At 55.3% G+C, this 135,349-nt stretch overlaps 4 protein-coding genes across 7 annotated transcripts in view; 1 reads left to right on the top strand and 3 right to left on the bottom strand.

Moving 5' to 3' along the window:
* Positions 1 to 5,223: 5,223 nt before the first annotated feature.
* Positions 5,224 to 12,547, bottom strand: CD40 (CD40 molecule). The gene is given in 11 exon segments (XM_081946566.1): positions 5,224 to 6,378; positions 6,546 to 6,571; positions 7,033 to 7,155; positions 7,355 to 7,413; positions 7,942 to 8,035; positions 8,346 to 8,492; positions 8,808 to 8,933; positions 9,249 to 9,336; positions 11,124 to 11,217; positions 11,219 to 11,368; positions 11,370 to 12,547. Coding segments are annotated over 11 exon segments (1,215 nt in total). The 5' UTR covers positions 11,555 to 12,547; the 3' UTR covers positions 5,224 to 6,255.
* A 2,755-nt stretch (positions 12,548 to 15,302) lies between these two features.
* NCOA5 (nuclear receptor coactivator 5) lies at positions 15,303 to 24,806 on the top strand. Of its 2 annotated transcripts, none has more exons than XM_081948412.1 (8): positions 15,303 to 15,397; positions 18,790 to 18,856; positions 20,459 to 20,704; positions 20,783 to 20,898; positions 20,981 to 21,107; positions 21,232 to 21,431; positions 23,253 to 23,576; positions 23,701 to 24,806. In XM_081948412.1, exons 2-8 carry the CDS (start codon positions 18,819 to 18,821, stop codon positions 24,318 to 24,320), a joined length of 1,671 nt encoding a protein of 556 aa, XP_081804538.1. In that variant the 5' UTR covers positions 15,303 to 15,397; positions 18,790 to 18,818; the 3' UTR covers positions 24,321 to 24,806. The 2 variants fall into 2 exon arrangements, with proteins under 2 accessions (XP_081804538.1, XP_081804539.1); XM_081948413.1 differs by having other exon boundaries at positions 15,304 to 15,397; positions 20,483 to 20,704.
* A 5,035-nt stretch (positions 24,807 to 29,841) lies between these two features.
* On the bottom strand, positions 29,842 to 96,095 carry SLC12A5 (solute carrier family 12 member 5). 3 transcript variants are annotated; one of them, XM_081946725.1, is made up of 27 exons: positions 75,529 to 75,823; positions 69,099 to 69,325; positions 49,664 to 49,758; positions 49,285 to 49,416; positions 48,768 to 48,914; positions 47,969 to 48,023; positions 47,166 to 47,296; positions 44,728 to 44,969; positions 42,319 to 42,530; positions 41,840 to 42,007; positions 41,275 to 41,373; positions 40,792 to 40,849; positions 40,383 to 40,557; positions 37,275 to 37,393; positions 37,046 to 37,144; positions 36,828 to 36,947; positions 36,525 to 36,629; positions 35,961 to 36,129; positions 35,599 to 35,794; positions 35,186 to 35,355; positions 34,870 to 35,001; positions 34,433 to 34,540; positions 33,954 to 34,076; positions 33,279 to 33,475; positions 33,128 to 33,142; positions 32,879 to 33,012; positions 29,842 to 32,436 (listed from the first exon to the last, which is right to left on the bottom strand). In XM_081946725.1, the coding sequence occupies exons 3-27, from the start codon at positions 49,676 to 49,678 to the stop codon at positions 32,345 to 32,347; spliced, it is 3,213 nt and encodes a 1,070-aa protein (XP_081802851.1). In that variant the 5' UTR covers positions 49,679 to 49,758; positions 69,099 to 69,325; positions 75,529 to 75,823; the 3' UTR covers positions 29,842 to 32,344. The 3 variants fall into 3 exon arrangements, with proteins under 3 accessions (XP_081802851.1, XP_081802849.1, XP_081802850.1); XM_081946723.1 differs by lacking the exons at positions 69,099 to 69,325; positions 75,529 to 75,823 and adding an exon at positions 95,866 to 96,095; XM_081946724.1 differs by lacking the exon at positions 69,099 to 69,325.
* A 32,890-nt stretch (positions 96,096 to 128,985) lies between these two features.
* Positions 128,986 to 135,349, bottom strand: part of MMP9 (matrix metallopeptidase 9) — a 6,675-nt gene continuing 311 nt past the window's right edge. Inside the window, exons 1-13 of the mRNA XM_081949448.1 lie at positions 135,274 to 135,349; positions 134,574 to 134,803; positions 134,173 to 134,321; positions 133,927 to 134,058; positions 133,667 to 133,840; positions 132,774 to 132,947; positions 132,370 to 132,543; positions 131,694 to 131,849; positions 131,106 to 131,292; positions 130,855 to 130,994; positions 130,543 to 130,693; positions 130,150 to 130,253; positions 128,986 to 129,752 (exon numbers count right to left, since the gene is read on the bottom strand). The exon at positions 135,274 to 135,349 is cut by the window's right edge and continues 311 nt beyond it. Coding sequence (XP_081805574.1) covers positions 129,643 to 129,752; positions 130,150 to 130,253; positions 130,543 to 130,693; positions 130,855 to 130,994; positions 131,106 to 131,292; positions 131,694 to 131,849; positions 132,370 to 132,543; positions 132,774 to 132,947; positions 133,667 to 133,840; positions 133,927 to 134,058; positions 134,173 to 134,321; positions 134,574 to 134,803; positions 135,274 to 135,349 — 1,957 coding nt within the window. The 3' untranslated portion in view covers positions 128,986 to 129,642. The remainder of the gene's footprint in view (positions 129,753 to 130,149; positions 130,254 to 130,542; positions 130,694 to 130,854; positions 130,995 to 131,105; positions 131,293 to 131,693; positions 131,850 to 132,369; positions 132,544 to 132,773; positions 132,948 to 133,666; positions 133,841 to 133,926; positions 134,059 to 134,172; positions 134,322 to 134,573; positions 134,804 to 135,273) is intronic.

The following is a 135,349-nucleotide window of genomic DNA, read 5'->3' as shown; positions in this document are numbered from 1 at the left end:
CTGCTTTGCAACGAGGAGAGGAGGAGCCGTTATTTACAACCGACCATTTAATAAGATGACACTGGAGAGGTCAGCTGAGGCCACTCGGTGCCCCAGGGGAGACTCCCCCAGGAGCTGCAGGTCGCACCTCATCTGCTCCAAGGCTGTCGGTTGCTTCAGCCTCTCCCCTCGGAAGCCCCCGGGTGGCCACGGAGAAACGCTCCGGGCAGGCGGCTGCACCACCCCTTCCGTGCCCAGGGAGGGAGGGGGAGACAGAGATGAATGACCCCAGGTTCACACCGGGGGTTGGCAGGAGAAAAGGCCTGATGAGGAAAGGCTGCGTCCTTCGTCCTTCGCTGAATCCTTGAGAAGCTGCGCTGGAAAATGCCAGTACCAGAGCACCCAAGTGCCCAGGAAGGGCCGCTCTCTTTCCCCTCTTCTCTCCTGCATGAACTCTTCCTTCTGCTGGTTGCAGATCACGACAAGGCTGACTCTGGGTGGATGATCATCAGGCTTGGCTACTGGTAAACCAACATGGCTAAAGGGCCAGGAAGAGGCAGGGTCTTCCAAGAAGCCCCCATCCAAGTCCCCACTCGGGGGGGGGGGAGGAGGAACCAGGTTTGAGTTTCTTTTCAGTAAAAACGCTTTTGGCCACAGAGCATGCTGGGAACCCCCCCCCCACCTCCCAACGGTGGTCCCTTTTGTGGCTCCGAGGTGCCCCCAAGGCTTCCTCCGGGAGGGGCGGCCCCACTTCTTCTAGCCAGACCCTTGGGAGGCGTTGTTGGATGGGGGGGGGGCATCTGCGTGGGCCTTCCATTTTCTCCTCGGGGGTGGGGAGGTCCCTGGGGTGGGGGTGCAAAGCTTGAGGAATAGCTTGAGCCTACCGCCATTGTGTAAGACGCCTCGCCCCTGGGGAGAGTGCCAGAGCTTCCCTCCCTGGAAGCAGCAGCCATCTCCCAGCTTCCCTCCACCTGCTGGGGCACACCTGAGACCCCGGTTGGAGGGGCAGGCGGTGCAGGGACCCTGGCCACAGCCAGGCCTGAAACTCCTCCCCCTTCGCTCCCCTGGGGAGGGAAGGGCCGCAGGGCCAGGTGATCCCAGCCAAGATGGAAGTAATTTCTCACGTTTGGCTAATAAGAGCCAGACAGAAGTAAGTGACTGCACAGTTCATTCACGGCAGAAAGATTTATCCAATCACTTTATCCCATAATTGGTATTCCGGGGAGCTCTGGAGCCGCTGCGCTGCCTTCCCCTCTATTTGTTTTCTCTCTGCCTTCCTCCTCCTCGAACGAGCAATTCTGTCCCTCAACATCCCGTTTAGAGGGAGCATTTGCCGGCTGAATAATTAGCCACATTCAGTCAGCCCCCCCACCCCAAAAAAACCCCGCAGCGGCTGACAGCCTAACAAGGGAGCTGTGGGAGGGGGCTCTGGCTGTGGGGGGCACCTCAGGTCTGGCAGTCGCACCCTCTCTGGCCTGCACTGGGGGGGGGATTCACAAAGGAGGACCCCACGAGTTGCCCTCCTGCCACCTGGTCCCTGGATGCAAAGGCAGCCCCTCCTCCCAGGAAGGCAGCAGCCAGGCCAAGGATGAGGTCCAATCCCCGGCCTGCCACCTGCAGCCAGCCCAGGCAATGGACCAAGGCTGCTGCCCTCCACTTCCCCTCCTCCTCCTCCTCCTCCAGACATTCAGCTGGGGAGGCTCTCCTTTAACCCAGGTCTCTGGAGGGGGAGGGCACCTCTGTCGAATTCCCTTCAGCATAAACCTGCACAGGGCTGCAGCCGGTGGGTTTCTCAAGGGGCAGAAAGAGCCTAGAGCGGGCCCTTTCCTTCACCCAGAGCTTTCTGGGCTAAGAGTTCAGGCCAGGTGCCCTTGGTTGGGGGAAGGAAGCGGAAAAAGGCTGCTCTTTCTGTTGGATGGCTGCCTTTCCTTCTTTTGGCGGTAGTGGACACCCATCCTTCCTTAGAAAGCAGCAGCAGGAGGTTATGGTAAAGGTTCTTCTCCCACGTGTGCGCTAGTTATTCCCAAAGGACTCATCTCCGTTTCAAAGCCGAGGAGCCAGCAAAGCTGTCAGAAAACATCTCCGTGGTCATGTGGCCAGCATGGCTGAACGCCAAAGGCAAATGGAACGCAGTTCCCTTCCCACCAAAGGTGGTTCCTATTTTTCTACTTGCATTTTTACAGTGCTTTCGAACTGCTAGGTTGGCAGAAGCTGGGACAAGGAACGGGAGCTCCCTCCGTTACGTGGCGCTAGGGAACCTCTGGAGCAAGGACCAAAAAGCCATTGGCTCTTTTTGCATTCCTGGGCTTCTTCTGGGGGCCCAAAGGACAGCATTCTGTCTTTTGGCATTTTGGGAAGGAAGGAAGGAAGGAAGAGTGATGGAGGAAGGGAGAGGTTACCTTGTCTTTCATACTGCCTGCAAACCAGCAACCTGCATCCTTCAGTTTGCCTATATACAGACACCTATTAACCTAGCCTTTATTTAACCAAGCCTAGAATTGTGTGCATAGATCTGCATGCAAGAATGCCAAATACAAGATTTGTTAGGTAGGCAGGCAGGCCGTTAGGAGGGCAAGCAGCCTTTGGATTAAACAAGGCAGTTATCAGTCCCAGAATTCACAGCCCCCAAAAGCTTCACTCTGGTAGAAGAAAAAGAACCCAGCACGCATTTCTGCAAAGGGGGGGGGGAATGGGGGCTCCAGCAGCCCTTCTGACGCCCTGCCTTTTGGGCATTGTTGAACATCTCCCCCCCCCCCCGCTCTGTCTGTCTGTTCTTGGCTTACAAGCTTTTCTTGCAGCTCCTGATTCGTCGCCCCCCCCCCCGCTTATCAAAGCCCCTTTCCAGTGACTGGATTTACATCAAACATGATGTTATTCACCAGCTCCTTCGCGTCATAAGCTACAGTTTGCTGAATAAGCTACATTTGCAGGGCTGCAATTTCAAATTCTTTGGCAAACTTAAGACGGCACATTACACAGCGGAGCCATCACCTTGCACACAAAAGTTCCCTCTAGTCATAGCTCTTGTTTCCCCAGGAGTCACGTGTGGCTGTGGAGTGTTGGGCCACAAGGAAGGCTGAGCACCAAGAACACATGCTGGAGAAATTGCCCCGGTGCCCTTTGGAAGGCTCAAATGCTCTGGCCATCCAATGGAAAGAGAGGACTCCTCCGAGAAGACCCCGATGCTGCTGCTGGGGAAGACGGAAGGCAGAAGGGGGTGGGGGAGGGCAGAGAAGGAGGAGATGGTTAGATAGGGAAATTGGGAGAAGGGGGGGGGCTGGTATGCTGTGGTCCATGAAATTGCAAAAAGTCGGGTGTGACTTAGCAACTGAATGACAACAAATTCCAAAATTGTTCCTAAACAGCCTGATTTGACCCAGGATTCAGCTGACTCGGAGGCAGGGACCCTCTAGAGCAGTGTTTCCCAACCTCGGCAAACTTGAAGAGGTCCGGACTTCAACTCCCAGAATTCCCCAGCCAGCAAATGCTGACTGGGGAATTCTGGGAGTTAAAGTCCGAACATCTTTAAAAGGCCAAGGTTGGGAGACACTGCTCTAGAGAACAGCCAGTCTGCCCAACTTGGTTGCTGTTACCCAGCTCCACCACCTGGCAGAATTTGGCCACTTACAGCTGGGCCATTCACCCCTAGAGAGGCAGGGAGGGGGGCGGAGGGGGAGAGCCAAGAGGGGCCACCCTACCTGGATTAAGCAGCCCTTCTGCAAGATGGGACCAGGGGAGCACGAATCCCAGGCAGCTGCAAGTACCCGAGAGAGGGGATGGTGCCCGATGCCCACTTGTAGGGCTCCGAGCCCTGGTCTGCAGAAGGAGGCCACTCAGACCTGGGCAGAACCTCCACCTCAAAGGTCTCCCGGAATCCCCCGCTGTGCCCGCTCCCTGGGCTGGCACCCTGCCCACCGGCCTTTCGCAGCAGAAGAGGAGGCTGGCACGTGGGCGGGGGAGCCCCTCAGAGACAGGGCTGCCGTGGCCCAAGAGGGATGCACGGAGGCCAGAGCAGGCGCAGGATGCACCCAGAGGGCGGCTCACAATTCAGCACCGAAGGCCACCAGCAACCGGGCCAGCGAGGAGGCAAGGCCATAAACGGGGGACAGCCATGAAGCCCCCACAGCCTGCACCCCCTCAACCAGGAGGGCGAAGCGGGTGGCGGCACCCTCAGCGGGCAGGGATGGGCAGGGTTAGGCAAGCCCCCTCCCCCCCGTAAGGCAGGATGCCCACACGAACCGAACCAGTGCCCGACGTCCCCGCCGTCCCTCCCGCTGGAGCCCGGCGAGGAGCAGGCGCACTCTTCGGCCGCTCGGGCCGTCTTGCGCGCGTTGCGGGCGCCCCCCGGTGGCCACAGAGAATCCACGACCCGAAGAAGACCGGCGCCCAACGACGGCGGGACCCCCACTTGCCCGGGATCCCCAGACAAGGCCACCTTGCAGGTTGGCCGCTGTCCTCGCGTAACCCGCCCCGACGGGCAGGAGGCGGCTCGCAACAGGCTACGCCGGGGGCGCGGGGGGCGGGAAGGGTTTGCGGGCTAGGCGGGCGTTCAATTGAAACCAGCTCCGCCAATGTGGCCTTTGGAGATATTAGCCGGCGGGGTGGGGGGGGGCTTAGTCCGCCATTGGCTGGCATAAGAAACGCCCCCAAACAGCAGGGCGGGTGGACACACACACACACACACACACACACACACACACAGACGTGTGTTCCATTTCCTCAAAATGAGCCTCTTGGCCGCTCCGTTTCTTGTAAATCAGGCTGGACTTTTTCTAGAGAAAGGCAGGGCCGAATCCTTAGGACTCCAAGGAAAGCCCCTTCTGGTGACTCAGTTGCCCCTCCTTCCCTCCCTGGGGCTGCCCTCCTGCCCAGATCCTGCCCGGTGGGTCAAGAAACCGAAGGAAAAAGACAAAACAACACATACAGAATTGTGTTTTTTTTTTCTTCCCCCCCCCTCCTTGCTCTTGTTCTGTATGTGTTGTTTTGTCTTTTTCAAAGAAAAAATAAAATAAAATTTATATATATATATATAAAAAAAAGAAACGGAAGGAAAGAGTGTGGTCTGGAAGCCCCCTCCCCGTAGTTGTGGGGCCTGTTGGTTGACACCCAGAGGGCTGCCCTGGACTCTGGCCGCTCGAGAGACAATGCCCATTGCCGGCTTCCTAGTCTCGGAGGCTGAGAAGCCACCCAGGGGCAAAGCACATTTGGGGGTTGCACGTCTCCCCCCCTCGTTACTCTGAATCACCCCAAGAACAGAACTGCTTTTCCAAAGGTCAGATTTATAGAAGTCCAACACGGAGCTGCTGTCCGAGAAACACACAGGTAAGCGTGCCCCGTCCCGGAAGCCTCCCAAAGGCTGCAACCTCAAACCCCAACCATGTCGGGAGGGCAGGTTTGGACAGGAGAGCTGCCTGCCACCAATGACCCCGCCCAGCAGGACCAGCCGCTGCTCCAGAGACCACAGAGGGCAACTCCCCTCCCCCCCCAACTGGGACTTGCCTTCCCGAGAACTCATCTGCTCCCTTGTCCCCCTTTTGCTTCCTGTTTCAGTGGAAGCCCTGCAGAGGCAACCCATCTGCAGATCTGGGCGAGGGAGGAGGGGGCTGGGGGCTTCCCTCCCCTGGCTGAGACCCACACTTGCCAGGTTTTTAGAAAAAGTGGAGGCGCCTGCTGGGATTGTTCTTCCCCTGAAGGGCAGAGAGGAGCCACCAGGAGGGGAAGCCAGCCTGGCAGAGCCCAGGCCTTGTCCAACAGCAGAGGCCTCCTCCCCAGCCCCTTCCCCTGAGCCCAGGTCAGCTGCCCCCCAACCCGGATCGCTTTGTGGGGCTGGGAAAGAGGAGAAAGCCACCCTGCAGCTCCCCATGAGGTAGCAGACCTTGGTGGAGTAGAGGAGGGGGTCTGTGGGGCCGCCCCACAGCCTTTCCCTACATCTGGGAGGCCACAGCATACCAGTCTTTTGGGACAGCTGCAATCCCGGGTCGGCTGGGGTGCCTGCTAGTCTCTGCGGGTGGCAGTCATTCTGATGGGGAGAAAGACCTCTGGGCTCCCAGGAGGGGCAGCCCGGCCCCCTGGCTGCACTGCTTCCACCCGGGGCCTCTGCAGGAAGAGAGCTTGGCACAACTGGCGGCAGGATCCAGGTGCCCTTGGAGGAAAGCTTTTGCCCTGCCAGCCTTCCCTTCGGGGAGTCTGTCAAGGCTGCTGGGCATGGGGTGCAGAGAGGCAGGTGGGCACATGGCTCGGCTGTGCAGCTGGCCTGGCATCCCCATGGCTTCCTGGTCAGACCTGCTCCTGCTGGGCGAGATGGCAGTCCTTCTCTTGCATGCCCGCCTGCTCCCCCAGCAGGGTCTCTTGGGTGGGGAAGGCAGGGCAGTCCTCTTCGTTCTCGGTGGGCTCCAGGGGCTGCAAGAGAACCGGGGCATTGGAGGCTCTGCTGGCATCCTGCACCCCCCTCCCATCATCCACAGCAGAGCCGTACTCGGAACTGCAGCCCCAGGTGCTGTTCTTGGCCCCGGGGTCTGGCCCCGGTCCCCCCTCCACCCAGGAGGGCCACAAAAAGGAGCACCTACCAGATCCTGGTGCCGCTTCCGAGGACCTAGGCAGGAGGAAAGAACACATCAACTGCGGGACTATGCAGAGGCGGCCTGCTCCACCCATTGGGCCACTGGGCCCATCAGGGAAAGGAGCTGGAGGGCTGCGACCCGTTCCCCTAGACCCAGCACTGGAGCTCTGCTCTCGAGCAACGTTGGAAGAGGCCACTGCATGTGGCGGAGTCTTTCCCCCAACCTCCCCAGCACGGACAGAGTTGGGGTTCAGGCTGAGAAGCCAAGGGCATCGGAATCTGAAGAAGCCTCCCCCCACCCTCCTGCTCCCCCCCCCGGGGACCCCCGTCTTCCTGCTCCCCCCCCCATGAGAGGCCTGGGGGGGGGGTCTGAGCACAGGACAGGTACTCCAAGGAATACCGACTGAGGCAGGTTAGAACCGCCCCCTCCCCAGGAAAGACTGCGAATGGAGAACCCCGAGGGCTCTCCCAGAGGCAAGCCCCCCCCCACTCACAGTTGCCATATCGATGCCACAAGAAAAGGAGCGCCCCCAGCAGGAAGGCAGCAATGGGGAGCAGCAGCAGCAGCAGCAACAGGTGGCTTTTCCTGGCCTCAAGGGGCTTCAAGGGGGAGGCCTCTGCGGGAAGAAGAAGCAGAAGGAGGAGAGGAAGAAGGGCCGCCTGCTGCAGCCCCCAATATGGGTTTCCCTGCTCGGCCTCTGGGCCAAGCCCCCACCCCCCCACGAACAGCAGGGCACTTAGGGGGCAGGTTGACAGCTGGGCTTCTATGCACACACGCACCCTTCCTTCCCCATTGCTTGAGAGGCCTCTGCTTACCACAAATGACGTCCGTGGCCTTAGTGCCCTTGGCCTTCTGGACCTGCCCCTCCTGGCACCTGCGAAGGCAGAGCGGCCTGAGGTGCAAATACTCCCCCACCCCCACGGGCCCCATCGCAGAGCGTCCGCTGCTGGGGAGCAGAGCCAGGCCTCCCCCAGGGGTTCCCGCTGAGGCGGAAGAGCAGCGGAGCACAACCGCACACTCTGCCAGGTCAGAGGGCGGGAGTGGGTGCGTAGGTGGCCGGTCACCCAGGCAGGCTCCCCGGGAGCCGACCCAGCAGAGCATCCTGCAATGGGCTCTGACCAGGTGGCAGAGGGCAAACGGGACCCTGGGCCTCCTGCAGCCCCTGCGTGTGGGGGAGGGCGCAAGGCCCCTGGGATGGGACTGTGGCTCCCTCAGGCACAGGAGGGGCGTGGCTTTGCCTCGGAAGGATGGCGCCGGGCACCATTTTATCGCCTGCCAGAGTGACAATCCTGGGCTCTTGGCCCGCAGGGAGGAATGCTGTGGCCTTCTGCCCTGCCTGCGCTTCCCTTGGGCCATTCAAGGGGCCGGGGGCCATCCTGCGACGCTCCCCCGCCTGGCATACCTGCTCCAGGGCTGGCACCGAGCTGTGGAGGACGAGACATTGGAGAAATGGCCCAAAGAGCAGGGGGCACACAGAGTGTCATTTACGTGGTTGCCTGGAAATACGCAAGACAGAGTCGCCATCAAGCTGGCAGCATGCGCCACCCTGCTTCCGATCCTGCACCAGCCCCATCCACCACCACCCCTTACCCGGGTGCATGCCAGGCTTCCTAAGAACAGGAGGATCTCCCGCCTGGAGGAAAGCTTCCAGGCCCTCTCCCCACCCACCCCCGCAGCAGAAGAGAGGGTGGAGGTGGGGCCTCCCCCAGCCCTATCCTGGGGTATCTTTTAGGGAGAGGCCAGAATCTCCTTGGGCAGCCAGATGGGGCAGCCCTCCACCGGAGGCCCTGGGGCTGCTGCCCTCACCTTCCCGTTGGACCCCTTCCCTTGCGCCACAGGAGGTGTGGGGCTGGCAGGTCTCGCACTCATGGCTGGAGCAGTGGGTACCCTCCCGGCAACGGCAGAGGGCGTCTTGCTCTTTGCTCCCGTTCCGATGGACAACCAGGCCAGCTTCTGAAAGGGGAGAGGGTCCCAACAGGTTTCTGTAGCTGAGGGTTGACACGAGGGGTCCTTGGCACTTTCTGGGCTTGGCTGTTATCATCTCGCAGATGTTTCGTGACCCAACTAGGGAAGATCATCAGTGAGGTTGCTTTCACTGAGGATGTTACCTAGTTGGGCCATGAGACATCTGCATGAAAACAGCCAAGCTCAGAGGCCGCAAGGACCCCATAAAGGGAGAGGGGTACGTGGAGGGAGGGAGGGAGGGAGGGGGGCTTTGCTGGGCAAGGTGGCTCCAGTGGAGCAAAGGGGGCCCCCAGCTGCACTCACTCAGGCGGCAGAGGCGGTGCGGGGTGCAGTGAGGCTCCCTGGTCCAGCTGGCCTGGAAGTGACCCTCCTCACACGGGCTGCAGGTGGTATCGGACCCCCCCGAACAGGCAACTGCCACCTTGTGGCCTGCAAGACGGGGAGGAAACAGGCCGAGGCTGGAATGGGGGAGCACTGGGGGGGGGGTGCTCTGAAGGAAGCTCTCTGTGGGGAAGGGGAGCCCTCAGACAGGCAGCGCTGGAGACCTCCAAGGGGCCCGTCTCCACACCAGCAGCGGAGGGGCAGAGAAGCACCGGGGGACCAAGGTGCTGCTGGGAAGAGGGCTTCTGCCCCCTCCCCCCCCCACCAAGGAAGAGCAGAAGGGGGCTGAGGAACCGCCTGAAGGAGGGTGAGGGGCAGGGCGAATAAAATGCTTGGGGAAGAGAGTGCTGCCCCACACCCTACCTGGTCGGCATCGGCTGCAGCACCTGCTGTTCGACAGGTACTGAGTGCTGTTGCAGCTGGGCTCCTGCGCGAAGACCAGGCCCTGCAACTGGAAACACCGCAGGCGATTAGGGGCCACACAGGCATCTCCCCTCCTCCCCCCCACTTCCTTCTCTCAGACTGCGAGGACTGAGAAGGCAGGTTCCCTGGCGAGCAGCCTGGGCAGGATATGTGCTGATCGGGTCTCCCCACTTGGCAGAGAAACCAAGATGCCCAGCCCCACCACCCACATCTGGCAGGCTCAGCTTTCAGGGCCCAGTTCGCTCCTCCCAAAGCCACCGGCAAGGGCCGGGCAGGAACAGCTTTAGCAACAGCTGGGCTGCCAATGGAAGAGCGCCTCCCACAGCCACCTCCCGGGAAAGTCCTGCTTCTTTCTTCCCTTGGCCTCACTGGACAGAACTGGGCCCCCTTGCCCAGGCCCAGAAGCCAGCCTAGGCAGAGGGGATTTCTTTCTGTTTAAGTTCTTTCATTTTTATTTTCATATAAGTAACCACAAGTATACCATTGCATATTAACAGAGACTGTTTTGTATTATCCAATATTATATCAATTCCTCTTACATCAACCCACAAGTATTATCATTGGCTCTTCCGCTTTCCATACACCGTATTTTGCTCTCCCCCCCCTCTTCTCCTCCCCCCTCCTCTTTTCTTCCCCCAGAGGGGGATTCTGGGTGCCAAGCAGCCAACTTCAAACATGGGGAACTGTTTGTGGCATCAAGGCTGTACCCCCAAGGGAGGCAGGGGGGGGGGCAACACCTTTGTCTTAACTTCATGTCAGGCCCCCAAATCAGGAAAGGCAGGTGGAGTCTGTTCTAAGCAGTTTCCTTTATGCTTCCTTACCCACAGACATCATCTTGACAAACTAAAGCCAACTATTTGCACATTATATAGAGAATAGGCTGAGAATCTCTAGGGAGGAGCCAACTTCAATGCCTCTTTGCCCTCTGGAATGCAGCGCCCCCCCCTTGGGAATCCAGACTACATTCCACACCACCTTTTTCTGCCCTGGCACAATGCTAATGAACTGTTATGGAACCAACTGGTGACATGTGTCCCAAATTGAAACATGAAGGAAACTGAATGTAGCCACCAGGTGCTTCACAGACCCATTAAGAGCAACCAGGGAGTGCAGAGAAGAGGGTGGAATAAGGGGGAGGATGTGACCCTCCCCCCCCTCACTGATTTTTTTGTGCAGAAGGGCTTGGCCCTAAGGTTGGGCAGCGCGCGCGCGCACACACACACACACACACACACACACAGAGGAAGGACACAATTCCGCCAGCCCAAAAGACGGCGGAGGAGACTTTCCGCCCGCCCTTTGCCCTCCCCCAGGGGACTCCCCCTCCCCCCGTGCCCGCCAGTCCGAGAGGGCTACTGGCACTCAGAAGATCGGCCAGACCGCCAGGAGCCGCTCTGCTCTAGCTCTGCCCCAAGGACGAAAACGGCTGGGGGACTTTGGGCCGGTAACGCTCTCAGCCCAGCCCACCTGGCAGGGTCCTGGGGGGGAGGGCGAAGGAGCGTTGGTGAAGTTTCCTCGCCGAGACTTCTTGAGAGAAAGGAAGAAAGGCGGGATCTCAAGGTATAGTAAAAGGAAGACTATAAAAGAGGCTGCCGGAGAGATCTGGACTCCGGGGGGGGGGGGGGGAGCCAGGCAGATCGGGCTCGGCTGGGCTCCAGCTCCCGCGGAGAAGCCGGGGGCCCAAAGGGGAACTCGGGAGGAGAGGCGGCTAGGTGTCGCCCCAGAGTGCGCTGGCATTTCTGGGCGGCGCCCAGCCGGAGCTCGCGGGGGTTCCCGGGGCCGGTGGCCGTCCGGCCGGGCGAAAACGAAGCTCACCGTAAGCAGAACCGCCGCGCTCAGCCCCGCCGACCACCTTCGCCCCTCCATCGCCGCCGCCGCCTCGGCCCACCGCCTCCACCCCACCTCTTTATAGGCGGCGGGGCTCTCGCCGGCCCATCGGGCGGAGCGCCCAACTTCCAGGGGTGGCGCCGCAGTCTGCCCGACCCCCGGACCCGCCCGCCCGCCTGCCGGGAATCCCCCGCAGAGGGAAGTCCCGTGCTCGGTCAGGGGCGACAAGTAACACCACCCCCACTTCGTCTGTCCTTTTCCGCTGAGATTGTCCTAACTCGTGGGGTTGTTGTGGGGGAGGGGACGCCCAATAAGAGGGGGAGCTCCCGCGGCCATAGCAGCAATAGCGTCTGGGGGTCGCTCGCCTTCCCGCCCCCGACTGGAGGTCGCCGTGCGAAAGGGCAGCGCTCCGAGGGCATCAAGCAGAAGGGCCAGGGGCCGGAGGGGCGACGGCCCCGCCAAGAGCCGCTGCTGCTGGTTTCCGGAGCGAGCGAGGGGCGGATTGGACCTCAGCCGGCCTGGACCTCATCGAGAGTCCTCCAGACCTTCCGAGCGGAGAGATTCGTGGCGACGGCTTGTCGGGCCGACCGGAGAGCTGAAAAGAACAGGGAAGACCCCCCCCCTGCAGCAGAGCCTAAACATCCGGGGAGGGGGGCTTGGATGGAGGTGTCCGTTTTGGGGCTCTCCTTGGCCACCCCAGCCTGCCACCTGCTGCAGTCGAGGGGATGCCCCTGCCCTGGGAGAATGCCTGGAGCATCCTGGGGACCCCCGTGCTGCCTCAGCTGCTTTCAGAGGTTCCCCCCAATGGGATGGGGGTGGCAGCTTGCCCATCGGGCTTTCTCCCGGATTTGGGGCCCTTTGGAGTGAAGAAACATCAAAAGCAGCAGCTCAGAGCCCAAGGAAAGTCCTGCCGAGGCCAGTTGGTCAGCTGAAGGGGCCACAGTCGTAATTGAGGATTGGAGGGAGCCCCGTGACTTCATTTTATGGGGAGGGTCTCCACCCCCTCTTGTCATGGTTCAGCCACAACCCATCTGTGAAAGGGACAGTGAAATTCAGCACCCCAAATTTTATTCCTGCTTCTGAGGATGAAATCCAGCACCCAAGAGGTGAAGTGAAGGAAGCAGAGGAAAAGGCGCCCCCCCCCCCAGGCCTGGGGTTTTCCATCTGGCAAGATAGAGAGGAATGTCCCCCCAACCCAGTGCTTCTCAAATAGTGGGGCGGGCCCCCAGGGGGGGCGCAAGGCTCCGTAAAGGGGGGCTCAGCTCAAATTATTTTATATATTTTTGTTTTGCAGGTTAAAGTTTTTTTTTAATATTGTGTTCCTTTAAATCCTGTGCTCCTTTAAATCTTTTCTGCTACAGTTAATAAAGCTATTCTTTGTTGTAAATTGATCCACATTTCTTTCTTTTTTTATTCTCTTATACGTTAATAAGGATACAGTGTTATGCAGAGATGTACTTATAACAATTTTATAGACAAATGATACTATTTACAGTTGCGCGGGGGGCGTGAAATGTTTTCTTCTTCCTGACAGAAAATAATTGAGAAGCACTGCCCCAACCCCAACTCAAAACCCCACTCGGGGTCACTTCCCCATTCCGTGTTATGCTTGGCTGGAGGCCTGCTGGGAAAAGGCGTGTTGGGGCGTGGGTGGCCCAATGGCCTGGGAAAGCCCCTCCCCATCCCCCAACTTTTCAGTAGAAAAAGCCCCTACAACTGCTCCTCAGTTCAGTTTGCTGACACATGGGGGGGGCTCTTCAGCCCACTTGTGAAAGCTCTATTTAAAAGGATAAGAAGCTACTGCTGTGTCGTAGTCCCCTTTAATAAGCCCCGGAAGCAGGTTGACAATGCTGAGCTCCCGCACCGTCAGATGCCCTTCTGCTGCTGCTGAGAGGCTTATGAAGGACGTTGGTTTGCTGCCCATCTTGCCATGAGGCAAAGTTCTCCCTGGAAGCCTAGATGACTCAGTCTCAACTCAATCATATATTCAACTGATAAGGAGGAGAGCCCTGTGGCTTAGTGGCTAAGACTCCTGCCTAAGATATAATACAGCCCAGGTTCAAATCCCAGTAAGGGTATGGCTAGCTGATGAGAGCTAATTAGCTCGAAATAGATCTATACTAGTCTCCCTTTATTTATTTATCAGTACAAATACAAAACAAACACACACACACATATATATATAATTTCTTTTTTAAACATAGAAGACAACATAAAAAAATTCTCATCCATTACATACAGCATGTCGTTTGGTTACAAGCTTTTGTGCGTCCATATTTTCAGTTACATATACAGTCACAAATTTTCCATCTAATACGACTAGGTACCTCACTTTCATTTTACATCATATATTCAATTACAATTAATATTTCTTTCCTTTCAGCAAACCTAATTCCCTTGCATTCTTAATTATCTATTTAATAACAATATACCTTTATGTAATCACTTATCTAATTCTGATTATTTTTACAACATAAAATAATTTTCCAACTATTTATGTTTATACATCACTACTTTCAATTATGCATAGTCCCATTAATCATCCATTAAGTATGTTTATGTTCATTGTTGTCCTTGTACATCATACATTCTAACAAAAAATATTGTTCCTTCATTTTTAAACAACGTATTCTAAATGCTCACTTCATAAATATACCAATCTTTCATTACTTCCTTATTAAACTATCAACAACAAAATATCTTTATAATATACATCACTACCTACAGTTAAGCATAATAGCTGATTTAATTCTTGTGGGTAACTAGACAGAGGACTAGTTGCTTGTGGCAAAAACTTCCCAGTAAATAAGGCTGTATCTAGTAAAAGCCGAGAGTTTTATTTTTATTCACTTAATTTTCCAAAGCTCCTGCCGGTAGGACAAAGAGCAACGGGTTGAAACCGGTAGGGAGAGATCCAACCTGAAAATAAAGAGGCATTTCCTGACAATCCCTGGAAGGGCTTCCCTCCAGCCCCACCAACAGGGGCACCTGGGAGAAGGAGGGTCCTGGGGAGCAGGAGGAGAAAGCAGCCCAACCTACATCCAGCACATCACAACCAGACTTCGTGTTATTGCCCAAAGCAACCTGGTCAGGGGAAAATGGAAGGCCGAAGGGGGAGGGGAGGGAGGGATCCTAAATGTTTCATTCGTAGTGGATGCTCAGAAAACAAATCTCCATGGTGGCGCGTCTCTTCCCCCCCCCCACCGCCAATGGAAATAAAATCAGACTTTATGGCAAAAATAGAACTTGAAAGAACACCCTTTTTTCTCAGATTCCAGAACCTACCAGAAACAGAAAATGAAGATCTTAAGGATATTATGACTACAATTTTAGCAGAATATATTAAGAGAAACAAAAAACAGTTGTGGTGGGATATGGATCTGGTTTACAGGATTAATTCAGCATATGCTACAACACACAATGTTCCAAGGGAGGTACATGTCAAGTTTCTTAGGAGGACCACGAGGGGTGAGGTGCTAGGGGCCCAAAGGGAGGGACCATTAAAATATAAAGATAATTACCATTATACCAAATATAAAGATAATTACCAAAAGAATTACCATTCTTAAGCACATTCCGAAAAAAATAAGGGAAAAAAGGAGGAAGCATTCCTCCTCATCAAATAAATTATACAATAAAGGAGTTTGGTTTAGAATGGTTATTGCCAGAGGGAATGTTGATTTTTTGGGAGGGAAACAGAATTAGAATTAATACAGTGGGGGAGGCAGAAGCCTTCATCAAAAAACACAGTTCCCTCCTAGAGGATGAAAATAGGGGAAGTGGTGAAAAAGGTAATAATGTGCAAGATATGAAGGAGGTGGGGGGGGGCTGTGGCTCCGTCTGGGGAGCAATATCGAAAAGGCTCAGGTCACAAAAATAAATGTATTTGAAATACTATGGTAATTGTCGATATACGGGTCAGAGGGGGCCCAACGGGGGGGGGGGCAGGAAGGGGGGCACCAACGACCCCGAAAGCAAAAGAGCTCGACTCCGCCCCTCCCGTCCGGAGAGTCTGAGCTTCTGGTCTCTCCTCCGGCCAGCCGCCCGGAGGATTGTGGGAATTGAAGTCCGAGGCGCCGCGAAGGCGGCCAGACGAAAGCACAGGGGCGGATTGGCCAGCGGCAGAGAAAGGGGCGGGGTCGGTCGCGACGGAAGACCCGGAAGCGGAAAAGCCGCCCACACCCTCTGGTGGGCGTGGCGTCGCGAGAAGGCCGTTGCCGCGTCGTGAGGCGAGAGGAGAGCGGCCGGGCCCGTCTGTCCCGGTGAGTGAGCGAGCGCGCGCGGCGGCGGCGGCGGCGGCGGCGGCGTCGATGGCGGGCGGGGCGGGGTTCGCGCGGGCGCTCCTCCCCCTCCGGGAGGCCGGCAATAAACGCTCCTTTCCCGCTGTGGCTGTTGTGTTCTTTGGCGCTCGTGCCCGCCTCCTCCGCGCGCGCCCCCGACGCCGCAGGTGGGGGCGCTCCCAGGAGGGTCCCACGCGGAGACCCGGAATGTCCCCCCGGCAGCCGGCCGGGCATGCTGGGCCCTGGAGTCTCCTCGGTCTCGGAGCCCTTTGGCGACCCCGCTGGGCGAGGCGGGCGCAGGGGTGGGGGAAGCGGCGTCGGCAGGGGCCCCCTCCAGGCCTCCGTCCGCGGCAGCGCCCGCAGCTGGGAAGGGCCGGGCCGGCGGGGAGGCTGAGGCGCCGCTGGGCGGGAGGGCGGTCGCTCCTCCCTGGGGGGCATTTCGGTCTTCCGGCGCCTGAGCCGCTGCGGCTGCGTCCCCGGGCCCGTCTCGCTCGGAGGGGAGGAAGGGAGGGGGGGGAGGTTCTTAGAAGGCGGCTTCCTCCCTGGCGGCCAGTCGGAGGCTCCTCTGGGGCTCTTTAGCGGCAGGTTCTCCCGGACTGGCCTGGGAGCCGCTTCCCATTCGGTCCCCGAGGAGGCTGCCAGGCTCCCTGCGAGGGGGTGGGGGGCGGGAGGCACGTGGCCGCCGGGCCCTCCGGAGAATTTGAGAGGCGAAGCAGAGCTGGGCGGGGGTGAGGGAGGGGAACGGGCGGGCGCTCCAGCCATGCCGGAATCCAGCCCGAAGAAGAACCGGAGCTTTTGGGCCTTTCTGTGGAATCGGGCGAAGCGCCTTGTCAGTAGATCTGCAGCCAAGGAGCCGACCCGGAAGACGGAACGAAGGAGATGCTGACAAGATAGGCCTCTGCCGCGCTCCAGGCTGCCCGTCTTGGGGTCAGTTGGGGACTCTGGGTCACCAAGCTAGGATTATTCTGAAGCCTCGGAAGGAAGGAAAGAAGGAGAGAAAGGAAGGAAGGAAGGAAAGAAGGAGAGAAAGGAAGGAAGGAAGGAAAGAAGGAGAGAAAGGAAGGAAAGAAGGAGAGGAAGGAAGGAAGGAAAGAAGGCAGGCAGGACTCCCCCCCCCTGAGGAGAACGGGGTCTTCCAAAGCCCCCCCCCCCATGGCAGAGGAAATGTCAATCATCCGCTCTGCTCTTCCTTGCTGGCCGGCCCAGGGCAGGTTGCTAGAGAGCCTTGGAGACCAGAGCTCTGCTCTGCCTCTTCAGCACTGGCTCCCTTCATTGGGATGCCTTTTCCCTCCCTCCCTCCCTCCCTCCCTCGAATAGGCTTCTGCTTGGAGGAAGGAGGTCAGGGGGCATATTTCCTTTCTTTTCCCCCCCCCCCCCCGGCACCCTTCCCCGTGCCCACACGCCTCTCCCGCCCTTTCTCCCTGCCCAGCCACAGGGAGGGTCTGAGGCAGGGATTCCGGAGAAGCTGGCGGCAGCTTCCTATCGCCCAGGTCAGTGCAGCCACATGGGCACCCGGAGGAGCTCTGCCACTAGAAACCCCTTTTCCCCTCTTCAGGCCGTCCTCGGGTTATGACCTGGGTGGAGACCGGGATTGCCACTGCGGATCCATGCAGTCCTAAAGGAGGTGCCCTATGACCACACCGACTTAATTGCAATGCAGTCCCAGCATTCCCAACTGTGGCCGTTAACTGAGATTCACAGGTCATTAAGTGAGCACCTACCCCAATCCCCAATTCTGGGCTTGGCCCCCTCAAAGCCCCCAGCCTCATTAGGGTTATAACTGCCCGCAGCGCCCCACGTCTGCCTATCTCCCCTGACCATTTCTGCCTTGCCCTTCAGCAAGCAGCCCCAGAACCATCCCGGCCTGCTTGCAGGGCTCAGGAAAGCTGTAGCCCCCTCAACCAGTCCCAGCCGCCCTGGAGCCCTTGCGCTCCGAGACCCCTGCCGCCCTCTGCCCCACCGCCCTGGCTGTTTTCTCGCCCCCCACTGGTGAGGAGGTATGCCCAGCTGTTCCCTGACCTGTGCCGGCTACTTCTTGAGGTTCACCAGAGTCCCCTGCCTGGCCCACCTTCGAACGGTTGTCCCTGGTTGGGTCTAGCAGGGCCGGAATAGAGCCAGGAGGAAGGCGGCGGTGAGAGTGGAGGCCCCGGAGGGAAAGTGGCCGTTGCTAGGGAATAAGCTGTAATTCCAGGGGACGCTGGGGGTGGGGCATGGGCAGCTTCCACTGACCCTTGCTGGGCTTACTCTTGGACAGCAGGTAGATGGGGTGATCCCCAAGATCGCTCTCAATGCTCAATCAATCTAGGGTTGGGAGGGACATTGGGGGGGAGGGGGGTCTTCTAGCCCAATCCCCTGCTCAAGACCCCATACCATTTCAGACAAATAGCTGTTCATCAGGCAGCCCTTTCCTCAGCCTTCATCCGTCCAAGGTTGGAAAAAGGAGGACCCAGATTGTTGGGTGGGGGGGAAGATGCTAAAGTGGACTTTTATTTAGCCAGGGAAATGACTTAACAGCCCTGCATCCTGCCTGGCAGCGTGTGCCGCCAATGTCCGAGCAGAGTTGTGATTGGGCCCAAGGCTGGGGAGAAGCGGGGGCCCCTTTGGAGGCAGCGGGGCAGCCCTGCGAAAGCCTTGCCAATCCAGGGGGCAGAAGAAGGAGCCTCGGCAGAGTCTTGTGGGACATTCCTGGCGCTTCCCTCACCTCTCGTGGCTTAGGACGAAGTTGTGGGTGCCTGCGTGGCTTCTGCGTGTGTCTGTCCCCTTCTGCCTCCTCTCCTCTGAAAACAACGGGGAGTCATTTTGGAGAAGCCTCTGCTCCAATTTCTGTATGACAAACTGGCAGGCCTTCCGCCCGGGAACGGCTCTGGGGCCAGGAGGGGGCCAGCGGTCACGCCCGTTTAGGAGAACCTGCCTCTCCAAGCGTGGCTGACCCAGGCTCAGCAGGAGGGAATCCAGTCTACCCTTTCACTGGGGTGGGGTGGGCCTTAAATATTTCCAGAGGCCGGTGGGATATTCAGATTTGTATAAGTAATTGAGGCCGGCTGATGGCCGGGTCCCACCAGGGAAGGGGTCCCTTCCCAGCCCATTTTGCCCATTTGCGGGGGCCGCGTTGAGTTCATCGTGGGCCTTCGTGTGCTGAAGCCGCTCGCGTCGCCCTGGCAGGTGTTAGCTGTGTTGGGGGCTGCCTCAGAACGGAGGCCTCCCCCGTCCACCTCCGCCTGCCGAATCCTGGATGCAAATAAAGGTTTTTTGACGCTCGTTGGTCCCTTGCGTGGATTTCCTGGCTTCACGTTTGTTGCTTTCTTTTCGATATTTACTGATGATCTTTTCTTTGTTTCATAGCATTGAACAGATGGGTTGATTATTCTTTTCAGATATTAATAAAGCGGCGGAAAGAAGAGAAATGAATAAGCCTCCCTCAAGGTCCAGCCCATCGCGAAGGTAAAGTACTCTGAAGCAACCAGTTGCCTGGCTCAGCGGCGCTGCCTCCCAGGCCCCAGTGGAGCCTCTCTGAGGGGAATCTGGCGGGATTCCCAGCCCCGGCCAACCTCCCGGGCGCCTCAGGTGAGGGAGGAGAACCTGCCTCTCTCTTCGACTCGAGGGCGTCCCTGGTGAGCGCCTTGGGCGGCCCCACCATGGGCCGCCATGGGGGTTGCGTTGAGGGCAGAGACCTCAGGGGAGCAGCTCCCCTTACGGAGGCAGCCCTGCTTGGCCACCACGTTGCCCCGAAGATGGACGCGAGATCTCCTTTGGCAGAGGATTCTTCGGTCCTCCCTTGGCACTCCACCTGCGTTGTGCCCACCACACGTGGGCGGTTCTGTTGGCATCAGCACAGAGCTGTGCGCAGCCTCTGACCTGAAGACCCTTCCCACCAGGGCAGGAGCTGGGATGTACCGGGGGACCCTGGGTCAAAGCGCACGCATAGACCCAAGCATTGCTCTTGATGCTGATGGGCGGCGCGCATGCAGGTGCCTGAGCCTGGCTTTGTCCGGGCGCTGTAGGCAAGACGCACGCGGATGCCTGGGCATTGCCTTGACCCCGGTGCCATTGGGAAGAAAGCGGCAGTGTTGGGGGGGGGCATCTGGTTGGAGTCCTTCTGGAGCTCCTGTCTCCTGCCTACATCTGCCACGCGCAGCGGAGGGCATCGCCCCAACTTCTCTTCACGGTTCTACCTGCTGCTGTCCTGCCCCAAATTTGCCTGGCTCTTCTTTAAGCAGACTTTGGGCATCCTTTCCGATTCTCTGGCCCTTCTTGTATCCCCATGGATGAGACGGTTCATGTGGACTTTGCAAAAACAGACTTATGTGAAGTCAAAGAATCCTTAAATACATTGTCCTAATCGGCACGAAGCTTTTGGTGAGGGATGCCACGTGTTAAAGCACAGTCATTCCACGTCTCCTGAATTCTCCGCGGGTCGCTGCGCAGCAGGGTAGGGGTCTCTTGCAGTTGTTCCAGCAGCCCTGATGCTCTGGTGGGGAGGGGAGGGCTTCCTTGGCCGTTTTGGCCCTTCTGGGAGATTGGCTCTCCCTGCCTATCTCTCAGGAGTTTGGCCCCCTCCTGTCCTAAGTAGGGTTGTGTCATGGCTCCCGGGAAGTGCCACCATGGCCGTTTCCAAGTGGGGAGTTGCTCCAGGCTGGTGTGTGTGGGGGTGTCTCCCCCTTCCCCCCAGGACAGTCAGCTTCCACCAGCCACCAGCTTCGGTGGCCCCATAAACTTCCTTCGGGGCCAAAGTGGGTCTTGCTGACCTCCAGCAGCGGGTCCCGAGACCGAGCCAGCCTCCTTTTGGAGCCAGGCGCTGTTAATGCTTGGGGTCTAGTCGGGGGGCCCTTGCCAGGGAAGGGAGGGCCGTGTAGGGCTGAAGATGCCTCCCAGATTTCTTTCCTGCCTTGGGAATCTTCCATCGTTTGCCTTGCACTGCTTGCTTGCTGTGGAGATGAGCGCTAGGCTACGCCCCAGAGGGAGGCCAAGATTGCGCGGCTGCCTTTCTAGACTCTGACGTGGACAATGGTCTGGTTCCCTCCCCTGACCCCCTTCCCTCTTAAGGGCTTTTCCCGCTCCTTCTGGCAGGGAGCCCATCCCTTTCGGCGAGAGAGACGTGAGGAGGGATCGCTCTCCCAATCGGGGCAGCCCGCGCAGAGATGGCAGGAATGGTCGAGAGTCCCGGGACGGACGGGACCTTCGGGCGCGAGAGTTGCGGGGAGGCAGAGATCATCGAGACCCCCGGGATGTGCGAGATTCTCGAGAGCCTCTCTACGACCGCTTCAGGGAGGCCAGAGAGCCACAGTACAGGTAGGCGCAGGGGAGGTGGGCTGCTGGGGAGGGGTCGGGCCCCACCCGGCTGACAGGCTGCTGTTGGCCTCTCTGCAGGCGAGAGGAAGGCTATGACCGCTACACCCGTCTCGACGACTATGGCCGCAGGCGGGAGGAGCCCTCTTACGACCGCTACGGGGACCCCATGGACAGGCCCACCCTGAGCACCGAAGGTCAGGCACTGCCCAGATGCACATGGGGGGTGGGGGGGGTGGAGGCGAGGGCCCACCCTCACGCCGGCAATCTTCCCTGCAGAGCGCATGAAGAGGGAGGAGAGGCGCCGGGAAGAGCTCTACCGGCAGTTCTTTGAGGACATCAAGAAGTGCATTGATGCCGAGCGGCCAGTGGATTGCTCCGTCATCGTGGTCAACAAGCAGACCAAGTAGGTGGCTGAGGGGGGCATCAGCTGGGCAGGGCCAGCCTGGGGCTCCTTTGTCAAGGCCCTGCTGGTTCCCTTTGGCAGATGCCCCAGGCAGACTCTGTTCTCTGGGCTTCACCCAACGCAGGGATTACGCCGAGTCGGTGGGGCGCAAGGTGCGCGACCTGGGCATGATGGTGGACCTGATCTTTCTCAACTCGGAGATGTCCTTGCAGCAAGCCCTGGACGACGTGAGCCAGGGGGGCTCTGCCTTCGCCATCGTCATCACCCCCCAACACCAGGTCCACCACTCCTGCACCGTCAACATCATGTTTGGCACCCCCCAAGGTAGACGCTCCTCTGCTGGCCCCGCTGGGCGCATCCAGGGAGTGCCGGGCATCCCCCCCTGCCCCCCCCGATCCCCCCCCCCCCGGGGTCGCTTGGCTTGAGGCTTAGTGAGGGCCAGCCAGGATGACCGGCTCCGTGGTTTGATTAAGCAGGGCATAATTGGTGTCATGCAAGTTGCCCGGGGTGTGTGTGGTCAGATTGTACTTGCGGTTCCAGCTTCAATTAGGCCTCATAACAACCCCCCCCCCCCAAGCTGCCTCGGGACGCTGCGTGAGTTATGCCGTCTTCCGTGCTCTTTGCCTTTGGATCCCGAACGTATCCCGCCCTTCCTATTCCTCAAAATTCAGCTGCTTCATTTGGAATTTAATTGCATTGAAAAATTTGAGGAGGGAGATTGACTTGGGGATCTCAGAAGAACCTTGGCAAAGTTTGGTCAGGCATTCAGAGAGGTTAAAACGCACAAAAGCCCCCAGCATGAGGAGCGGGGGCTGCAGGAAGCCCCCTCGAATCCCATCCAGCGGCCTGCGGAGCTGGCAGCAGATTCTGACAGTGAGGAGGCTGGGGAGGAACCTGGGCCAGTCCTGGAGTCTGGGGAAGGCTCGGACGAGGGCTCTGGTCGTTATGGGCTGCCTCCGGAGTCTTACATCAGCGAGGCAGAAGAACGACGAGAGCCTGTTCCCAGTATGCACATGCGCAGAGCTGCCAGAAGGCCAGAACAGTTAAGAAAACAGGGAGTAAGGCTTGGGAGTAAGGCTTGGAGATGCTTGGCCCCTCCCATAAGACATAAAAGAGGAGCGAACGGGAGGTGAGCCTTTGCAGGAAGCAGTTAGTTCATCCGGTCGGTTCAAGCTTTGAAAAGTTCTGTTTGACTTGGTGCTAAGTTTGGCCTTGCTCTGCATTTGGCAATTGGGCCTCTGGCAGCGTTTCAAGGGAGATAAAGGGGGGTGTGGATCAACATTTCCCTGAAAGACTCTGGCAACTCGAGCAGACGCCTGTCGCAACCTTCACACGCAGGGTGTGAAGCCTTGGGGACTGTTAATGACCCTCGTTCCCAGCCATATCAATAAAAGAAGGTTTTGGGGGCTAACATCCTGATTTTTTTAAATTTAATAAATCCTGTCTTTTTTTAAATTTTAAATTTTTATTGTATATTGGGTTTTTATTAAACAGGGTATGTTAATGGTTTTAATTGTCTAAATGTTGTAATCTATTACCTCCTCCGTGCATGTATGTCTTTGTATATATGTATGTTTATATATGTCCTAGTGTACGCCGCCCCGAGTCCTGTCTGGAAAGGGAGCGGCTAATAAATTCAAATTTATTATTTATTATTTATTTACGCTTTCTCTGGAAGCCTCAGTCAGAACACCAGTTTGTGAGAGAGGCAGTCCTGGCATTAACTGGGCACTGCGGGGAGTGAGGCTCTTTGTGCCCTAGTCGCACTTGGAGCCCTCCCTGTAAGTATTATGGGCTGTGGAAGCCTCTTTAGGAGGCCGCCAGGTGGACTTAGCCCCCCCCCCCTCCCCCGGCTTTGTCCTTTGTGATGCACAGCAGGTGGTTGCCTCCCCCCTGCCTCACTCCCCCACTCTGGGGCTCTCACAAAGCCATGAAAACTTGGTAGGGGTCCGTCCATCTGTCCGTCCGTCCCAGGGTCTGCCCGGGTTTCTCCTGCTGGATCCAGGTGGGTTTTCTTTTCGGGAGGGGCTAGATCCATGGTATTCTAGTTTTCTTTCAATTGTAAGCTGTCCAGAGCAGCGAATTGGACGTAGGGCTGACTCATGGCCCCCGGCAGCTTCTCCTCCTCCTCCTCTTCCCACTCAGAGCACCGGAACATGCCGCAGGCAGATGCCATGGTGCTGGTGGCCAAGAACTACGAGCGCTACAAGTCCGAGGTCCGTGAGAAGGAGCGGGAGGAGATCGCCAGGCGGGCAGCCAAGATGGCCGACGAAACCATTCTGCAGGAGCGGGAGCGCCCCCTGCCAGCCGAGGAGGGTCTCCGTGGGGCCCACCCCCCAGCCATGCAGGCCCTCCTGAACCTGCTGGCAGACAACCGATACCTGACCGGGGAGGAGACGGACAAGATCATCAACTACCTGCGGGAACGCAAGGAACGGCAGCTACGCGCCACCGCCGAGCCCCTTTCCGGTAAGCCCTGGCTGAGGGGGCGGCCCGGTCCTCTTTGGCCCCCACAGAGTGCTGGGTGGGGGGAGGGCAGTCAAGGTATAGAAGGCTGTGGGGCAGGGCTCACCTTGCCGGCTTACCTCCTCAGCTTCGCTTCCCAGGCAGACGATGGGAGCCGCGTCGGGATCCTTGGTGTCCGCTTCCCAGGGACACCAGAGCAGCCAGCCGCTGCCAGCCTCCGCCACAGCCGCCGGGCCCTCCAACCCTCAGCAGGAGCTGCAGGCCAAGATCCTCAGCCTCTTCAACAGTGGGGCAGCCACCGCCTCGGTGAACGTGGCAACCGGGGGCGGCTCGGGGGTGGGGGGCTCTCCCAATCCAGGCTTTGCTTCCGGGCCCAGCACCTCTGGCCGTGCCCCCCAGATGGGCGTGGCCGGCGTCCCCCAGTCTCAGCAGCGAGCTCCGTCCCAGGCCGCCCAGTTCCCCAACCACCCGGGCTCCTCCAGGGTGTCCGGTCCCCGGCCTTCGGCCCCCCCGCAGTCATCCCAGCCCCTTTACCAGAGCCGGCCCCCTGCACCCAATAACGCGGCCCCCTCGCGGCCGGCCCCCTCCCTGGGGATCAACTTCGACAACCCCAGCGTGCAGAAGGCCTTGGACACCCTGATCCAGAGCGGCCCCGCACTCTCCCACCTGGTCAACCAGACGGTGGGCCAGGCCCGTGCCGTGGCCCCTGCCCAGCAGGCTGTGGGCTCCTACCAGCGGCATTACTGATGCCCGCTGGGCTTTTGGCTGCCCGCTGCAGGGATATTCTGGATGGTGCATGTCTCTCCCCCTCTCCACCCACCAGGCAGACTAGGGCTGGAGAAGGCAGCGACCCCCCCCCCCCTCTGCCTCTGGGACACCCCCCCCCCCCACATGCCCTGCTCCTTCCTTTCCCATTGGGGAAAGAAGGGGCGCAATTCTCCTGAGCAACAAGGAGCAGGCCAGGGCTGGCCAAGGGGGTGTGGGTGTGGGGGAGTGGGCTTAAGGGCCGATCTGTGACTGCTCTTGTAACACCCCTCCCCCCCCTTTGGTTTAATGTTGTAAAATTTGAAAGTTAAGTTTTGGGGGACCTGAGATGCCCCTTTCTTTTACAAGTGGCTCTTGGCAGAGATCGGTTCCTGCTCTTTGATGGTTTGGTTATGCAGAGGCCTCCTCTGTCCTGTTGGCAGGAGGACACACATTTTTAATAAAATTTACATAATGTATATATTGAAACTGGCGTCCATTTCTGTGATTTCAGACTGGCTGAGGGAGGGGATGAGCTGCCCCAGCGCCCGCGTTCCCCCTTGGCCTACCAGGGATGGTCGGATGCCCCTTGGCGGTTTCCCCCGCAGCTTCTGCCTTCCCCTCCGAAGGTCCCCCTTTCAAAAGGCAACTGGAGCCCTTCGGTTTTCCTGGAAGCGGCTTCAGTTCTTGGGGTGAGAAGCCAAACGCTTGGAAGGAAGAAAAGCCTTTTGAAAAGCGCCTTCGGAACAGCCAGTATCTTCGCCTCTCATGACCCCCGTGGGGGTGGGGGGGCCTTCTGTTGAGGATGAGCTCTTGCCCGACCTGAAGATGCCGGCCTGGGGGGGGGGGGCAACGGGGGCTCCTTCCCTTGCACCCTCTTTCCTTCGGAGCCGGACTGTTGTGCTTCTCCAGCCCTTGGCTGGGCCTTCATTTTATGCTTCCTTGATTTTTTTAAAAACTTCGCAGTCTGTTAATATTGTCCTTCTAGTTCAAACTCAGGGCCCACAGGCTGGATGTGGCGTGTGGGGCCACCCTGGAAACAGGCAAGGGCCACGGTGCCTCTGCCAGCAAAAACGGAGCTCGCAAGGGCTGTGCACTGTCCTCCCGAGCCCCGTTTTCCCCGGCAGAGGGTTTCAGGAGGCCGTTGCAGCTGAACATGGAGCTCAGGAGCCCCCTTTTCACTGGCAGCGCTTGGGCCGCCACCACAGGCGCCCCTGACACAAGTGAGGTCGAGCTGTCCACCCCTGGAGCTCAAACACAACCCTGAAGCGGCCCTCAATGAAATGAAGTTTGACACCCTTGCTGGAGTCTCTCCTTTGGAATTATTTTCTGCCTGGAGGGCTGGTTCTCCTGCGGGGAAGGTGGGGTGTCAATCTGCCCTGCAAGCATCCCAGGAGGGAGGCTGTGATAAGGATGGACGAAGGTACAGCCTCGTCTTCCCCCTGGCTTGGAAAGAAAACACCCTGGAAGGAAGCGAGAATGGAAGTCTCTTCTGACCACCCTCTGATATTCCACACATTTACACCAGGTTCAAGCCATGGACATCACGAGAGTAATTTGACCTGGAAAAGCCCAAACAAACGTTTCTCCCCATGGGTCGTCACAGCTTCTCTTTTAAACAACCATTTCAGAATATTCGGAAGTTTTCCTTCGTTTACAAATAGCTTTTGTTTTTCTGTTTCCAAGGTTTTTTTTATTTTTTACTAGCTGACAAGCTGGTGTTGCCCGGGTATTTATTTATAGGGGGGAAATGCCCCGACCAAATGTAATTTCTAATGTTGGATTTTCCCCCTTACCAGAGGGAGCCCCCTCCCTGGTGAAGTAATGGGAAGCCATTAACAAGGCAACTCCATCAATGCATTGTACAGTAGAATCCATTTTAAGGCACAACAGGCTGTATCTTAACACACCCCGAGGGGCGTTAGGGGTGTCTTACCCCCACAGTGTTTGTTTCCAGAGAGTAAGTCATCTGTGTACCAAGTTTGGTTGAAATTGCTCTAGGCGTCCAGAGTTATGCTGGGACACACACACACAGCCATTTTTATATGATTTTTTCAAACATCAATGTGTGAACAGTATGGCACCCAAGTGTCTTCCATTATAGTACAAATAAAATAATATATTTGCTACACTTGACAAGCCTACATAGTTCTCGTAATATTACACGTATTTTTGTTGAGTTATAATCTTTCACCATTTACTTATTCAATATTTCAATATGTTATGCCAATCACCATATTCTGAGTGTCATTCCTTTTACTACAAATACAATATTATTAATCATATTTGTTACATTTGGCAGGCTTATATGGTTAGAATAATAACGCACAAATTTATGTTAAGTTATAAACTTCCATTATTTAAATATTCACTATTTCCATATGTTATTTTTATGCCAGTCACCAAATTCAAACATGCTTAATACCATCGTTAAAGTTCTGATTTCCCCTCTTATTATTTCACATTATATAATATGTATTCCATTAATCCCTCCCTTTCTAGTTTCCCTATTCTAACTTAATTATGCCACTATTACATTTAAAAATATTCCCTTTCTATCCATTGTATCTTGGCGGCTTTAAAGCTTTAATTGGTCATTTCTTAGCCTGCGTCCCCTATTCCTCTCTCAGATCTTTATCTGCTTCCACATCTTGACCAATCATGTTAAACATTTCTCCCTTCTCTGCCCTATTCCGTTGTCTAATTTTCAAAATATCTACTCATGCCCCTATTTCTCTTCTAAAAAAGTCTTCCTACGTCTCCCGTTCCTTTTTAAATTCCCTTCAAATACTCTTCCCTTGGCTTCTATTTATTCTTACTGTTTGGCTTGTCTTTATTATTCTTATTATCTCGTTTTATTTGTTGGTTTATCTGTTCTGTTTTTTCATCTACCCTTTCAATTGGCTCCTCCTCTTCCTGGGCGTCCTTGTGCTTTGTATCATGTTTCAAAAGCTCTTCATCTATGCGCGGCATTTTATTCATCATCTTATGGCTTCTTGTCAAAGTATCCTTAATACTCTGAGTTATCGACAATGTTTCTTCCCAAATTCCACTCATTTCTTGCTGGTGGAGCATCTCATTTAGTTTTATTTTGTTCCTCTTTTGTCCAATAATCCAAAAACAGTACTAAAGTCACTTCTCAAAAAGTTCAATGTTCCTGGATCTTTATATCCCAAAGCTAATGGACCTGTTCCTCTGGATAGTCCCAAAGGTTTCCACAACCTTCATAAAACCCTCTGTAAGTTCAGTCTTCAGGGGACACTTTAATAAGCGTCGCCTTCTTCCAAAAGGCCATCCAAAGTGCCTCTTTAGGCACAGAATAACTACAAACCACCTGGCAGGTGTAATGTCGAAACGGGGGGGGGGGGACGGCCAGGAAGAATGAAAAGGGGGGTGCCAGCTACTCCCCGGCTCAAAAGAAACCTTTGGCCTGCTGCGGCCTCAGCCGGTCCTTCATGGCAGGAGGAGCGCCCATGGGCGAGGGGCACAGGAGCCTCTGCCACGCACAGGCTGGCCCCTGGCTCACAACCAGACTGGGTTTAGCCTCCTAGTCCTCATTGAGACTCACGTTCCCCATGTGCACGGATGCGCCCCAGAGTTCCCACCGCTCTCTGCTTCCCCGTCCAGGGCAGCGTTCCCATCATCTGAAATTGTGGGGCCAGCAGGGGAGAGGGAGCCCAGGAGACCGCCAGGGGGGAGGGCAGAGCAGTCCTGCGGGGCTTCCTCTCCACCAGTCATCCACCAGAGACCGCAAGTATCCGGCCATCGGCGTGGCCTTCCGGGAGCCCTGCTTTCCGGGGAGGCCCTGGAAGTCGTGGCGCCCAGGAGGGTCCCTGCCCACAGCGGCTGAAGCACGGCGGAGGCGAAGGGAAGGGGAAAGAGGAGCAGCTGCCCATTGGTGTCCTCAGCTCTCCTTGGGAGGTTGGGAGCTGTGGAAGAGCGGACCAGCAGCGCCATCTGGTGGAGGCTGCCTGGAAGAGGAGAGCTCCAGGCCCCCAACTCCCTTGAGCTGCCCAGGGGCGACTTAGCCCAAGCAAGGGGATGAAGAGAGAATGCAGGAGAGGAGAGCTGGAAGGGACCTTGGGGGTCTTCAACCGCCTGCTCGAGCAGGAGACCCTTCCGGAATCATGGAAGGGACGTCCCTTGGAGGCCTTCTAGTCCAACTGGCTGCTTCTGCCATCCTGATCAAAGGGCTGTCTAAGCTCTTCTAGAGAAGCTCCCGCGATGGAGGCCCCCACAACGTCTGGAGGGAAGCTGTTCCACGGGCTAATTGCTCTCCATTATCAGAGAAGTTCTCCCCAGTTCTAGGTTGCTTCTCTCCTTGACGAGTTTCCACCCGTCGCTTCTGCTTCTTCTCCTGCCTTCAGGGGCTTTGGGGAATGGGCAGAGCCCCCCTTCTTTGGGGCAGCCCCTCAGATGTGGGAAGACTGGAACATTGTGGAAGGAATTTGGAAAAGGTCCTGAAAACAGGGATCTCCTCCTGGTTAGCGAATGTTCCCTGCTCTCCGTGCCTGAGCAGAAGACGGGAGGCCTTTGGGAGGCTCTGCCTGGGTGGGGGCTCCCCGAGCCTGGAGGCAACCACTCTCTGAACCCAATAAAGTAGAAGGCTTGTATATGGATCTATCCAGGCCCCTCCGAAGCCATTGGGGAGCGACCATCCCTCAGCCTTGTCACAAGGAATTCCGCCCCCAGTTGAGGATGTCGGGGGGGGGGGAGCCCACCCACCTGCCCTGCTTCTGCAGGAACGTATGTCCCCGACTCCCATTCCAGCTGCCAGTCGCCTCTTTTCCAAGGCCAGTTGTTCTCGCCCGGCCCCTTCGGGGGACATAATGCTGGCATATTCAGGCCACCCCCTTTTTGGCACAGAATCCGCCTTTGCCCTGCTGCGCCCACAGCCGGTCCAACGCCCCACCTCCTCATTGAGTTCCCCATTGCTTGTTTTTTCCACACTTGGGCTGGTCCCTTCCCAGCTGCTCTGCAAATGGGCCCCCCTGCCCACTTCCCCCAGGAGGGGAAGACAGACCTTTCGGGGGACTGGACCCCGCCCCTGTCGCAAGGCAGCTCCAGACCCCAACCTTTAGCAGACGGACCCCCTTTGCACTCCATAGGACTTCCCGGGCTGCCCCAGGCATGACGGTCCAATGCTGCACGAGAGGCCGGCTCCTCACTGGCCCTGCAGGATTTGCACCCCACACCCCATCCCGTTCCCCTTGCACATCGCAGAGGGTGGTCCCCTGAGCAGCAGCCCCTTAGGAGCCTCTTCCAGAGGGTCTCGGCCCCGATCCCAGCTCTGCAAGGGAGATGTTGCTTCTGAACACATGACCCCTGTGGGCAGCCAGGGAGGCCCAGGGACACAGAGGACCCGCAAGATCCTACGGGACAACCGGGCACAGCCCATTCTGTCAGGGCAAAGCATCTTTTCGTAGGTGCCAGTCTGGTTCTGGGGCCCTGAGAAGAGACGTGACGGGAGGGGCCAGAGAGGTGACTGGGGTGGGGGTGGGCGACAGTGGCCATGACCAGCAAGTGAAGGGTGTAATAAAATCCTTTTATTGCATTTTGTGCAGACAGAAGTCTAGAAAACAAAATATACGTTATAAGCCTCAACACAAGCGAAGAGGGGCCGTGGCCCCCTGGATACCTAAAGCACCGGCCACACAAACACTCGCGGAAAGGAAACGCAAGCCCAATTCGCCTTCCTTGGGGAGGACAACCGAGGTTATGTACAAAGAGCAGAGGGGGCCGGGGGCATTGCGCTGCACAAGTATTCCCTAGAACACAAGGCCTATGAAGAAGCTCACAACAGCTACTGCAAGAACATCGCACTGGAATCAAAGTCACTCGGATGGACAGAAAACAGAGGAGCTACAGTGACCGATTATAAAGGTACTTCATGAGCCAACTGGTGTCACATTCATAACGAAGATATTGCACGTGAGCACGGAAAGAAGAGTTGTCACCGACCCAGCCGTGGGCCCGCCTTGCTCGGCCCTCGCCTTGTGACCCCGCCAGCCCTCTGGAGACGGCCTCCGCGCAGCGAGGGAGGGAGGCAGCTCAGAAGCCCAGCGGTGCAGCAACAGTACAGTGGGCTGCGGTCTGGATCCGTCCGGGGGAGGAAGCGTCCGAGGCCGAGAGGCTGCCCCTCCTTGCTTTCCCAAAGCACCGAGGCGGCTGCGGCATCTTCTGTGCAGCTCTGCCCTCCCTCCTCCGGCTTTGGTCAGGGGGCTCTGGATGCCCACGCGCCAGAGGACAGCAGGACGCGGCACCAAACATGCAGGGTCGGGAGTGGGGGGAGTGTAAACTGGCATGCAACGCTCCTTCTAGCCGGCTGTGGGCCCCTCTGGAATGGGAGGACGCTTGGGGGGACGGAGGGGCAGCAACAGCCAGGAGACAGGCCTGGGCCCTTCCACGGCCCTGGGACTGCTAGAGGTAGGCTGGGCATCTGCCAGCAAGCAAGAGAGAAGCCTGCTTGCCTTCCGGCGGCGGGGGGGGGGGACAGGGGACAGGGGTGCGTCCCTTGGAAAGTGCTGGGGTGTGAATTGGAGGACCCTGCTCTTGGAGGGGGGGGGGAGTGCCTGTGTGTGTGTGTCAGTGTCTGAGAAAGAGCATCTCTCCTTACAGGAAGCCCTCTCCAATCTCCCCCCATTCACCCTCAGCTGTGAGGTGGCCAGTCACTGGGGAGGAGGGAAGGCCCAGCTGCTTAGAGGGCGGCCAGAGGAGGCCTGAAGCCAGCAGGCTGGACCGGGGTGGAAGGTCAGCTCTGCAAGAGGGGGAGGGGGGCCCTTTTGCCCTGAGAAGAAGCCTTGTGTTGCACTACTCGGAGGACGGCTGTGGAGCCCCCCACGCCCCCCATGGCGGAGCAGGGGCTTTGCTCTGGGCCTGGACCCACCCAGGGGGAAGTTCCGTCCAGCCCATGCGGATGCCAGAGACTCCTCCCCCCACAGCTTCCTCTCCTTCTTCTCCCCTAAATAGGACAACTTTAAAAATACAGGTCCTGTGTTATGTACAGAATGTATATATATCTATATATTTACAGCCTCCCCATGGGTGGGGTGGGGCAGCGTTCTGCTCTTGGAGAACTATTCACATTGGTTAAAAGCTCCACAGTTTTCCTCTTCTGGGGGAGGGGGCTGCCCCCAGGGCTCCAATGCACGTGTTTTGGTATAAGGTGAGGCACCAGAAATGGGGGGGGGGGAAGCAGAGCACACCCCTTCTTTCCTACGGGGAGGGGGGAGAACTCCGCAACCTAGGGGGCAGCCATGCTCCCTTTTGTTATCTTGGGGGGGGGGTTTCCTGGGGTTGTGCAAGGCTTTGTGGGGGTCTCTCCAAACGGCCCTGCAGCTGCCCAGGGTTCACTTTGAGCCTGGCTTGAGGGGGCCCCTGGTTGGAAGACCCTAAAGTGCAACGGGGTTGAGGAGCGGCAGAGGTCCCCTTGCACACACACCTTCGCACGTGTGTGTGTGTGTGAGCTGGGAGCCTTGGCCGAAAGACAAACCGCTGCGTGGAGCCCTTTTTCTCTCCCCAGCCTCTGGGGGAGGGTCTGGTGGAGTTGGGGGTCAGGCTGGGAGAGGGGCTGGCCAGCTAAGCAATGGGTCAGCTGGCCCAGTGGGTGCCAAAACACCCACGATTGCATGGGGGGGGAGTGAATCTCAGCTCCTCCCCCAGGATACCCTTCTCCCAAAGAGCCCCCACCCCCCACAGGGAGTCCAAAGAGCGGGGGAGGGCCCTGAGTGAGGCCTGGCACAGAAGGAGGGGTGGGGGGTGGGGGGGCCAGCGCTGGCAAGGGAAGCATGCTGGTGGCCTTGGCTGGCACCCTCTCCCCACCTGGGAGCCGAGCAGAGGCTGGTGGGCATCAACCTCCACCCACCCACCCACCCACGGCCCCTCCCCACGCAGACCTGGGGCTCCATCCTCCTTCCCCGAGGCACAGGCCGGGTCGGGCTGGCTGCAACTGGGGGCGAGGGGCGCAAAGTGGGGCTGAGGCTCTCGGGGCAGAAGCCTTCGGGCAAGGAAGGCCCTGGCCCAGGTGCTCAGGAATAGATGGTGATCACCTCCCGGCCCCCCCCACGCACCAGCAGCACCCTGTCCAGGTGCTCCGTCAGCACCTCCAGGAACTCCATATCTGGTGGGGGGAGGTCAAGGCTTGTCTCTGCAGGAGCTGCCGTGCATAAAACCCCTTCAGCCAACTCCCCTCCCAGGGCTCCCCCGCAGGAGGGGACCCTCCGAAGGGCCAAAGGATGCCCAGCCCCCCAGGAGAGAGGTCTGGGACCCCGGGAGGGTCAGGGAGGGGCTGCAGAAGAGCCCGAGGCAGACGGCAGGCCTGCAGGAAAGCCAGCAGAACAGGCTGCCACATGAAGTGCAGCTCTCCTGCCTTCCAATCCCTCTGGGGGCTCCTTCCCTGAGCAGAGGGGAGGGGTGGGCTAGATGACCGCTTAGGTGGCTTGCAGCTCTGCTGTTCTGATTTTCAAAGGGGCTGCCCCGCAGCCCTCATGGCCCCCTCCTCCAGGGCAGGCAGCCCGCCGGCCCCCCCAGCCCCCCCCACCGGGCCAGCCCTGCAAGGATACAGTTCTCGTCCCCCTTGCGGTTCCGGGGGGGGCCCGGCATGTTGAGCAGCACCAGCTTCGCCTCCTGCGACTTCCGCACGATGGCTTCGTTCAGCCGGACCGCCGTGTGCATCCGCCGGACGTTGGACTGGTTCCTGGGGGAGAAGACGGGCCGGTGGGGGGCTGGCCAGGCGGCCAGGAGGGGCCGGCAGCAGGAGGGAGACCCCCTCCCCCTCCCGAGCATTGCAGAGCGGCCAAAGGGGCACTTACAGGTTTTCCCACTCCCTGGCGGCGAGCACGGCGGGCAGGAGCGGCGGCGTCGGAGGCCGAGAAAGGAAGGGAGGGAGGGAGGGAGAGCGGGTCATTGCCTGCGGGGTCCAGCTGACCCCCCCCCGCCCCCCCCGAGCCTCTCCCCGCTCACGGCTTCATGTTGAAGAAGTCCTTGATGCTCTCGGAGCTGACGGGGCTCTTGGCTTTGCTCTTCCCGGCCTCCTTCTCCTTCGTCCAGGTGAGGTGCACCTTCTCGGGGGCGGCCTCGGCCTCCGCCTCCGCCTCCTCCCCCGGGGACTGCGACTCAGCCGACAAGCTGGTGGCGTTCTTGTCGTGGATCAGCTGCACCTGGTGGGCGGCCCAGCGCAGCCTCAGCCCTCCCGCCTGCGCCTCCTCTGCAGGGCCGGCCGCCCCCAGGCGGGAGCCCTTCTGGGCAAGGAGGGAGCCGGGCGGCCCCGGGCAGGAAAAGCGCGGAAGGCGGAGCAACTGGGGCGCGGCTGCTGTGGGGAGGCGGCTCTTCTGCCCAGCCCAGAAGGTGGCATCCGGGCCCCGTTGGAGGAAGGGCAGGGAGATCCCGGAGCCCCTCCCTAGGGGTGCTGGGAGGGAAACGTCTGAGCTGCTTTGGGGGCCTTTCAGGTGGCGAAGAAGCCTCTGAAGGGCTGCCCCACGGAAGAGGCTTTGGGGTCCCTCTGCAGACAGGACAACTAGCAAGGGGTCCCTTCACAAGAGAAGAAGACGCCGCTGGCAGCCGTCCATTCCCCCCACTCCTGGGGTGATGCTGCCCCTGGCCCTGCCAGCCCCCCCGCCCCGTGCCTGTCCGCCTTACCTCTTCTTCAGGCTTCTCCTCGCTGTCGCCCACCTGCTCGTCTGGGACACTGAGGCGCAGGTGGGTGTTGGGGGGGTTTTTGCGCCGGATGGAGCCCCGGGATTCATCCGTGATGCTCTGGATCTGGGGCAGAAGGCAAGGGGGCTTTGGACTCTCTCCCCAGACTCCAGGCTCAAGCAGAGTGGCTGAAATGCTGGGCACCACATCACACGCAGTTCCTTTTCAACACACAAGTCATTTGTGTCTCCCCACACCCCACCCCACCCGGTAAAAATACACGACCTAGAATGTGTTTCTCCTCCCTTTGGGGGAGTTTTGGCCCCATCACACCGAGATGCATCCGGAGATGGGCACCAGAGGACCTGGCAGCAGCTGTGCTCTTCCCAGCCAGGAAAAGCCAGGATTCCCCAGCTGGCATCCTGTGCCAGGCGACCCCCTTTCTTGGCATGCCAGGGTAGGAGGGCCGGGGGCCAGGCTACCTCCCGCTCACGCTCCGTCTTGGTCAGGTGCATCTGCTTCAGGATAAGGGACCGCTGCTCCATCACCAGGGTCTTCTCGTAGGTGTAGGCCGAGATGTCGCTCTCGTGCTGTGGAACAAGAGGGAGCAGCGTCCGCCTTCAGTGGGGCCACATTCGGTGGGTCCCGGCCGGAGGTCCCCCTGGGCAGAGGACCCACCAGGAGCCCCGAGGTGGGAAAGCCGGAACGTGACCGGAAGAGCGAACGGCCTGGCCAAGAGACGACAGGGGTCTCCCCCATGGGCTGAGAGGGGGAAACTGGGGGGGGGGCAGCTCTGGGCTGCCTTCAGCTGCCCACCCAGAGACAGAGGTGTGTCGTGGGGGGGATAGTGTGGTGGTGGGGGGGGGGGCAGAGCAGGGGCGGGACAAGAGGAGCCCAAAGAGCAGGGCTCCCCCCTCACCATCTCCACCACCTCCACCTCGGCCGTGATCCGCAGGTGGTAGAGGAAGGTGGTCAGGTCCTTCTTCATCTGGATGCTGTTGTCATCCATCTGGGCCACCGTGAAGATGCGCATCCTGCACTTGCGCCATACCTGCACGGAGAGACGCCCCCCTGGGGGGGCTCAGTCACCTGGAACCCCCTCCCCCAATCGCCCCAACCCCCCTCTGCGACAGCTCCCTCTCCCTGCTTGGGCTTCTGGGGCTCTGGAGGGCAGTGGTGCCAGGGGAAGGGAGGTGCTGTGCCCACTATGCCAGGCCCGAACCCTCCGGGGGCACCTTGTGCTGGCGCAGGAGGAAGGGCAGCAGCATCAGCATCCCCCCGTCATGCACGATCCACCAGACGTCGATGTAGCCCTCCGGGAAACGCTCCGTGTTGGCCGGGAACATGGCCACGTTCTTGGCCACCAGCAGGGCCATGTGGCCAGCCGTGGTCTCTCGCACCAACTCTGGGGGAAAGAGGCACAGGAGAAGAGGTGCCAAGATGCCCAGGAAGAGAGGAAATCCTCCCCCCTCCCCCCCAGAACAGCAGAGCTCCCACAGGGAGAACTGAGGTAGAGGGGCAGAGGGCTGCTTCCCCAAAGGCCCGAGTGGCAGGGCGAAGGTGGCAGCCCAGCAGGACGCCTCTCCTTTGGCCGGGCAAGGCCAGCTGAGGTACCTCCCCTCGCCCACGGGGCCCCCTCCTCTCTCACCAATGAAGTTCCTCCAGGTCTGGTGGTGGTCCTTGCTGCGCCAGCTGCGGGGCCAGCCGACCAGCACCGTGTTGTGCTGCAGCCCTCCGAGGCCGCTGGACTGGATGAGGTGCGACATGCCATCCCGGACGTTGCAAGAGGTCACCACCTGGCAGAAGCCCTTGACCTTCTCGGCCTCCATCAGGCGCTGGATGGACTGGGCGGGGGGAGCAGAGAGTGGGAAGTTGCACCCGGCACACACACATCCCCCCCACTCGCACTGGGGGCGGCCCTTCTCCCCAGGGGCCCAGGGCGCTTCTGCCCCGAGGGGTCAAGGCTGGGCAGAGGGGAAGGTCCCCCAGGGGCGGCTCTGCTGGGCTCACCTCCTCGGCCCGCTGGACCTGCAGGTGGTTGTCCAGGAAGGTGCCGTCCAGCACAGAGCCCACGATGGTCAGTCCCTTGCCAGCCTTCAGCTGGTTGGTGAGGGAGAGCAGCTGTGGGTGAGCTACGTTCTGCTCCTGGTCCACCCGGACGAGCACCAGCAGCTGCGGCCTGGGAAGAGGGAAGGCGAGGCCTTTAGCCGGGTCAGGTGGGCCCCTCCACCCAGGGCCCTCTATCCTGTGCCAGTTGGTAGGATGCCCCCCCCCATCCCCTCCACCTCTTCCGCTCTTTCCCTCTGCAAGGAGTCCAGGGAGGATCCAGCTCTTCTCTGCCCAGATCCCGGCAGGCCCTTCTGTGCCACGATGCCAGTCGCACAGGAAGCTCACCTGCAGCCAGGTGGCCACTCAGAGCGACAACTGCACTTTCCACCTTCCTGGGCTCTAGGGGCCACCCTGGGAAAGGGGGCGCCTGCCGCTGAGATGCCAAGGCTGGCCCAGCAGGACAAGAGAGGCTGCCCACCCCTTGGGCCCCCCGTCCAGGCCCACCCCACCCCACGGCTGACTCACCTCCAGTTCTTGGTGTGGGGCGGCCCCTCCTCCAGCCGCAGCAGGGCATATCGGGCTGCGCTGAGCGAGAGGCCCCGGATGCCATCGCCCCACTCCTTCTCTGCCCTGGAAGAACGAGGGTGGGGTTGAGTTTTGAGAGCCCCCCCCCATACACCCTCCAGGATCCCTCAGGAGGGGGAGAGAAGCCCTGGCCGAGGCCCAGCCGGCCACAGCACAACCCTCAGGGCCCCAAAGGAGAAGCCTTCTGCCCGCCTGGGAAGGGAGCCCATGGGGCCTGGGTGGGGGCAGCGGTGGGGCACTTACCCTCGGTACTCGATGTACTTGTAGATGAGCCCCGCGATCAGCATGGCCACCAGGGCATAGTACCAGGAGCAGATGAACATCAGTGCCAGGCAGAGGCTCATGCCCAGGAAGGAGAGGGTCCTGCAAGACCCCGGAGGCCCCGCTTAAGTCAAGAGTCCCCCCCCCCTGGAACTCCCAGGACCCGAACTCCCTCCCCCCAGGAGAACGAGGGCACCCACCAGTGGTAGTAGCGAAAGCGGGGGCGCCAGTTGGGGGTCCTCAGGAGGGTCTGCACTGCACAGGCCAGGTTGACAAACATGTAGCACATCAGGAAGAACCTGGGGGGGGAGGGGGCTCAGTGCTGGGAGGACAGAGAAGCTCCAGCCCAGCTTGCAAGGGGGGGCAGCCAGGCCTCCTCCAGTTTCCCTGCCAGCCTTCTAGGCCCTGAAAGGGGGGGGGGCTGCGTACATGGAGAGGATGGGGGCCACCTCGTCCAGGGAGGCGATCAGGATGCCAATCTCGCAGATGCAGGCCGTGAGCAGGAGGGCCCAGGTGGGCTCCCCGTTCGCCTTGCCGTGGCCAAAGACCTGCAGAGAAAGTGCAAGAGAGGGGCTGGCTGGCAGGGGCACCTGGGGGGGGTCTGGCCCTGCATTGGGACCCTCTAGGGTGGGCCAGCCACTGCCCGTCCTCTCCTGCCCCAAGAGAGGGGGGCTGATCAGACTGAATTCCTCCTTGCAGCTCACAACATTTCCAAGTCTTTGGTGGTGGTGGGGGAGTACCTGCTGCATCCCCCCCTCCCGGACTCTGTCTGCCCCTTGCAAGACCTGGGCCCCTTTGCTGGGGGCTGCAGTCGCTTGCGGAGATGGCCTGCAGTAGTCAGTCTGCTGCCCACGGAGGGCATGAGGTGGTGCAAGGAGGAACGGGGAAGATGGGGTGGGCGCAGAGCCTGAGAGTGGGTTATGGGGGGGGGAGGCAGGGGGAGAAGACCAGGTGGGGCAGGAGAGAGTTGCCATTCCAGCAGTTCCAAGGAGGGGCCACACCCATTTGCACCCTGATTCAGGCGACTCCGAGGGCCCAGATAAGCCTCCCAAGTGGCCTCCGTGATTCTCAGAGAGAGCGCTAAGGACCAGATGACCGCAAGGAATATAAATCCTTCCGTCCTCCACCCTTCAGTCAGAACTGAAGAAGCTTCTTGGATGAGGAGCAAAACGCCCTCAAGGGAAAACCCAAGAAAGTCCAGTTGCCTTTTGAAAAAGCACCTCTGGGACAACCGGGCCCTGGAGGACAGAGAAGCTCCACGGGGCCCTGGGGGAGGGAGGCGAATGCAGGGGGCAAGGCCAGGCGCTCGGCTAAGGAAGCAAATGGTTGGCTGGGAATATGGAATGGATCACACGGAGGGTCAGAAAATTAATGTATCAAAATAGAAGTTGCTGTATTTGACCAGGAAAATCAAATGAAAGATGAAAAGGTACATCTGGGAGAGGAATTTACATATCTCGGGGGAATATTTACTAAAGAGGGAGAAATTTTAAGACGGACAAGTATTGATAAAAAGATGTGGTTTGTTATGCGGAGCCAATGTTTCTGCAGCCCTTGGGGCTCTCTGAGTTTGGTGCCAAGAGGTCACACCATCGGGGGCTGGGGGCTGGGGGGGCTGGGCCCTGTGTAATATTTGCAGCAGTTTGCCTGCCAGTGGTGTTGGTATTGTTTTAAGCTTGTTTGTCTGGTGTTCATCCTTGCTTATCTGGATGTCTACAGCAAGGAAATAGACTATCTACACACCTTCCCCCACCCCCAAAAAAGATACCCGTGCAACTGTATCAAAAAGTGCCAGAGAGTAAAAAATAAACCGGTAGTGAATGAGTGGACAATGAGTGTCAGGGTTTTAAAAACCTGCCCAGATGGCCAGCAAGAGGGGTGGACGGAGGGCCGAAGAGCAAAGCTACTTAGTGACGGAGAGGAAGCGGGAGGTCCAAGAGCAAAGAAGATGCGGCTGAATGCACTTACTAATCACGTCCTTTAAAAGAGGAGGGGGACAGGAAGTGATGGGTGCCCAGAGACAGTCCAAGCGCCAGAGGGAGGGGGCAGGGAGATTTCATTCCTTCTCCCCCTAGACGCGGCAGGGAAAGGCTGGGAGGGGCTGGGCTCTGGCATTTCAAAAGGGCAACTCAATGCTCCCTCATTTTTCTGTTCAGGTAACTAAGAACTGGGGCAGCCCCTCCCGTTCCCTTGAGGGGAGGGGGCTGCTACGGAAGAGAAAGGCTGAACTCCTTGGACTGCAGCAGGGGCCTCAAACTCCGTTTCCCTGAGGGCCCCGTCAGGGTTGCCTTTGACCTGGGAGGGCCAGGGTGGGCAGGGCCAGCTCTACCTCACTCGTGTTGGGGGGGGGCGCCTGGACTGGCTTGAGGGCCAGTAGAAAAGCTCCGTTTTCACCCATGACGGCCTTCTGCAACCCTCGGCCAGCAGAAAAGGCTCTTGGGGGTGGGGCTGCCCTGGCCAGCTCCGTTTCCACTGGCAAAGTCACCGCCGGCCGGCCCTACCCCTGGACTAGATGATCTCGGAGGTCCCTTCCAATTCTAGGACTCAGAAACTGGGTGGCTGATGGTCAGGAAGACCGCTGTAGCAGATTCCTCTCCTACCAAGGGCTGGACTAGATACCTCTAAGGGACCCCGAGGCCTGGGGAGGGGGCGGGTCCCAGACGAGCAGCCAGGGTGCTTTGAGGGATGCATCCTTTGTAAAATGCTCCTTGGCAGGAAAAGCGATTCAAGGCAGCCACTCACTGGCTGAGTGTGGTGTGTGTGTGTGTGTGTCCCCTTGCCAGAGTGTGTGCCTGTTTCTGTGTGAAGGGCGAGAGGACGGACGTCTCCTTACATCAACCAACGGCTTCTCTCTCTGCAGAAGGATGTGGCAGGCTAGGCGCACTCCGGGCGATGGGAGGGGGGGCAGTTGTCGCTCTGGCTTTGCAGAGGGCAGCTTCCCTGGACAGGCGGCAGCAGCTCCTCCGTGCCCAGCTCGGATCTTGCCAATTCACAACAGGAGCTTAGCCCACTGGAATTGGTGGCCCTGGTGCCCACAATGAGAAGGCACGTGCCAGGGCTGCCAACCTGCTTTGCCCCATCGCTGCTTTGCTGCTGCCTGACTGCCATGAGCCCTGGGGGGGGGGGGGGTGCGTGTAGAAGGGAGCCAACAGGGTGTGTGTGGAGACCAGAAACCGAAACCAAGCGCCTGCCAAAGGTAGCGGCGCTGACCCCAAGGCCACAGGCACGGAGCGTGGACCATCACCCAGCCCGGCAAGCACCAGAACCATTAACACCAAAGCAATCTCTTTGAATCCAATTGGATGCGGGGGGGGGGAGGGGGGAGAGGACCCAGGAAAGGGGAGGACATCAGAAAGACCCCACATCTGCCTCCTTCCCTGCTTGTGTAACCGCTGGGCTTTAGTGAAACGAGGCCTTTCCTTGCAGCCAGAGGCCTTCTTCCAAAATGACCGTCCAAGCCCAACCTGCATCCAGGCCTGGCCCCCAGGAAGCCTGCCTTGCCCTCCTGGCCCGCCTGTGCCCGCTCCCCCCACCTACCCGGAGGAAAGGCACGATGCCGTCCCGCGAGATGGCCTGCAGCAAGCGAGGGGCACCTGTGAGGCTCTGCAGTCCAGCCCCGCAGGTGGAGAAGAAGGAGCCGAAGACAATCACCCAGGGGGACGGCCAGGCCAGCGTGCCCACCACCAGGTTCCCACTGACGGCCTCGCCGAACCTGGAAGGGCAAAAGGGCGATGAAGGTGGGGGCCCCCTCAGGCTGAAGCCCCCTTTCTTCGGCCTCCCAGGGACCAGAGAGCCGGTCCTCGCCTCGGCCTGAGAAGGCTTCCCCTGAGCAGCTGCAGAGTGCCTTTTCCAGGGGGGGCTCGAAGCAGAGCGGACTTCCCTCTGAGAGGCAGTGGGGGGCGTGCGGGTGGGAGGGGGGCTGTCTCGGGGGCTCCCAGGCACTCACTTGTCCCGGAGTACTACGCCCTCAATGCAGGCGCCAAACAGCACCACGGAGCTGATGTCTGCGGGGGCATCAAGGAAGCCAGGCGGGCAGGAAAGTAGGCAGGGTGGGGTTGGGGGGGTGGAAACCCTCATTGGGGAGCCAGGACACCCCTCCCACACCCAGTCGGTAGGACCCACAGGGCCATTTTCCTTCCTGACATCCCTCCGCCTCCTCCCTCTCCCCACGGGGGCTGAGCTTCTCTAAGAGAGAAGCCTGCAGGAGAATCTGCGGCCTGACCACCCCGCCTCGCCCCCCAAGACAGGCTCTGCCTGCAGTGCCAGTATGTGGTCTAGAGCCTTCCGCACACCCCACAGAGCCTTTGGGGGAGGGGCCGTGGGGGAGCCCCACACAAAGGAAGGGCACTCGAGGCCAGCTGGAAAGAGGCAGCTCCCTTCGCCCGGCAGCTGCCCCGTGCCAGTCTCTGCCCATGCCAGCCAAGGATACAGACGGCTGAGGTGGTGGCGATGGCGAGGATGGTGCCCGTGGGGATCGACTTCTGAGCATCCCGGAGATCCCCAGAGCGGTTGGAGCCAGCCATGATCCCTGCGGAAAGGAGTCAGAGGGTCAGGCCTGCCTTCCCCTGTGGCTGGCTCTCCAGTTGGGGGTGGGGCTGCGTCAGAAACCCTTCCCCAATCTAGGCAGGGGGAGGGGGCAGAAGAACCAGAGGGAAAGGCGCTGGCCGTGTGTGTGTGTGTGTGTGTGTGTGTGTGTGTCTGGATGCTGCCGGACTCCCAGTCAGAGTCCGGGCAGGTAGAGGAAGGGAAGATTTGTGTCGAGGCTTCCTGTCTGGACTACCTGGAAAGACCGATGCCAATCTTGCAAGTCTGAAAGTTCCTCTCCCAGGTATTGTGGGGAGCAGGGAGGCCTCCGGCCAGCCACCTTCCCAGGAACCCCCTCCCCCTAGGCTGACCAGGTGGGAGAGCCCCTCCCCCGTGAGTTGGGGGCCAGGCGTGGGGTCTCCACTACAGAGAGGGGTGTCCCAGCCGGCCCCTCCCAGGGAGCCTCTCACCGGTGACGGAAGGGAAGTAGATGCCGACCAGCAGGGTGAAGTAGGAGGTCATGTCGCTGAAGACGTAGGGCTGGTCCCTGTCCGGCACCCCCTCGGCGTAGGGCACGGAGGTCATCCCTGCCCGCTCAATAAACACCCCCTTTTGCAAGTAGGAGCTCCAGAGGTTTTCTGTGAAGGGAGGAGGCAGCAGCTCCAGGACCCATCCTCCCCTGCTGCGGTCCTCCTCACTGCACCTTCCCCTCCACCCCCAACCCCAGAATAGGATTTCTCACCTGCAAAGACCCTCCGGCCGGTGGTGGCCTTGTGGATCGTCCTGTCCCAAAAATCTAGGCAGCCCTGTGGGCGGTGGCTCTCCCCCCACTCCCACCGCCCTCAAGGGGAGGGCCCAGCTGGCATTCCCCTCACCCCACAAATCAGGAGACCCCACCCAATGAGGTCATCCCCCCATCCCCTCCACCACGGCAAGGGGCTCCTCGTACCTTGGATGAGACCGGAAGCCGCTCCAGGGATGCCCTGAATCTCCGTGACATTGTTCTGGCTGAAATACTCGTCACAGGTGGCATTCAGGAACCGTGAAGAGCAGAAGAGTGCCCACAGCTCGGAGCCCATCGTCTCGTTGCCCACCTGGACCACCTTGGTACACACGTCAAAGCCATGGCGGGAAAGAGTCCGGTTGCCTAAGAGGCAAATCCTGCCCAAAACACATGAAGGGAAACTGAGGGCTGTTTGTCAGCTCCTCCCATTGGCCACGCAAGCCCCCCTCCCCCGGTTTCCCTCTGACCCCCCTGGGCCAAAATTGCTTCTTGACGGCCAGATCCTCCTCAGCCACTCAGTGCCCTCCCTTCAGCCCCGCTCAGTCTGGGCCTGGTGCCTTTTGTGCCCCTTGACAGCCCCTTCACTCTGCCTCCCTGTGGGCAGGGAGGGTCTTTCCTACGAAGTCCCCTTCCCCATCACAGAAAACAAACGACTTCTGATCCTGTACAGACCTTCCTCCGGAAGAGCCACATTTCTTTATTCCCCCAAAGTTTCCCCCATTGCCGCCTAAGTTACAACTGTTGGCTCCTACTTCCCCATCAGGCACGCCGGCCTCCCTCTCCATATCCCCATCAGCTCAGAGTCCTGGTCCTCAGTGCAACGCAGAGTTTGTGGCAAATCCTTTGAGCTCTTCACCGGCATCTCTGCTGGCATCCCTGATCAAGGGAGGCCTTTGACGTCACGGGCGTCTCATAAGAAATTAAACTGGGGCGTCGCACACCCTTGTTGAGATCTCACCGGGTGCTGAAGCTTCAGCTAAGCTAACCCTAACCCTAACCCTAACCCCGCCTTCTCTCTCCATTTTCCTTCCCTCCTGCTGGCTGCACTCAGCGATCAGCCGTGACCTGTTCATGCTTCACACTCTCTGAGTCCCTTGACTCCAGCCGCCACCTTTCTTCTAAAACGGATGAGCAGGCAGGGACGCCCCCTCCCACGCAGCTGCATTTCCTCCTGAGGGGCCGGAGAGCAAAAGCCTCCTCTGCACCCCCCCTTCTCATTCTGGCCTTTTGAACCCGCTCAGGGTGAACTCTGGGGGGGGCCTTCGCAGAACACCCCCCCCCCGGGACCCAGGGGTTGCCCTGCCGATCCCTTCAACCCCCTTTCCCTTTGGGCAGGGCAGCCATAAGGCCTCCTGCCAATCCAGGCTCCCCAACTACGCCAAGCGCATCCATGATTTAGCATTTTCCCAGTTCCACCCCCCTTGTCTTACATTTTTTAGCATTCTGGCACCACGTTTGACTTCCTCCATTTGTTTCCTTAGGCACAAAGATTTGGAAGAGTCACTGTGGTTCCCGCCTGCGCTCTCGCTGTCATTCTCACCCCCCAAATCCCCTACGAACGCTTCCCTCGCTTCCGTCTCTCCCCCCTCGCTTTTATTTTTAATTCCGTGCTCTTCACCGGAGGCGCCTTGTGCTCCAATTTCCTGCCACCTTTTATTCCCATCAAGGCCGGTCCGCTATGCACTTCCCTCTGGTCTCGGCCGGTCCTCCCTCTCTCTTGGACGCTCTTCTCGGGAGCCCCTTTGGCTCTGCGCAGGGCCTTCCGCTCGTCCTCGCTTTGGGGCCGTTTTGCTCCCTTTACCTGCTCTGCTCCCCCCTCCCGGCCTTCTGGACGCACCAACACTTCACCCAGGGCCTCCCTCCATGTCTGGGCCCACCACAACAAGACAGGACGCGTTCCCTGTGACTTTCCTGCTGTTCTCACCTAGCGTGGAAAGGACTCGAGGGACGGCCCTGCACACCGTTCCTGGCCCCCCTTTCCAGGTGTCCACGGGGGGGGGGGGGGAGAGCCTTGCATTGCAGCAGGCCAAGGCACTGCCTGGTGACGATCATGAGCTTCCGTGTGTGTGTGTGTGTGTAGCCCTTCCTCCTGTTTGCTGACCGGTTGGGACCTTCAGTTTGAGCAAATTAGAGCCAAAGGTGCCCAGAGTCCAACTCTCATCTAAGGGGCCAAGTCCAAGGAGACCCTTGGGGGCAATGCCGGAGCTCCTTTCCCCACGGCTGCTCCTCAGAGCACCTCTGGGCACAGCTGCCGTATTCTGCACTACCTTGTGAAGGTAAGGGGAAGGAATCCTGCAGGAAGCAGCGGGAGGAGTTTTCCTTGATGGTGCCAGCCAAGAGTACCAGTTGCTGGGCTCAGGACTTCAGTTGGCGAGCCAGTGCTCGGACGTGGAGCTCCGGCCTCCCCTTGGGCACCGCACGGGTCACAGGGAAGCCGGGCGGTGGGCAAGGCTGAGGGAGGCAGGGAAGGAGCCCAGAGACCCCTGGTCAAAGCGTCCCACCTTCTTCTCAGGGGCCTGCAAACGTCGCAAGGAGCCCAGAGAACCCCCGACCCCCGACCAGCCAGGCACTTACGGGAAGGAGGGGGGGTCGAAGGCGGACTTGATGACCCCCGCGTAGATGGCCAGGATGGAGAGGATGACGCAGCCCAGGAAGATGAGGGCAAACTTGTTCACGTACTTCACGCCCACAAAGACGATGGTGGCCATGAAGGAAAGGACGCACGTCCCGTACACCCTCATGTTGTTCAGCAGAGCGGCCGCTTCCCCGCTGGAGTCCTCGGCCTTGAAGATGGCCATGGGGGGGAAAATGTAGGCCTGGCAGGAGACAGGGAGCGGCTCTCAGGGCACCTCCTTCCACAATGGGGAAGGGGCCTGGGGGTCTCCAGCCTTCCCTTTGGGGTCCCCACAAGACTTTCCAGGTCATTTGCAAGGCAGCACAGAGGCCGCCTGGCCGCTCCTGATGCCACCGACCTTCCTCTGCTGCCCCCCCCCCCCCGACTCCCCTGGGGAAGGCTGGGACTGTCTGCAGAAGTGATGAAAAGGGAGAGAGCGAACTCTTCCTCCCCCGCCCTTTCGGCATTGGCCTTAGTTAAGGAGTAGGTGAGGATTGGGCCGCCCTCCCTCCCTCCCTCCCTCCCTCCCTCCCTCCCTCCGTCCCCAGGCAGATCATTCCGGGGCCTCCCTGCCCTCCCTGGATGGGGTGGGTGGGTTGTGGGTCTGCCTGCCCATCACTTGCATGAGCTGCCCTACCACCTCCTCAGCCCCTCTGGCCCTATCGGGAGCAGCTTTGCCCCACAGCGGCCCCTTGGGAAGGGACGGCTGGCTTAGAATCCTAGACTCAAAGGGCTGGGAGGGACCTCAGAGGTCATCTAGTCCAACCTCCTGCTCCAGGCAGGAGTCCTCGTCCTGTCTCCATCAAGTGTTGTCCAGGGAGAAACTTTGGCTAATGGGGGTCCCTCCTGGCCCCTGAAGACCTCCCTGGGGGTCTTCCTGAAGAGGGAGGAGCTGTGGGGGGGGGGGCTTGGATGTCAAACTATGGTTCTATGGCTTTGCTACTTCACACAGGCCTGATGGGAAAGGTGGCAGGAAGGTCGGGGGGGGCAGTTCCAGTAGGAGGGGTTTGCCTCATTTAAAGCCTCAACAGGACACTGGAGGACAAAGAAAGCTCATCATCCTTCAAAGCCTGCAGGATCTCTCCCCCCTTGGGAGGGGCGGCTGGGCCTGGGGCCCTTCCTCCAGCAAGGGGCTCCATCTGAAGGGCCCCTGAGATCTCTCAGAGGAGGGGAGGTTACATCACACGCTTTCCCCCTCCCACCTCATGAGGCTTTGCACGGCTGGTGGCCACCATGTGCCAAAAGGGGCCAGCAAAGGAATGCCAGGCCCAATCCTGGGGAGCGGCAGTGGGGCTTGGCAGAAGCTCCCCCATCCTAGAAGCAGCCAAGCCCCCCCCCCATGAGTGGCAGCTGGGCCCCCAAAAACATGAAGCTTCCTGTTTCCTGGACTTTCACAAGGGAGGGAGGGAGGGAGATGGGCGGTTCAACGATGTGAAAAATGGAATTGAAGTCAGATATTTGGCTCCCTGTTCATTTATGTATCCCTGATTTTGCTCCTCTCTTGTGTCCTCTTATTGTTTCGGATGAGATGGCTACTCCCGTCCTGGCAGCCTGTAGAGATTAGAGATTGTACCACCTTGCTGTAGAGATGGGGGAGGGGAGGCTGAGACGCCCACTGGCTGTGCCCATGCTGAAGCCCTCGGCTCAAGGGCCTCCTCGCCAGCTCAGCCTGCGCTCTGCCAGTTTGCGTGGCCGTAGTTCAGAGACTGTGCCAGCCTGACACAAAGCGTCAGGTATCTGATACTTGTTATACTAATTATCTCGCATCGTACTGGGACAAATCCCCCAGCGCCTTCCTCCCGTCCCCAGGGTGCTTCTCTGCAGAGCCCGGGTTTGAGGCTGGGGCTTGAACCAAACCCGGAAGGAGGGAACGTGCGTAGCATCCACGTGGACTGAGGTCCCCCCATTCCTGATTTGGGAGCCTCACACGGAGAAGAAGCGATGCCCCAGGAGACGGTTCGGAGGGTACTCTGGCTCCCCACAACAGCTCCAGGGTTGTCGTGAGTTGCCACCCGCTAAGGCATTTCGCTGGCCTCAACCGCTCAAGCAGAAGAGCTCCAGGTGGGCTCTGGGTCTCACCAGGCGCTGACCTTTCCCCTGACTGAATGCACCCAGCGAGCCCAGCTCTGGGTTACTTGAGGCGGCCTGAGAACTGCCTGCTGGAGGATGGCGTCAGCTGTGCTGCGTGAACAGCTGCAGTCTCCGGGATGGGGGCAACCTTGGCTCCCCATTTCGTTGGCACCCATGGGTGCAAATGTTTGCATGCCAGTTTCCTGCCCCGCTTCTCTTTTGGCAGCTGCAGGGCCCCCTAGCCCCCCTCCCCTTCTTGTCTCAAGGAGCCAGTGCCTTCCCTGGCAGCATCTCCGCCTGCCCTGCCCACCCCAATGCCCGCACTCACCAGCAGAATCTCTATGGTGCCCAGGATATACATGGCACCTGCAAAGGTGGTGCCCAGGTAAAAGCACAGTCCCACGGCCCCTCCAAACTCCGGGCCCAGCGAACGCGAGATCATGTAGTAGGACCCGCCGGCTGGAGGGAGGAAGGGAAGGAGGGGAGGAGGGGAGGAAAGATCAGCCGGAGTGACCCCCACACGGCCCAGAGAGGAGGGCAGGGGCCGCCCTGGCCCCTCAAGGCACCCATCACTCTTCTTCTGGGGAGGGGCACCGAAGGCTCTTGTGGGGTGCTGTGGGGACAAACGGGGGGCTCCCCCTTTCTTTTTGTCCAGCTAGCCCCCTGGGGAAGAGGACTTTTGCCAGATGCCAGAAATGCCCTGGGGTGGGAGGTGACCCACCCCTCTTACAACCTCTCCACCTGGGAGGCCTCGGAAGCAGCCTGACCCCCCCCCTCCCCTCAGGGCCACTGGCACACCCTGCCTGGCTGCCCCACCAGCCGCAGGTGGTAAGGAAGCCCCAGGAGGGGGAGGGAGGCCAGGACGCCCCGGAGACGGAAGCCGCTCCCTCCCCCCGCGGCCCTCCTCTCCATCAGGAGCCCGGGTGGGGCCCTCAGGCACCCCACAGGGGCCCTGATTTTGTGCATCCCGTTAATGCTGCCAAAGAGGGAGGGGACCCCATGCACAGGGAGCAAGGATGACCTCCACCCAAGAGGACGGGGTGTTTCTGTGCCGCCCCCAATCCTTGCTTGCGCCTGGCTCCTGGCAGCCCCCCCAAGTCCCTCCCTCCTCCGCCCCTCCTTGCTACCCACCTGGCACCACTCCATTGGTGGCGATGGCGCTCATGGAGATGGCCGTCAGCATGGTCTGTGGGGAGAGAGGGCAGCCGTGGGGAGTGGGCCCCACAGGGAGCGGGAGGCTGATTCCGAGCAGCCCCTGGGACTCTTGTGTGTGCGTGTGTGTGTATTTTTGAGCTAATTCTCCAGCCAAAGGAGCGGGGGGAGGGGCTTGCAACCGCAGAGCTCCTGGTGGGGTTTCATGCTGGGGGCCCAGGAGCCCCAGGACAGCCATTGGCAGGAGCCCAAGGCCCCTGGAAGCCCCTTTGCAGGCCGGGATCCCTACAGCCAGCTTGCCCCAAGGTAGTGCCCACCGCCAGGGCCCCCTAATCGGTTGGCAATCCATCCAAGGCTTCACCCCATGAGCAGAGGGCAGGCGGAGGGCTGCAGGGTGTGTGTGTGAGGCACACGGATGCCACTGGGATTTGCACTTTGGGCCCTGGATCGGGCAGCAGAGCCTGGCTGGCTGCTTCTGGCTGCCCCAGAGGGAGGGAGCTCTCTCAGGAGGGTGGGGGGCTGCCACAGGACAGAGGGGATGGGGTGGAAGCCTGGGTAAATTGGCCATCGGTTTCCTTGCGCCTTCGTCCACCCAGGCAGGTGCCCCCAAGCTGGCTGCCCGTCCGGGTTTAACTCGGGTGCCCCCATCCCGCCCCCAAGGCTGAGATCCCTATGGGCCAGTGGAGGCGGGGGAGCCTACGGAAGGCTTGTTCCGTGGCTGCGTCCTGAGGAGCCTCCCCTGCCTGGCCAGGCCACCCGCGGCCGGAGGGGCACTCACGCAGGAGCAGCAGAGGATGACCATGCAGAAGGACTCCATGATGCCCGAGATGCCCACCACCCAGGTGAGACGGAGGAAGAGGATGACGCCAAAGATGTTCTGCAGGCAGGGCAGGTAGACGCCCATGAAGGTGCCCATCCGGGTGGCCTGCCAGAAGAGCCGGGGGTGTTAGACTGCGCCCAGACGGGGTGGGTGGGCTGGGCTCCCTCCCTTCCCTCAGCAGATGCCTTCCTGGCTCAGCCCTGCGGCTTTTACCCACAAGCTGTGCCTCCTCTTACCGGCTGAGAAAGAATCGGGGGGGGGGGGGGGGCTGCAAAACCCCACACTGCCACCAGAGGGCGGTATGGAGAACAGGAGGGAAGGCTGCACTAAGCTGCCCTCTGCTGGTTATCTGGGCCCTGAAGGAAGGAGAGGGCGAGTGGGCAGCTTGGGCTCTTCTGCTCCTAACTAGCTACACTATGGGGCCCACTGTGGGTGAGCATTTGGGGGCACAAACCCTCACAACCCCCCACCGCACCTTGACAGGCTTCTTCTTGGCCCCCTCGTTGTTTTCCGCCTCTTCGTGCTCCCGGCTGCCCTGGGGCAGGTTTGTGTAGTTGGCCAGGCCGCTGAGCAGGGAGGAGACCATGGGGCTGGTGTCCATCTCCTCCTGTTAGGGAAGCAGAGGGAGGGGAGGGCTGGTGGCGCTCTTTGGGGGGGGTCATTGCCCCTTGCGCCCTGCCAGCCTCATCCTTTGAGTTCCTGGGGCCAAAGCTTCCCCTGCCCAGCCTGGCGCCCCTCGTGGAGCCCGGGCTGGGCTGCTCTGGTACCCCAGGGGCCTTTGTGGGTGAGAGGATGAGATTTCTGCAGGCCAGGCCCCTTCGACCGCCCCCCCACCCCCTGCAGCCCCCACTGACCTCAAAGAGCGCCATGTTCTTCCCATCATATTCCTTCCCCTTCTCCAGGTCGGTGCTGTTGATGAACGGGCTGCTTTCCTTGGGGTTCCCATCACCTGAAAGGAGAGAGAGAGAGAGAAGGCCTGAGACTGCCAGGATGACCGCCGACTGCGCTGCCCCTGTTTTCTATTTTTTTCTTTTCCTTTCTTTCTTTTTAAACATAGAAGACAACATAAAAAATTCTCCTCCATTACATACAGCATGTCGTTTGGTTACAAGCGTTTGTGCATCCATATTTTCAATTACGTATACAATCACAAAATTTCCGTCTAATCTAACTAAGTACCTCACTTTCATTGTACATCATATATTCAATTGCGGTTAATATTTCTTTCTTTTGAGCGAACCTAATTCCCTTGCATCCTTAATTGTCTATTTAATAACAATATAACTTTATGTAATCATTTATCTCATTCTGATTATTTTTACCCTGTAAAAGAATATACCAATATACATCACTACTTTTGATTATGCATAATCCCGCCAATCACCCATCAAGTATGCTTATGTTCATTGTTGTCCATGTACATCATACATTCAAGCACAAATGTTATTCCTTCATTTTTAAACAGAGTATTCTAAATACTCACTTCATACATATACCAATACTTCCTTATTAAACTATTTATCAACAACAAGATATCTTTATAATATACATCACTACTTAAAGTTATGCATAATATCACCAATCATCTATCAAATGTACATAGATTCATTATTATCCTTATCCATTTTAAAACAAAATATTCTAAATTATTCAATTCATATGTATGTCAGTCTTTCATTGTATCATTATTAATCTATTTAACAACATGATTGTATTATCACTTATCTCCTTCAATTAAAACATAAATAAAACATTTTTCATTTCCAGGTTTTTTTGTCCAGTCACTGATAAAACAAATCCCATATCTTATAAAATTGCTCATCTTCCTGTTCTCTAATTTCAAATGTCAATTTACTCATTTCAGTGCTCTCCATTATCTTTCGAATAACTTCCTGCCCCTGTTTCCTTTCGGCAGCCAGCAGCCCTGCAAGGCCCTTCTCTGGAAGTCCCCCGGAGAGTCCGGCCCGAGGGGCAGATGGGCCTCTTTGCCTGGACACACCTGTGCCAGGACACCTCACCTGTCCCGATCTTGACCCAGAAGGCTTTGAGCAAGGAGACGACCCGAGAAGCAGAGCACCTCTCAGAGAAGGCGCCCAGAAAGTAGAGCTCCCACAGTTGGGCATTTGGGATGGCACCCATCCTAACACATGCCAGGCCAGCTTGACTGCCCCCCCACCCCGGCCCATCTACCCTTGTGCCCAGGATCAGCTGCTCTTCTTTGCCTGCTAAGGAAGGTTTCTGAGGGACCTGGATACGGGCTCTCCACCCGAGAAAGCCCTGGACTACTTCAACACAACCTACCCCACAGGAGCCAGCCCCCCAGATGTGTGGCTCACATCTGGACTAGCTCTAAGAGTTCGTTCATGCCTCCTAGTCCCCCAAGTTCCGGAGCCACGGAGCCCCTCTGATGAGCAGGAGGAGGCTTTCTGCAAAGGAGGGCCTGCCGTGTGGGGAGAAGATGCCTCACCAGGGGTGTCCAACCTTGCTGTGGTTGGCTGGGGAATTCTGGAGTTGAAGTACACAAGTCTTAAAGTTGCCAAGGTTGGACATGCTACACTACACAATCCTCAGAGGAGGCAGAGAAGCCAAACTCCCCCCTCCCCCAATCAAGAAGGCTTCCCACAACACCTGAATATCTAAACCTGGGTGAGCCCCACGGACTCACAAATGGCCTCCTCTTACCCCTCATTCCTTCCCCGCCTGAGGGGGTGGGTGGCTTGAATGGGGAGAGGCTGGTCAGAGGATGAGTGCCTGTCTCTTACCCAAGGGAGGAACGCTGAAATGCTCCCCCCCCTCAAGAAGACAGGCTGAGATCTTTAGTGGTGCTCAGAGGTCTGTTACTCCCACCTTCATCAATAATACAATTTACAGAATAAATACCAGACTAGGAGTTATTATCTAGCCTTTAGGTAAGAATGTTTAGACCGATAGATGATCTGAGTAAATAGTATATGGGATGTTTGGAATTGTTAGAGTGGTATACAGCGGAAGTCAGGGGGGTGGGTTTGTGTGGGAGGTGGGGGAGGGTTAGGGTGGAGGGTGGGGCAATATATATGTATGAATAAATTAGAAGATGGGACTAATGAAACATTGTTAGGCTAGGAGAAATTTATATTAAGAGTTATAGATGTTAAATTAGCTTAGAAAATGATCAATGTGTTATTATTAATTTAAGAGTAATTTATATAGTTTTTGTTGGGAGGAGAGGGGTTATGAGTAATCTATTTTAAGATGGGGGGAGAGGAGGGGGTAAAGTGTTTGGTATAATATCTGAATGTGATTTTTTGCGGGGGGGTTGGGGGGGTATAGCATTTGTATGAGATTTATATTGTGTGGAGGGGGGGGTGAAAAGGGGGAAAATTTGTTTGTACAAAACTCTTTTAATAATAAAAAAATAATAATACAATTTACAGAGCAAGTTGCCGCTTAGGGCCTCCTTGCTCGTTTTTCTTGCACGAAAAGGCCAGGAGACCCAGGAGGGATTTCTTGGGGAGCCTCTCTGCTGACTCCAGGGTGGGGGACCCCCTGGGAGCTGCCAGGTGGGCAGGAAGGTGCTAGAAATCTGTGTCACATGTGAATGGTGGCAGGGCTTGGCTGCTCTGGTGTGAGCCACCCAGTTTGGGTCACCACATTACAAAAAAGATGCTGAGACTTTGGAAACAGAAAAACAACTAAGAGGGTCAAAGGCCCTGAGACAAAAACATAGAAAGCTCGGCCAGTCTGGAGAAAAGAAGGACTAGGGGAGACATGGTACAGTCTTCCGGTATTTGAGGGACCTGCCACAAAGATTAACAAATTGACAAAGTTGGAAGGGACCTTGTCGGTCATCTAATACAACCCTCCACCCAAGCAGGAGACCCTACACCCTTTCTGACAGATGACAGTCCAGTCTCTTCTTGAAAGCCTCCAGTGATGAAGCTCCCACAACTTCTGGAGGCAACTCCTTTTCCCCTGGTTTATTGTTCTCACTGTTAGAAAGTTCCTCCTTGTTTCCAGGTTGCTCTTCTCTGCACTCTTTCTAGAGTCTCCACATCTTTTTTGTATATTGTGGTGACCAAAACTGGATGCAGAAGACGGGGTCAACTTATTCTCCAAAGCACCAGAAGGCCAGACAAGAAACAATGGGTGGAAACTCATCAAGGAGAGAAGCAACCTGGATTAAGGAGAAACTTCCTGACACTGAGGACAATAAACCAGTGGAACACCTTGCCACAAGAAGTTGTGGGTGCTCCAACACTGGAGTTTTTTAAGAAGGGACTGGACTGGACATTTCAGCCACTTGTCTGAAATGGTCTAGGGTCTCCTGCTTGAGCAGGGGGCTGGACTAGAAGACCTCCAAGGTTCCTTCCAGCTCTATCTAGCTGATTGATTGATTGATTGATTAAGAGAGAAGAGAGGGTTCCAGGGTGATTTGTGATGGCTCATGACTGACTTTTTAGAACCAGCTTCAGGTGTATAAAAGTTTCCCAGTGCCCCGGCAGGTGCCTTTCTGCTGCTGGCAGACTCTGGACAGAGGGGCATCCATGCTGCTTTGGGTCCATGGGGGACCAAGATCGGCCTGAGGTCTCTTTGGGTCACTCAAAGGGAAGGATGCCTCTCTCAAGAACCTTCAACACTGCTCCTCACACACACAGCAGTGCCCAGGAGGGATGGTCTTGACAGCCAGAGAACCCTGGGACTCCCCCAGACACCCCCCCCCAGCTTCACGGGTGATGCAGCAGAGGCCACTCCTGGTCACGAGGCCCCCAGGCCAGGTTCGTGGCCATCCCAGGCAAGTCAGCTGGACGCAGTTCAGTCCGTGGCTAAAGAATTCTGACTGCCTGAAACCTCCATGCCAAGAAAGGCAGCCTGCCCCTCCGAGCCCCACCCGGCCGCCTCCACGGACGCTGCTGGGATCCAGTGTTAGGAAGCAGAAGTGCCAACGAGAGGAAGAAGCCCAGAGCAGCAGAGGCAGGGACGGTCTTGCCTCTGGAGGAAGGATTCTGCAGCAGCCGGTGACTCACGGCAGACCCCCTGAACCGCCGAGGGCCAGGGATGCTCCAGAGAGCCCTGGAGAACAGCGGCCTGCGGGTGGTCAGGGAAGGCGGCTTCCCACATTGAGCAAAACCAAGGTTTCATCAACCAAAGCGACAGATTCCCCCCTTGTCCTAACCAGTTGACAAGCAAAACAAATGTCTCTTTTCCCGGGACTTTCTTGCTCGGCTCCCGGGGAGAGGCCAACTGAGGCAACCTTCTGCCCTTCTGAGTCCAAAGCAGCTGCCCTCTGACTGCCCTCGGCTTCCACCCTCTGCCCCAAACAGCCTGTGGCCTCCCTGGCCAGGAAACGGATGCGGAGACACCGACTCCCTGCTTCAATCTCTGCAAGGCTTCATCATGGGAGGTGCCAACCCCCCCCCCAAAAAGAAGCCCCAGACCAAAGTCGAGCTCTGCTGTGGCAAACATTTGAGCTCCAGTTGGGTAACTCAACATGCCAGCAGCCTGGCTCAATCCTGCCTCCATCCAGGACACCCAGAGAAATCGGCTAGACAGGCTGATAAGCCACGTCGGAAGGTTCTGGGAGGATCCCAGGTCCTTGGGAAGGCCTGCAATGCAGGATCTGCAGCCCCCGTGTCCTGACCGAGGGGTGTCCGGCTTCTGTAAAATATCCCCAGAAGAGGGTGGCCAGCCTCACCCGCTGGGCTCCTGGCTGCGACCTTTGGAGAATCACGGAGGACAGGAGCGGTGCCAGAGGACCTCAGAAGGACAGACGTTTTCCTGTCCTCAAAAGAAGAGGATCCAGACCTGTCAGCTGGACATCAACAAATACCAGAGAAACGGTTGGGTGAGTTGATTTGTGAGCATTCAGAAAATCCTTTAATCTGGGTGGATCGAGAACAAATCAGGGCAAACAAACCTGGGCTTATTTTTTGTTAGAGTGGCCATTTCAGTTGACGCGGGGAATGCAAAGGAGCTCAATATCTAGACTTTAGTGAAGACATAATCTTCATGAGGTTCTAATTTTTATAAAAGGAGACCAAGTGTGGGCTGGACAACAGGGTACCTGCTGGACAGAAATCAGGCTGCAATCAGGACATCCTGGGCTCCGATTGGCCCCTGGATGACCATCCTTTCTAGCAAGAGGGATTAAAAAATACAAGTGGTAGAAGGGAATCTTCCTAGCTCGGAGTTGAACTGTGGGGCCCTTGGTGCTCTCTGACATGGGTTGTTTTCCTGCAGACGTTTCGTGACCCAACTAGGGAATATCATCAGTGCCGATGATAGGTAATGAAACACCTGCCCAGAAAACCAATAAGCTCAGAGAGCACCAAGCCCCCCCCCCAAGACAGCTATTACACTCAGAGATGACATGAACATTGGGGAGATCCACACTTAGTGGCGAGCGGCCGGGGGCTCTTGACCAGGGAGAACAATGGGCAGAAGCCAGTAGAGTGAATTTCAGAAAAGTCGAAGTCTTACATGTGTAAAAGAAGGCTCAAAGGGCCGATTATGGAAAGGGAGGGACGGCTCTAGGCAGAAAGACGGATGGAAGCCTTGCTGATCACAGCGTGGTCCATCAGCCACTGCAAGGAAGGCAGTTCCAGGGGCTGCACAATGTATAGATCAAAAGAAGCCTCCATTCCTCTCCATCCTCCATCCTGGCCAAGCCTCAGCTAGAATGCAGCCTCCCATTCTGGGCATTGAATTTTAGGAAGGGCCCCTATGCTGAGGCCTGTCCAGAGGAGAGCAATGGGGATGACCAGGAAGGAAGACAGAACTTGTGGACTGTGGCAGGAGTTGGGCAGCTCTGGCTGGGAGAAAAGAAGGGATCCGGGAAGCCAGGATTGCTGTCCGGGGGGGGGGGGTCCGGAGGCCTGCCGTGGAGGAATCAGGGCAGAATGGTTCAGAATGGTGCCCAAAAGGAACATAGGAAACCCTGGGTTGAAATGAGAAGGAAGATGAGCTTGCTGCAGACCAGGAAACATTTGCTAAGCGTTTAAGAGTCTGTCTCAGAGGTTGTGGTTCATCCTTCAGGCAACAAAGGCCGTTGGTTGGGGGCACCATTGTAGGGGGGCCCTTGCATTGGGAAAGGGGCAAGACTAGGTGCCTCCAGCGCCCTCCCCACCCTCATCTTCTGGGATTCTGCCACTTCCGGAAAAGGGGGAGGGGCTCCTGGGTGCCAGTCATCCCGAGAGAGAATATTCTGAGATTTGCAGGATCCGATCTGGGTTGGTCACCAGGATCGGAGGTTTTGTCTTCCCAGCTTTCGGACTCGTGCTGGAGCCCGTCTCTCCGGCAGAGTCTGTGCTGTTCTGGGCACTCTTCCAGAGAGAAGTTCCCCCAGGAGGATGGGCTCCAGCATGGGTCCGAAGGCTCGGAAGACAAAACCCCTGGTCCTGGTGAGCGACCCAAATCAGATCCTGCAAGATCATCCTGGGACACGTAGTAGATTCCCCTTCCTTCATCCTGAGATCTCTCTGCTTCACTGCAGGTTCTATTCCTTCTCCCGAGGGCAACGGGTGCAATCCTGGCCCCTCCGTGCAGACAGCAGGAGAATGTCCCGCCCATCTCCTCCTGTTGTGCCTCGCAGGCCTTGCTTCTCCCCCCCCCCAATGACCTCGTCTGGATGCCCACAAGAGGCCCTGCCTGACTTCTCCCCCTGCCCAGATCTGCCTGTCAACACTAGATGTCTGGAGGGTCAGGAGCCATTCATAACATTCGTTCATCACATCATCCGTCATGTGCACCCATGTTACTGAATCCTTCAAGATCCCAACAGCTTCCAGGCCCTCGGGGGAGACTTTGGCAGCATCTTCAGCTGGGCCTGGGGTAGGAATGCACAGAATGTAACAGAGGTGGAAGGGACCTTGGAGGTCTCTTAGTCCACCCCCCCCTGCTCAAGCAGGAGACCCTGGACCAGTCCAGGTATAATTGGCTGTCCAGCCTCCTCCTAAAATCTTCCGGTGATGGAGTACCCACCACTCCTAATACAGAATAGAATCTCAACTAAACCATCCGTACACTGATGATTTACAGTTGGTTTCATCAACATATGGATGGAATTGCACCCCAAACTGCTGGATGTCACCTTCCAATGGCTTCATATATTTATTTTATTTATTTATTTCAGGAAATTTATATTGCTACTTATTCCCACATGGCGACTCAAGGCAGCTTACAGGAAAATAAGCAAAGATCTAGGCAAATCCAAACCCATCAAGGCCAATCCACCCCTCCCTCAATACCTAGAGAGGCTTCCTGCTGGATATGCTGACCTGCCACAGGGCCCTGGCACAGCCCAGCAGCTTCCCTGGCACCTCTTTGCTGAAGCCGCCCTCTTAGGCTGCCACAGAGACGCTCCCTGGGCTGCCACTAATCAGCTCCAGCATCCTCCTCCTCTCAGAGGCTCTGCTTCACTGGCCTCCAGTGACAAATGGCACAGTTGGCGGGGATGCCCGGCACCAGCTCAGCAAGTTTCCACTCTGCCACCAGATCCAGAGCAGCCAACCATGTTCTGGGCAAATCAGCTTTGCTTATAAGCCACTCTGTGAAACAATAGCTCTGTGGTCATAAAGACATTGAACTCTCCCACCCCTCACTGTTTGAGGGACAAGCACCCCCTTCCCATTTTGGTGATTAGATTTGGTGCTGAATGACCACTTTTTCAAACCTATTTCTTATAGAAGACAGCTTCTGTCACTCAGGGCTGAATGGAGGAGTCTTTGGTACTCTCTGGGCCTAGTAGTTTGCTTCCAGACGTTTCATCACCCAAAGTAGTACTACCATCAGTATGAGTGAGTATGGGGTTCTCTCCCAGTTTATATACAGTAGCTCGCCCTGCCAGTGTTGGCGGGGATGTAGCTTTCTCCTGGGTGATTCCTTGATTACTGTTTTCAGCTTGTTTGTCTGGTGTTAATCCTTGCTTGTGGGTTGCTGGCTGCCACAAAGCCCGTGTTCTGGCTTTCTTTCTTCTTTCTTTTTCTTTCTTTCTTTCTTTCTTTCTTTCTTTCTTTCTTTCTTTCTTTCTTTCTTTCTTTCTTTCTTTCTTTCTTAGGTTTTCTATTGTCTCTGATGTATAAATCTGGTTTATCTCTATGTTATCTATTGATGACTGATTTGTCTAAATGCCAAGTTTCCAGGAATTCCCTGGCACTTTTGAATTTGGTTTGGTCTAGGCTGCTTTCCCCCCTGGGTGATAATGTGGCTGAGGCTGTCCATATGCATCTGGTGGGATTAAGGAGGGTCCATCGTGCCTTCCCACTTCTGGTCAGTGTTTATAGATATTCTCTGCTACTTTCTGCCTCTATCCAGTGGCGGTCGTAGTCTTTACACTGGGTGCTGCTGTACGCTAAGGGGTCCCCCAACCGTGGCCACTTTAAGCCTTGCGGACTTCATCTCCCATGCTGACGGAGGAATTCTGGGAGTTGTAGTCTTAAAGTTGCCAAGGTGGGGGGGGGGGGGTCCCTGTTGTAGATGACTCCAGCTTTCCTTCTTGGGCAGGAGCCTTCTGGACAGAGGCCCCTGGATGGTTTGGCTCCTCCTTGTCTCCAGTCGGTAGCCGAGGGTGGGGGCAGTTATGTCATTAAACCCTTGACCGTCTCACTCTGAAGGAGTCCAGGCTCAGTTTCCCCCCTGGGAATAGCAGGGTAATGCCACCTGCTGCTTTGCAGTGGGGGCCCTCAACAGGCCGATGCCACCCAATGATACACTGCCATCCTGAGCCAGAGTGGGGGTGCCTGGAAATCCTGAACTGGAACCTAGAAGCCACGGACCGGATGGGAAGAAACCGCCTTTCATTCTGCCAAGACGGAACTGCCCCTCCTTGCTCAGCAGCTGCTCCGGATGGGAGGGGGCTTGCCTGGGGGGCCCCTTGGTGGAAGAGGAGGTGCGGGGAAGCTCGGGCACCACAGCCTTCACCCAGCCAGGGATGGTACCTCCGTGCCCACACCAGGGAACATCCCAGGCCCCCATCATCACCCATACCTCTGCAATGCCCGTGAAGGTAGAAGCTCCAGCTGGACCAGAACTATTGGTATGAAGACCCCCCCAGCCTGAGACTGCTGCATCGAGTGCTCCTGGGCTCTGTTTGAGGCCATGAAGTCCTTTAATGATGACTGCCCCATCCTGCCTCCAGGCCACAATTCCCACAGGGCCCCCCCGAGTGTCACCCACCAGGGGAGGGGAGGGCGGGGATCAGCCATGGAGTCTTGGCAGAGATAATTAGACTCTGAGATTTCTCCCCCCCCCCCCCGGCCTGCCTGGCAAGGACCCCCCGTCCCCCCGTCCCCCATCCCAGGGAAGCCTTCTCCAGTGCTTCAGCTGTGGGCATCTAAGCAGCTTTCCAGGGGTGGGATACAATCTTGATTTTTGCTCTGCAGAGGCAGCAAGGAATCTTCCAAATTTGTAAAGAACGATTTCTCTCCTCTGAAGTTAAACCCCACAGGGACCCTCCCAACTATCCAGGCATTTCTATGGGGTTCCTGTTCTCCACGACTCTGGATGGGGAAAGTAACATCCCCCCCCCTCAAGCTGCTATGTGGGCAAAAGCAGGAAGGACCACCCCTCGCACCATCCTGCCAGATTAGAATATCAGGCTTGTGGGGTTGGGGGCTTCCTGGCATCCAGGGGCCCCAAGAGTCGAGGGGAGGCATGGTTGGGGTCCCCCAGCAGCAAGGACGAGACTCAGCCAGCCCAGCCCAAGAAACTGGCTTAAGGTGGCCAGAATCGGGGGGGCTGCCTCCAAAAACAGCCGCTGGGAGACCGGGGGGCTCTGTGGGAAAACCTACGAGTCCCTTCTTGAGAACCTCCAGGGACGAAGCCCCCACAGAGGCCAGCGGAATGGCTCACCTCTGGGCAGCCATTTGTCCAGGATGGTCCAGGGCCTCCTGCTTTGCTAGGGGGCTGGACTGGAAGACCTCCAAGGTGCCCTCCAGCCCTACTACTCTATCTTCCATTCACTTAACGACCGTTCAGAGTTACAGCAGCACCTCCTCGTTATCTGATTGCCATTTGTGACCTTTCCTGCCGGCATCCGACAAGTGAAGCCAATGGGGGAACGTGGATTCACTTAATGACCGTGATTCACTTTAACAACTGCAATGATTTTCCTAACAAGAAAAGGTAATAAAATTGGGAATGGAAATGTTGGCCCCACCGTGGGCATTGGGGAAGGGACAACACACCGGCCACGTAGGCTCAGAGAAGGGCTCCCAGCTTTCCCCTCAGGAGCCGAGTACCCAGCAGGGCCTCTGGGTCAAATCTTGCCAGGATTCAAGATAACCTGCGCTAACCGTTGGTGGCCTCGTCCACAGTCCGGCCGCGTTCCTGAGCCTGAGGCACTGAAGGGCTGAGTCCCCACCCCTTCCCCCTTCTCTGGCTCCGTTGTTAAGTGACCAAGTATCTTGGCTGCTCTGGGTGTTTATTTTGGACGTCTGTGGAGATTCTCAGCCGCCCAGGCCATGGTTGTCCCAAGGGGGCTTTTTTGAAAGAAACCAGGAAGTCCCGTTGCCTCCTGAAAAAGCCCCTTTGGGACCACCATGGCCTGGATGGCTGAGAATCTCCACAGGCGTTTAGCTATACAATTTGGGATGAAGACCCCTGGAACGTTGTGGGAGCAGAAACAGGTTTCCAGAAAATTTGCAGACTACAGAAACCTTGGCACCACTCGGGTAACCCTGGGGACACAGATAAACCTCCAGCTGGCCTTAGAGGTTTAACAGATTAACAGAGTTGGAAGGGACCTAGTAGGTCATCTAGTCCAACCCCACATCCAAGCAGGAGACCCTAAACCATTTCTGAGTGATGGCAGTCCAGTTTCGTGTTGAAAGTCTCCAGTGATGAAGCTCCCACAATGTCTCAGGGCAATGTCTGTTCCATTGGTTGATTGCTGTCAGAACATTTCTCCTTTTTTCTAGGTTAAATAACCCTCGAAAAGGATGCAAATTACCAACAGTCTGCAAGCAATATACATCCTTCCATTCCCCACCATCCAGTCAGAGCTGAAGAAGCTTCTTGGATGAGAAGCGAAATGTCTTCAAAGAAAACAAAACAAGAACTCCTGGAAAAGCACCTTTGGGACATTTATTTTGGATGTTTTTTATTGTTTTCAAATGTTTTTATTCTTATGTTGTGTATGTTTTGAACCGTGAGCCGTCCGGAGTCATGGATCGGGATGCGAGGCTGTGCAAACCCAATCAAACCCGCCAGAGCTCCCTTCGCCTGGCTGACAAGGCTGCCTTCCTCCCCCCTCGCTTCCCTCTCCTGCAGCCCGTGTGCCCCTGGCTGTGTGTGCAGGGAAGTGGGGCGCACAGTTTGGGGGTCCTTTGTGTTGCTCTGAATAAAACCGTCCTCCCGCATTTCTCCCCTCCAAGCCTCCCTCTGCGTTCAGCTTCATCAGGCAAACCTTCACCAGCCTTTACGTCCCAGCAGCCCCTGGATATTCCTGCGCCCTTCGGCTGCTCACCGCCAATGCGTTGAAGGAAGGATGGACAATTGTGTCATATTGTTATTCGACGGATACATACGCAACTCTCCTTCCCCCAAGCCAGGCTGGGGTTGGTTTTTTTGGGGGGGAGTCTTATGCAAAACACGGTGTGTGTGTGTGTGTGATGCTTAGAAATAATAGGCCTGAAATCTAATTCCCTTCGATTCGGTCATTGCCTGGGAATTAACTTGCCCTGCAAAGTCCAGCTTCAATGGCGGACTATGGGGAGAGGCTAAATCCTGAACTTTCCTATCAACTTCTGCTTGATTTAAGGGTCAGTAGCAGAAGGCATCTCGGGGATCAGCTGCTCCTCGGTGTCCATAGCGGCTGCCAAAATGGTGACTCAGGGGTGGGATGAGGGGGCAGCCCCACAACCCCTTCCATCTCTCTCCCAGAGGAGAAAAGAGCCGAGTTCTGCAGGCTTTTGGCCTCTTACTTGCAACAGGCCACATACGACCTACGGATCCTCTACCTTCTCTCTCTCTCTCTGCAAAATTCTTCAACCAATTTCTCATATTTAGAATAGACATTCTTTCTTTTTTAAAAAAAATGGCCTTCCCGACAGTCTCAATTCTTGGTGGCTGCTTGAATACTTCCCTGCAGTTATTTTGGCAAGGTTTTTCGGAAGTGGTTTACCACTGCCTCCTTCCTAGGGCTGAGAGAAAGTGGCTGGCCCCCAGCTGTCCTTGCACCTAAGGACTAGAACCCAGCATCCCCCAATTTCTGGCCCAGAGCTGGAACCCCAATACCACCGTCTGTCTCTGCTTGTTCTGGTGATGCCATATCTACACATAACTTGCAACCGTTTGCCCAATTTTCCTCATCAAGCAGGAAGTACCTGAGTCTTTGATATGTTAATTTCCAAATCCCTATTCTTTGTTGCATCCTACATTCTGTCCTTAGCTGCACAACTTTCACAGTCTCAGTCAACAACCCGGCATTATCTGTATAAAACCCACTTGGCTTTTAGGATAAGCCGACCTTTTGCACAAATGGGGTCGAGGGTCTTTCTTTCGGAGGAGCCCAGGCGGGGGCAGGTGGGACAGGTGAAGACCCACCTTTGTGTCCCTCACCACAAATGTTCCTGATACCTTTGCCCATAAATAGCTGAAAGTACCGAGGGGATTTCACACGTCCAATCTCTCTCCCCGCCTGCGGTTGGGCCGTTTGCTAAGCATTCAATTATGCTGAAGCTTTGCTGCCATCATGCGCCGCATCGGCCACGGCCAGCAAGCAGCCTTCGATGCCGTATTATTGCCAAACCCATCCCATAATTCAAGCTCCTTCGTTTTGTCCCAGGCTTCCTCTGGCCCCATCGGTGGATGCTGCGTTTTCTTTCTCACATCCATCTGGATCGTGTGTCACCTGAGGAAGGCAGGCGACAGTGCGCTGACCTGCAACCTGGATCTTTGGAGGCGATCCCGGCTTGAACAAAATCAGGTGAGGGGGGTTAGGGCTTTGGATGGCACTTGGGACGCAGTGGCCAAAATGCATGCAAACTGACCGGTCGGGCCATTGTTGGCAAGAATGTGGCAAGAGACACGGGTGCAATGAAGGCTAATAAGTCAGGCGATACCAAAGATATCCACTAATACCGGCAGATGTTGGGGCCATGCAGCCTTTCTGATCTGAAGTGTTCTGCCCTGAGGCACATCTGTCGGCCACTCCTTAAAGCAGCTTCAGGAAAAGCCACAGCCTGTTATAAGAAAGAGCTGTTTGCACCCCCAGCACACTCTGCGGCCCCTTTAAGAGATGGAGGCCATTAAAGTCGGCCCAATCATTTCCTGGATTATGGCGGAGCAATATTTAGCCATGACCTTTCCCATATGGTCAGCCCATGAATTAAGTGGCCCATTCCAGACCATCAATTCTGGGAACAGCCGCTTCCTCCCTAGTTCTCCTTGATTCACACCTCTCCCCTTCTGTACCCCAAGAGAATTGTAGGGAACTCCCGCTTGGATGCTGACACCTCCAGGGACCAGATTCCCGGTGCCGGGGGCTGGCCGTTGCTTCCCTCCCAGATCTTCTGGTGGAAAACCTCCTTTCTCCTCCTCTGAGGATCAGGGGAAGGTCTCCCCACCGGAGTTCTCTGCAACTGGCCTCCCGCTCTGCAAGGGCTCAGCCATGCCCCCCCCCCTTTTCTTGGCATCTGCACCTGCCATCGAGTCGGTTCTCTCCTTAGTGGGTCAGCTCCCCTCCTGCCCACACAGACCCCCTGCGATGGACTCTCTCACTGGCCAGAATGATTCTCCCGGGACGGTCAGCGTCACCGAGGCTCCTGAGCCCTTCATTAAGCTACCATTTCCTGCTTCCCATGAGGGCCACTCCCGCTCTGGGCCCTTGGTGGGAGGGGCATTTCCTTAAATTGGTGGTTCTCAGCCTTTTCTCCACCACAGACCTCCTTTAAGTACCTTTTGAGGCCACAGACCATGGTCACGGATCCCCAAAATGTGACTCAAAATTTAAATCAGGACATTTCTTCAAGCCTTCATGGACTCCCTGTGATAACATCATGCGCCTCCCAGGGGTCTGTGGACCACAGGTTGAGAAGCACTGCCTTAGGTCCTTTCTAAAGTTCGCATCAGACTCCACCCGTGGTTGTCAGTGGTCTTCACAAACTATGGCCCGTGGCGCAGGGTCTACCCTAACCGAAGGCATCCCCCTCTCCTTCGGCCAGGTGAGGAAGAGGCTGGCTTGGCCACTGTCACTGCTGCTCTTGGCTAAGGCATGGGGCTTTCAGGAGTAAATGGCCCGGGGTTGGTGGCCCCTCTCAGCCTCAGAAGCTCCTGGGTGACATTAGGCCAGCAACACACCAACCAACGGGAGCTGAGGACATGGCCGCCCACAGCCATGGCCACGCCTGGACGATTCCCAGGTGGCCCCTCTCTTTTCTCTGAGCTCAGCCTCCTCAACCTCCCCATTATGGGGAAAAATAGGCATTAGATACGCCCAGGCACTGAATAAAATTTCTAAATTTACCCGGACAATAATCTCATTGGCCTATCATTCCAGGATGGATGTCATTAAAAACCAACAAACATGAAAATGGTTTTATACAGCGCACTTCCTAGTGCTCTCAGGTGGGTAACGCCTGGACTGAGTTGTTGTTTGCAAAGGAAACAAGGTTCAGGAGAAAAGCACCTGCGATCCTGGATGCTAACTGATCCTGAAGTATTTTTGAAGCCGTCGGGTTGGATAGGATGGCTGCCAATGGCCAAAGGCTCCTTAGGCTGAGCAAAGCAGGAACTACGCTCTGCTTTGCTTTATGGCAGCATCTATTTATGAAATCAGCCGGTCTCCAGAAAGCGTGACCTATTTCTCCAGAGGCTTCGAATGAACTCGGAGGATTTTGTCTCAATCGGATTTATGGCTGCCAAAGTCCGCACGGTTGCCATGCACAAAGGCTTCCTCGTTTGCCCAACCCAGGATTAAGCCACCTCCATGCCGGACTTGCCCAGCGCCCTTCTCCGTCCTCCGTGTCCGGACCCCAGGAGTGCCGCCAAGAAGGAGCCAGGCCCACTGAAGCCTGAACCGGGGCTGGTGATGAATGTCCCTCTTCCAGCTCTGTAAACCTGCACGGCTGGGGCGGGGGGGGGGGGGGGCTGCCTGGGGAGTGTGCTGCCTAATGGGCCTCCTGGCCTGTAAATCACAGGCATAAGGCCAGGATGGGGGCAGGTTCCTTCGCAGCTGGACTCCTTCCTTGAGGAAGCTGGCGCCGGTTGAAAGGCTGCGCAGCACCCGGGAAGTTCACCAGGTAAAGCCTGCTATTAAAAGGAGAAGGTTGTCCTGTACGCTCCAGAGCAACTGAGCACTACTCAGAATAGTCAAAACTGCAAGATGGGATAAAAATAGGGAAAGATTTTAAGTTGGCTAAACAGACTTCATGTTGTACCGCTGTTCCAGTTAATGATATCACTTTGCTGAGTTCTAACTCTCGATCTCTGTGGGCCTTCATTTAATTAGGATCCCACTTGAAGCAGCCCGGATGCCTGTCAATAAACTGCCTGTGACAAAAGAGACAATCGATCCGAACGGAGTCGGCCTGCTCTCAGGGAGCGGAATTGGCAAGCGGATTTGGGAGGCGAAGGGGGAGGTTTGAATAAAAGGACCAAAACGTACGTCAGAAGGAGGGAACTGGGGGGTTGCTATGGGTGCGTGTCGAAGTCGGAAGGAATCCTGTTGTTGTGGTTGTTGGTTGCAGGTTACCCACAACTGAGCGGTGACAACGGGAGAGCCAGAAAGGAGAGTCTGGGGGAAGCTCTGAAATGTTCTGAAGGAAGGAGATTCGGGGAGGGGCTCTCTTCTGGCGCAGGGCCTGAGCGGCTGGGTGGGAAGGAGGGGAGAGAAGGCCGAAAAAGCAACTGAGCCCTTCCGAGACCCAGGAATGCACGAGAAGGCTGTGGATGATGGGCATCTCTGAGGAAAAAGGCCGGTTTCCCATTCAACGGGCGATTCCTGCCTGCGCATGGCATCGGAAGGGCTGTCAATCTGAAAGCCTGATGATTCATCTGACTGTTCCAGATGAATGGCCGAGGGGGTGAGTGGCGGAGGGAAGCGGGATCAGGGACCTTCCTTGGCATTAATATCAGGATTGTCACTTGGGAGAAAAGGAACACGGAAGACCAGGAAAGAGGGAATGCAGAAGGACTGTAGGGAATGGAGGGATGAATCCTCCCAGGAAATGAAGGGGACATAAGAGGATGTAGCGCTGCCTGGGGAAAAGCTACCAGACTCACAGCGACGTTATGCAGTTAGGATAACCGGGGAGGGGTGGGGGCAGAGAGGAGCCAAACAGCCACTGACAGAGCAAGCAGGTCAGGCAAGGATTGCTGCAGAAACGAGGATGTGAGAAAGCGATTGCATAATATGGACAGAAGAAAAAACACCGTTGCCAAGGATCTTGCCAAAGAGACTGAGGCGCTTTGGACAGAATAAAAGTTGACCTGCATCTCAATGCAGGGAGACAAGGCGGGTTTAAACACAGAAAAAGGTACGGGGGTATTTGTTTTAGCTGATTTCTTTTCCATTATCTCGGGCCTTTAATTTTGGGGCTTTGCTGCGTAAACTTGTTTACCCCAAAGGAGAAATATGCACATGCTGGATGCAGATGCATGCATTTGATTTTAAAATGTGTCTTATTTTAGTCAGGTTGAAGGTAAGCATTTACGTCACAGGCAGCCAAGAAAACGAACAAGTGGATCGCTGAATAAACCAACACGCAGTTCTCACTCGAGGTATAAAAGCTGCAATAATCCTACTTCAAACACATGAAGTGAAGACGAGGCCTGAAGGCTGGAAAGGTGGAAGGGAAGAAGAGGGTGACCAGCAGTGGAGGGGGAAGGGGGGTCAGTTACAGGCGATGGGGGAACCCTGGGGGGAGCAGAAGGAGCAGGTTGGGAGAGACCATCAGGGAAAACGTCAATCTTTCTGCTTGCTAGGAGTCAAAATTCAACCATTCAAATACCAATCAATTAATCAATTAATTGACTGTCCCCTTCATATGGCCCGCAACAGTCTGTCGAGGGGGGCATGATACCCCAGGCATTAAAGACGTCGGGCTGGTCAGCTGGACAGATGGGTTTCAAGACCCAAGCGCCACAGGATGAACGGGTGAATGCCCGTTACGTGCCACAGCTAGCAGTTTGAAAACACACAAATGCGAATAGATAAATAGGTACCCCTTTGGAAGGAAGGTAACAGTGTTCCATGCTGGCCACATGACCAGGGAAAATGCCTTCAAATCACGCTGGCTTCCTTGGCCAAGAAATGGAGATGAGCAACACCCCCAGAGCCAGAAACAACCAGACAAGGAAACCCCAGCCTTCACCTGGCCTGAAGGAAGAGTTTTACTTCCTTCCCAGAATGGGCTCCGTTTTGAGATCAATATTTCTGGCCACTTAAAGCAATGCAATTTTAAGGCTTCCAGGAAAGGTGCAATTGTGCCACAAACACTCGGATCACGTCACCCATGTGCCTGGGCTCGGCTTCCGCTCAGCACAGAGTCCTGAACCTGCCCTCTATAGACAGCCACACAGGAGACCCAGGAAGGGAGGGAGGTGCGTTCACACACAGAGGCCCAAGCCGGGGAAGCACCTGGGCCTTGTGGAGGGCAAAGAGTGCCTGGCCAACTCTCTGCATCTGGGATGCGGGAGACCCCAGCAGCCATCCTACGGTATCCCCCACCCCCCGTGGAGAAAGCGCCCCAAGCACATCAGACTGAGAAGGGCCCCTCTCCAGGGAATGGCCGCCTGAGGGGCTCCCCTCTGCCCACCCACGGGAGCCTGTGACCCCCAAAGTCACAGAGGGACCCCAGAGCAACGCCTTCAGCCTGAACAGCTGGCTTGGCATCAGTAACGCCCAGGAGGAGGAAATGGGCAGGGCAAGACCTCCACATGGATCAAGGGCACCTCCACCAGCAGCCTCAAAAACGGTTTGCCCTGAAGGGGAGGAAGTCCGCTGGGTGGGCGCCATTGGCTCTGGGTGAAGCGGCTGGCACGAGCAGCTACCATCAGCAGGTCTGCCTAAGACACCTCTGTTTGGAGCGGCTCGTGTGGCACTTTTTGAAGGTTGTGGGTCTGCTCACAAAATGGCCCCAGCAGGAGAACTCGCCCGTCCACAGGCCCAGGCAGGAAGGACGCCTCCCTTTGAGGGTCATGGATGGCCAGGCGCAGGAGCTCATCCCCAGCCTGGCGCACCCCATGCCAGAGTCTTTCCACCGCTGCCCAAGCAGCTGAGGAGCAAGGCGGGCAGGGCCCCCAATCAGCTGCCCATCCTTGCTGTCCGGTTGGTCCTTCCAGCCGGCTGGAAAAGGCAGCATTGCCTTCTGGGAATCAAACTGGCCTCCCAGGTCAACGGAGGGGCTCAGAAAGCTGCCAGGAGGCGGACTGGGGAGCCGGGACCCCTGACCAGCCCTGCAGAGAAGAAAAGGAGACCCCCCAGAAAATGCACCTGTACTGTACGCACACACACCCTCTGCCCAAGATGCACCACCCCAGCCTCAGTACAGCGCCCCCGCCTTTGACACGTGTCTTGCCAGCAACCACCAGAGGCAGCCTCCCCTCTGCATCCCCCCTCGGCCTTCCAGGGCTCCCCAGAGCTTCCCCCGTTTTCCCCAGGCCAGAAGCGGCAGACGAGCCCGCGGCGGACAGCGGCTAAGAGCGAGACCCGATTGCCCACCAACCCCACTTCGGTCGGCGCGCCGCTCCGGCAGCCGCGGAGGAGCCCACGGACCGGGCGTCTCCCGCGAAGAGAGCGCCACCCGACCGGGCGCCCTCCCCGTGCTGCCCCGAACACGCGCCGGACGAAGAAGCCTCACCTCGGCCGTCGTCCTGGCAGGACCCGCCGGGAGGCAGCTAGGCGGGCGGGGGGCGCGGAACCCGACAGGCCGCGCTCCCCACGGCCCTGGTCGGTTTCCTTGGCAACCCAGCCCGGGCCCAGCAAGGCTTATGTAAGCCGCCAGCTGCCGCCTCCCCCTCCCCTCCCCGAAAGCCCCTCCGCCGCTGCAGCGCCCGGGCCGGGCGGGAGTGGCGGGCTTGGAGCGGCAGGCTGGGCTTGAGCGACGGCCCAGCTCCCTCCGCTGGGAGCCGCGGCGGCGGCCAGAGCAAAGCTACCCCCCCACCCGCCTTGCTGCCTCTTCTTTCCCCGGTTGCTTCGACTCCTTCCTTCGTCGGCCTCCCCCCCCCGCTGGAGAAGCAGGTTGGCTGGGGGCAGTCCCCGCTGGACAGTTCCCGCCCCCCAGAGACCCCGCAGTACGGGACGCCCCCAAAGAGCAGCCCCCAGGAAGCCCCGCCCTGCCAGCTGGATTGCAGAAGTGGGAGCCCCTTACTTACAAGAGATGGGGAGGGGGGCAGGGAAGGCAGAGAGCGCAGGGAGGCCTCAACTTAGCCCCCTCCTTGAGTGACCATTCGCAGTGGCAACGGCCCTGAGCGAAGTCCGGTCCTCACGCTTGGCGATCAGCCTGGGTTGGTGACAGCTTCCGTGTCCAGTTGGCTTCCCAGTCAGCAAAATTAATGGGGGAAGCCAGATTCTCTTAATGACCATGTGATTTGCTTAACAACTGCAAAACAATCGTGTTTGTAAATCAAGGGCTCTCTGTGTGCTCGTTCTCTCTCTCTCTTCCTCTCCTAATTCTCTCTTTCTTTTTCTCTTCCTCTTTCTCTCCTAATTCTCTCTCTCATTCTTTTTCTCTCCTAATTCTCTCTCTTCCTCTTTCTCTCCTAATTCTCATTCTCTTTCTCTCTCTCTCTCTTTCTCTCCTATCTCTCTCTCCTAATTCTCTTCCTCTCTTTCTCTTTCTGTCCCAATTCCCCCTCTTTCTCATTCTTTTTCTCTCTCTCTCCTAATTCTCTGGCTCTCTTCCTCTCTCCTGAATATTTCATGCTCCATGGCTTTAAAAGAGCAGGGCCCTGATGGGGAGCAAAGGAGGGGTCCTGACCCCCAGTCCAGCAGGGATCGAGGGACTGGTCCAAATCTGCTTCACTGCCTGGCTGCCCCTGTTTAGGTAGGGAGCATTTTGGCGCAGCCTGCTTGATAGTATTGCACGTGGCTTATTATAATTTATAGTTTATCCTCTAATATTGTAAGGAGAAACTTCCTGACAGTCAGAACAATTGATCAGTGGAACAGAAGTTGCCTCCAGAAGTTGTAAATGCCCCAACACTAGAAGTCTTTAAGAAGATGCTGGATAGCCATTTGTCTGGAACGGTATAGGGTTTCCTGCTTAGGCAGGGGTTGGACTAGAAGACCTCCAAGGTCCCTTCCGACTCTGCTATTGCATTACTGTATGTGTGAGTGTCCCCTAGCAAGACTCCCGTGCCAAGCCAAGGTCCAGGGGTCCCTTCTCCAAGCAAAGAGATCAGCGTCTCTCCTGTGTTCCCCCAGGCCCAGCTACTGCCATCCCCCCCCACCTCTGAAGCCAATCAAAGCCCCATCAGGCCCAGCCAGGGAGAGGGGCCAAGGGTTGGCTCCAAAAGACAGAAGAGGCACCTGTGATGGGGTGAGAGGGGGCTGCAAGGGTCTCTCAAGGGACCTCCTGGGTTCAAGCCCCCCTTCAGGAGCCTTTACCTGAGCCCAGCAGGAGTCTTGGGGGCAGCTCCATGCAGCTCAAATTCCTCTCTGCTGCCTTCCTCTCCTGGGTAGCAATTGGGGACGGACGGACAGCAAAGCTTTCTTAGCCAAGCAAGACAAGATGCCCCTCGCCTTCCCTGCTGTGAGCAGACCCCAAAGGAGGGCTCTCCCTGCCACTGCAGGAGTTGGCAAATTAGCCCTGGGTGGGCTGCCACGGAGGCCTCGGCGCTGCCCCCTTGCCTCATCGTCTGTCACCAAGACAGCCACTGGCACAGCCTTAAAGGGACGGACAGCGGACAGCCTCTGGGTGCCAGGGCCCCAGCAGAGTGGATCTGCTTCTGGTCACCCTCAGCCTGCAGCTGCTCTGCCCAGGTAGCCCCAGGGGAAGTGGACCGCCCGTTCCCCCCTGGAGGGAGGCAGTTGTGCAAGAACAAGATGCCCTTTGTGCCCCCAGCAGGTGGAGTGAACTGGCACTCCATGGGCACCTGGAGCTTTGGGGAAGGGTTCTCCAGCTGCGCCAATTCCCAGAATCTCCCGGGGGTCCTGGAGGGAAAAGCCCCCTCCCCCAGGGTCTTCCGCTCCCACAGGCAGAGGAAGCGGCTGCTGTAGAAGGGCAAATGGAGCCAAAGGGCCCTCAGTCCCCCTTCATTCCCGGCAGAAGCGGCTCTGGTGGCACCCTGGGGGAGGGGAGGGGAGGGGAGGGCCCAACCCACCTGCAGGAGTTGGCTGCTGCAGCCCACGGAGTCTAGAGAGCAGAGCCGCTTGCCTGGTGTAGCCTGGCCTACCTCGAAGGGCTGACGTGCCAGAAACTCTGACCCTGCCTCCTGGAATAAGAGAGGCCAGTCCTGCTCCTCCTCCTGGTGGGGCAGGCCTTTGGACACCTCCCCCCCAAGCCAGTCTTCCCCTTGCACTTTCCTTTCCCAAGCCCCCCTCCGCCCCCCATGCAGAACCTGCCAGTCCTCCCTCCTTTCCCCTCCCCCACTGCTAAAACCTGTCAAGATCTTTTTGCATCTCTTTGAATGCACCCCCCCCCCTTTGAGTCATCCCTTCCACTCCCTCCAGCAGGGCTGCTCTTGTGGCTCCCCACCCCTCTCCACAACGCTCCGGGCTCAGCCCCCTTCGCCTGGACCGGAGGAAGGCAGATCCCAGGGCTGGCTCTGCTCTGGCAGCAGCCTCCCCCCCCCCCCACAACATTCAGGCCTCTTATTGCAGTTGGGCGAGGGGGGGGTCACAGTCCTGTAAGGGCTGAGCATGAGAAAGCCTCCCCCACCACCACCAGGCTGGCCCAGCAATGTGGAAGCAGGAGACTCCTTCCCCACACCGTGTCTATCAGGGCTCCCTTGAGCAGACTTCTCCCTCTGGCCCTCCTCCCCAGAGCCTCCCCCCCCCCCGATTCCCATCAGATCCTTGGGCCGGATGCCCAGGGCGGAGGATGCCCAGGACAGATGCCCAGGAGCCAGAGGGGCCCAGGGGAGCGGCAGGGGTCTGGCATGCTAGGAATGGATGGGGCCCTTGGGGGCCATTGTGAGGGGCGAGGGGGATGGGCAGGCGGTGTCCAGCAGACTGAGGCAGGGTGGAGGGGGGGCACCGAGCCAGCAGGCCAGGCATCTCTCAGCTGCAGCCTTGAGCGAGTCTTCATTCCAGGTTCCCCCCCTCCCTCCCTCCCTCCCTCCCCAGGGATCACTCAACAAAAACCGGCCTTTTAATTTTCTGTGGTGGCTGGCAAGGCTGCCCATGGACTGCTGGCAGGAAAGAGCGGCCCCAGCGCGAAGAAGATACAATCATCCCCACATCAGGAGGGAAGGAGGGAGGGGGAGGGCAGAGTCAATAGCTGGAGCAGCCGCCAGCCAGATCCCTGGCTCCACAGGAGGTCTGACCCACACTGCCCTGCCCAAAACACACCTGCTGCTCAGCTGGCCCTCCCTCTCAGAGCCCCCCCCCCAACCAGAGAACCTCCCCTCCCTTGCCGCTCTTGGCAGCCAGAAGGATCCAGGTCTTCCTGCTCAGAGCGCATACAGGCCAGGATGGGGGGTTTCCCCTCCTCCATAGCCCAGCCTCCTGCAGGGCCAGCTGAGGTGACCAGCGTTTGACCCAGGCACGAGGCCCAGCCAGGAATCGGCTGTAAGAGTCCCCGGAGTGCTCTGTCCACTCTCCCTGTCCAGCTTCACGCCCTCTAAGTGCCAGGCCCCCCGGCTCTTGCCTGCTCCCTGAGCACTACTCTTCAAAGAAAAGGGTCTCCTGCTTGGGTGGGGGATTGGACTGGAGGGCCACAAACATCCCTCCTTCCGTCGACCTCCTGCTCAGGCACCTGCAGTGTCAGCAGAGGAGCAAGGGATCTCTCCCCCACCCCCAGATCCCAGGACGGAGCAGGCTCCCTGCTTGGTCTGAGATGGCTCCCCCATCGCATCCTGGAGCAGGTGCCTCGGAGGGAGGGAAGCAGGCACGGGGAAGTCAGGGAAAGCAAAAGGGAAGGACTCCTTTGACTGTGGATGACAATCACAGGTGGCCCCTGGAGGGAGTCGGGCCCAGAACCCGGCTGTCTCTATGCAGCCACCCCCTGCCGGAAAGAAAGGCTCCCTGGTCTTGGAAGGGTGGGGGAGGGCCCAGCAGAGGCCTGCAGGCAGCAGCCGTGGGGAAGGTGGCTGAGGGCTCCTGCTTGGGGCTCTTGTGTGGGTCCTGCAGAGCAGGGAGACTCGGGGCAGCCGAAGGGAGCCAGCACTGCAGAGCGAAGCTGCTGCTGCTCCTTCCATGCCAGGCTGCTGTCCCGCCACTGGTAGGCACCTGCCTGGCACTGGTAGGAGACAGCTGGCCTGTCAAGCCCCTTCAGGACTTGCCCTGCACGGCCTGCCAAGCAGAGCAGGGTCTGCAAAGACCCCCACTCTGAGGAGCAGCAGGCTTTGTGGGTGGGTGAATTATATTTCCTAGCGGCTCTTTAGTCATCACTTCATTTCCCAATCAAATCTGTCATAATTTATATGTTCATTGCTTTTGATTAAAAAAAAAGACAAGCAATGAAACTCACCAGCCTGGGTGTCACAGAAACTTCAGCGTCATGGGTGGAACTGCAGCTCCCCCCCCCACCATTAAAGCCTTGCAGTGCTAACAGCTCAGAAATCCCCAAGCCCACAACTGCTCTCCCAGCCTTCACCCACCTGGTCCATGGACCCATCTCCCCCAGACCCCCTGCTTTTCTAACGTAGCAACTGTGCCAAGATGGAAAGACACGGAAACGGCAGTGGAAGCTCTTGCCCCCAAAGCGGCCTTGTCTTGCCAGGGGCCACCATGCCAAGGGGCCAGTTTGGTCTCCAACACACCTGCGGCTCCCTCCGCTTCCAGCTTTGTTGAAGGTGAGACCACCGGCACAGAGGCCTCCGCTTCCTTTTGGGACCCCCTGTCCGAGGAACCAAGGAATCCACCCCCCCCCCCTCAATCACCTGGTCTCCATCTTGGAGGCACTTGACCTACATTCAGCCAGAGATTTCCCCCACAGCTCGACACGGTTCTCCGGTAATTGTATCCCATATTTTAGATCAATTAAATACGTCTTAAAATAAACCTGATTATAGTACTCTAAACTGCTTTATTCCCTTTCTCTGCTTCATGGCATTGCCACCCCAGAGTGGGAACGTGGGTTCCCACAGGTGGCCCTCAGGGATGCTCTGAGGAGCTTTGGGTAGGGCGGATCCTGTATGGGGACCCAGTCAGTCCTGCTGCTTAGTTGGACCAAACACCCCAGGGCCCTCCTGGCAAAAGATGCTGGGCACACTTTTGGGATGGTAAAGGCTTCTGCAGAAGAAACCCCCGCACCTCGGTTCCCCAGAATATGCTCCTCCCAAGGGGGGAGGGGCTGTGACCCATGCCCAATGCATCTGCCCTTGGACTTCCCTCTCCTGGCCCTCATGGCCAGCCTAGTGGCTGTGGGATCTGGAGAAATGCACCCCCACCCTTTGCTCAGAGAATCTGCCAGTTCCAGGACGTCCCTTGCCAAATGCCACCGAGGAGAGCTGAACCTCGGCTGCGGAGCCCTTTCACCAGGGCTGCCCAAATACTCTTTCACCACGTCTAGCCAGGCAAAGCCACTCAGCAGGAGCCAGGGGGCAGCAAGACCCCAGCTGGGCAGACCAGCCCCATCTCAGCAGCACCTGGGGAGCTGGTTGAGTCTGAAGAAGAGATGGGAGGGAGCAAGGCAAGGAGACGGTTCTGCGCAACGCTTCCCCCCCCCCCCCGACAAGGCTCCTGCAGCGCTTCCTCCCCAGGTCCATGGCCAGCAGCCCCTTCCCCTCTGCAAGGGGGGAGGCTGCACGAGGGAGGACAGAACAGCCCCACCCGCCCTCTTCCCGACTGCAAGGGGAAAGGGGGAATTGGAGATGGCATCTGCCTTGGCTCATGCCATCCCACACGCAGGGCCCAGGATCCCCAGGGCCCTGGCCTTTTTCTCTGCTCATCTGGGCTGGCACAGGGCAGGGGGCAGTCGGCCAAATTCCAGCCATCCAGAGGGCAGCTGCACAATTGGCTGCCCTTCTCCCATGGATGCCATTGCCAGGGCAGCGGGGAGGAGGTGGGGGCTGCAGCAGGGGGCCGGGTTCAAATGTTTTGCTTCTGGACAGCGCAGCTCAATTGGCGCTGCGCTGGGTCTGCAGCAAAGGATCCGTCCCTGAAGGCAGGGAGAAGGCAGCCCACCCGCCAATGCCCGGCAGCGCAGACTCAAAGGCCGCGGGAGAAGGAGCGCCGCATTCTGGGCCGGAGAGATGGGGGGGTCCCTCCGTGGCGCAGAAGCGACCCCCAGCAGCTCGCCCAGCGCGGAAGTTGAGCGCCAGGGAGCGAATAGCGCCCGCAGCGGCGGTGCCGCCTTCCAGAGGGCCACGGGGGCTTCGCGCCTGCCCAGCCGCCCTGGCAGGGGCAAGGGGGCTCAGGGACAGCCCAGATGGGGGTCCCCGCCGCTTCCTCGCCAAAATGTCTCCCTCGCCAGTTGCCACCATTTCCCGGCGGGCGGGACGAGCTCGGAAGATGCCAGCCTGGACGGCGGCCGCATTCCAGCACCCTGGACAGCGGCAGAGGCCGCGCCGCCGCCAGCGCTCCGCCGATAAAAATAGCCGCGGCGCCCTCCGGCTCCGCTCCAGCCGCCGCCGCCGCACATGGCCCGCGCGGACGAGGCAAGCGGGGCGCAGAGCCGGGCTGCCCGCGCGCTCTTACCTTGGCTCGCAGCCCCCTCGCCGTCCTCGCAGTCCGTCAGGTTGTTGAGCATGGCGCAGCTCGGCTCGCCCCGGCTGCCGGTCCGGAGGCTTCTCCGCGTGCTCCGCTGCAGTGCAGAGCAGAGCCGTCCCCGCCGCCGCCGCTGCTGTCACCGCCGCCGCTCAGCCCCCTTCACTTCATCGCGCATTCAGGAGACATCTCTCCGTGGGTTGGGGAGGGGGCGCAGATCGGGGGCGCAGCAGTGCAAGCGAGCTGGCCGAGGAGGGGCGAGGAGCGTCCACGAAGCCACGCGCCACCTCCGAGGGCAGCGCAGCTCTGAGCAGAAGAATTAGGGCATCTGGGGGCTGGCACTGCGGCTCTCCCCCGCAATCCGCCTGCGCTGATGCAGTCTCGTCTGGGGCTGCCTGCTCCTCCCCTCCCCTCCTTCACCCCCCCCCCCGCCCCCAGACAGTGGAGTGGAATTTGGGGGAAGAGAGCTGGGGACCAATTCTACCCCTTCGCCCCTCTGGGCATTCAGACACTCCTTGCCATCTCTGGGTCCAGCCACCCCAGCAGGCAGGAATGGTGCAAGGCAGGACGTGGCAGGTAAGCCCCCTCCCCCACTTGCAAACTACACACCGGTTTGTTGGAGGAGGCACCTCTCCAGGACCTCCAAGAACGCTATTCTTGTAGCATGCAGAGCAAGTGACCACTAGGCCCTTGCCTAGCAGGGGAGAGCTTTGGCAGTGGATGGAGCTGCCTGCCTGGCCGTTTTGCTCCCCCTCCTGGCCCAAGCCAAACTTTGAGCGAGAAGAGGGCTCGAGCTTCTCTCCGGGCAACGGTGGCTACAAGGAAGCTACCAGGAGGCCAACCGTGTTCCCCACCTGCTCCTACTGAATTGATTCTGGAGGGGGGCCTGGAGGAGGCCCCAAAGCCATCTCTGGAGGGGCTGGGCTCTCCTTGGGCACCCTTGGCCAAAGGAAGCAGAGGCCCCGGGGACACAGGCAGAGTCCCCTCTGGAACCAATTCAGAGTCCCCTGCTTCCAATGCCAAGACTGAGGCACAGGACCAGGAAGGCGGGGGCTGAGGAGGTAATGCAGCTCCCATCCTTGGCCCGGCCCCTCTTCTGTGACAAGCTGGAACCCTGTGTCTGTGCACACACTCGCACACCTACAATGCTGGAAACGGCTGCCTGAAGGAGCTGCCTACCAGCCAACCACAGCCCCACATGGAGTCACTTGCCTTCGCCGGCTGCCCAGGAGCTCCATGCTGGTGCAGAGAATGGCTGAGCCTGGCCTCCAGCTTGACCACCCTCCTGCCCTGGCCTCCAGCTTGACCACCCTCCTGCCCTGGCCCACGGGGGGTGGGCGGGTGTCACGGGGATGTCTGGACTGAGCCTGGGAGCCAGTCAGCCTTGGCCCTATTTGAGCAAAACTGGCCAAGAGGGGAAGGGAAGAAGCCTCGGCTCTGCCCTGGCATCCCAGTGCCAATCATGGCAAACCCTTATTACTCCCGGAGGGCTGTAATTAAGTGCTGGCTTCCTCCTGGGCCCTGGCAGCTTTACTGCCGGCCCACCTCCTCCCTGCCCTGTGGCAAGGCCGTGGCCGCTGTGCCCCTCTCCAGATGAGTTCGGCTCAGCCTGTCTGATGTCTTGGCAAAGAGGAAGGGTGGAACTGCCGTAGGGCTGGTGGGGGGAGCTCAGCCCCTCCGTCATGCCAGACTGGCCCTCCCTCAATTCTCATGCCTTCCCATGAGCTCCAGGGAGAAGGAAGACGACTCCAGCTTTGCTCTGACAGCCACACCCACACCCACAGGCCAAGTTCCACGGAGGCTATGACTGGCTTACTTCAGGTGACCCACGATTTACCTGGGGTCACGTCTCCAATTTGGATGACAACACCTGCTCCCCCACTGGGTCTGGTGCTATTTATGAAAGTTTTACACAAATAGATATAAACAAGTCTTTTCCCCCCCTAATTAACCTGGTTATCGGGGACTATAAATACTAAATGCCATCTGGTATAGGGTCTCCTGTTTGAGTGGGGGGTGGGCTAGAAGAAGACCTCCAAAGTCCCTTACGTTACTCTGAACAGCTCACCTCCAGATGCTGTGGCTGCTCCATCATTGGAAGATTTTTAAGGCGAGACCAGACAGACATTTGTCTGAAATGGTATAGGGCTTCCTGCTTGTGCAGGGGGTTGGACTAGAAGACCTCCAAGGTCCCTTCCAGCGCTCATGTTCTATGTTACGTCTGAAATTTTCATTCCCACTTTAGGCATAACACTAAGTGTTTCTATTTTTCCTCTATTTTCAAAACTTTTCCAAGGAATTGTCTACAATTTTGCAAAATAAACCAGGATTAAAACATAGTCATCCAATTAATGAGAGGCTGAGGCCCCAGACAAAGCGGTGATTGCTCTCCCCCCACCCAATTAAGTGAGAGTCTATCAAAACGGGAGAGTTCCTAACCTTATGAATGTCCATAACTTTCAGGAGAAGAAACATAACCCTCGTGAGGCCATAACATGTCATAAATACAGTAAGAACAGAGGAAAGTACAATTTAACACTTCAGGCTAACAGCGATAACACCTTATAATAAAAGTGAAGCATTGTTTAAAAATAATCCCTTAATGGCCTGGGGAAGCAGAGGGAGGCCAAGAGGAAGGCAGGGGGGGAGGGGTACCCTTGCTGCTTACCCCAAACGGAGAAATCAGAGGGACTCAACTCTTCTTCCGCCCCATCGTTACATCCGGAGGAAATTGGGGAGTGGGGGAAATAGGGCTGGGTAGCATAGGCTGGGAACCAACAAAACAGGGGAGGGTCCCGGTCGGCAAAGATGCAGTAAAAGGACCCTTCCAGCCTTTGGCTCTGATGAAATACAGAGAGTCCTTGATTTACACCGCTTCATTTAGTGGCCATCCAAAGTTACAGCTGCACTGGGAAAAATGACTTATGTTTTTCACACTTATGACCGCTGTAGCATTCCCCATGGCCATGTGATCCCAAGTTCAGAGGCTTGACCATTGGTTCACTTCATTGTGATAAGAAAGTAGTAAAACTCACTTAACAAAGGTCTCATTGAGCAACAGAAACGTTGGGGTCAACTGTGGTCATAAGTAGAGGACTACCTATATATCCTAGAATGCTGAGGGAACTGGTGGGATTGCTGTGGAGCTCCCAGCCTTCCCTCAGGAGACCAGAGGATTGGAGAAGAGCAAGTAAGGTGAAACACCCCTTCCCCTCATGAAAAGGAAGAGAGAGAGAGAGAGAATCCCTCCCACTGTTGACCAGCCACTCCAAGCTCAGACCCTTCAGGAAAGATGTCCTGAAGGACACGGGGCTTGCGCTCCTCTCCAGCCACCACATCAACCACAGAGAAGGCTCTGAAAGCTCCTCCGCATGAGTCCTGCCTGGAATTTCTTGTAGCCGAGCAGATCACGGGCACCCCATTCATTCGTTAAATTGAGGCCCAGGCTGAGCATCCTGGGTGAAGATGCCCTGAAGGTCAGCCATATCGGGACTAAGGAAAACGGGGGTGGTCAGTCTGGCCAACCTTGCTGGGGGTCTCCAGGGGGCTACCTCCATGAGTGGGCAAGTGAACTGGCTGCTTCCAAGAGGGCTTTGAAGATGGCAACCGTGACCCATGCCACTTGCTCCACCCAGGAGAGCAGGGGAAAGGAAGACATTAGACCCACATTCTGCTCCAAAATATTCCCACCTTCCCTGTTTTCACACAATGGGTTTCATCTGGGGATTGAATTGAAGCATTTTTTGGGCTTCCACCAGACATTTCTTCATAAATAATCCAACAGGGAACTGCAACTTAATCCACACCAACCCTTAGTCCATGTGGGAGTGAATGGCACCATTCAGCCTTGGATTTTCCGAACCCCCGGCGACCCTGTGGAGGGTGGCCGCCTGATCTGGCCATAAGCAGGTTGTGAGCAATGTTGCTGCTCCCTCTGGCCTCCTCTGAAGGGGGACGCAGCCAGCCAGCCAAAAGTGATGTGTGACTCAGCGGCCACCTGTAACTCCTCCCAGGGAGACCATCTGGGAAGGAAGGAATGGCCTTAGGGGAGGAAGGAGGAGGAGGAGGAGGAGGAGGAGGGAAGCCACCAAGGAGGGACTTCCAGAAAAGACGACTCAACCCTGAGAAACAGGAGACTGAAACTCAGAATAAACCCACCTGGATTTTGTTTGTTGTATGACGGGACAAATGTCTGTGGAGCTCACGGTTGTCCCAAAGGTGCTTTTCCAAAAGGCAACTGGATTTTCTTGGGGTTTTTTCCCTTTGAAAAAGTTTTGCTTCTCATCCAAGAAGCTTCTTCAGTTCTTCTGAAGAATTGAAGAAGCTTCTTGGGTGAGAAGCGAAATGTTTTCAAAGAAAAAAATCAAAGAAAGTCCAGTTGTCTTTTGGAAAAGCACCTTTGGGATCTATGATTGGACAAACAGGAACTCTGATCCAGTTGACCTGGCCCTCCACAGCTCCAGAAGTTCCAGATGTTAAACCGGCTTCTTCTGCACATTCTCCACCCAGCTTCCCCCCCCCTCGGTCACTGCCTCTTCATTTCCACCTTCCTGTCTCTCCTCAGCCACTCTAGGCCTCCAGAGATCTGCTGACTCCTTTCCCCAAATTCCATCCAAGGCAGACCAGGCGGCTGCGCCACACAGCTCCCACGCATGAAAGCATCAAAACACGCCACATTGCCCAGTCGCAATGAAACCAGGCAGCATCACAAGCGTCATGGTAATAACACCTGACCACGTCTTATGGCCCGGCTCACACAACATGCTTAGAGAACAGTCACCAATATTACCTCCCAGCTACCTTAGAAGCAGGAAGCAAACTCTGAAAAAGACTAGAGGTGACACGATAGCAGTCTTCCGATACCTGAGGGGCTGCCCCAAAGAAGAGGGGGCTGACCTCCACAACATCAGAAGGCAGGACAAGAAGCCATGGGTGGAAACTAATCAAGGAGAGAAGCAGCCTGGAACTAAGGAGGAATTTCCTGACAGTGAGAACTGTCAGTGGAAGGGAAGTTGCCTTCGGAGGTTTTGGGTGCTCCAACATTGGAGGCTTTCAAAAGGAGCCTGGACAGCCGTTTATCTAGGATGATGTTGCATCTCCTGCCTGAATAGGGGGCTGGACCTCCAAAGCCCCTTCCGACTCTATTAGTCTATTCGTCTATGCGAGGAAAAAAAGGGACAAAGCAGTCCTTGGATTTCCACAGCATTCCAGTCCGATGAACGGTCAAGAGACTTCAGAGTGGCATCTTCATCTTCAGTACGGGTGGTGTTGGGCAGGCAGGCAAGCTGATTTTTTTTAAAAGAAAGGGCCCGGTCAGCCCTTCTCCAGACCTCGTAAGGTGGAGGAGCTGCTCTTTTAGCAAGAATACCAGAATAATCTCCACAGCATTCCCAGGACCCCCCACCCACCCAAGAGAGAGGGGGCTGTTTGGACTGGTGACCCCAGGGGTGTGAACTCCCCTCCCCAGCCAATTTCTCCAGGGCTTTGGGTGCTGCCAAGGATGGATCTGGGGGGAGGAAAAGTAGGAGGAGGAGGAGGGGGGGGAGGCACCTCCATCATCACCCAGAACAAAGCACCTGAGAGGCCGATCTCACAATTACGGAGGTTTCAACCCTTGACCCCACAAGGCACTTTGCCTGAAGCTGCTCAAGGACCGTCCCAAAGCCGCCCCTGGGGCAGAAGTTGTCTTTTAGCCACTGCCAGGTCCACTCATCCATCAGCTGCCTGTCCTGAGGACGGAAGAGGCCTTGAAGGTCTGCCTACTTAGGGGCCACCTCTCCCTCCCCACCCCTGGGTGAGATCCACTGCAGACGCCCATCCTTTGGGTGGGGAACGGCCCTCGAGAGCCACTCTCTCTTCGCATTAGAAGAAGGGCAAGGAAGCGCCTCCTTCACCCGACTTTGGTCAGATGATTCTAATCCAGAACCTTCTTTAAGTTCTACTTTAAACTTTGTTCTGTGTCTCCATTTCAAATGGGAGCTGCCTTGGGCAGTCAGCCGCTAGACTGAAGGTTGGCTAGGAGTCATGTGAGCAAATCAACAGTCAAGGAAGCATTTATTTAATGTTTATTTGTAACCAGCTTTTATTATACTTTTAGACGTAACTCAAGGTGAGGAACCTGTCCAGGACCTTTTCTCCTTCTAACAAATGCAGGGGAATCTTTGTAGCTCAGGGCTGACACGGGGGGCTCCTTGGTGCTCTCTGAGCTTTCCTTGCTTCCTTCCTTTCCTTCTCCTGTTTTCCACACAGAAACAACCCTGTAAGGTGGGTTGGGCTGAGAGAGAGTGGCTGGCTCAAAATCACCCAGCTGGCAGGACCTGAACTCATGGCCTCCCACTTGCTACCCTCGTGCTTTAACCACTAGGCAAGGTGCTCCCCAAATGTGGGAACTGTAAGAGGTGTGGACTTCAACCCCCAGAATCCCCCAGCCGGCATTTTGGAGTCCACAAAGTTGCCCAAACCCTTCCCCCAGAGCAGGACCAAGCGGGCTCCTCTCTTCCTTTCATGGCTGTGGCGTCTGCTGGTGGGAGGCCTTCTCCTCTAAAGCATCCCCTGCCCAGAATCAGAGGCTCCAGGTGGTTCCTTCAGAGGAGCTCCAGAAAGCCGGCAGGTACAGGTGGCCGAGCTGCTTACGAGGATTTTCCACAAGGCCTGAAAAGGGCGGGGGGGGAGAGACATTCAGGGGGAGGCTCTCTTAGGGCCCTCCCCCAAAGGCCTTTCCCCCACCGGAGCCCTTTACCTTTAAGAAGGGGGGGGGAGGGGAAAGGAAAGCCAACCTGCTCCCTCATGCAGAAGACGGGTTTTTTATTAATGTAATTCAATTGAATTTATTTTTTGGGGCTTTAAATAATGTGACTTTTTAATTGTTTTAATTGTTAATTGTTTGTTTTTTAGCTATCAGCCTACCTCCTCCTTGTATACGTCTTATATACGTCCTTGTTATATGTATGTCCTGTCCAGATTTGTATTGTATTGTACTTTGTATTTTATTTGTTTTGTTGTACGCCGCCCCGAGTCCTTCGGGAGAGGGTGCGGCTTAGAAATAAATATTGATTGATTGATTGATTGAAGACGGCAGCATCTCCTGGATGCGGGGAGGACAGGCGGCCTCTGCTTCCCCAGGTGGCTTCGGTGGTCATGAAGCCTTCCGTGTGACGTGACAGGGGTTGCATAACAAGCCGAAGAGGAGAAAAAATGGCACTGCTCAGAAAAGGAACATTTCTCTTTCTTCCCCACAGCCTCACCTGGAAATGCTCCCTCCAGCTTTCCTCAGGCCACAATATAAAAAAGACAGAGCTGAGACTCTGGGAGGAGTGCAGAGAAGGGCAACAAAGAGGATTAGGGGGCTGGAGGCTCAAACACACCAAGAACGGCTGCAGGAACTGCAGGTATAAAAAGAACTAGGAGTGACCTGACAGCAGTCTACCAATATTTGAGGGGCTTCCCAAAGAAGGAGAGGGGGGGGTTCCACCTCTTCTCCAAAGCACCTGAGGGTAGAACAAGAAGCAATGGATGGAAACTAACCAAGGAGAGAAGCAACCTGGAACTAAGCAGAAATTTCCTGACAATTAGAACAATTAACCAGTGGAACTGCTTGCCTCCAAGGGGTCGGGGGGGGGGGGCATGACAGAGAAGCCAGCGTGGAACAGGCCACACAAGACTCTCCAAGGTCTCTTCCAACTCTGCTATTGCATTTATATTTATTTAAGGCAAAAGCCTCCTGGCTCAAGGCAAGGAAAGCAACGCCCTCTGAGGAAAAGAGCCACGGAGCAGAGCCGGAAGGAACAGGGAGTGGCAGAGGGGAGCAGGGAGAAATCCCCCCAGAGGCTACTGAGCAATGGGGGCTTTTAGCAGGGGCTTGTGTGTGGGGGGGGGGGAATCAGCATTGCCTAAAAGGCTGAGCATCAGAGGGAGCCCTGCACAAGAGCCACTGACTCCAGAGGAGAGGAATGGCACCACCAGCAGAGGTAGGCTGTTCTGGGCAGCCAGGCAAATCTGGGCCACTCCAGCTGAGGCCCCCCCAGAGGAGCAGGCTGTGAGGGTGCAGGGGGGCACGAGGAGCCAAGAGGGCTGAGGGGCTCATCGTGGGGGGGGGAGCACCAGGGCCGGGCAAGGCAGCAGCTGCTGAGCCGGCCGGCGGAGCACCTGGGACAAAGTGGGTCTCCACGGGCTGCCTCAGAGGATGCCGGACCCAGTGGGCAACGGCCATGTGGCTTTGGGCCACTGAGCAGGCCCAAGACGGCGCCAAGGCTTGGTTTGTGCGTGGCTGGTTACGCGTCTAATGTGTTTAGGTCTGCCAAAGCAATCCAATCACATGCTATTTCTTCTGTTTCTTGCCAGAAAATAAAACAGGAAACCTCCAAGGTTTGGTGCAAGGGAATCTTCTGGAAGACCCTTAAAAGGTGGACCTGTTGGCCGGGCTGGGGATCTCGGGAATTGGGGAACTGGTGAGACAGCTGCCCCGTATGTCAGGTCAGAGAGGCTTCCCTGGTCCTTCCAGATGATCTGTGTCTATGTGGTCTGCTTGGAGGGATGTCAGCCAGAGTCACTTTGCACAAATGGAAGGAGTGAGCAAAAAAGCAGCCAAGCTCCACGGGTGCCCAAGGATGCCAGGAACACGGGAAGCACGATTGGGGTGGGCTCTCTGTGGTCTCCCTGGAGCGAAGCTGGGGTGGCCCAGGGGGAAGGATGGGCAAGACGTAACCCAACAGAGAAGGAGAGGAGAGGGCTGGAGACCCAGAGCAGCCATGGCCTTCCCGATCCATTTCATTGCCTGACCTGCCACCAGCAAACTTCTCCCCAAGCAGATAGACTGCCCACTGCTATGGAGGCTCTTAATTTCAAATGGGGTGGCCAAACACACATACCACATACAAGTCACTTTCTCAAGGCTTTGGAGGTCACCATCTGGCAAGGCCCCTGGTGATGCCCAGGAGCATGGATGCTCTCTGGCCGGGCATCGCCGTGCTGTCCAATCTGGCTGCCCCCTTTCTCCCCCGGGCCTCATGCAGCCTTCAGGGGCCGACACACCTCACTCATCAGAGCAAGAGGCTCTGCTGTGATAAATGAGCTTGTGTGGCCTATTCAGTCCCCCCCAAGGGGTTTGGTGTGTGTTGAACATCCACGGATCCTTGGAAAGAGCGAGTAGGAGAGGCCCTGGCAATAAAATGGTCAGATCACAGAGAAAGCACCCATCAAGGTTGTGGGGGGAGGGGAGAGCCACTGAAGCCCATCATCCATTGCCAGGAACTTTTTGGAAACCCCCAGGCTGAAGGGTTGAAATAGATGAAGCCCCCTCCCAACAAGAGACAGGCAGGGGTCACAGAGCCATCACTGTCTGGGATCAGACCAGGTCTTGGCGGATGCTAGCCATGGCCATCCCTTTGGGTGGCCTCCCGCTCTCCCCCCTCAAATCAGTCCTGCCCAGGTCACGGAGGGGAGGGGCATCTATCCTGTCATGACCTCCAAGGTCCCTTCCAACTCTGCTACTGTTTACCCTTGGGGGCTTCATGTGCCCAAGAGCCCTGGGAACCAGTGCCCATCCCTAGACCCCCTGGGACCAAGTGGCTGCCTGAATGGATTGCTAGAATGGATGACTGAACCGCCCTGCAGCTTTCTCACGGATTGCTAGGGCTGGAAGGGACCTTGGAGGTCTTCTAGTCCAACCCTTGGCTCAAGCAGGAGTCCTTCAGCATCCTGGATGAAAGGTGGTCCTTTCTCGAAAACCTCCAGTGACAAAGCACCCACCATTCTGGGAGCAGCTTTGTGTCAGGCGTCCATAATGGCTTGTTCAGGAAACGGAGGCTAAATCAAGCCAGGTTTAGCCTGGGGGGGGGGAGAGAATTCCTAGGCTACTTGCGTGGAGAGGGTGTGTGTGTGAAAAATGGCCCCTTCACCTCCTCCACACCTTGCCCAGCAGAAGCCTTTGCTGAGTCTCCCAGCCCTGCTTTGTTTCTCAGCTGAACCTGTTCATTGGGGGGGGGGGGTGGATCCCACCTGCATCCTCCTCCTCCTCCTCCTCCTCCTCCTCCTCCTCCTCCAAGCCAGAGATTGCACCCATTCTGTGTGTGTGTGTGAGAGAGAGAGAGAGAAAGAGAGAGAGAGAGAGACTCTCACACTCTCCCCACAGACCCCCAGTTTAGAAAGCTCCCCCAGAGAAGGGAAAGGCTCCAGGGTGTCCCAATCAGAGCAAGGCAGCTCCTGAGCATCTCTGGGCTGCCTTGTCAGCCCTTCAAGGTAGGCCAGGTCAAGCGGGCCAGTCCTGAACGCCAGGGGAGCCCACCGGGGAGGAAGCCAGGCGGCCGGGCAGGAGGGAAGGGAAGGGGCGCCGCAGCTGCTCCCCGCAAACGTCCGCCAGCGGCCCAGCTCGGCCCAAAGCAGCGCAGCCAGAATCGGCCGCGGAGGCCACGCATCGCCGGGAATGGAGCGTCCCCGGCAGAGCAGGCGCCCACCAACCGGGCGCCCGGAGGGGGGGAAGGCCGGCCGGGGGGACCCCGAAGACAAACCCCCCCGCCCTTCCCGACGGGCCGGACAGAGGGAGGCGAGGTGCTCTCCTTGTCGCCATGGAAACCGCGGGTCCCCGCCTGCAGTCGCAGGTTGCTATGACGACGGCCGGCCGGGCACGCGCTCCGGCGTTGTCATGGTGGCCCGGCTTCCTCCCAGCCGCCGCCGCCGCCGCCGCCGCCGCCGCCGCCGCCTCCTCTTCGCCGGGCGCTCCGGTGCCTGCTGGATGGAGAAGGGGAGCTGTCCGCCGATCCGGCGTCGTCGGGCTCCGGCTCCGCTCCGCCTTTTCCGTGGCCTTAGGCCGCCTGTGGAAGCCACTGACCCTGGGCGGCCCCCGGCGGCCCCGGCAGAAGGAGCCCCAAGCCAGGCGGCCAAGACCCAGCGGCGCCCCGGCAGCCTCTTCGGAGCAGCCAGGTCGGAAGGCAGGAGAGAGCCCAGTCAAGAGCAATCCCGAGGAGGAGGAGGAGGAGGAGGACGGGAAGTCCCTCTCAGCAGAGCCTCCCTCACCCCCAGCGGAGATCCTCCTCGGAGGCTGCCTGCTGTCAGAGTGGGGCATGCAGCCATGGGCCCCCAGATGTGCAGGAGCAGCCAGCCGAGGTTCAAATTAGGCCCGGGATGGCTGCTGCTGCTGCTGCTGGACCCCAAGGGGCTTCCTGGGGACTCAGGGGAGATGGAGGAGCCCGGGATTCACACTTGGCTGCAGCCTGGACCAGAGGGCTACGATCAGCCACACGGCCTGCCCGAGAAACGCAGCCGCTGCTGAAAGTGCCACTCTGGCCACGGTCACTCACCCCCAATCCCACTCACAGCGGGCATCTTTGGACCCAGCCTTTCAAGCCTCAGAAAAGCCCTTTTGCCCGGCATGAGACGGCCAAGCTTCGGACCGAGGGCAGCCACTCACTTTCGGAGAAGCAGGCAAGCCGTATGTGGCCCCAACCGGCCCTTTCGGAAAGGCCTTTCTCCCTGACCCCCAAGCGGCCCTCGTCTCCCCACGGCCCCAGGAAGAGATGCGTCGGATAGCTTCGCACGTGAGGCTTTGTGCTGCTGCGTGGTGTGTAAAGGCAGCCAAATGGGACTTAAACAAACCATGGCTTAATATTGGCAGGGTCCCCATGCTATGCTCACAGGTTAAACTTCGGGGCTTCTGCCTGATTTTATTCAAACATCTGATGTTTTTAACCTCTTCAGGAAGGCAGAGGGTGTGTGTGTGTGTGAGTGAGAGAGGGGGAGAGGGGGGAAGGAGAGAGAGAGAGAGAGAGAAATAGGCTGGAGGCACCACAGGTAGTCTGTGACTTACAACTACTCACTTCATGACTGCTCAAACAGTGGCAGTGGCACTGAATAAAGTGAGTTAAAACTGGTAAATTTACAACTCTTAGACTTACAACTCAGTAGCAGCATCTCCGGGGTCATGAAATCCAAATTTCGGGGCTCCCGGGGTCACCCAGGATTGCTCCCTGCAACCTTCCCAACTGGTGTCTGACAAGCAGGAGAAATCAGACTTGCTTAATGGCTGCATGATTCGCTTAAGAACTGCAGTGATTTGCTTAACATCGCTGGGAAAAAATGTGGTCATAAAATTGGGTGCAACTCACTTAGCAACTGCCTTGCTTAACAACAGCAATTCTGGCCTCAGTTGTGGTCGTAAGTCGAGGATGATCTGCACCTATTTCCACTTGAGGCTTCTATCCACATCTTCAGATGAACAGTTGGCTCCTGCTGGTCTGGTGTGTGTGTGTGTGTGTGTGTGTGTGTGTGTGTGTGTGTGTGTTTTTGACAGCAGAGATAAATCATCCCTGACAGGCATTTTTATTTCTCCCCCCGGTTATGACAAAGGGAACTGTGGCCCCAAAGGGCCTCTGGAACAATTCCCCACAGGAGAGTAAATACAGATGTGGCACAGCCTCCCCTCCCCACGCCCTGTTGGCTGCTACTCATGACCAAGCAGAGGAGGGGGTGCTGGCATGGCAGGAAGGCTGCACAGCAGGAGGAGGAGGAGGCAGCAGAGAAATTTCAGAGCTGCCCAGCCAGCCTTTGACTGGCATTTGCAGAAGACGAAAGGAAGATGGCACTGCCCACGGAGGGTCAGCCCTCTGGTTGGGGAAGCAACTGTAGATGTCAGGCGGGAGAAAACAAGCCAGGCTCTGGCCAGAACACCAATTCTGGGTATTTTACAAGGGACAAATGCGGAACGAAGTGCAGCCCTCTCACGCTTCCAGCCAGGGATGCCTCTTCACTAACGTGGCATCAGTCAGGAAAGTGGCATCAGTTCCAGGGGAAATGCAAAATACGATCACTTCCACAGGTTACCAGCAGAGGGAGCTCCATGTCTGCCATTCCTCACCTGCAGTGAAAATTCCAGCCTCTCTCCCATCTAAGGCCACAGTGGGTCTGCCCTCTTGCTCCTTTCCCCATAAGTCAGCCTAGCCAGGAAAACTGGCAATGACAGTCAAAAGCAACAGGAGCCGGCAGCTGTCCGTAGATTGCCAGAAGGCCCCACTTGGGAGGTCCTTGGTGCTCCCAGGTGGGAGGAAGAAGCCCTTTAACAGGCATCAGCAGACCTTAGAAGCCAAAATCCCCCACTCGGTGGAACGGAGGTTAGCTATTTCATCAAGGAGAACATTTGGCCTTCTGATAATGTTCGCGTCTTTGGACTGTGAAGAATCTTCAAAAAAACAAGTGGAAAAATCTCACATGAGGAGATCTATGGATGTTTCTGAGCTAGATTTCTGCAAGAAACTGAGCGCCTCGGTCACTCAGTGGCTTCTGACCAGCAATGTGGCCACGGTTGGGTGGCGGGAACATCGGGTGTGACCCAGGTGTGATCAAGACTGGTGGTGACTTTCTCCATCTTACTAGGTGATTGAAGAAGCAGCACATCTGGAAGACTGAAGAAACAAAGGCCACTGGGAAAACAATTCATCTGGTTCCTACTTCAATGCAGCACGTGGGATTTTTTAGCCCACTTAGCTAAAGTGGCACAGGTCCCACTGCTCCCTCCCACTTTCCCATGCGAACCCTGCGTGGTCGGTCCCTGGCACAAGACCACCCAGGGAGCTGGTGGGGTAAGCGTGGGCTTCGGTCTTGGCTTCTCTGGTCTCTGCCCAGCACTTTAATCACTGCACCAGGTTGGCAGCCAATGCTGCTGCTGAGCCTGCGGCTGTTTTATGATTTACGTGGCCGCCAACATCCAGGGCTCCAGCAGAGGACAGAGACTCTCTGTGCGGCTCAGGCCGGGCCCGCGGGGTCCTTGGCGCTCTCTGGGCCAGGCTGCTTTCTTGCAGACCTCTCAGGCCCCAACTAGGGAGCGTCATCAGTGCAGCAGTGAAGAAGCCACCCGCTCAGACAGTGAAACGGCTGCAAACAAGCCACCAAGTTCAGAGAGCACCAAGGACTCTGCAGCCCTCCAAACCCCTGGGATTTTTACCCCCTTTGCTGCTAGGAAATTAATTAGACACGAAATCTTTGGGGAAAGACAGATTTTAAAATGCACCAGATTTTTTAAGAGATGTTTTTGAAAAGAACATTTTTTTCCTTTTTTCAAAGAAACCAAATTATGTTCCTGTCAGTTTAATGTGAACCATCCCTTTAAAAAGGTCAGTATAATTACGTAATATACTAATTCTCCTTTAGCCCCTCCAGGATTTGCCTCTCTAAATGGAAAGATTCCGACTGACTTCTAAATCTTGTCCTTCCTCACTGGTGAGTTAAACAATAAAAGCAACTAAGAAATAAGCAGGTTTCATTTAAAAAACAGCCCATATACATATTCTCAAGTGAAGAAGAATGAGGGTGTTGGCCAAGCACACGGGTGATCCTCAACTTGCAACCACAATTGGGACCAGAACATCCGTTGCTAAGCAGGTTGGTCAGTAACTTAATCTTAATTTTATGACCTATTTTGCCATGCTCATTAAGCAAATCACCATGGTCTCTAAGTGAAGCCTGGTCGTCGTTGTCATCTACCCCCCCCCCCGGTTGGCTTTGCTTGTTGGAAGCTGCCCGGGAAGGTCACAAATGGTGACAACTGGCAAGTGTGGTAAATGTATGCCGGTTGCCAAGCACCCAAATTTTGGTCACGTGACCAGAGAGACGCTGCAACCATAACAACTGCAAGGAATGGTAGGAAGTCACTTTTTCAGCACAGTTGTAACCTCAATTGGTCCTTAAACGAGTGGACGCCAGGTGAGAACCACCTGTATTCCACCTGTTGGAAGGCTACCGGAATTGGGCATGGACCAGAGAGGACATGAGAGCAGCCTTCCAGTACCTGACGGGCTCCCCCAAAGGAGAGGAAGCCCACCTATCCTCCAAGGCACCTGAGGGCAGGACAAGAAGCAACGGATGTAAACTCATCAAGGAGAGAAGCAACTTAGAACGGAAGGAGACATTTCCTGACGGAGAGGACAATTAATCAGTGGAACAGAAGTTGCCTCCAGAGGCTGTGGTTTCTCTATCAACCCTGGAAGTTTTTAAGAAGAGATGGGACAGCCGTTTGTCTGGAATGGCATATAGGGTTTCCTCCCTAAGCAGGGGGTTGCACTAGAAGACCTCCAAGGTCCTCCTTTCCCACTCTGAGGTTCTTATGACACACCTGAGCAGAAATGAATGACGGAAAGAAATTCCACAAAGAGAATGTGTAGGAAAGTGAAACCTGAGGAATTCTGGGACTTGACGTCCACAAGTCATCCAAGGGCCATACTTCCCGTGGAAGGCGACTCACGCAGGGCTCTCCGAAAGCAAGCCAGGGGGGCTGCTGTGCGGCCAGATGGAGCAGAGGCCGAAGTGGGGCTGGTGCAGGGAGGTTTCCACGCTTGGAGCTTTGCAGGCTGGCTGGACCAGCCCACCCATCGGAGGCAGAGAAGCCCTGAGGAGTTGGAGCCAGGCAAGCAGGGACTGAAGATGGCTTGGGAGCCCTTCCCCACCGGGTGGTCCCTTCCAGGAGCCGCCCCTGTTCCCGGCTGCTCCAGGGGCCCTGGGAACCCCCAAATACAGGTAGTCACAATTGAGCCCAAAATTTCTGTTGCTAAACGTGATATTTGTTAAGTCAATTTTGCCCCATTTTACAACCTTTCTTCCTACTTTCCAAAATGGATCCCACCTAGACTGACCCAGCATCAGGCTGACCACTCTGAACCACCTTCAAGGACTGCCCTGCACAAAGCGCATTGCAATGGTCTAGTCATGGTCATGCACTGCAAAGCTGTTCCTTCAGAGGCGGGGGGTCCCCATGAAGAGCAAGCCCCTCCCTCAAATCCAGCCCCTGCAACCCTCTGATATGAACAGAGCTTCTGCTGATTGTCCCCCCGTCTGATCCTTACATGCTGAAGACCCTTGGAGGTTCTAGAGATGTTTGGTCCCAGGAATCCACCAGAGGTCCCCCAACATCCTTTTCCCACTGCGGCCCTTTAGGCAGAAGCAGCCCTCCAAACATTTCAACACATTAAAATCATGGAATCAAAACTTGCTCAGTGGTTCAGAATTAATTTCTTGCCGGGTGCAATAAAATCAGCTGGGAGGGTTTGGGATGCTGTGGGGTAGAAGACAGCAGCATCGCCACCAGACGGATTTGAAACTGGCTGACAAACAGTGCCCAACGAATCGTCCTTCCAGGGTCTACAACACCTACATGGAGGGAAGTGAGCAGTGGACCGAACCACAAGGCCCAGGACTCTTCCATACCTTCATACATGACTCAGGTGAGGGAATAGAAGGGGAACTCATCAAATCTGCAGATGACACTAAACTGGCAGGAATAGCCCCCACCCCACCCCTTCCAGAAGACAAGCTCAGGATCCAAAATGATCTTGGCAGACTTGAGCCCTGGGCCCACGGCAACAAAATGTGGAGAAAAGCAACATTTGACACCTGGGCAGGAAAAAGCCAGAACCACCCTTGGTTGTATAAAGGGAGGCCCTCCTCAACCACGTGGCCAAAGGCTCTGAGGGCCAAGAGTGATTGTCCTATCAGAAGCTGCCTCTAGAGGTCTGGACAGCTGAACAGCCAAGAGTGACCCAAACAGAGCCAGGAAGTGCACCATTCCTCCAGGGAACAAGCCATCATAGTCATTCAGACAGCAACCCAGATACTACAGCCCTGCTCAAAGGCACAAAAGCCCCCTGCACAAAAGCCCTGCGTGAGAGGACTCTCAAAGGCCTCTCAGGGGGCTGGATGGCAGGGCACTGCAGGACCCACTGGCCTGGAAGCTCCCATGGGCATCTACTCAGGCAGGAGGGCGGGCACGGCTTTCTCCCCCCTCCCCCGGAAATGAGTCTCAGCCCTGGGTCTGCACCTCAGTCCGCCCACTGCCAGCGTTTTGATGTTGCAGAGGTAAACAAAGGGATGGCACTGGACTGTGGGTAGGGGGGCTTCCTCCCAGATTCCCTTAGGACAACACATGGCCTAAAATAAAGCCACCCAGCTCTCCAGCTTAGACCCCTCCCCATGCTATCCGCACCCGCAAGCACACAGGGTCCCGGCTGCAGTGGTTTTTCACCACACCTGCCAATGTGCCAGCCTGCCAGCTGCTGCCATACATTCCTGGGGGTCCTCAAATAATCTCCCCCCCCTTCTTAAGCTGCTTCACACTCTCCAGAGAATCCACCAAAGGGGATCACCTGGTCCTGTTCCTTGGGGGCGAGACTCTATCTGCAGCCCCCCCCTCCAGTGCTACGTCCCCTCCGGGCAGGGAGACTGAAGTGGCCGGTCAAAGGCAGTTCCGCTTTCCAGTCCCCTTCGGGGGATGAGGGGGGGGGGCGAGCGGCCGGCTTCACTGGGCACAGAGCTCCCTCTCAAGACTCCAGCCTCCCATCGCTGCCTCTCCCCGGCCACTTTGCCATTTGATGCCCCCGGCTGAGCCGCATGGTGGGCGGAAGCATCAGGGCTGAGAGGCTTAAATGTCAGCCAGGTGTCGGGCTGTCTGGAGCCGGCCAAGGGCTCCAGGAAGGAGCCGCATTCGAACCCAAAGCTCTTCTGCAAGCACTGCAGGATGGGAAAGAGCCCTTCCTCCGGACACTTCCAGCTGGACGGCCCAGAGCCCTCCCCACGGGGCTCTGCGTGTCACCTTGCAGACACGCCGGGAGAAAAGGAATCGGACGGAAGGGAATGCGCAGGGAGAGCTTGGAATTTGCACCCGGGAGGGCACGGAAGCTTCTCCGGCAAACAGCCCCCCCCCACCCCCACCTGGCTGCCAGGTTTCATCCTTACCTGGAAGGGCTTCAGCCCCCATCAAGGGGAGCCTCAACCGATTCCCACAGTCCAGATGCTCCTCCAAGCCCTCAAGCCTCCCCGCCCCCCAGAAGAGCCTAGAGGAGGGGTTTCCAACCTTGGATACGTTAAGACCCGTGCACTTCAACTCTCAGAATCCCCCAGGCAGCATATAGTGGGCATTCTGAGCGTTGAAGTCCACAGCCCTGGCCCAGATATTCCAGCCCACCCACTTCTGGCTCCCCACAGGGACCAGGAAGAGGCTGGAGAGGCCCCCCAGGACCTCACCCTTCCCAGCAGCTGCTGAGCCGGTGGGAAGTGCCAGGCAGCCGCCTGACAAGGAGCCACAGAGGACGGATCTAGTCACACCAACCAGGCGTGGCAGCACTTACAAGACGTGGCTTAAGGAGAGTCCAGTCCAAATCCCAGCTGAAGCCCCTGGGGTCACCTCAGGCTGACCAGGGCTGTGACCAGGCCGGAACAAAGCCTGGGCCGTGGTTCTCGGCCTGCCCGGTTCCTTCCAAGAACCGAGGACTGTGGAAGCCCAGGACTTGCTTCCTGACACCCCCACCCCTCCCTCTCAGCCTCCCCCACCTCAGCAGGAGAACCAGGGAGTCCTCGACTTACGACCACAACGGAGCCCAAAATTTCTGTTGCTGAGTGAGACAGTTGTTAAATGAGTTTTATCCTGTCTTATGACCTTTCTCACCACAGTTGTTAAGTGAATCATTGCAATGGATAAGTTAGTGAAATGAGCCCGTCCTCCCCATCGCCTTGGCTTGCCAGAAGGGGACAAAAGGGGATCACGTGACCCCGGGACATTGCGACCGTCATAAACACGAGTCGGTTGCCAGGCAGGGGGAGTGAAGCAGAACCAGGAAGGAACTGAGGGAGAGCAAAGGTAGGAAGGAGGCCTCCCCTCCCCATCTGGTCTCCTACGAGGGTCCCACCCAGGACCAGAAGATCATTGCGGGGGAGGGGGGGGAGTGGAAGGGAGGATAGCCAGCTTTCTCCCCCCTTCTCCCTTCCCTGCCCCCTTTCTAGACATCCATCAGGCGGCTTCTCTTGGGGGCCATTTCCTCCTAGGCTGGGAGTCTTCTGGTCTTCCCCTGTGAGGCTGCTCCAGACCCCTAACCCTCCAGCGGCTTTTCCTACACCCTTCCAGGACGGACGGACACACCCCAAATGTGGAGAAGCAGCGCATTGCTCTCCTGGCACGGTGACACCCCAGGGGGAAAGGGACACGCAGTGGCCACCGTGGCTCTTCTCCTCCAGCCCTCAGCCAGCATCTCTACCTGCGACAGCAGCTGCAGGATCTGGCCGGTGTCCCCCCCCCCCCCCTCCTCCCAGCCCCAAGGTCTCCCTTCTTCTGCCTCTGCTGCATTGGCGACTCCCCACCTCCTGCCCCCAAACGCCCCCTGCTCGGCTGGCTCCCCCCCCCTCTTGGAAGAGAGGCTCCTTTGAAGGTTTGCATGGCCTCTGGTGATACAGCTTCTCATTTGCTTGGCTCCCTCCGTGCATTTCTCCGCCTGACTGATCAATAGTACACGGTCCCAAAGCCTCAGCGCCAGACTCCGCCCGCCCATGGGGAATCCTCTACGCATCCTCCCTGGAGGAAAGAGCTGCCTGTGTGTGTGTCTCCCCCCCCCCCCCCATGGCTCCAGGACCTGTGAGGAAGACTTTCAGAGGCCAAGCCAGCTGGAGCTGCCTTCATCCTCATTCAGCCAAGGAGCCACAAAAGGCTGAGAAGCCACGACTGATGGGCCTGGCAATGTGGGGCCCATGGGGAGGGGGGTGTCCTTCTTGCACCCTCAAGTGCACTTGCTGTCCCCCCCCCCAGCAGTTTCCTGGCCACTTCCTGACGCAGGAGGGTCTTTTTCAGAAGGGCTTAGACCTCAAAGGAATCCTCTGCCTCTTTGAAATCAGGGCACCAAATTCACCTCCTTGCCCCCCTCCCTAAGGCTATTAAGGGAAAAGTCCAGGCAGCTGAAGGGCCACGATGGTTTACTCAACAAATCAGGGTTTAAAGAATGCAGGGCACCCTGCCTCCAATGTTTCTTCACATGCCCGGACAGGACCGGCACCCCCTCCTCTTCTTCCGCGCCTTAATCCAACTGCCCACCAAGTGGTCACCTCGCGGCCTCCTCGACTTTGCTCCAACCGTCTGAGAAATGGGCGCATCCCAAGGAGAAAAAGCCTCTGAACCAACCAAGGGGCTCTCAGAGCGGGCCCGACGCGCAAAACACCGCAAGGGAGTAGAGATGCGCCGGCTCAGCCCCACACCTCTGGTCCCCCCCCCCCCCCCCGCCAGCCTCTCGCCCTTTCCGAGGGGAGGAAGGTCAGGCGGGAGGGCTGAATCCGCTGCCCGGTCGGGCTTCTGTGTTCCGGCCCGGAATGGCCGAAAGAGGATCAGTCCGGAGCCCGGACAATCGCGAGGGTCCCCAGCGGGAGGAGGAGGAGGCCCCCCCGACAGCCCCGGGTGGTCGCGGCAATGGAGCCCCGCCGCGGCGCTCTGCAGCCCGGCCCCGCCTCTCCTCCTCGGTGGCCTCCGGGCGGCGGAGAGGGCGTGTCTGGGCAGCCGGGCAGCCCCGCCGGCCACGAGCCGAGCGCGCGCCTTACCTTGCCCGCTGCTGAGCGGCACCTGCGCCGGGGCTTCGGCGGCCGGCGCTGTGGCCGCGCGCGGCTCCTCGCCGGCCGTGACCGTGAAGCGGCGGCTCATCTCGCCGGCCGGGCTGTCCACGCTCGCCCGCTCGCTTGGAGTGGCGGTGTCGGCGGCGGCGGGGTTGGTCCTCCGGCGCGGCGGCTGAGCGAGGACTGGCGGGGCCGCGGCCGGTGGGCAGTGCTGGCGCCCTGGCTCCACGCCCGCTCCGACGCCCAGCTGCTCTGCCGGCGAGGGAGGGAGGGAGGCAGGGAGGCAGGGAGGGGGAAGGGAGACACGAGGCGCGGCGGCGGCGGCGGGAGCGACTGAGCCGCGCTGCCTCCCCTCCCCTCGCGCGCCACAGCTCGCCGTTAATCGGCGGAATTCCCCGCGCGCCACCTTCTCGCCGATCGGGGCAGCGGCCGCGGAGGAGCCCCTTCCCGCGGCTGCAGGAGAAGGGCCGGCGGTGTATGCAAGGGCAGCCCCCCCCCCCGCCTCCCTCCCTGGGAAAAGGGGGCAGCAATGAAGCCGCGGCAGCCGGCAGAACAAAGGCGGGGAGGGGGAGGGGGGGCTTCGTGTGGAAGAGGCCGCAGGTGTGAAGGGCGGCAATGAAGGAAAGCAGCGCAGCAGATGCTGAACCCCCGAACTCAACGGAGTCCCCCCCCCCTTTTTCCCTCTCTGAAAATGGCCGAATGGGGAACATTCAGGAGGCTCCGACCTGGGGGCCCCGGGGCAGCTGCGAAGTGGCGGATTTTTCTTCGTCCGTAACCCCCCCAGACTGAACCCCCCTGCTCCTCCCTTCCTTGTGGAAGGAGCCGATTCGGGGTGTCCGGAAGCCCCCGCAGGGCAACCAAGGCTGTGCGCTGCACAACGGACTGAGGGCTGCCACTCTCCCCAACTCCCCCCCTGTCCGTGGAAGGCTGAGCCTTCTTCTGGGGAGGGGGCAGGCTCCGTATTGAGAGGGACCCCCAGGGTCTCCCCTGCATTTATTTAGCCTATGGCATCATATAGGTTTACATTTCACCCCCGTTAAAAACACAGTAAAATGTGAACATTAAAAAGACATCACATGTCTTGGTCCTCTAACCACTGAACCCAAGGGATGTGAGGATGCGATCCAAGGTTTGACTCCTGGCAGGTCAACCCCGTGAAGAATGCCTTGAAAAGCCAAAACCGGTCTGTCCTGGTTAGTAGAAACGAAGCCCCCCAACACTCCAAAGCTCCCCCCCAGCCTGGAGTGGTGGGTCATCAGAGGGTCTCCCCTGGGAGGGGGGGTCCAACATCCTTTGGGGGCCCAGCTGGCCTCTTGTGCAGGTTCATCTGCTTCGATCTGCAGGCAACTAAAGGCCCCGGGGCAAAAATCAGCCACAGACATGTAAAAATCCATAAATAATCACATCTCCCAGTTACCCTCATTGAATCTGATTTTACTGTATTTCTAGCCCCTGCCGCTCCCTCGGGCACCGGCATGTTTCCCTCCAGGATCCCCAGGCCCTGCGGGGGGCCGGCCTCACGCCTCACTCACCAGCCCTGCGGCCCTGGTGAAAGACAGCCCCCTCCCCCCACCGCAAGCCTTCCCCCACTGACCCACCGAATGCTGGGGGGGGGGAGCACTTGCAAGCAGGGACCCCTCCCTCCCTGGGCCAGAATGTGGAGCAGGCTGCGCCCCAGCCTGGAGGTGACCGCTCTCCCCATGGATCTGTCCAGGCCTCTTGGAAGCCATTGGGGAGTGGCCACCACTGAGCCTTTTAACACGACTCCCCCCCCCCCCCCCGCCCTGGTTGAGGATGTGCTGGGGTGGCTGGGAAGAGGGGAGAAACGCCTGCCTGCTTTCCTTCTCCAGCCAATGCATGCATGTATGTGGCCGGCTCACATCTCCCCCCCCCCCAATCATCCCTTTTCCAAGCCCCAGATATCCTCTCCTGGTCTGGGGAGGACAAAGGCCCCACGTTCTTCTGCACTGGAGGGGGGCAATACTGCCAGCCCCCTTTCAGCCACAGAACCGACCTTTTTCATGGCTGCCACACATGGTGATCTCTTTATTGAGCTCTCCCCCAGGAGGCGGCTTCCTTCGAGACCTGGCAGACCCCAGCAGGGCAGAGCCGAGGCTTTGGGTGGGTGGGAATGGTGCCAAAGCGCCTCATTGAGCCCCTGCTGCAGTTGGGGGGGTGACATCAGGCGGCAGGGATCCCATTGGAATTTTCTCTGCCAATTGGAACACCCCCCCCCCCAGGTTTTCCAGTCCAGGCTTGGGATCAGGCTGAGCAGGAGAAAATGCCTTTAGTATGTTCACCAGGAGCCTCCCAAGTTTGTAGCTCCGAAGCATCAACTAACCAGCCTGCTGTGTCCACTTCACAAACATGCAAACCAGGGTTGTCTACTTGCTCCGTGAGCTGCCTGTGTGGGGCTGCCTCCCAGGTGCTTCTGAGTGCTAACTGAGGGGCTGGTGGTGCCCCCTCAAGCCCCCCCCCCAGCCAAGGACTGCAACTGCCCCTATCTGCCCCTCAGGTCCAGCAGGAGGGCATCGTTGGCCCCCTTCTGTCAAGGAGGGTCCTCTGAGGGGGTCTTTGCAGACTTTGTCTTCTCGGTGGGCACCTTTTGGAGCACAGGAGACCTTGGAGGGGACTCCTGCCATAGGGGCGGCTTGCTGGAGCCCCCCAGACTCGATGGCAGCCGGCGGGGGTTTTTCCAGCTTTGCCCCAGGAGCCGGGGAGCAGAAGGGGGGGGCATGGTTGCCTCTTCGCCTAATGGATTCTGGAGGAAACAAGTTACATCAAAGGAAACGTGGCTGAAATGTTGGCTGTGGAGGATTCTTCCTAATCTCTTCAATTATTGGTAATGGATAAGCAGGTGGCTATCGTAAGTTTATGTTCAATCTATTTTAAGCTGAAGATTGGAGGAGGGAGTTTTTCTTTTCTAAGCCCCCCTCGGACAAAGCGGCATTCAAACTTCCTCTCTCCACTCCGGAATGGAGAGAGAACAGAGGCTGACTTCTCACCTGAATTAACTATGTGAGAAAGACTACAATCACAGTTGCAAGAGTGTTTGCTGAGCTGTTTTAAAAAAAACTAAAACTTTTGCTCTTCTCCCTGCAGAAAGGAGGAGTCGAAATGGCTCCCCTCCACTCTCGCTTTTGTACTTACAAATGAAGTCTGCTTTTTGAAACCACCCTGGGGAAAAAAGAAATGATTTCTGGCATCTTTTAACACCTCCCACGAGGGTGCTCCGGACCTCTTCAGCTTTGTGGACTTTCTGGATTTGATTTATTTGGTTTTTCCCTTTTTGCTGTACCTCTGTGTCTTGGAACAGTGAAGGAGAACTGACTCTTTACTTTCGGATTTGCCTGTTGCCCTGGACCAACCCGGCTGCGCGCCCTGGTGACGCCATTTTCTTTGCATAAGATTTACCATCTCTGAACTTAGACAATGGGACCTAAGAAACCCCCAATGGGCAAGTCACTTTCGGCCCCAGCTTCAGCGGCTTCCAGTCCAAGTACCCAGCAGCCGAAGATCACTTCATTGCTTCAAACAGAAGCTGCTGGAGAGAGTTCAAAAGAACTATCCGTCAACCAAATGTTCCAGAAAATTATGAGAGGTCAAAATTAACTGAGGAAGGAAGTGGCAGACCTCAAAAATGAACTCAGAGGGGCACAACATAATACATCAGAGAATAAACAGAGAATTGTAGTACTTGAGGAAAGCGCAGCTGGGATGGAAGAAAGGGTTAAGGAGGTCCGAAAGGGAAATTTAGAACTGGAAAATTTTATGGCCAAAATAGAATTGGAAAGAATGTCTTTTTTTCTCATGTTCCAGAACCTACCAGAGACAGAAAATGAAGATCTTAAAAATATTATGAGCACAATCTTAGCAGAATACCTTAAGAGAAACAAAGAGCAGATCTGAGGGGATATGGACCTGGCCTATAGAATCAATTCAGCATATGCCAGAATTCATAATGTTCCAAGAGAAGTACAGGTTAAATTTCTCAGGAGGGCCACGAGAGACAAGGTACTAGGGGCCCAAATGGAGGGACCTTTAAAATACCAAGACAAAGAAATTACCATTCTAAAGCAAATTTCAAAAAAGATCAGAGAAAAAAGGAGGAAGTACTCTTCCTTATCAAAGAAATTATATAATAGAGGAATTTGGTTCAGATGGTTATTGCCAGAAGGAATGTTGATTTTCTGGGAGGGAAGTCGAGTTAGAATTAAGACGGTGGACGAGGCAGAGGCCTTTATTAAAAAACATTTTCCCTCCCAGAGGACAAAGATAGCAGAGGTGGGGGGGAAAGCAGCAATGTACAAGATATGGAGAGAGGGGGGCACAGCTCCACCCGGGAGCAGAGAGGAGGAAGCAATATCGAAAAGGCTCAGGTCACAAAAATAAAAACATCTGAAATATTATTGCAATTGTTGATATACTAGAAAGTGACAAAGAAAGAGATGATTGAACATGTTGTTGACATAAAGTAAGAATTCTGTTTATCTATCCTTTACATGTTATTTTTAAAATTGTAAAAGTGTGAGGGGATTTCTACTGCCAACACGGAAGCTACTAACATTTTCTATGTACCCTATTACCTTTTTCCCATAAATGTTTTTAAAACCAATAAAACTTTACAAAAAAAAATTCAGATGCTTGGCAACTGGTTCATACTTATGACGGTCGCCGTGTCCCTGGGTCACATGATCCCCTTTTGCGACCACCTGACCAGCAAAGTTAACAGGGAAGCCAGGTTCACTTAACGACTGGGTACCTAATTTAGCAGCTGCAGTGGTTCACTTAACAACTGTGGCAAGAAAGGTCGCAAAATGGGGCAAAACTCTCTCAACTACTGTCTCACTTAGTAATGTCAATTTTAGGCTCAATTGTGGTCGTACATTTAGGACTACTTTTAATTGGCTAATGAGAAAAGAAGAGGAAGGCAAAGAATGAGGATCGCCTTCACCTTTAGGGTCCTCCAGGGCAGGGGTCTCCCACCTCCCCAGTGGCTGGGGAATTCTGGGAGTCCTTCAGGCTTAGTCCTGAGGCTGATGTTGTGCAACGCAAGGTCCGTTGTCAATAAGGCCCCCCTCATTAATGATTTGGTTTTGGAGGGGGAGCCGGACCTTGCAGGGATTACGGAGACCTGGTTGGGCCGCGAGGGGGGTCTCCCCCTCGTGGAAATGTGCCCACCGGGGTACCGTGCATTTCATCAGCCTCAGGCCCTGGGTAGGGGTGGCGGGGTAGCGGTTATTGTAAGGGAAGGTCTGGAGCCGAGAGAGTTCACTGTGCCACAGATATCCGGGTGTGAGTCCCTATGCATGAAGTGGGGCCCAGGGAAACAGTTGGGCTTGCTGATTGTATACTTGGCTCCTCGCTATGCATCAGCGGCCCTGCCAGAGCTCCTCGAGGTGATCGCCAAGATGGCGGTTGAGACCCCCAAGCTATTGATTATGGGGGATTTCAACCTGCCGTCGACAGGGGAATCATCCGAGGTGGCTCGGGAGTTCATGGCTTCCATGACAGCCATGGACCTGACCCAAATAATTCAGGGCCCCACACACGAGGGAGGTCACACGCTGGACCTTATTTTTGTCTCTGACCAGTGGAGGAGTGATCTGGGAGTAGGGGAATTAGATATTACACCCCTGTCATGGTCAGATCACTCACTTCTCCGGCTCGACTTCCCGGGCGCTACTCCCCATCGCGGGGAGGCGGAACCGGAATGTCCTAGATGGTTCCGCCCCAGGCGCCTGATGGAACCTGATAGGTTCCAGACAGAGCTTGGGCCACTTCCTGTAGTCCTGACCCGCTCCCGGATGGAGGACCTGGTGGCCGCATGGAACAGTGCGGCTGCCGGGGCCTTGGACCGGGTTGCGCCTTTGCGGCCTCTCCTGCGGCAGCGATCCACCCAGGCCCCTTGGTTTACCGAGGAGCTGAGGGTGAAGCGCCACAAGAGACGCCTAGAGAGCAGATGGAGATCTTCATGCTCTGAGTCTGACCGAACACAGGTGAGAGCCTATTTACGGACCTACCTTGTGGCATTAAGAGTGGCCAAGCGTCAATATTGTGCCGCTCTTATTGCGTCCGCAGACAACCGCCCTGCCGCCCTGTTTCGGGTGACCCGCTCCCTCCTTTTACAGAGGCCGCGGGAAGCCCCCTTGCAGGGTAGAGCAGAGGAATTTGGGGAATATCTGCAGGACAAAATCGCTCAGATCTGTAGCGAGTGGGTCCCCTTCAGTGGTCTAGGAGGGACGTCGGAGGCGAGTCTTGAGGGACCACTCTGGGAGGAGTTTGACTCTGTTACTGCCGATGATATGGACAGGTTGCGTGGGCTACTGCGAGCCACTACATGTTTATTGGACCCGTGTCCCTCCTGGCTTATACTGGCATCCTGGGAGGTCACATGAGGCTGGCTCCAGGAGTTAGTCAATGCCTCCTTGAGAGAGGGGTTCTTGCCAGCCGTCTTAAAAGAGGCGGTGGTGAGGCCCCTACTCAAGAAGCCTTCCCTGGACCCAGCTATATTAGCTAACTATCGTCCTGTCTCCAACCTTTGCTTTTTGGCGAAGGTTGTAGAGAGTGTGGTGGCACGACAGTTCCCACGCCACTTGGAGGAAATTGATTATCTAGACCCACGCCAGTCCAGTTTCCGGCCCGGCCACAGCACGGAGACGGCTTTGGTCGCGTTGGTGGATGATCTCTGGAGGGCCAGAGATGGGGGTTGCTCCTCCATCCTGGTCCTATTAGACCTCTTGGCTACTTCTGATACCATCGACCATAGTATCCTATTGCGTCGTCTAGAGGGGTTGGGGGTGAGGGGCACCATTTTGCAGTGGTTCTCCTCCTACCTCTCTGGCCGAGCGCAATGTGTGCTGACAGGGGGGCAGAGGTTGACCCTGAGGCCGCTCACTTGTGGAGTGCCACAGGGGTCGGTCCTCTCGCCTCTCCTGTTCAACACATATATGAAGCCGCTGGGTGAGATCATTCGTGGTTTTGGGGTCGAGTACCATCTGTACGCTGACGACATTCAGCTGTACATCTCTACCCCGAACCACCCCAACGAGGCCGTCGAAATGATGTCCCGGTGCCTGGAGGCTGTACGGGTCTGGATGGGCAGTAACAGACTCAAGCTCAACCCCTCCAAGACGGAGTGGCTGTGGTTACCGGCGCCCCGGTTCAACCAATGGGTTCCATCACTGGCCATCGGGGGCGAACAGCTGGCCCCCGTGGAGCGGGCACACAATTTGGGCGTCCTCCTGGATGCCCAGCTGTCAATGGATGACCATGTGACAGCCGTGGCAAGGGGGGCGTTCCACCAGGTTCGCCTGGTGTGCCAATTGCGCCCCCTATTGGACCGGAGCGCCCTGCACACAGTCACTCATGCGCTAGTGACATCCCGACTGGACTATTGCAATGCCCTCTACATGGGGCTTCCCTTGAGATGCACCCGAAGGCTGCTTAGCTGGCCTGGCCTAACTGTAGTTTTGTGTCCCTCTAGCCTGTATTTTAAATTTTTAGGGGTAGATTTTTAGGTTGTTTTAATTTTTAATCATACTGTACAGCCTAGTATTTAATTTGATTTTACGGGTATCTAAGTATATTTAATTTTGTATACTGTTTTTATTGTGTGGTCTGTACACCGCCCCGAGTCCCTTCGGGGAGAGGGGGAAGTCTATAAATTTAATAAATATAAATATATTCAGGCAGGAGGAGGAGGAGGCTGCAATTCCAACATGCAACACTTCTTTGCAGGTTCCTCCTTGTAGCTTTGTCGGCTGCAAGTGCAGAAAAGTCCAGGAAAGAAACGTCCAAAGGAGGCTGGAGTGTCAAGTACAGGTGGCCCTCGAGTTATGACTGATCACTTAACAACGGTTTGAACTTACAACAGACACCAGAAACGGTACTTATGACCTGCTTTCCAGTTATGGCTGCTTTAGTTTCCCTGCTGTTGTTCATCTGTGCGACCCACCCCAGGGATGCTTCAACGCACACACCCCGTCCCCCCCCCCATCTCCGCCCAGCCTGCTAGGTCCTGGTAGGCCCCAGCCTCCTCCCAAGCCGGCCGTTCAGTCACACAGGGAAGCCTAAAGAAGCTTCCAGACAGCTTTCTTTCTTTCTTTTTTTAATTTTTAAAAAATTTTAAATGTAAAAGACAACATAAAAAATTCTCATCCATTACATACAGCATGTCGTTTGGTTACAAGCGTTTGTGCATCCATATTTTCAATTACGTATGCAATCACAACATTTCCGTCTAATATAACTAAGTACCTCACTTTCATTGTACATCATATATTCAATGACGGTTAATATTTCTTTCTTTTCAGAGAACCTAATTCCCTTGCATCCTTGATTGTCTATTTAATAACAATATAACTTTATGTAATCATTTATCTCATTCTGATTATTTTTACCGTGTAAAAGAATTTGCCAACTGTTTATGTTTATACATCACTACTTTCAATTATGCATAATCCCACCAATCATCCATCAAGTATGCTTATGTTCATTGATGTCCTTGTACATCATACATTCAAGCAAAAATATTATTCCTTCATTTTTAAACAGAGTATTCTAACAGTGACCCAATGACTGAACGATAAAGTGTTTGATCCTCGAACTCAGGACTTGGTTCATGTGTTAAATTGTGAAAATCTGTTTGCATGGGTGTCTTTGTTGTGTTAGGATCTTTCATGTTGCAATGATGCAAAATGTGGTCAATTTTCTCCTCTTGTGAAAGACTAAACCCCTTCTGTGTTTTTTCAATCTGAACACCTAAGTAAGTGCTAATGTGGCCTAAAGATTTCAATGTGAAGTATCTCTGCAAACTTTCAGCAAAAATCTCACTCATTTTCTTATTTGGACCAATATAAACAATATCATCAACATAAACAAGAATTATCTCATATGCATTGTTAGATCTTTTTGTGAACACGTATTCATCAGTTTCGGACTTAATAAAGCCCATTGAATTTAGTTTGTCAGTAAGACATAAGTACCACATTAAACCTGACTGTTTCAGACCATAAAGACTTTTGTTCAGGAACCAGGTATCCCCTTCTTACTTTCGGAATCCTGGAGGGCTTCTCACATACATCTCTTCATCTAGGTCTGCATGTAAATAAGCTGTGTCCACATCAAATTGGAAAACTTCTAAACCAAGAATAGTTGCAGTGGTTAAAGCAATTTTTACACTCTCAGTTCTAACTGTTGGTGAGTAAGTGTTTGTGTAGTCCTCAGGATAACGTTGAGCGAAACCCTGAGTTACAAGTCGGGCTTTGTATAAGGACTCACCATTCGGTTTCTTCTTGATTCTGTAGACCCATCGAGTACCAATGACTTTCTTGTTTGCTGGAGGTTTTGCAGGTGTGAATACATTAAGTTTCTTTAAACTGTCCATTTCATCCTGCATTGCATCATACCATTTGTCTTGCTCCGAATCAGGAAGCTGCTTGATTTGTGTGAATGTATCAGGAGGAAGAGTAACGTTGCAAATCAAAGGCAAGGGTGTTTTTGTCAGTTGCCACGAATATCGTTGTGGAGGGATTCCTTTTGTGACCCTCTTGGAACATCTCGGAACAACAGTCCAGTCTTCTTCTTCTTCTTCGTCCTCATCCTCACGTTCGTCGGTAGCATCAACATCCGCGGCTTGCGAAGACGAAACATCAGATTGTGAAGAACTGGTAGAAGGAATATCTGCCTGTAAACGTTGGTCATCAGGCTGCGTGGCATCTTCGACACCATCTCTAGGAAAATAAACTCCAGGATCATTGGAATGAATCCTGGATCAGTCAATATCTTCCTCAAAATTAGCAGATTGTGAAATGACAATTACATGTTTAGGATCAATAAATTTGCTCCATTTGGACTTATCATCAATACCCATAAATCTCAGTCTCTTTGCTACTGGACCTCCTTTTCTTCTTTGAGCTAAGGGAATGTTCACCATAGCGTATGAACCAAAAATGTGGAGGTTCTTGAGATCAGGCTTGTAGCCATACATCATGTAGAAAGGAGTTTGATTTATTACACTGCTCCAAGTATGGTTGACAATGTAATTTGCATATTTGATAGCTTCACCCCAATTTCCTCTCAGCCCGGCTGTTGAAGAAGTTTGGAGATTTGGAAGCCAGTGTGAAAATTTTTCCACCTCTGTGTCAGAGGGGAGTGAACCTTCAGAATGTGGTTCATTTCTGTCTTTCTTTTTCTTTTTCTTCAGCATGGTTAGGAAGTTGGATTTAAGTGTATCTCAATAGCTGTAAATCATTCTCTCCTAATTAGGCTATTCGCATTTATCTCTTGGAGATAGCGTAACAAGGAAAAAGGCTGTTAATTAAAAAACCATCCTTCTGCTACCAATTTGTGAAGGAGAGGAAATTTCCCCCCACCTTCAATTAACGAGGTGCAGATCGCAGCCCTTCCAAGTAGCATATCTCTGAATAAGCAGTAAATAAAACCCGAGAACATGTTCTAATGAAAACAAACTTTAATATGAAAATAAAAATAAATCTTACTATCTAAACTTTACATTTTGTCAAGAGCAATTGCTGCCCACCTCCTCCGGCAGGCAAACGAAAATCAGAAGGAATGTACAAGAATCTGTGACGTATTATGAAACGTGTTAGGAGGCATGCGCAGTAAATCATTGTCAGATAAGAAAAACATTTTCTACAGTATAACTCAGAATAGAAGCTCAAGTTAGACAAACAAATTAACGTAGTGACAATCACTACTTAGAGTTATGCATAATATCACCAATCATCTATCAAATGTACATAATTCATTATTATCATCCTTCATTTTAAAACAAAATATTCTAAATTATTCTATTCATATATATGTCAGTCTTTCATTGTATCATTATTAATCTATTTAACAACATGATTGTATTTTCACTTATCTCCTTCAATTAAACATAAATAAAACATTTTTCATTTCCAGGTTTTTTTTGTCAAGCCACTGATAAAACAAATCCCATATCTTATAAAATTGCTCATCTTCTTGTTCTCTAATTTCAAATGTCAATTTACTCATTTCAGCACACTCCATTATCTTTCAAATAACTTCCTCCTGTTTTGGTATTGTTTCATTTTTCCAGTTTTTTGCAAATATGATTCTAGCTGCTGTTAAAACATTTACAATCAGATATTTCAAGTCTTTATTGTAAGTTTCTGGTATGATTCCCCCCCCCCCCCCAAAAAAAAAATCTCTGGTTTAAGGTCTATGTGTTTGTGTATCATTTTCTCCAACCACATGTGAATTTTAGTCCAGTATCTTTTGGCTTCTGTGCAAGTCCACCACATGTGGTAATATGAGCCCGGTGTCTGATGACATTTCCAACACTTTTTCGATTTATTCTTGGGCATTCTTGCAATTCTTGTTGGGGGTAGATGCCACCTGTAAAACATCTTATACAAATTTTCTTTATATGCAGTTGACATTGTCATTTTATAATTTTGAGACCAACATTTTTGCCATTTCTCTAACTCAATCCCATGTCCAAAAATTTTTCCCCCAAGCTATCATAGTTTCTTTAACTTGTTCCACTTGTAGTTTGACCTCTAATAAATATCCATATAGTTTTTAAATTACTTTTTCATCAGAACCTGTTAAAATTTTGTCTAGCTCAGTCATTTTGTTATAAAGACCTTTTGATTTTCTATCTTCATTATATCTAGAGTGTATCTGCACATATGAATACCAATTCATTTCTATTCCTTCTTGTTTCAACTCTTGGATAGATTTGAGTTCACCCTCTGCATTCAATATTTGAACATATCTGACTGTTTGTTTCTTTTTATATATTATTGGATATGAAAATGCTTCAATGGTTGATATCCAGACTGGAGTTTTTAAGTAATGTAATATTTTAACCTTTTCCCAATTTAATAACAAAGCCTCCCTTATATAATGTCTTCTAAAATAACCATGTGCTTTAGTTCCTTTATACCATAAAAAGCATGCCATCCCAACAGTAAATCATGACCCTCTACATTCAATAATCTAGAATTTTTTAGTGTTATCCACTCCTTAATCCACATCAGGTTTGTTGCTTGATAATATAACTCCCAGTCAGGTACCACCAACTCTTCTTTTTGTCTTAATGGTATATTCTTTGTCAAAATCTTTGTTCATTTTCAAGCCTGCTACTTTTCCGTACTACTCTATTCTTTCTAACAATTTGGGTGCTGTCTCTAATGGGTCTTCAAGGATAAAAAACAAATCATCTGCAAGCGTTTGTAGCTTGTATTCTTTTTAATTTTCCTACCTTTTATTTCTTCTTCTTCTCTAATCTTTCTGCTTAAAACTTCTAATGTTAAGACAAAAAGTAATGGTGATAATGGGCAGCCTTGTCTCGTACCTCTCTTTATTTCAATAGACTCTGTCAGTTTTCCATTTACCATTATCTTTGCTGATTGCTTATGATATACCATTTGTATAGTTTGAATAAATTTCGTACCAAAATTCATCTGTTCCAATTGTAAGAACATAAATTGCCAATTCACGTTATCGAAAGCCTTCTGTGCATCAAGAAACATCAAAGCGGGGGCTTCCGGTTGTTCCACGAACGTCGTCGGCAGGCTTTTTCTGAGCTTGTCGGATCAATAGGCTGTAGAGGTGTTTTTTTAAGATCTTTAACGCCTTGGACACTCTTAAATTCTTGGAATTTATGAGGGAGAGATTCAGCTGTCGGGTTGAGCCACTTGTGTAGCCCTCCAGAAGGATTTATAGCCTCTGGAGTGCGACAAGGAGAGCCCCCCTTTGCAGTTGTTGCATTCTCCGGTCTTTTGATATCCTCTGCTAATGTTTTAGTGGAGCCAGACGCTGGGAACAGCCTTAACTTCTAACAACATCCCAAGAAGGAAGGAAGACTCTTGCAAGTATTTTAAGTTTTAAGTGGGGGAAAAAATTTTTTTTTAAAAGAACGCTACTGCTGAGTTTGAGAGGCATGGGCTTAGAACAAAGGATTCAAAATGGCGTTGATTTATAGTTGAAAACCTAAAGAAAATGAAAGCTAATTGCTTGCTGACAGCTGGGGCGGCTGAAATAGCTATTAACAACTTCTAAGTCAGTTTACATAACCTGACCTACTTGGAAGAGTATTTTGTGAGAAAGCTGGGAAGAACTGTCCTCCTTTTTTTCTGTTAAATATGGCAACGGATCAAAGGGCGGTTTCCCCAACCGCTACAATGAATCTCCAGGACTTGAAGGATTTTATAGGCAAAGAACTTAAAGAGATTAAACAAATGGTCCAGGACACTATAAAAAGGTCCGATCAAATTGATAAAAATATGCAAGCTATTGCAACGGGATTATCAGAGGTGATTCTTAAGGTGGACAGCAAGATTGAGCAATTAGCCATGGACTTGGAAACCAAAACGAAAGAAACAGATTTGAAATTTGTGGAAATGGAAGGGAATATGCAAAGGATGGATAATGAGATTATTATGATACAATTTAGGTCTATGGAGTTTGCTATCAGACTTAGGGGCATAAGAGAAAACTCTAGAGAGGACTTAAGAAAAGTTTGTGCAGACGCTCTGGCTACGTTATTAAAAATGGATGACCCCAGTGAGATTTCAGCTAAGATTGACAAAATTTACAGAGTAAATTCACTCATAGCATCACAAAGGCAACTACCAAGAGATGTTGTGATATACTTTACTGAGAGATATTTCAGAAATGACATCTTGCAGAAGTCTCTTTACTCCGCCCTTCAAATAGATGGGCATATGATTGGTGTTTTTAAGGAGCTCCCGCCAGCGATGTTAAAGTTTAGAAGGGATTTTGGATTTTTGGTAGCTGAGCTGAAGAAGAGAGAGATACAATATAGGTGGCATGTTCCAATTGGTGTTATATTCAGGTATCAAGGGGTAAGATATCGTTCGAATACAATAGATAAAGCTAGAGACTTTTATTATGAAATACTCAAGGAAAGTGCAACCCCCCCACGTACATCTACACCAACACCAGCAGATTTGAATGTCTCAGAGCAGAGGCTGTTTGAAAAAGAAGCAGACGAACAAAGAAAGCAGTTGCAAAAAGAGAAGGAGGTGCAGGGTGCTGTAGGTGGATTTCGAGTGGACCCCTCCGGATCTCTGTTGAGCTCCTTCTTGGAAGAAGGACCGTCTAAAACTCTCATTGAAATGCCGATACTTAAACCTGAATATAGAAGGCCATGATCTTGTTCTGGGATGGCATGCATATCTTTTTTATGAAGATAGGGTGGATAAAGTGTTTAACAATCATGTTCTCCGAAGTGTCCTGATGAGAGTATGGAAGAAGCACCGGCCCAATTGGGACTATAAAATACCGCTTTGGTTGGATCTTGCAGACACCATGGGGAGTATGAATACTAAGTCACTCGGGGGTTGTTTATACAAAGATGTGCTTATCGCTGATGGGGACGAATGGAAGTTAAAAACTTTGGAACAACTGTTGGAAGAAGGAATTATTTTAAATTGGTTACATTATATACAGCTACAGAAGAGATGGGAAGAAGATCGTAGGGTCGGTTTTATGGATAAAGAAGTGGAACTGATCAAGCAGATAAAAGAGACTGGCCCAAAACAAGTTAAAAGAATATATAATGTACTGTTAGAAAGAGATTCAGAAAGTGAACTGGTTAAGGATTGTATGATTAAATGGGCTCAGAATTTTGGTGAAGTGGTTATGTTGGAAACGTGGGAAAAAATATGGGTTCAGAATGTTAAATATACACAGTCACAGAATTTAAGGGAGAACTTTTATAAAATGTTTTACAGATGGTATCTAGATCCTAAAAAATTATCATGCATGTACCCAAACGTTCAACCAAAATGTTGGAGATGCTGGTGCCTAGATGCTACCTTTTTTCATGTATGGTGGACCTGCAACAAGGTTAAAGCTTTTTGGATAAAAATATGGTGGGTTATGCAAAATGTATTGAAGAAAAGAATACAATTTACTCCGCAAATGTTTTTATTGGGCATAGCTAAGGATTTTACTAAAGGGGAAACAAAATTGGTTTTGTATATGGTCACAGCAGCTAGGTTGTTGATTGCGCAACATTGGAAGAAAGATTTTTTACCGACAATTGGTCAATGGACTCAGAAGGTGGCGGGGTTCGCTGAAATGGCAAAAATTTCAGCTTTTTTAAAAGATCAGAAGCAGGAGAATTATACACAGGAATGGGTAAAATGGATTGATTATATACAGAATAAATACCAGACTAGGAGGTATTATGTAGCCTTTAGGTAAGAATGTTTAGACTGATAGATGATCAGAGTAAATAATACATGGGATGCTTGGAATTGTTAGAGTGGTGTATAGTGGAAGTCAGGGGGGGGTTGAGTGGGAGGTGGGGGTGGGTTAGGGTGGAGGGTGGGGTAATATATATGCATAATTAAACTAGAAGATGGGATTAATGAAATATTGTTATTCTAAGAGAAATTTATATTATGATTTATATATGCCTAATTAACTTAGAAGATGGGATTAATGGGCTATTGTTACTTTAAGAGAAACTTATATTATGTTTGTTGGGAGGTGAGGGGGTATAATATGTGAATGAGTAATCTATTTTAAGATGGGGAGGGGAGGGGGTAAAGTATTTAGTATAATATTTGAATGAGAAAATTTGGGGGGGGGTTGGGGGAGGGGAGGGGGCATAGCATCTGTATGAGATTTACATTGTATGGTGGGGGGGTTAAAAGGGGGAAAATATGTTTGTATAAAACTTTTTCAATAAAAAAAAAAGATTTATAGCATCTGGCAAGAGGACGGAGGGGGCTGGAAAAGGCTTTTTCTACACCGGGTTAGAAGATGAAAGAAATGGAGATTCAAGCCATCCCCACGCAGTCATCTCTGATGGGTTTACCATTACGAACAACTAACCATGAGTGCATGCTCCCCCTCCTTCCCCCCAGCTTGGAAGCAAGGCTTGGGAAAAAAAAACCTGCAATGGAGGTTTTGATTCCTTCCAGACAGCAATAAATGAAATGGCTTATTACCCTGCAACTAAGTGGGAGACAGATTCCCTTTCAAAATGGGAATTTCAACCTTGGCAGCAAGAAGGGATTTGGCCAGCATCTTTCACTTGCCAGCCACCACAAATGGGGCTGCAACCAGTAAATGAAGCAAAACCAGATTGGGTTTTCTTCCCAAATTTTGGATGGATGAGATGCCACTGGCCACCTCCTTTGCCATCAGCATGGGAAAATGCTCCAAGCCAGCAGAGGGCACCTACTTGGCCCATAACTCCTCCAAGCCAGCAGAGGGCACCTACTTGGCCCATAACTCCTCCAAGCCAGCAGGAGGGTCCTTGGCACGTAAAACCCCCTAGCCAGCCATCATTGGTTGAGCTGCAACCTGTGAAGCAGGCAACCCCGGGATGGGTCTTAACCCCAGGTCATGGATGGGAGGAATGCCAGTGGGCACCTGTCCTCCCTCAGCAGATGGCACCATGGCAGAAAACTGGGCAGTGGCCAACCGAGGGATTGACCTCCCCACCGGTTCCAGTCTCCCCTGCAAGGCCCCAAAAGGTTCTTACCCCACCTTCCTACAGAGTAGCAATCTCCAACATGGAAGAAGGGATTACCAAAGAGACGCCTGCAGGATGGGAAGCGGGACAAGGTGCATCTGCAATGCCCCAAAAGGTTCTTACCCCACCTTCCTACAGAGAAGCAATCTCCACCATGGAAGAAGGGTTTACCAAGGGGGCAGCTGCAAGTTGGAGAGCAAGCCAATGTGATGAAACGGTTCCTAAGTTTAGAGATGTAACTAGGTTCCATTCCTCGTGGGGGCCAATAAAATGCCACCATTGCTGTCAACTTGGCCACAGAGCGTCAGAGTGCTTGGCTCCAGCCCCAATGCCACAAACGTGTGCACCAACCACCACGGCGGTAAAGAGAGGGCCCCAGATGCAACCACAGAAGAGTCATCTGGGCCAACAACCTCTGGAAGAGGATCCCCAACTTAAGGTGACGAAGTGTCCTACCAAGGGGGAGGCCTCGGAGAAGGAAAAGGGCAAACAATCTCCGGAGGAGGATCCCCAACTTAAGGTGACAAAGAGTCCAACTAAGGGGGAGGCCTCGGAGGGGGAAATGCCCAACCGACCTCTGGAAGAGGCTCCCCAACTTAAGGTGACGAAGAGTCCTACCAAGGGGGAGGCCTCGGAGGAGGAAAAAGGCCAGCCGTGGATGATTGAATCCAAGAGCCCAGAACCTACAGCACCTGCAGCAGAGAGCCCTAAACGGCCATGGGAAGAGGTCGCAATGGACTTCATCGTGGAACTCCCAGGCAGCAGTGGGAACAGAGTAATCTGGACAGTTATTGATTTGTTTTCTAAGCAGGCACACTTCATTGCTTGCTCAGGATTGCCATCCGCAAACGAATTAGCGAAAATGTTGTGAAACACATTTATCGCCTGCATGGTGTACCCAAGAGGATCATTTCAGACCGCGGAGTCCAGTTCACAGCCAAGTTCTGGAGAGAGGTCCTGAGATCCATTGGGTCCACACAAGAACTGAGCTCAGAGGTTCATCCCAGCATGAACTGTGCAGCAGAGAGAGCCAATGCGGTGGTGGAACAATACCTCCGGTGTTTTGTGGACTATCAACAAGACAACTGGTCGGACTTGCTACCCTTCGCCAAAGTGGCGTACAACGATGCGGTCCACAGCAGCACTGGATTTACTCCTTTCCGGATTAACAGCAGCATGGAATTTGTTGCCATGCCTGAGTTGCCTAGAGAATCTCCTTCCTTCATGTCTTTGAGTGAATGGATGGACATGCTAAAGAAAGGATGGGAGAATACGAAGAAGGCTCTAGCAGTTGCAGCAGAAGCCTACCAGAAGCAAGCTGATCAACATCGCTCGCTCCAAAACCCCTACCGTGTGGGGGACAATGTTTTTGTGTCTACCAAATCCATAAGATTAGGAATGCCTAGTAAGGAATTGGGTGCAAAATTTCTAGGTCCATTCCAAATAGTGAAGATAGTTAACCTAGTTACAGTTCAACTCAGTCTACCCAGAAGTCTAGGGAAATTTGACCCAGAATTTCATTGTAGCTTGTTGAAACCAGTAATTGGGTCTAACAGAAGAGCATCCACCTAAGCTCAATCTCCTCCTGTAGTGATAGAAGGGGAAATACAATCTGAGGTGGAAAAAATTGTAGACTCCAGGCTGAATAGGGGTCGCTTACAGTACTTAGTGCATTGGAAGGGTTACCCTTGGTCTGAAGCTACTTGGGTGAACAGTGGGAACCAAAAAGTGGAGAAGTTAGTAAAGCAATTCCATGAGAAGTTTCCCAAAAGGCCTGGGGGGAGGAGAGGTGGTTAATTTTGTTATGTTAACTTTTATGTTATTCTCTTTACAGGAAACATTTTTCTTCTGAGGAGAGGCCGCCTGTCAGGCCTGTAGTTATGTTTCTTTTTAGGATCTTTGGCCTGCCACACTTTTTATTAATTTCCTATGCTGTTTCATTAGTGTAGTAGTTGGGAGGGGGGAATAGAAAGGAGTAGGATTGTGGACTGTATTGTTGACATTCTTTTATAGAAGCCAAGGTCATCTTTTGTCTCCGCACCTCGACACCTGACCGGAAGCAGAGGGGTGTAGATGCTGACAATGGCGCAATTTCAACAGCAGAAATAAGTTTTAAGTCTGCAAAAGATACTCTCAGAAATACAGAAATTAGTAAATACACATGAGAGGATAGAGAAGAAGTTGGATGACAGTGCATTTAACAGCAAAATATGATGGTGAAGTTGAAGATGTTCATCAAATGGAAAAAGTGGAGGCTAAAATCCAAAAAATCGAAGAGGAAAATGAATACAAACAAATTAAAATTGCTGATATTTATGGTGATTGGTTTGTTTCTGAAAATGGAAAGAGTGGAATACTGAAAGAAGAATTAAATGGAGAGGAAACCTACCCCAGATGGCAAGATACAGAAGAAGAAAAAATAAAAGAATTTATGGATTTAAAGGGAAATATTATTAGCAATAGTTTTGATAACACAACTGACAATCAAAGATAAGCTTAAGGAAACAGAAGAAGGGCATTGAAATTACATGAGAGATTTTATAAGCAAAGAGTTTCTAAGAGGAGTCCATACAAAGTTGATTAAGGAGATGATTAGAGGACTGACACCACAAAAGGCCGCTAGAGCACATTCTTTAATTAGTGGAAAAACAGCCCTATCCGAGTTTTGTTGTTGGGCAGTGGTAGAGCGAGTTCCGGTGCCTTTAATATCATCATCCACCACATTTACAGGGCGGCCGTTTTGGATAGTGCAAGCAGCTTCCTTATCATATTCAGATTTCCAAATCACATATTGGGCTGGGGTCAAGATCATGCCAAAAAGAGATTGCCATTCCGCAAGCAGCATATCTACTGTAGCAGTAGTCAGCGAGGTAAGCAAGCCTAATACATAGCGCAATTGCAAGCCATAATCTTTTACTGCCCTTTTAATTTCTTTAACATGTGAAAAATGTATTGGTGTATAAGTAGGTTGAGGTTGGGCTCCTGCTGCCGCGCCTGCCTATTTATTGTCAAGCTTCTCAGAATAGCAAAAGCTCATTGGAAAGAAAATCCACTTGGCAAATACTGATTGGTTTACAGATACATGCTCTCCTCGTGAACAACTCATGATATAGATATGTGACTCTCTACGAGTTAATCTTCTGCTGTATGCAATGTGTCTACGTGCAAATTCCATCGTCCCTTCTTGTAAGCAAAGGATTAAGAGGAAGAAATGTGGACTTCGATTGAGCCTAAGTGTGGTTTGCCAGCTACTGAGTAACCGATTAACTCCACAGGTTTATATATAAAGGTTAATAAAAAAGAACTAAGTTAGATATAGTTAAGTTTGGAATATTAGGGGGAAAATGTTATGATACAGGATATAGTTAAATAAAGGAGGGATAATGATAACAATGTATATATAGGTATGGGTACAACATAAGGAAATTGGATGTAAATTGTAAATAATGATTTGGAAAGAAGGATTAGAAAATTTTGTTATTAAATATTATGGATGTTTAGCTAATATAGGACATAAGGATTCAGTGTTATTGGAGGATATTAGAAATAGTAAATGAAATGCCAGTATGTGGTTATGTATTAAATCTTGGATATTTTATGATGAAGGATGTTTAAACAAATATAGTCAAATGAAAGTGGAGGTATGATGATGGTAACATGTATAAATATCTGAGTATTTCGTCCGGCCGGACTAAAGAGCGAGCGAGGCAGCCTGATCCTTGGTCGCTTGCCCGCCGGACTGCCTCGGCACCATTCTGGCTACCTCCGTCCGGGCGCGCCCGGGAGCTGCGGAGGGCGGAGGCAGAAATGTTGTCGGCGCTCCCGATGACGAAGGCACGAAAGCGACTGGGGAACGCTTTCGTGGCTTCGTCATCCGGAAGCGCCGACAACATTTCTGCCTCCGCAGCTCCCGGGCGTGGCCGGACGAATGTGTATAATATTATAATATTATATATATATATATATAGTATATAATATTATATACTATTATTTCATGAAGAGAGGTGAGGCCCTGCCTCCCCTGCCTCCCCTGACCACACGTCCCTGCTGGAAACGGAGCTTGGGAGCCCGTTTCTGCTGGCAAAGCGCTTGGTCCACCAAAGGCGCCCCTGACATGATTGACATCAAGCAGACCATGCCCACCTTGTCCATGCCCACCTCGGCCCTCTGAGGTCAAACACATCCCTGAAGCGGCCCTCAATGAAATCAAGTTTGACACCCCTGGACTAGATGATCTCCAAGGACCCTTCCACCTCTATTCTGATTGAATGAGGAAGGAGGACAGAGGAAGAAGCAAGCCCAGTGGCTTAAGGTGAAACCAGAGGCAGGAGAGAGGTGATCAGGTGACTGCTGGAAATTGGAGAAAGATATTAGAGAAGACCGGAGTGTCCCCAGGAAGGAAAAAAGATCCTGCAGAACAGAAAATTCTGGTGGATCCCTGAAGGTTACAGAGGAGGTCCATAAGTCATAAGATGAGACAGAGGAGAGTCCTGCAAGGCTGTAACTCAGTGGTTCTCAACCTTCCCAATGCCACGACCCTTTAATACAGTTCCTCATGTTGTGGTGACCCCCAACCATAAAATTGGTGTGTCAGTTCCTAAGACCATCGAAAATATGTGTTTTCCAATGGTCTTAGGTGACCCCTGTGAAAGGATCGTTCGACCCCCAAAGGGGTCCCGACCCACAGGTTGAGAACCACTGCTGTAACTCATTAGTGTGAGGGATTGAGACAACTGTGTGTGGATTGGACCCATCAGCTCAGGAAGGACGCTGCTCCTTTGGGTGTGGGAAAGGGGGAGGATCAGGGACACAACCCCCCCCCTTTCTTCTATAGTACGCCAATCTCTCCAAGTGTGAATTCCACTAAAAGACCACGTGTCACATGACGGAGTAGAGATGGGCCCTGGGAAAGTAGAAGCCAGACTAGACTGTCCCTCAAACCCAAAAGCAGCCACAGAGCTTCTTGGGGTTTGCAAACTTTTACAGGCAGTTCACCCCCTCCTTCACCAAAATCACCCTGCCAATCATCAAACCATTATAAATGGGAAGGGGCAAGGAGGAAAACCCAGACCGAGCCAGCTGCTGAACTGGACGAAGGAGTGCCAAAGGGCTTTTGAGCAGTGGAAGAGGTCCTAAAACACCCCAACGCCAAGGAGCCCTTTGTCATCCAGTCAGATGCCAGCAATGTGGTGGTGGGGGGGGGGGCAGAAAAACCCTCCAGAAATACCATGAAGAGAAACTGCAACCATGCACTTTAATCCTCCTGAAAACTCACCGACACAGAGGGGCGATGGGCAGTGTGGGGAAAGAAAACATTCACCATCAGAGGGGCTTGATAAACTTGGCAACAATTCCTTGAGGGGAGTAAAGTGACTTTTTTTATAAAGAATTTTTTAAAATTTTTGAATAAACACAGACAAAACACAAAAAACCCCACAAAACCATCTTCCATTGCAAATTGTAGAAAGTGTGTCGGTTGGTTACAAAAGCTTCCATGCATCCCTTCCACAGTCATCACCTACAATTCATATCAAATCATATATTTTAAATCAAATATATTTATATATATATATTACTATCATCATACCTCAACCTTCGTTTGACTATAATTGTTTTAAAGTCCTTTTATATAAAATATTCCAGATTTAAAGCAAAACCACATAATGGCATTCCAATAGCTCTTCCCAATATCATCCAATAACGTTACATCTTTATAACATGTTCTAACTAAAAATTGGTTATATTTAATAACAGAGTTTCTAAACCTCCTTTCGTAGTCACCATTTGCAATTTATATCAAATTTCCTCATCAAACCAATACATATATATGCATTATTATCATTATCAATCATTTAACTATATCCATTATCATTTCATTTTATACATAATGCTCTAAATTTAACTAAATTTGACTTAATTTATTATTATAAGCTTTCATTGCATCAACTTGTGTCTTTCCAGTAATAGTGCAGTCTTATATCTCTTGCCATTTGTGGCATTAGTATTCTGGTTATTTCCTTAGTAAGTTTTGTATGGACTTCTCTTTGCAACTTATTGCTTATTGCATATCTTGTATAAGCTCGAAACCCTCCATCTGCTTCTTTGATCAGCTTATCTTTGGTTATCACTAGCGCTTCTGACAAAATTTCTCTCCTTAGTTCCATCAATTCTTCTCTCTTTTCTTCTTCTATACTTTGAAATCTGGGGTAGACCTCAAGTCCATCTATCTCCCCTTTCCATATTCCACTCTTTCCATTTCCTCACTCAGTTCACTATCACTATCAACAATTTTCTTGTCTCTTTGATTATTTTTTCCTTCAGTTTTTAGAACTTTGACCTCCACTTTCTTCATTTGATGAACATCCTCAATTTTTCCATCAAATTTTACTGTTCTATGATCTATGTTCTCCAATCTCTTCTCAATTTTCTCTGTTACTTCTAATAATTTTTGAATTTCAAACATAATATTTTGCAATGTTAAGGTTTCTTTTTCATGTTGTGCCATTCTTCCAATTTGTAAACACTGCCACTCTGGCATTCAAAACTTTTTATTAAATTTAAAGCAAGTTCATTTATAATCTTTCAAGACAAGGCTTTGTTTTCACTCCACTCCAACTGCCAATAAAGCTCCCAAAGAGCACCTGTATAAACAATCCATGCTCTTCTCACCATCACTCTCTGTAAACAAGCTGAGGAACCTTGAAATGCAAAGTCAAATGATCAAAGAGAAAAAAGAAAAGACAATATTGCCAAGCTTTCCAAGTCTCCAGCCTCCAAGTGGCAGTGTTACTTCCCTTCCCTCTGTTATTACAGCCCTCTTTGTATTCCTTTTATATCTTTTTTTATATTCCAGGCTTAAAGAAAACAAAATTCTTAAATGGAGCAAAAAAAAACCCTATCCAATCCAGCATTATAAAAATAAGGAAAAATATTTTAATCCATAGGTATATATTAAAAAAAAAGAATATGAAAAGTAGAAGAAGAAAAACTAATCCGTTCAATTTAAAGAATAGGAAACATTTGCAAAAGTGCCATCCGTAAAAGAAAATTTAAAAAAAGGATAACACACTGTCTAATGTAGCTTAATTTCATCGCTTGTTCTCTTCTGTTTTCAAATTTAATTTAGCTTTAATTTTTTTTTGGGGGTAGTCTCTTTTATAATAATAAGATTCCCTCACCAGATGGACACACTTTCTCTTTCTGTTTTCCTCTCATTCCGGAGCTGTCCCGACTTCAGCAGCTTCAATGGCTGCGCAAAAAGAGCAAAAGGAGATTCTCCTGGATCAATCAGGGACTTTGCTGTGTCCCTGAGATCAGCAGGACGTACTTTTCCCTGTCACCGTCTCTTCAGGATGGTTAAGTTTATTTATTTATTTATTTATTATTCACACTTATAGACCGCCCCCTCTCCCGGAGAGGACTCGGGGCGGTGTACAGTCACTAAAATACATTATAAAATACATACATAAACAATTAAATTAATACTGGTGAAGGAGGTTATGAGACTGTAATCGAATAATAAATATAATACGTTAAAAGCCTATAAAACCCTTAAAACCCAATTAAAATAAATAAATCCCGGGAGGTAAAACTAAGACAGTGCCAGGCCAGCTGATTGAAATAGGTGAGTCTTTAACTTTTGCCGGAAGGAGCGGAGGTCGGTGGTGGTTCGAATGTCTGGGGGGAGGTCATTCCAGAGGGTTGGGCCCATCACAGAGAAGGATCTACTCCTAGGTGTCGCCCGCTGGCATTGCCTAGCAGACGGCACCAGGAGGAGCCCCTCCCTGTGTGAGCGGATAGGTCGCAGGGACGTGTGTGGTAGGATGCGATCCTGCAGATAACTAGGTCCTCTGCCATGGAGCGCTTTAAAGATGGTAATCAATACCTTGAAACGCACCCGAAAGGCTACAGGTAGCCAGTGCAGCTCGCGCAGGAGAGGTGTTACGTGGGAGTAACGAGTACTTCCCATAATAACCCGCGCGGCTGCGTTCTGAACTAGCTGCAGTCTCCGGATGCGTCCCAAGGGAAGCCCCATGTAGAGGGCATTGCAGTAGTCCAGGCGAGACGTCACCAGCGCATGAGTGACCGTGCGCAGGGCACTCCGGTCCAGTAGGGGGCGCAATTGGCGCACCAGGCGAACCTGGTGGAATGCCCCCCTTGCCACGGCTGTCACATGGTCCTCCATTGACAGCCGGGCATCAAGGAGGACACCCAAATTGCGCGCCCGCTCCACAGGGGACAACTGTTCGCCCCCTATGGCCAGCGATGGAGTCAGCTGGCTGAACCGAGGTGCCGGCAACCACAGCCACTCGGTCTTGGAGGGGTTGAGTTTGAGTCTGTTGTCCCCCATCCAGACCCCGACGGCCTCCAAACACCGGGACATCACTTCGACAGCCTCGTTGGGGTGGTTTGGGGTTGAAATATACAGCTGAGTATCATCAGCGTAGAGGTGGTATTCAACCCCAAAACCACGGATGATCTCACCCAGCGGCTTCACATATGCGTTGAACAGGAGAGGCGAGAGGACCGACCCCTGTGGCACCCCACAAGTGAGTGGCCTCAGGGACGACCTCTGTCCCCCTGTCAACACACATTGCTTCCGGTCAGAGAGGTAGGAGCCGAACCACCGCAAAACGGTGCCTCCGACTCCCATCCCCTCCAACCGGCGCAATAGGATACCATGGTCGATGGTATCAAAAGCCGCCGAGAGGTCTAATAGGACCAGGATAGAGGAGCAACCCCTATCTCTGGCCCTCCAGAGATCATCGACCAACGCGACCAAGGCTGTCTCGGTGCTGTGCCCGGGTCGGAAGCCGGACTGGCGTGGGTCTAGATAATCGGATTCGTCTAGGTGTCGCGGGAGCTGCTGCGCCACCACATTCTCAACAACCTTCGCCACGAAGGGAAGGTTGGAGACTGGACGATAGTTAGCTAGCTCCATTGGGTCGAGTGAAGGCCTCTTGAGCAAGGGTCTCACCACCGCCTCTTTCAAGGCGGTTGGTAAGTAACCCTCACCCAATGATGCGCTCACCAGGCCCAGGAGCCAGCCTCGTGTCACCTCCCAGGCTGCCAGTACCAGCCAGGAGGGGCACGGGTCCGTTAAACAAGTGGTGGGTCGCAGCCGTCCACGCAACCTGTCCAAATCCTCGGGGGCAACAGAGTCAAACTCCTCCCAGAGTGGTCTCTCAAGACTCGCTGTTGGCGGCTCGTCTGGTCCACTGACGGAGGTCCACCCGCTCCGGATCTGATCGATTTTGTCCTGAAGATATTCCCCAAACTCCTCTGCTCTACCCTGTAAGGGTGTCTCCCGCACCCTCTGCGATAGAAGGGAGCGAGTCACCCTAAACAGGGCGGCAGGGCGGTTATCCGCGGACGCAATAAGAGCAGCACAATGTCTACGTTTGGCCGCTCTTATTGCCACAAGGTAAGTCCGCAAATAGGCTCTTACCTGTGTTCGGTCAGATTCGGAGCGTGAGGACCTCCACCTGCTCTCTAGACGTCTCCTGTGGCGCTTCATCACCCTAAGCTCCTCAGTAAACCAAGGAGCCCGGGTGGGTCGATGCCGCAGGAGAGGTCGCAAAGGCGCAACCCGGTCCAAGGCCCCAGTCGTCGCCCTATTCCAGGCGGTCACTAGGTCCTCGGAGCGGGAGCGGGACAAGGCTACAGGAATTGGCCCAAGCTCCGTCTGGAATCTATCAGATTCCATCAGGTGCCTGGGGCGGTACCAGTTTATAGGGTCTGGTTCCGCCTCCTCGCGGTGGGGGATAGCGCCAGGGAAGTCCAGCCAGAGGGATGAGTGGTCTGACCATGACAGGGGCGTGATGACTAAATCCCCTATTCCCAGATCACTCGTCCACTGTTCAGATACAAAAATGAGGTCCAGTGTGTGGCCCCCTTCGTGAGTGGGGCCCTGCACTAATTGGGTCAGGTCCATGGCCGTCATGGAAGCCATGAACTCCCGAGCCGCCTCGGAAGCCGCTCCCATTGACGGCAAGTTGAAGTCCCCCATGACCAAGAGTCTGGGAGTCTCAACTGCCGTCGCAGAGATTAGCTCGAGGAGCTCGGGCAGGGCTGCTGATGCATAGCGAGGAGCCAAGTATACAATCAGCAAGCCCCACTGCCTCCCTGGGCCCCAGTTCACACCAAGGGACTCACACCCGGGTATCTGAGGAACAGTGAACTCCCTCGGCTCTAAACATTCCCGCATAACCACCGCCACCCCTCCACCCTTACCCAGGGCCCGAGGCTGATGGAATGCACGGAAACCCGGTGGGCACATTTCCACGAGGGGTAAACCACCCTCGTGGCCCAACCAGGTCTCCGTTATCCCTGCAAGGTCTAGCTCCCCCTCTGAAATCAACTCATTAATGAGGGGGGCCTTGTTGGTGACAGACCTTGCGTTACAAAGCATCAGCCGCAGGCCCTGGCTCTGTATGACCTGTCCACCTAGACTGCAGGGGTTGGTACAAGCGACCGGGCGTAACCAACAGCCCCGGTCTCCCAACCGACCTTGAGATCTTATCCTGTCCTCGCATCCCCTCCTCCCCGCGACCGTTACAATAGGGCAACCCTCTGCTTTAGTGACCTTTATATTCCCCCCCGCCACCGCATCCCCGTCCTTCCTAGACTCACCTGTCTGCCTGGCTCCGGCCCTTCTCCCGGTCTGATTAGGCTTCCCCCCCACCCTGGGACCCCCTAAAAAAGATAAAAAACATTTTATTAAAAATCCCCTTAGCTTCCGGTTCCTGCACCTCTCGGGGTCCACGAACCCGTCATCAAGGCGGGCCCTTGAAAGAGCCAAGGGCCATGCCTGCGAGAGAGGGGCCTCCCGCAGGCGGAGCAGGTCTGACCTCGAATAAATTGTTACTAACCCAGTGGGGTAAGGGTGCTGATGATAAAAAGTTGGTAAACGGGGTAGAGTCTCAATAGGAAGTAGGAGGCCTCAATGTCCAATGTCCAGATTAGTACTTGCATGAGGGGGGGGGGGCGGGAAGTGATCGAATATCCTCAGATGGTAAGAGATGGCTGAGATGACAGAAAGATGACAGAAAGGTGGGGGACAGTCCAAGGTGGTTCCAGATGGGGGGGGGCGTTCTAGGCCCGGTTGTCCTTGGCCTAGGTAACTGTTCAGGCCTAGGTAACTGTTCAGGCCTATCCATGGCCTTGAGACAGGGCCTCCAATGGCCTCCGATGTTCCAGGCCACCCCAACCGTTATTTATACCTTCGCCCTCACTCCCAAGTTCCAAAAGGACCCTCCAGCGGCAAAAGTATTGACTGCGATCTTGGTTGCAACGTCAGCTCCTCCTCCGTAAAGTGACTTTTGAAGTATGGATTGGCCATAAGAACCTGAAAGCATTGAGGACACTCCAAAAACTTTCACCAAAGCAGTTCCAGTGGGCACAGTCTTTTAACCAGTACGAGTTCGAGTTGAAGTACATTGGGGGGGGGCATTTTAGCCAACACCCTGTCCTGCATACTGCAGTGCAAGAGCAACCAGGAGGAAGTGCTAAATGCCATTGTTCCCCCAACCCAGAAAGAGGCACAGGTGACCATGAGGCAGCAGGCTAGGACCCCAGTGGCAAGCTGACTCAACAACGACTCAACAACTGAAAAGGGAGCTGTAATCCGATCTGTGGTTTAAAGACCGTGGGGAAAGCTGACTTCAAGAGAGGGACCAGCATGGAAGGGAGAGAAACTGTATGCCCCTAGCATCCTATGAATCAAAGTCCTACAACACCAAGCAGGTTGGTCACTTCGCCTTCTTAAAGACTCGACACTTAGTGAAGAGACAATTTTGGTGGCCAGGAATGAAAAAGGGTGAAGAAAGTTATGTGTGACGTGGCCAGGGGGGACGTGGCCAGGGGGGACGTGGCCAGCTCAGTCGCTTGTGTTGGAGGTGTTGTGCCTGCCCTTTTGCAGTACGTGAGATCTGAGAGCCATGCAGAGGCCCGTCAGCACTGTTCCCTCTAAGGTGCGCGGCTGCACGGCCGCGCATGTGGCAAGAAAACACCACGCAGCAGTTTCCAACTGCCGCGCAGTGATTTCTACTGTCACAGGTGCCGAAGGCTGGGGAGGTCCTTTGCAGACGGCTAGAACTGGCCGCCTGCAAAGGATCTCCCCGGACTTGTTTTGATGAGCGCGGGGCGACTGAGTTCAGCAAAGCAAGCCTGGGGAGGTCCTTTGTGGGCGGCCAATCCTAGGTGCTTGTGCCCGGCACTGCAGCTAAAGTAACCCCCAAAGCCCCTGCCGCTACCAGAATATCTGCTGCCGCCTCCTCCTCCTCTAACAGCACCACCACATTTGCTGCCCGACACTGCGGCCGAGGTGAAAGCCGCCAAAGCTCCTGCCAGCGCCCCCGCCCGTGGCAGCAGCGCCTCCCCCTCCGTTCGGAGCGCCTGAGCTGGGCCCCGCATTACCCCTGCCCCCTCCTCCTCTGCTGTGCTTTTGAGGAGCCATGAGGCCGCGGGAGCCAGTAGGAAGGCGGCAGAGGGGGCGGGAGCAGGGGAAAAAGGCCTCATGGCTTCTCAAAAGCATGGCGGAGGAGGAGAAGGCAGCAGGGGTAACGCGGTGCCCAGCTCAGGTGCTCCGAGTGGAGGGGGACGCGCCGCCGCTGCTGCCATGGGTGGGGGCGCCAGCGGGAGCTTTGCCGGCTTCACCTCAGCCGCAGCGCCGGGCAGCAAATGTGGTGGTGCTGTTGGAGGAGGAGGAGGAGGAGGAGGAGGAGGAGGAGGAGGAGGCGGCAGCTGTTATTCTGGTGGCGGCAGGGGCTCATCAGCATCTTCAGCAGCAGCCCTGCCCCCTGTGAAAAAAACCAAAGATGGAGCAGATCCATGCAGATGACGTCACCGCAACATGACTGGAGATGGAATTCTGGGAGTTGAAGTCCACAAGTCTTCAAGCTGTCAGGTTTGAAGACCCCTTGGGGTTTTTTTTCCCTAAAGGGTTAGGGATGCAAAGATCTTGTAACTTGACAGCTTTAAGACTTATGTGCTTCAAATGCCAGAGTTTCTGACCCAACATTTTGGTTGCTAAGCAGGAGCGTTGTTAAGTGATACTATATAACACTTTGAATTAAGCGGGTACCTTGAAGAAACATAACTTTGAGTTTCAAATAATACTGATTTTGTTGTTGTCTTAGGTGACACCTGTGAAAAAAATTCAGGTGCTGCTCAGGCATGAAAATGTGCCGCTCAAACACTATACTTTTCTGCTCACACTGAAAAAAAATTAGAGGGAACATTGCGGGCCGTCAGGCTAGAGGCCCGATGGGGGGAGGGGTCAAAATGGGAAGCCTCTGCCTGCAGCCTCTGCCAGCTTAAAAAAAAAACCCCGTGGAGCAGTGCTTCCCTTTTTGCCCCCCCCCCCCCCACTCCATTGCCTCTGTGCCTGGATTGCCTCTAAGCCTAATGCCGAAAGGGCAGCTCGTCCAGAGAGAAGCCGTTCCTCTGGTTTGTTGTTACTGTCGGGAGATTTCTTCTTAGTTCTAGGTTGCTTCTCTCCTTGGTTGTCTTCATCCACTGCTTCTTGTCCTCCTTGCTGGTGCTTTGGAGAATAGGTTGAACCCCCCCAAACATTGCGACCCTGATATTGTTTTCTCTTCCTTAAACTAGATGCGCTCAATTCCTACAGGCACATATCGCATGATCTATCTTCCAGCCCCTGAATCCTCTTGGTTGCTCTTCTCTGCACCCTTTCCAGAATCCCAACATATTTTTTACATCGTCGCAGGCAAAACTGGATGCGATATTCCACGTGTGGCCTTTCCTACCAGGGTCTTATAAAGTGGTGCTAACACTTCACGTGATCTTGATTCTACCCTATTTGTCAATGCAGTCTAGGATTGCATGGGATCGGGTAAGGAATACCCCTGAGAAAGCACGGGGCTGGGGGCTATCTAGTGGGCCAGGGGTTGCGTCGTTCCTCACAAAGCCCATCCCTTGATTACCTAGATACTGACATTCAGGCAAATAAACCCATCTGCTTGGACTCTTGAGCACAGGGGAGGAGAAGGGGAAATGCGATTTGAAAGAGTGTAACAGGAGACCTGGTGGGATGACTGGGCCATTAAAAGATATAATTTCTTCAAAAAGAACAGAAGCAACAGACAAGGAGGAACTGGGCTGCACGTTGAATGTTTCCATTTCTGTTTAGAAATCAAATGATCTTGCCAATGCTCTGAAGAACCTCTGCATTACAAGAGGGAAATGCAAGCTCTGTTGCAGCTGCAAACCAAGAAGAAAACACAGTGGGTCGCTTCTCCTGTGTGCAGAGTCCTGCCCTGGAGGTCGCGGGGTGCAAGATCGGGGTGTTGAAATGGCCTGTGGGACTGAAGCAGCCCCACCCCAATGTTCAAAGGCTTTGCCCATTGACCTTGAGCCGCCATTAGAACCCTCATCCCAATCCTCACCTCTGATTGGCTTGGGCGACTGCCACTTCCTGCCTTTTCAGCTAGTCATGCCCAGTTCCAGCAACCGTTCTTCGTGTGTTTTAGCCTCCGGTCCCCTAATCTTCTTTGTGACTCTTCTCTGCACTTTTTCCGGAGTCTCAACGAGACTCTGCTTTATATGGTGGTTATCAAAACTGGATGCAGTATTTTAAATGTGGCTTTAACAAGGCCTTATAAAGTGGGGCCACCCTCCACGTGATCCTGATTCAGTTCCCCCGCTAACGCCGCCCAGGGTTGCATTGGCCTTTCTGGAGGCTTCCGCACACGGCTGGCTCCTGCTTAAGGGATTGCTCGCTAGGACTCGCCGGGGCCCTCCCACTTACGGCTAAGGAGCCACGTTTCACCTGATCCCCGCCTGTCCACTTGGCGGTTCTTGTTAAGTATAAAACCTTGCTTTTCTCCCCACTGAATTCCTTCTGCTAGGCAGGGCCCAGAGTTCCCCTCTGCCGAGAACCTCCTGCCTGCGAGGTTGGCTATTCCTGCCAGCTTGCCTCAAATGGTGGGAGCTTCCCTGCTGGAGGAACCTTTGGTCGTCCACATTCATGAAGTCAGGAACAGAGGCAGGAGCCGCCATCGTCTTTCCGGTGCTGCTGTGACCTTGAGGGAAAACCTCCTGTTCGAATTAAGGGTCGGTCAATCTCTCTGAATGCCCCAGGAGCTCTTGAAGGCAGAAATTCTCATCTGACTGAATAATGGTTATCACCGTCTTTATTTACCTTCTTTCCCCTCCCCTCCCCTCCCCTCCCCTTCCTCTCCCCTTCCATCTTCTTGCTTTGTATTCTGTGAAGAATATCACTTTATGGGTGGTAAGCCTTTTCACTGCCAATAAGCCGAGGTGAGCAAGGGATGCCAAGAGTGACCCACAGGGACTTTCAAAACAAAAGGGGGGAGGGGGAGGGGGGAGGGCAGCCCGTCAGAGATGGTGACAAAGTGCTAAGATAGCAAGAAATGGCAGGGCTCTTCGGTGCCCATCCTTGCCAGCCAGCAGCTCAGTGTCCCAGGAAGAGTTGAAGGGCAGGACTCGGGCTGGGATCAATAGAAATGAGATCCGGGCATCTCCGGGGAAGGGGAGAAATCAGGCCTGATCTTGCCAGCATCTCTGGGTACATCGGAGTCCTTGGAGAGGTAGCAGAGAAGAAGAGGAGGGCAGATGTTGCCCTTCTCTTCGGAAACGGGCAAAGGAAGCCTCAGCCACTTTAGCGTCAGCTCTGGGCAAAGCTGAAAGACACGGATCAGCTGGCATCTGGGGGCCATTTTCTCCTCCCTTTCGTTCCAGAAGGCCGGGGGGGGAACGAAGGGTGGAAGCACCCAGGAGGCAAAATCTGGCTGAACTCCAGAAGAAGGACAAGTTCGACTGGGGGGGATGACTTTTTTTCCTGGGAGGGGCTGGGCTCTCCTCCCGTGAATGGGTTTGGAGGGAGGACGGAGCCCTCCTTTGGCCTCCTGCAGTGACCAGGGATGGTTCTCCATGACTCCGGGGCAGAGATAGTGGCTCTAGGACACACGTATCAAAGGGGACCCCCCCCACAACGATTGGGGTGCCGTGGCCGCCTTCACCCAGACCTTACGCTGAGCGAGCTCTTCGGGGAGGGGAGACCTGATGACTTTCCCCCTTTTGTGTCTGTCTTGTAGGGGGGGAGAGAGGGGGGAGAGGGGGAGAGTCGCAGACTCAAGTCAGGCATTTTCTGAATGTTTGAGCCCCAAAAGTTCCCCATGGCTGCTCCAGGGGCTCTTTCCAGCTCCAGGCCCAGAGGGGGCTTTGATCTCCCTGCTTACCAAGCTGGAGCTTCTGCTGGAGACCCCAGGCCCTTCTGTAGTCCCCTACTTCCTTCCTTCTACGACACCTGCCTTCCACAAAGGTTTCCTAATTTGCACTGCCAAACAAATTGGGTGTTTTGTTGGGCTTCTCCAGGGAACAAATTCTGTTGCCAATGGAGGCTTTTGTGAGCTGCAGTTCATTTTGACCCAGAATGGAAAAGGGGCTATTGGCCTTGCCCAGCCACACGTGATGCTTCCCCCACCCCCTGAAAGCCTCAACACGAACCTCCTGCGATGTATGGACCGTTCCCGGCAGGATTTTATCCTCTCCCCACCCCCACCCCCCCTGCCAGTAAGCAGCTACAGCCGAATAGACAGAAAACACGCCAGAGGTAAAACAAAACAACATTTTTATTTCCAAAAAATAACACCAGGGATATGGTGCACTTTGCCCAATTTGCAGCAACCCAGCCAATGCTGAGAGGAAACCCTAGCAGGTCCTCCCCCCAAATGAAGAGAGGGGGGAGGGGGCAATTTGAGCAGGGGGCTGGACCTCCAAGGTTCCTTCCAACTCTTTTATTCTGTTAAAGCCAGATATCCAAATCCCCCCCCCCCCCGATGGGAAGCAGCTGCTAGAAAGGCAGGGCCTGAGGGAGAAAAGTGGGGAGCAGGCGGGAGCGCCCCCTTCAATCACAAATAGTTGCAAAGCTGCAAAGAGTGCCCCCCCCAATGAAGTCTCCCTCCTCTCTGTCGGCTGCTTCCTGAGCAAGTGATGGAAGTTGGGGGAGGGGCTTGTGGCTGGAGCTTCCCACGCCATTCAGTGGATCGGGACCACGGCTGAGGAGAACTCTCCTCCCCCCAGCGCAGCCCCTTCCTCTTCCGGGCAAGTCTTCCGCAGGCTGTGGGGGCCTGAGGGGCAGGGCAGCATCTGGCCCCCCAAGCAGAGAGCCCACCCCCATCAGCTGGCCAGCCAGGGGGGGTTCAAAGCTGCGCAGCAATGCCCCCGCCTCCAGAGGCCTTTTGAAGCCGAGGGTCCAGGTGGGCTGGGTCTCATTGTTCAGGGCACTTCAGGACGTCCTGCTTGAAGTACCCCACCCGGGTCACCTGGTAGCGGGGGTTCATTTGCCAGCAGAAGGGGCTGCGGCAGAAGTGGAACCTCCCTGGAAGAGGGGAAACAGCGGGTGAAGGTGAGCGGGCGCTGCGGAGCGGCCACAGGGAAGGAATCGCAGGGACCCCCAGGGGAGACCTCCTCCTGGCCAAGGAGGCCGGGCAGAGGAGAGGTCTGGGGTTCAGGGGCAGCACCCCCAGATTTGCCCAGAGCCCAATCAGAGGAGCTCCAGCAGTACTTGCCGGCTGCTGCCCTCTAGTGGCCATCTGTCTTCTGCAGCCCCAACAGAGCAGCCCCTCCTACCCACTCTGCTGCTTGCTGCACCAGGGTGGAGGAAGTTCCTAGACGGCCCCCTTGCATAGCAGAGACCCCCTGCAGAGGACCCATGAGAGGGGCGTGGAGGCTGCCTGGGCCCCACCTGAGGCTGTCCCCCCGCCTGCCCCCCTTACCTTTGTACTGGAAGACCAGGTTAGCATCAATGGGGACCCCAGGAAAGAGGCTGTCAATGTAGCGGGGGAACCCCCTGTCCACCTGCTCCTTTTTCACATCCAGCCTGGAGGGGAGGGGAGGAGAAGTTAGCAAGGCCCCTCTAGATGCCCCCGAGAGTGCCTCTTCCTGCTTTCCTTCTCCCGGCAGCTACCTGTGGGGTGCAGTCCAGGGAGCCAGGCCAGACCAGGCAAGGCAGCTGGGGAGAGGGAGAGCTCAGGCCAAGGGAGGGGGTGGCTGGAGGTGCAGGAGCCCCCCCTGAGCAGCCTCTGTCCCCCCACCCAGCCTCTGGCTCCCAAAGGAAGGGGGTTGGGCAGAGGAACCCCATGTTCTCCCCTCCCCCGAGGCTCAGGTACCTCCAGAACTGATCTCCGCTGAAGAGGAGGACCTTCCCCTGCTTCCGTGTCAGGCTCCCCACAATCCTGCGCACGTCTCTCCCGATGCCCAGCTTGTCAAGGCTCCGAGGGCCGAGCACCCGTGGCCCCTGGGACACCCAGAAGCGCTGGCCTGCAAGAGGAAGGGGTGGCTGGCTGAGCAGGGGCCCCTCTCTGGGCAGAGGAGCCAGCTGCAAGGGCCCTTCCTGGCCCCTCCGCAGGGGAAGAGGCAGGGGGGATCCTGAGGCCCATGGCCGCCCCCTTGAGGGTCCTTTGGGTGGGGAGGGGCCTCACCCGAGAAGAAGAAGAGCTTCTTGGTCAGAGGGTCCTGGAAAGCTGCATCAATCACATCTGGGAGGTCCGGCCAGGTGCTCTGGATCTGCAGGGGGCCCTCCAGAGGCCCGTGCCCTGTGCCCGACATTCGCCAGTATTGCCTGAGCAGGAAAGGCAGCTCAGTCTGAGCTCAGTTCCCCCCGCTGTGCCCAAAGCCCGAGTCCTTCCAAGCCCCCAGCTCTGCCCGGCCCCCCTCCTGCCTCGCCTCTCACCCGTCCTTGAAGAAGTGCAGCACCTTCTGGATCTCGCCCACCCCATCAAAGCCCCCCACCCGGCAGGCGCTGCTCCGGCCATCCACAGCGGGGGTCTCGGTCACGGAAGAGCCGTCGTCATCCCCAGCTTCCGTGGGGGCCTGAGAAGGGGGGCTGGGCGCCGTGGGCTGAGGGCCGGATCCCCGACCTATTGCGGGGGGAGAGAAGGAGCAGCAGCACAAGCATCAGAGGCTCTGATTTGGGGGAGGGAGGGGCCGTCAGAAGAGCAGAAGCAGCTCAAGCGTGGAGCCAAGGAGCAGCGGGCGGGAGCATTCCGAGGGGACGGAGGATCTCCAGGGCTCCTTCCACATCACGATGAAGGGACTTGGGCCTCATGTTCTCCATGGAAAGGGCTTCCAGACCAGCGTCACTCAGGAGACGGTGTGTGAACAGGCCCCCAGCCCCCCCACCCCGATTCCCTTGGGAGCTTCCCGGGCAGGGCCAGGGGGCTGCCTGTCTCAGGGCTCGGGGAGGGAGGGAGGGAGGGAGGACAGCCTGCCTTCTGCTCCCAGGGAACCCCTCCCCCCGGCAACCCCCCCTCCTGCTCACCATAGAGGTACTGGATCCCGGCCACATCGTCCGGATGCAGCTGGAAGTCGGCCACGTAGGTGTACATGGGGTACATCAGGGCCTCCCGGATGCTGGAGTGCTCCAGGCCCAGCGAGTGGCCAAACTCGTGTGCCGCAACCAGGAAGAGGCTGTAACCTGGGGGTGCAAAGCGGCAGCAGAGGCTGGACCGGGGCCCTCGATCCCTGTGGCCCCCCTCACCGCCCTTCCCCCTGCTGAGAAAGGCACCCATTCCCCTAGGCTGCTGGACACACTTGGTGCATGTTTGTGTGCGTGTGCAAACGTCATTGTCAATTGTTCTCTTGTCCATCATGTCCGAATCTGAGGCACGGGGCTTGTCTGTTTCCTGGCCAAGGGAGCCAGCGTTGTCCAGAGACTTTTCTGTGGCCATGTGGCCAGCAAAGGGATACGCCAAAAGCGAATGGAATGCCACTAACTTCCCACTGAAATGGTACCTATTTATCTACTCACATTTGCCTGCTTTCAAACAGGAGCTGGAGCAAGGAGCAGGAGCTCACCCCGTTGAGCGGTACTCGGGCTGTCAGCTGACAAGCTCAGCATCGTTAATGGCCGAGCTATTTGTGCCCTGTGGGTGGGGGTGCTGAGTTCCCTCCCCACCAGCTTCCCAGGGTGGCAGTGAAAGGAGCTTTCCCCATACCTTGGTCAGGGCAAAGGCCCCACTTCTGGTCCGCATCGTAGTCGCTGGTGGTGGCACACCAGAGTTTCCCATCGGTGCGTCCCTCCGTGGTGCAGCTGCTGTACGTCTGGCCCAGGAACTTGAAGGGGAAGGAGCAGGGCTCGCCCGGGGAGTTCCCTCCAATCACAGCCGTGTCTGGGGGGGAGGGAGAGGTCAGCCTTGGTCCCCAGCTGTTGCAAAGGCCGAGCAGAACTCCCTGAAGCCAGGAGGCAGCCTTGAAGCTGAATGTGAGACGGTCAGGGCTGGTCTGTGGGCTCTGCAGCTGCAGCCCCCCTTGGTAATGCCAGGACTGAGGTCGTCCCTGAGCACATGCATTCCCCACACTGCACCCCGTCCTGAACGCCACATGCCCCAAACCCTCCTACCTCTATTTGGGCAGAAGCCATATTTCTTGTCCTGGTCAAAGTTGGCGGTGGTCGCGCACCAGCGGTAGCCGTCTGTGCGCCCATCGGTGGTGCAACCCTGGTAGGATTTGCCCCCGAAGATGAAGGGGAAGACACACTTCTCCCCGTCGCTGTTCCCGTCGTAGGTGAAGAGGACTAGCAAAGCAGACGGGGAAAAGGAATTCACCCAGTAATTCCAAGGAACCAAACTTCCCTCATTGTCTTTCTTGGCAGGCAGCTCAGTTCCCCTTATTACTTATTAATTTATTACATTTATAGTTCACCCAACTTGTAAGTGGCTCACAACTGAAGAAGGGGCAGGGGTCTCAGAAGCAAATTGCCTTGAGAAGCTCCTCCCACCTGCCCCTGGTTAGATTGTCAGTGGGGGCCTGTTTGTTCCCTCCCCCCACTGTACAGCTCAGCTTTCCAAAGCCAGGTAGCCCCTTCTGGCCGCCCCCCTCCCCGCTCCCCACATGTTGTGGAGCAATTAGGGCTTCAATAATCCTGATCAATCCAATCACTGGAGATCTTTAAGAAGAGACTGGACAGCCCCTTCTCTGGACTAGTCTAGGGCGGGGGGGGGGGGTGTCTCCAGCCCAGGTCTGTGGGCCAGCAGTGGGCCAGGGCAGGCCAGAAACTGGGACGTGCAAACAAGCAAAGCCCCACCTGGCAGCTCACGAAACCCCAGCCCCTCTGGCCAATGAAAGGCCCCTCTGTATGGAACCGGTCACTGGGGCCCAGAGGTTGGAGGCCACTGGTCTAGGGTCTCCTGCTTGAGCAGGGGGTTGGACTAGAAGACCTCCGAGGTCTATTCCTGTTCTACCCTTCCGCATTCTGTTCCCCCTCTTCCCGCTTTCTGAGGCCCGGCTACTCACGTTCGCTGGGGCAGAAGCCGTATTTCTTGTCCCGGTCAAAGTTGGGGGTGGTGGCACACCAGGGCAGCCTGTCTTCCCTCCCTTCGGTGGTGCAGGTGGAGTAGCTTTTGCCCTCAAAGGTGAAGGGGAAGCGGCAGGAAGACCCGTTGGCATTGCCAAAGTAGGTCTTCACCACTGCGCAGAGAAGAGGAGAACCGGCCGTCAGGAGGGCAAGGCTCCAGGGCCCAGAGGAGCACCAGACAGCAAGGGGGCCAACTCACCGATGCCCGTGCCCAGAGTCCAGAACTCGTCATCGTCAAAGTGGGCATCCCCGCTGAACCGGTCTTTGCCAGGAGGGAAGGCGTGGGCCAGAAGTCCATCCTTGCCATCAAAAGCGTAGCCGTCACCGTGCTCTGGGGAAAGGGAGGGGGAGGGAGGAGAGGCCACCATCTGAGCAGGAATCCTTTCAAGACAGATGGGGGAGGGGGCGACCCCAGCTGCCCCCCCAATCCTCCCCTCCCACTCACCTCCGGTTCCAAACTGGATGAGAATGTCCACCTCCCCCTCCTGCTGGCGGGTGAAGGTGAGGGGAGTCACCTGGCTCCACACCTTGAAGGCTCTGGCGAAGGCCTCCTCGATGATGGAGCCGTCCAGGTCAGGGGAATAGTTGACCACCCTGCCAAAGAGTGGAGGCTCAGAGGCTGCCAGTGTGCCAGGCGCCCTGGAGCAAGCCCTGCTCCCCCCCTCTCCAGACACACACACACACACACACACACACACACACACAGAGGAAAGTGCAGGCTTGCCGCTGAGGGGGTCAGCCTTCCCCAATCTGCTGCCCTCCACCCAGGAATCTTGGGGTCCCCTCCACTTGCAGTCTTCCACGGGGGGGGGGGGCTGTGCCCGGCGAAGGTGCCCGTTCACTCACCGGTAGGTGAGGTCCGTGTGGTCCCACTTGAGGTCGCCCTGGAAGGTCTGGAAGCGACCCACGTCCGGGACTCCGCAGCGGGGCGCCCGGATGGCCGCCAGGGTGGGGGCGTCCACCTCCCCTGTTTCCGGCAAGCCCAGCTGCTTCTGCATGGCCTTGAGGGGGGTCTCCAGCTTCACCTGCCCCCCGGGGTTGCTCGCCGTCAAGTAGCCGTAACGCTGGAGGTAGCGCTGCGGAGACAGAGGAGGGGCGCTAGCGGGGGCTCTTGGGAGGGAATGGGCTAAGCGGCGGGTTGGTGGCCCTTGTGGTGACCTCCTGTCTTGTCCTTCACCCCAACCCTCATCCCGTGAGCGGATCCCCCGGGCTCTCCAGTCCTCCACTGGGGCCAAAGGAAGAGCCGGCTGGGAGTCACTGGCAGGCGGGCTTCTTACAACAGCGCCCACGCGGGGTCCGGCGCTGACCTGGGTCGGGCCAGCGCAGCGCAGCGCCAGTTAAGAAAGCGCCCAGCGCCAGCGGGGATGCCCACTTTGACGATGACGAGTTCTGGACTCTGGGCACGGGCATCGGTGAGTTGGCCCCCTTGCTGTCTGGTGCTCGCCCCGCTCGCCCTCCCGCCCCGCTCTCGCGAAGTCCGAAAGGCGGCGGGGGAGGAGGGTCTCTGTCCAGGGAGGCCCCGGAGAGCGCGCAGCCGGAGACTCACGGTGGCCAACTCCCGCTCCGTCAGGCGGCTCAGCGCGTCCCCGGGGAAGTTAACGACGACGGGGCCCTTCCCTTGC

Source organism: Natrix helvetica (assembly GCF_964273705.1).
Source record: "Natrix helvetica genome assembly, chromosome: 3".
NCBI lineage: Eukaryota > Metazoa > Chordata > Lepidosauria > Squamata > Natricidae > Natrix > Natrix helvetica.
This window is presented reverse-complemented; position numbering and strand designations above follow the sequence as displayed.

Coding starts and splice junctions, on each gene's coding strand:
- NCOA5 (XM_081948412.1), top strand. CDS start 18,819: ATGAATAAGCCTCCCTCAAGGTCCAGCCCATCGCGAAG. Junction 20,705..20,782: donor GCCAGAGAGCCACAGTACAG/GTAGGCGCAGGG, acceptor GCCTCTCTGCAG/GCGAGAGGAAGGCTATGACC. Junction 23,577..23,700: donor CACCGCCGAGCCCCTTTCCG/GTAAGCCCTGGC, acceptor TTACCTCCTCAG/CTTCGCTTCCCAGGCAGACG.
- SLC12A5 (XM_081946723.1), bottom strand. CDS start 95,965: ATGAGCCGCCGCTTCACGGTCACGGCCGGCGAGGAGCCGCGCGCGGCC. Junction 48,024..48,767: donor TCATCCTCTGCTGCTCCTGC/GTGAGTGCCCCT, acceptor CTCTCCCCACAG/ACCATGCTGACGGCCATCTC. Junction 36,130..36,524: donor CCCCACACCAAGAACTGGAG/GTGAGTCAGCCG, acceptor CCCTCTTCCCAG/GCCGCAGCTGCTGGTGCTCG.